General features: G+C 32.9%; 11 protein-coding genes and 1 long non-coding RNA gene across 19 annotated transcripts; 5 read left to right on the forward strand and 7 right to left on the reverse strand.

Moving 5' to 3' along the window:
- Positions 1–881: 881 nt before the first annotated feature.
- LOC11405495 (protein DAMAGED DNA-BINDING 2) lies at positions 882–6,036 on the forward strand. The gene is made up of 11 exons (XM_003615585.4): positions 882–1,310; positions 1,411–1,501; positions 2,577–2,704; positions 3,215–3,337; positions 3,436–3,524; positions 3,639–3,759; positions 3,903–3,994; positions 4,314–4,443; positions 4,537–4,785; positions 4,883–5,079; positions 5,486–6,036. Exons 1-11 carry the CDS (start codon positions 1,077–1,079, stop codon positions 5,706–5,708), a joined length of 1,677 nt encoding a protein of 558 aa, XP_003615633.4. The 5' UTR covers positions 882–1,076; the 3' UTR covers positions 5,709–6,036.
- A 3,363-nt stretch (positions 6,037–9,399) lies between these two features.
- On the forward strand, positions 9,400–22,481 carry LOC11405496 (ABC transporter G family member 31). 3 transcript variants are annotated; one of them, XM_003615586.4, is made up of 24 exons: positions 9,400–10,003; positions 10,094–10,214; positions 10,348–10,436; positions 10,687–10,771; positions 13,595–13,757; positions 14,033–14,109; positions 14,221–14,365; positions 14,809–15,110; positions 15,193–15,474; positions 15,647–15,963; positions 16,045–16,205; positions 16,281–16,384; positions 16,759–16,915; positions 17,080–17,139; positions 17,266–17,402; positions 17,524–17,856; positions 17,941–18,231; positions 18,329–18,412; positions 19,404–19,537; positions 19,907–20,134; positions 20,276–20,447; positions 20,543–20,630; positions 20,766–20,932; positions 21,943–22,481. In XM_003615586.4, the coding sequence occupies exons 1-24, from the start codon at positions 9,672–9,674 to the stop codon at positions 22,222–22,224; spliced, it is 4,311 nt and encodes a 1,436-aa protein (XP_003615634.2). In that variant the 5' UTR covers positions 9,400–9,671; the 3' UTR covers positions 22,225–22,481. The 3 variants fall into 3 exon arrangements, with proteins under 3 accessions (XP_003615634.2, XP_013454127.1, XP_024641051.1); XM_013598673.2 differs by lacking the exons at positions 9,400–10,003; positions 10,094–10,214; positions 10,348–10,436; positions 10,687–10,771 and adding an exon at positions 13,017–13,538 and having other exon boundaries at positions 13,701–13,757; positions 21,943–22,224; XM_024785283.1 differs by lacking the exons at positions 9,400–10,003; positions 10,094–10,214; positions 10,348–10,436; positions 10,687–10,771 and adding an exon at positions 13,017–13,538 and having other exon boundaries at positions 13,729–13,757; positions 21,943–22,224.
- Positions 22,482–22,873: 392 nt separating this feature from the next.
- LOC11407051 (vacuolar cation/proton exchanger 3) lies at positions 22,874–28,414 on the reverse strand. Its single transcript, XM_003615587.3, has 11 exons — positions 28,045–28,414; positions 27,050–27,117; positions 26,880–26,908; positions 25,976–26,172; positions 25,589–25,804; positions 25,326–25,442; positions 25,083–25,199; positions 24,902–24,955; positions 24,657–24,773; positions 24,451–24,544; positions 22,874–23,227 (listed from the first exon to the last, which is right to left on the reverse strand). Exons 1-11 carry the CDS (start codon positions 28,315–28,317, stop codon positions 23,202–23,204), a joined length of 1,308 nt encoding a protein of 435 aa, XP_003615635.1. The 5' UTR covers positions 28,318–28,414; the 3' UTR covers positions 22,874–23,201.
- A 4,946-nt stretch (positions 28,415–33,360) lies between these two features.
- LOC11409921 (inositol 3-kinase) lies at positions 33,361–38,582 on the forward strand. Its single transcript, XM_003615589.4, has 2 exons — positions 33,361–34,406; positions 38,137–38,582. Exons 1-2 carry the CDS (start codon positions 33,564–33,566, stop codon positions 38,410–38,412), a joined length of 1,119 nt encoding a protein of 372 aa, XP_003615637.1. The 5' UTR covers positions 33,361–33,563; the 3' UTR covers positions 38,413–38,582.
- Positions 38,583–42,871: 4,289 nt separating this feature from the next.
- LOC11410950 (non-specific lipid transfer protein GPI-anchored 31) lies at positions 42,872–45,018 on the reverse strand. Its single transcript, XM_003615590.4, has 3 exons — positions 44,612–45,018; positions 43,499–43,534; positions 42,872–43,265 (listed from the first exon to the last, which is right to left on the reverse strand). The coding sequence occupies exons 1-3, from the start codon at positions 44,952–44,954 to the stop codon at positions 43,072–43,074; spliced, it is 573 nt and encodes a 190-aa protein (XP_003615638.1). The 5' UTR covers positions 44,955–45,018; the 3' UTR covers positions 42,872–43,071.
- Positions 45,019–54,966: 9,948 nt separating this feature from the next.
- Positions 54,967–59,568, forward strand: LOC112421785 (uncharacterized). The gene is made up of 4 exons (XM_024783455.2): positions 54,967–55,126; positions 56,303–56,520; positions 56,679–56,752; positions 59,159–59,568. Exons 2-4 carry the CDS (start codon positions 56,311–56,313, stop codon positions 59,247–59,249), a joined length of 375 nt encoding a protein of 124 aa, XP_024639223.1. The 5' UTR covers positions 54,967–55,126; positions 56,303–56,310; the 3' UTR covers positions 59,250–59,568.
- Positions 59,569–68,504: 8,936 nt separating this feature from the next.
- Positions 68,505–69,101, reverse strand: LOC11426298 (uncharacterized). Its single transcript, XR_003012277.2, has 2 exons — positions 68,960–69,101; positions 68,505–68,848 (listed from the first exon to the last, which is right to left on the reverse strand). It is a non-coding gene; the product is annotated as an uncharacterized lncRNA (long non-coding RNA).
- An 8,985-nt stretch (positions 69,102–78,086) lies between these two features.
- On the reverse strand, positions 78,087–80,242 carry LOC120575755 (B3 domain-containing transcription factor VRN1). Its single transcript, XM_039834779.1, has 3 exons — positions 79,936–80,242; positions 78,731–79,189; positions 78,087–78,655 (listed from the first exon to the last, which is right to left on the reverse strand). Exons 1-3 carry the CDS (start codon positions 80,038–80,040, stop codon positions 78,395–78,397), a joined length of 825 nt encoding a protein of 274 aa, XP_039690713.1. The 5' UTR covers positions 80,041–80,242; the 3' UTR covers positions 78,087–78,394.
- Positions 80,243–82,582: 2,340 nt separating this feature from the next.
- Positions 82,583–86,823, reverse strand: LOC11409922 (serine/arginine-rich splicing factor SC35). 3 transcript variants are annotated; one of them, XR_003012391.2, is made up of 9 exons: positions 86,635–86,823; positions 86,474–86,552; positions 86,307–86,386; positions 85,873–85,939; positions 85,314–85,385; positions 84,418–84,630; positions 84,117–84,327; positions 83,877–84,008; positions 82,583–83,626 (listed from the first exon to the last, which is right to left on the reverse strand). XR_003012391.2 is itself a non-coding variant. In XM_003615598.3 (8 exons), the coding sequence occupies exons 1-8, from the start codon at positions 86,708–86,710 to the stop codon at positions 84,003–84,005; spliced, it is 804 nt and encodes a 267-aa protein (XP_003615646.1). In that variant the 5' UTR covers positions 86,711–86,823; the 3' UTR covers positions 82,583–84,002. The 3 variants fall into 3 exon arrangements, 1 of the variants encoding a protein (XP_003615646.1); XR_005646314.1 differs by having other exon boundaries at positions 82,583–83,034; positions 83,128–84,008; XM_003615598.3 differs by having other exon boundaries at positions 82,583–84,008.
- A 2,126-nt stretch (positions 86,824–88,949) lies between these two features.
- LOC11407369 (putative disease resistance protein RGA1) lies at positions 88,950–114,615 on the reverse strand. 4 transcript variants are annotated; one of them, XM_039834425.1, is made up of 8 exons: positions 111,401–114,615; positions 111,235–111,302; positions 110,992–111,165; positions 110,510–110,588; positions 109,716–110,366; positions 109,555–109,619; positions 89,733–89,783; positions 88,950–89,522 (listed from the first exon to the last, which is right to left on the reverse strand). In XM_039834425.1, the coding sequence occupies exon 1, from the start codon at positions 114,421–114,423 to the stop codon at positions 111,460–111,462; it is 2,964 nt and encodes a 987-aa protein (XP_039690359.1). In that variant the 5' UTR covers positions 114,424–114,615; the 3' UTR covers positions 88,950–89,522; positions 89,733–89,783; positions 109,555–109,619; positions 109,716–110,366; positions 110,510–110,588; positions 110,992–111,165; positions 111,235–111,302; positions 111,401–111,459. The 4 variants fall into 4 exon arrangements, with proteins under 4 accessions (XP_039690359.1, XP_024639295.1, XP_024639294.1 ...); XM_024783527.2 differs by lacking the exons at positions 88,950–89,522; positions 89,733–89,783 and adding an exon at positions 108,609–109,467 and having other exon boundaries at positions 109,716–109,859; positions 110,278–110,366; XM_024783526.2 differs by lacking the exons at positions 88,950–89,522; positions 89,733–89,783 and adding an exon at positions 108,609–109,467 and having other exon boundaries at positions 109,716–109,872; positions 110,278–110,366.
- On the reverse strand, positions 89,568–95,713 carry LOC11405813 (putative disease resistance protein RGA1). The gene is made up of 6 exons (XM_039834722.1): positions 92,590–95,713; positions 92,380–92,392; positions 92,106–92,255; positions 91,667–91,749; positions 91,435–91,522; positions 89,568–89,783 (listed from the first exon to the last, which is right to left on the reverse strand). Exons 1-6 carry the CDS (start codon positions 95,559–95,561, stop codon positions 89,568–89,570), a joined length of 3,522 nt encoding a protein of 1,173 aa, XP_039690656.1. The 5' UTR covers positions 95,562–95,713.
- Positions 114,616–136,442: 21,827 nt separating the features above from the next.
- Positions 136,443–138,023, forward strand: LOC112422147 (uncharacterized). Its single transcript, XM_039834723.1, has 2 exons — positions 136,443–137,445; positions 137,497–138,023. The coding sequence occupies exons 1-2, from the start codon at positions 136,443–136,445 to the stop codon at positions 138,021–138,023; spliced, it is 1,530 nt and encodes a 509-aa protein (XP_039690657.1).
- The last annotated feature ends 6,156 nt before the right edge of the window (positions 138,024–144,179 follow it).

Genomic DNA, 144,179 nt, shown 5'->3' on the forward strand with positions numbered 1-144,179 from the left:
ACCTAAGCAAAATGAGTTGAGGTAAACTATCGAGTTGTAAAACCTTGAAAGGGGCTTACATGTGTTATTTTAAACATAAACATAAACATTTTCCTTTATCTTTTTCACTTTTTTTAATTTAATTAAAAATTAAGAACTTTAAAATCTTTTGCATAAATTTTTTATCGCCATTTATGTGAGAACCTATAGTGAATTCTCTTCTCTCAATTAGTTTTTTTCATACGCTTCAATACGTTAATGTGGGTGAAGTTTAGCATGGGAAAGACTAATTTTTTCCACTATGGGAAAGTTAGTTTTTAACCATTAGATCAAACCAAGAACACATCCTTACCATACTCCCCCATCACTAGATTTTGTAATTTTATTATTTTAAAACCATTTTTTAAAAACAAAAAATATATTTCAAAATTAAAATAAACATTTAAAAATAAAAAATAAACTTAATTTTGGAAATTAATTTTCCAAATTTTTTTTTTGAGCAAGTATTTTTCAAAAAACTTAATTAAATCTTCGAAAATCATAATTAAATTTTTTGAAAACAAGTTTATTTATATTTTTTAAAATTTTGGAAAATTAATTTCCATATTTTTAAATTTATTTTTTATTTTTATATGTTTATTTTAATTTCAAAATATATTTTTCGCTTTTAAAAAATGGTTTTAGAATAATAAAATTAGCTTTTCCCATGCTAAACTTCACTGTTAATGTGTTTGATAGTATAAATTTTGAACTAAATATTTTAATTTTTGTTGATAATTTTTACTTACATTTTAGAAATTTGGATGGAGGGAGTAGAAGATTTTTTTAACTAGTTTTGTAATTAGGGAGGAGAGTTTATGTGATTTCACATTAAGCAAAGCATGACGTGTATGAATGAAAACCAAAAACAAACAAGTGGTGAAATCGCATTCATTCATTTCATTTCATTCAACTGTTTGTCTCCACACTGTTCAACTTCTCAAACAAAACAAAACCCTTTCTTTCCTTTTGTCTTCGTTCGTGCGTGCGCTTTCTATTTTCCCGCTTCTATCATCACCGTAAAAAGGGTTGGTTTCGGTTCGGTTCGGTTCTTTAACATGGCACCGGTTACTCGTAGAACCTCTTTCCCCAAAGTTCACATTGAAAGAGACTCTGACTCTGAACAGAGTTCTTCTTCTGATGAAGAAGAACCACTCGAAGAAGAAGGACCACTCGAAGAAGAAGAAAATGGGGTTGTTGAAAATGAAAAGATTGAGAAACTGGAAGTGGGTTTTGATGCTAATAGAAAAGGGAAAACACCCATTACGCTAACTCTCAGAAAAGTTTGTAAGGTTGGTTAATGGTTACTCTTTTTCTTTAAAAAAATTATTTTTTATTTTTTTTTATCAAGTTGCGTTTTTTCTTATGGGTATTGGAGTTTTGTTATTACAGGTGTGTAAGAAGCCTGGTCATGAAGCGGGTTTTAAGGGTGCTACTTATATTGATTGCCCTATGAAACCTTGTTTTCTTTGTAAAACTCCTGGTAAGTTGAATATCAACATTCCTTATATTGTTTGTATTGGTATTGTTATTTTACTACTGAATGTGGTTTCATGATATATTATGGATTTCATAATGCATTACATTGATTTCTCTGTTTTGGTGAAAAATGTTATGTTGGTTTGAGGCTTGAGAGTATGTTATGCCATGTTTGGGAAAGTATTGAGGTCCTCAAAGGTGATTTTATATGGAACAAAGGTGATTTTGTTTTGGTTATAGTTTGTTATGATTGATTTGTTCTTGTAAGGACTAGGGAAAAGGCCTGTAAATATGGATGTAGACGTGGACACCGGATAAAACTATCGCTCATAGACTGATAATAGTTTAAGAAAATGGTAGTAATTGAGTGTCTGACATCAATAAATGTCGGATACTGGACACCGATTTCAATCTGTGAGTCGACTATGTGGTTTTGTTTTGTTGCGAAGATATACATAGCCAGTCTAGAATTTGGATGAAGGAGACTAGGAGAGGGTTGTATTAGGCCTATTCACATGCGACACAATTTTGTCAAATTTCGGAACTATCCTAGATTCACAATTAGGGTAATAGTGGTGCTATTGCAGTTTCTGTTAGCTAATGTAGAAGGAATAGTGGAAAAAAGAAGAAGAGAATTTTAGGGTTTTTACACTAATAAAATTGAAGAATCTGAGTAAAAATGATCAATTTTTTAATAGAAAAACCGAAGAGTTCGTGAATATTGATCCTACATTCACCGTGATATGCAAACCTTTCAAATTTCAGGGCATTCTATTCTTTGCATCCATTTCCCTTTTTATGTGTATTTAACATGTATTTTTCTATGTATAATTGACTTATTTCAACTGCTATGCGTATAGTTTTCCACAACTCTATCTGATATTTCACATGGTGGATTATTAGTGTTATGCTTTATCATAAACTCTCACCTAGATACACTCTTCATTTTATCAATTAGGAATGATGGTTAACTTTGTGACCTTGTCTCATATTTTATCTCTGATTTGATGCTAACTTGTTCAGCTCTTGAATTTATTTTTATTTTAATGTTTTCCATCTTTTGTGATATTGAATTGAAGGACATACCACTTTGAATTGTCCACATCGGGTCACTACTGAGCATGGTGTTGTTCCGGCACCCCGCAGAAAAACTTCTAAGCCTTTGGAGTATGTGTTTGAACGCCAGCTAAGACATGCCATTCCTTCAGTAAGCCTAAGTCATTCTTTTAAAATATTCAATCTTGCTTTGGTTGTGAAGAATGTTAGGATTTCTCATTTCTACTAATTTGCAGTTGTGATTATTTTTACTGTTTCAATGTGGTATATTGTAATTTGGTTCAACCATTACTTTTTCGTTTACACTGCAAAACAGTAAAGCCCTTTTTTCCGTCATGTAGTTATCGTGGAACTTATTTACTTTATAATATGTGCTTAAACTTGCATCAGTTAATAATATTCCACACCTATTTATAAATTGAAGGCTTATTGAGAGTTTTTACTCGAACTTAGGGCCCTTTTAATATTTTCGTTGCTGAAGAACCAATAATTAAATTGTTCTTAATATTTTTTACATAAAGCATAGTAACCTATTTAGTCCTTCATGTAAGAGTCCATAATGTTTATGTATCATTCACTTTGTTCCAAACTATTGATCATAGGAGCCTAGTTTTAGGAGACTCTTGTTTTGAATCACATGTTTTCCTGTTTTATGTGATAGATCAAGCCCAAATGTGTGATTCCAGACCAAGTGAATTGCGCTGTTATCAGATATCATAGTAGACGGATAACAAGCTTGGAGTTCCACCCTACGAAGAATAACATCCTGTTGTCGGGAGATAAGGTTACTTACTATTACAGTAAATTACATTAGTTTGGATTAATTTTATGCTTGCCTTTATTTAGCCACTGATTCCTCTTTTTCTGCTTTAATCATAAAAGAAAGGACAACTTGGAGTCTGGGATTTTGAGAAGGTTCACGAGAAAGTGGTCTATGATGACAAACACTCTTGTATACTGAACAACATGAAGTAAGTTTCTTTATGAAACCACGGCCTTCATGTAATAGTTCATTTTCATCATTTTGTTTATTTCATGTTTTACTCTGAACTCTGAATGTTAGATTTTAATTAAAAACTTTGTAGGTTTAATCCTACAAATGATTGTATGGTCTATTCCGCATCCTCAGATGGAACCATTAGTTATACTGATTTGGAGACTGGAATGTCATCCTCTCTGATGAACCTGAATCCTGATGGATGGCATGTAATATTTTTCTCCAAATATTTTTTCTTAAATTATTTCGTACTGATGTCTATTTAACTTCTTGACTACTCAAGGTCATTCTGTAAATGTTTGTCTCATCTTTTTGCAATAAAAAGTTTATTTGTATGTGTTATTTTTACTAGGGGCCAAACACCTGGAAAATGCTTTATGGTATGGATATTAACTGCGAGAAAGGTCTTGTGCTCGTGGCCGATAACTTTGGTTTTCTTCACTTGTAAGTAACTTCATTTTGCTACACTTCTGTTTTACTGTCTCCGCATGTCCATATAGTCCTCAAATGTAATTTATCCCTCCATCAAATTTTGTTGGCTATAGATTTTGAATATGTTTCTTTTTATTGGTCTTTTCATTGCATGCCCTTCATAGTTATGAATTTTTTTTCTTGGTTAGGGAATATAAATTGAAGCCATCTTTCCAACATTTTTCTTTTTACGAATCTATAGTCATTGAGTCCAAAAAAAGAATCTATATCCATGTCATATATGAAACAAATTAGCATACCAGATATATCTAACCTTCTGTGTCATTTATAGGGTCGACATGCGGTCCAATCATAGGAATGGTGATGCAGTTTTGATCCATAAAAAAGGTAGCAAAGTTACTGGTATCCATTGCAATCCAATGCAACCAGACATCCTTTTGACTTGTGGAAATGATCATTATGTGAGTTCTTCCTTTTTATTCATATTCAAGTTCATTTTTTTTTTCTTTCTTTCTGAACATGCATGCTGAAACAAAACGATTTCTATATTGTAGGCGCGCATTTGGGACATGCGTCGCTTAGAAGCTGGATCATCCCTCTGTAGCCTTGAGCACAAGCGTGTTGTTAACTCTGCATATTTCTCTCCAATAACTGGAAACAAAATTCTTACTACATCACAGGACAATCGTCTCCGTATATGGGATTCTATCTTTGGTAATATGGCATCTCCCAGCCGAGAAATTGTGCATAGTCATGATTTCAATCGCCATTTAACACCCTTCAAAGCTGAATGGGATCCAAAGGTAGCTTTTTTTTTTTTTTAACTTGCGTCAGTTATTTATGATATTTCCCTTTTCGTTACTACTTATTTTATGAAAAATATTGTTTATGTAATTGCAGGATCCATCAGAGTCACTTGCTGTTATTGGCCGTTATATAAGCGAAAATTTTAATGGCACAGCCCTGCATCCTATTGATTTTATAGATACAAGTACAGGGCAGTTGGTAGCAGAAGTCATGGACCCGAACATCACAACCATCAGTCCGGTGAATAAGCTTCATCCACGTGATGATATCCTGGCAACTGGGAGTTCTAGGTATGAATGATTTGCCTCAGATAATCATACTAATCGTAATGAACTAGAAGTATATAATGAAAACTTTTGATTTTTCTCCTTTCTATGTATGACAAAAGATCTATTTTCTGAATTCAAAGTTTTAGCCTTTAAAGTTGGAATTTTGATTTTCAAAATCGCAAGGGATCTTTAACAAGATCTTTTTCCATTGAAGAGTAAACTCATGTATCATGTTCAACTCTTTAGATTCTTTAATCATTATATTACAAATATTCAATGTGTCAAGTTGCAACTATTATGAAAATGTTTTAACAATTTTACGATTTTGTTAATTAGATGTACATAGGACTTTGCCTTTAACAGTATGGATATAGAAAGCTATATTATTAATCTTAAGGGTACTAAGTTACTTGATATAATTTTTCAGGTCTCTGTTCATTTGGAAGCCAAAGGAAAAATCTGAGATGGTCGAGGAGAAGGACGAAAGCAGAATTGTGGTTTGTGGAAAAGCTGAGAAGAAACGTGGTAAGAAGAAAGGTGATAACAGCGATGAATCCGATGATGATGGATTCATTTCCAAGCTCAAGAAGCCCAAATCCAAGCAGACTGAATGGAAATTGTCTCGCTGCTCGACAAAGGATAATCGCTAAAATGTGCATTTCAGTTTTTTGTGCGTGAAGGTTTTCTAATCCAAACTGCTAAGTGCTAACCATGTATAGGTTACCACGCTCCCTTCTTTTGGTTTTTGGGGCTGGGGCAATGATTTTGTATAATATGCATGCGACTTCTCTTTTGGGGTACTAATAGTAATAGTGTATAATATGCATAATAGATTGGTAGATGACTTCTCTTTGTATAGGTTTTCTCTCAAGCTTTAGATTGAGAGATCCTATCTTCACGCTTTTGTATTTTAATATTTCTATTAACGTCTTCAACTTCTTCCATATGGATAAAATTTGGTTGGCTTGAGAGAACTCACATCATATGACCAACAGATTCGTCAATTCGCCAATAGATAGCCACTAATAAATAGTGGTGCAAACTTCGTATCTATAATATGGTAACTAAGAAAAAAGGCACAACAATTCTTGAATTGCATTATGTTTTTTTAACCAAAATATATAAGTGTTGGATTGATAAAAATAACTACATGTATTTACCATGAGTAAACCACCATTTTGGGTATGGAATTGTAAGTGTATGATAATTTGGGACTTCAAATATACAAAATATCAAGTTGCCCTTAGTCTTTAATGTGAGTCAAAATGCTCACCCTATCAAGTAATTATGTTTGAAGTGATATTGTGTCACGTTAAGTGACAACATAATTTATCCCTACGTGAATACCTAAACACAAGTTTTATGCTAGTTAGAATTTTTCTGTGTCGTCGGAACCAAAAAACCAATTAGCACCAAGAGAAATGATATTTGTACAACCATTTTAGTACAACTTTTGTACAACTTTCTCTCTCACACTCACATTATGTTTTTATTCTCTTTCTACTTTTTTTCTCTCTCCATTGTTTTTGACCAATGAATAAAGAGAACAACAAAGTTATCTCAAAGGTTGTACCAAAATAGTTGTCAAAATATCACTACTCTAGCACTAAAGAGGAGTCTACACATACAAATTTAAGTTTTTAATCGGCATGAAACTTGGTGTTAGAGTTTTATGTAACGTGAGAGAAACTTGAACAGGTTATTGAACAGGTTACAGTGTCACTTAATATAACACATCAGCTGACAGCTCCTCTAAGGTAGCATGACTAAAACTATAACTTTTTACATTATATGTCTCCATGTTGGAATATATTCAAGATTGTGAATATATCCGTCAAAAAAATTGTGCGACAGCCCCAGTTTTTTAGAGTCTAAGTAAGTAATTACATATATTTTTCTTAACATGTGCAAACTTGCACATGATAGAAAAACCTTAATAATAATTCAATCTTTTCAAAAAAGTTTATAGTGCACAAACACAAAGTAGTATGATGTTGGTTTTGATAATTACAATATTAAATTACAGTATTATAATTATTTTGCATTAAAAATATGGGGTTTCTACCGTGCAGTCGGGAAACTTTTTTTTTGGATAAGTTATTTTATTTATCCAATAGTATAACTGTTAATGCCATGTCAACTAGTGTTCTACTGATGGACCACTCTAAGACTAAACTTTACCTTATTACAAATTAGTTCTCATACAAAATATTAAGGGGAATTTAAATCTTAATGCACAAATGGGAATCCATGTGTTGAAGGCGATAAGCAGTATGGAGGAGGATGTGATGATTTTTTAGAATTTTCATTATTCTGTTTGTTTTCCGAGGAAATTGAAGAACATTAGTTTATAAAGATTTAATTTTTAGGATTTTTAAGAAAACTAAGTTTTTGTTAATTGAAGGATTGATGCCTTGTAAAAATTGGTTTACAACTGTTCAATTTTAGGTGTATAATAGAGTTAACTTCATCAAAAAAAGTCATTCTTTCATCATATAATTTTTCTAAAATTATTCGCTGGTACTTAATTTTTTGCACAAAGTTTCAAAATGTAATTATTATAAAATTATTCCATAGTTGTACTATAATACTAGTGTAACTATTTAAAGTGTTAATTGATTCACTAGTTTCTTTTTTGTGAATATCATTACCGATAGCAAAATCTCATATTTCCAATGGCAAAGATAATTACATCATATGTTGGTTTTAAGTAAAATATATATACCTTTCAAAAATAAAAGTAAAATATATATAATATTGGTAAAAAAAAAGTAATAATTGTAAAAAGAAAAGTACCTCTCAACAAAGAAATTTGCGAAAAAAGTATAATTATGCATGTTTTGATGAGAGATTAATTAATTAATAACAAGTCCTGGTAAGGTTGGACAATGAGGCTCAAGACCTCCATGTTGATTTATAGCGCCAATAATCGCAAGGACCGATGAGCAAGGAAGTACATTAATGAGAAGACTACGTAGTAAGGACTTTGTCAATATCAAATTGTGTCATGGAGGAGGAAGTTGATTGCCCAAACATGGGGAGCCACGAAGCTCTCAACAAGAGAAACCAGCACACTAATCGTGAAGTTAGCTGAGTGAGGTTAAACATTGTAGGCCACATTGTTTTGACCAACAAATAGATTCGCTTATAAATGCTACTCATTTTGTACATTGTAACGACATTATCCATCAATCAAAACTATTTTTGCAAATTTTATCTCTATCGATGTCTTTATCTACCTTTTTTTATGCATTTCATAGTCTATATAAGGGGAAAAATCGTACTTAACATTCTATTGAAGTGATTAAGAAACTTAAAACTAAGTGAGATAACTCCTTCCTAAGTGTTAATCGCTTGAAGAAAAGAGAATCACAATTGAAATGTATTGTCATTATAAATATTTACATACTACCATTAGTAGTAGTTTGGATAATAAGTTTTTTTAAGATTAAATACGTTTGTAGTCCTTATATAAATATTAACTTCTCATTTTAATCCTCTTAATTTTTTTTTTCTGGCTTTTAGTTTCCCAAAGTTTTACATCATCAATTTAAGTTCATGTTTTTATGCCAATTCACGTGTATCATTGAAAATTTTGAATTTTCTCACATATTTAATAAACTTTTAAATATAAATTTTTATGCTTTTAGCGCTTAAAAATTCATATTTAAGTCGTGTTTTGCTAAAAAAAAATTAATTTTTAAGCAACTAATTGAATTAAAGTGGATAATGAATTTCACCAAGACAAATTATGCAGAACAAGCTGAGTCCAAGACAAATTGTTCAGAACAACCAGAATTTGATTTTAGGTTGAACAACTATTTGCCAGACTTTACTTAATCCCGACCGAACTCTGGATTATCAAAGCCAATTTTCCATAAGAGTCGGAGGGTTTACATACAAAAAATCTAACTTTGTTTAAGTGATTATAATATTCTAAACATTTATGCAAAAACTCATTTAAAATTTGAAGGATACACATAATTTTTAACTTTAAAAGTAAAGACTATAAGTATGGACGAAATTTTTTGAATGATTAAAAGTAAGGACGAAATTTTTTGAAGGACTAAAAATTAAAAACAAAATTGAAAAGAACTAAAATGAAATGTTAAAATATTCATACAACCCAAAACATATTTTACTCTTTTTTAAGGGGAAATAAGGGGAAAAAACCTAATCAATACTCGTGCATAATTTTTTCACCATAAAACTAGGCATTTGTTTTGGAAAATGATCGTAAATGAAAACATTCTAGAATAACTTATAAGTATGCATGCATAAATAAGAGCACGTGATTAGTCATTGAAATTGGTTCACTCACAATCAATGCAAAGTTTAAAAGCAGCGATTCGAAAGAATAGGACAAAGCCATCTCAATTAATTCCCATGCACAACAGAGTCACCCACACAAACTTGGAAAAACAAGTGACAGCTTCTTTTCTTTTCCCAAAACCATAACCAACTTCACCGAGAAACACGGAGGGCATTTCCGTCATCTCATACCACCCTCCACCGTTCATTCCATCAGAAGCATAAAAACTTAAACATACACTCGCTCTCTCATTCTTCTTCTCAGAAGCGAAATCAAAATCCGTTAGAGAGAGAAAACAAAAATGGCAGCTTCCGATGGAAGCGAGTACTTCGAAATCGGATCAATCGGAAGCGAGAGTTTTGCGAGAGCGTCGAATGCAGAATGGGTGGAGGAAGACGAAGAGGAGCTTCATTGGGCGGCGCTTTCACGTTTACCGTCGCAGAAACGCATCAACTTCGCCGTCCTCCGTGCTTCATCTTCCCGTCAACCTTCAAAGGAAAATGCCGGCGAGAATTTAGTCGATGTGAGAAAATTGAATCGGTTTAATCGTGAACTCGTCGTTAAAAAAGCACTCGCTACAAATGATCAAGATAATTATAAGCTTCTCTCCGCCGTTAAAGAACGCCTCAATAGGTTCGTTGTTCATGTCTCTATCATCGTTATAGATCTGTATGTCAATGTTGTATGTGTCTGTAGCTAACGGTATCCGTGTTTATGTGATAGGGCTGGAATTGAGGTGCCGAAGATTGAAGTTAGGTATACGAATTTGACTGTGAGTGCTGATGTTCTAATCGGTTCACGAGCTTTACCGACTCTGTTCAATTACACTCGCGATGCATTAGAGGTTAATTTTTGTGATTATTATTTAATTTAATTTCATTTTTGTTTTGGTTCGGGATGAATGATGCATGTGTGAATATGAATGCATGTGTGAATATGATTATGAATTAGTGACTAAATTATGCGATTGAACGCAGGGAATTTTAACGTCGTTGAAGTTGTTTAGAACTAAACGGCATTCACTTACTATTTTGGACAATGTTAGTGGCGTCATCAAACCAGGAAGGTGATCATTATTTCTTCTTCTTCTTCTTCTTTAGATTGTGTTTTCTTTATTGTGATTGCTACGGAACTAAACTCAACAAAAAAGTTTTTGTGATTTTGATGATAAAGTTGTTAGTTACTATCTTTGTGTGGTTGAAATTGGGAATGGAATCGGAAAAAACGTGATGTTGTTATCACGGGAAAAGAGTCTATGTAGGTTGAGAAGTTTACGTGTGACTTTGCTATGTGGTAACTAGCTTTTTGTTGTGTAGGATGACTTTGCTACTTGGACCTCCAGGTTCCGGCAAATCCTCTTTACTTATGGCTCTCGCGGGAAAACTTGATAAAAATTTGAAGGTAGGTACTCTCTTTATTTCTTATTCAACATTTTTTGCTTTTGAATTGAACAAATTTTATGCATTAATTTTTTTTATATATATAACTTTATGCTTCTTTTATAAAAAAAAATTAAGCAAATTGTTGGTGAATATATGGGTGTACACTTTGAGATTGAAGAAAGATAGGAAAAAAATGATGTGATAAGTTTGGATAATTTAATAGAAATAATATGTTAAATGGATTTGGGGATTAATATGGTGTCTAAAATATCAATGTTAAAAATTGAAGGACAAGAGGCTATTCTATGAGTGGTGTGTTGGTCTTGTTGATTGTTTGTGTAGGAGTAGCATTCATTTTGTTTTATTCCTTTTTATTTTCTTTCTTTAATTTGTATATGTGTTTAATTTGAACACCCATTACCCTCTAATTTATATGATTTCATCTTTGTCTTTATTACAATTTATCGTAGGATTAACTAACATAAGCCTGAGATTAATTTTTTTTTTTTGAAAGGTAAGCCTGAGATTAATTGTATCCTCTCTTCTACCTATATTTCCAACTTAACAATCTTCCATTTTCTCATTCAAAAAAAAAAAAAAAAGTTATCCATTTTCTATCAAATATACTTTTCATCACACTCAAAACAAAGGGAACACGTTAGACAAAAATAGTGAGTTATACGTCCAAATGCCATATCCAAAAAAATATAGTAAGTTAGCAACATGTTCAACTTCAACAAGGTTATGATATGCTGATCTAGCTTTGTGACCCTAGTTTTATCAAACTAACTTGCGAGCAAGTTCATTAAACTTATGAGCTAACCTGTCCTTTTTTTTTTTTTTTTTTTTAATTTAAAATAGTTTAATCAAACATATGCTTTGTTTGTGATAAGTAGTTTACTTTAAAAACGACATTATAGTACTTAATTAATTATTATATTTTGAAGAAAGTACTTTATTAATTAATGTCTTGTAATATATCTCAAGACACATAAGTTTTCTAGATTATATATCAAGGTGATGTAATACAATTGATAGAAAACCTAATTCATAACTACTCCATTATAACCCCATTTTCTCCTCTGTGATTTTTCTCTGCGTGTGATATAGATGATTTGATTATGTAGAATGTTTGTATGGGAGCATTTGGCTTCTCTTAATAACTATTGATCGGATGCTATTAGATAGGGTTTTCCGTTTTTGTCCAAAAAAAGGTAGGGTTTTTAGTTACTTCATAGTAATTAATGAAGCCCTACAGACTTCTTAAGAAACAATCTATTCTTTATCTTTTTAAGGTCTTAAGTTATGAAGTTATGTAATTCACTATTAGGTAGGGTTTTTAGTCTTTGTCCAAAAAAATGGTATGGTTTTCAGTTATTTCTTAGTAATAAATGATGCCCGACATCCAAACTTCTAAAGAAACAATCTAGTATTATTTTTTTCCTTTTAAAGCTTGGGTACATAAATTTACAAATAGTCAATGCAAGTAATCATATAGACAAATAATTTAATCTTATTTATCACAATTTTGTTTTCAAATTCTCATGATATTCATTATTACACTTTATTTATGGTTTCAACAAATTGTTTCTAAACAATAAATAAAATTCCTTAAAAAACAATAAATAATACAATACTTTTTTTTTGAGGGGATAAATAATACAATACTGTGCATGATATTAGTAAATGGATTGCATCAAATAATGTTTTGCAACATCAACAAATGTGTTTTTTTTTTATTCCAACAAATGTGTTTGAAAAAACAAGAGGTGTCGTATTTATTAATTAATCTCTTCAGAAAAAATTTCTTAACAAAATATTTGTTAAATAATGTGACAAAACATGTGTGAAATAACTAAAAATTATCTGTATATAAAAAATTAAATCCTTCATAATTTCTTGTACTTCTAAAAATATCATTTTATAAAAAGAAACATTATTTCATTAAAAGAAATATCATTTTATTTAATGTGTGTATATGTATTTTGATCCTTTTTAACATATATAAGTTTTATACATAATAGTAAAATCCATCCTATAAAAAATAATACCCATTTTCCCTAAATATGGGATCAAAGAGAAAGTATTGGATTAAAGAACAATATAAGATTGAATATGAAAATTATTAATCGCAATTATAAATATAGGTCATAATGGTCTTTCATTTTTCTTAAACAATAATAGTATTTCATTTTTTTTAAAAGGATAATTGTGTTTAATTTTTGTAAATTGGAAAATACTTTTTTTTTTTTTTTTTTGAGGGATGGAAAATACATATTTGAAATCTTAAATTATCACATATTCACATTTACGTTGGCTTCCAGTGCTGCTGTTTCTCGTTGCAACTTTACCAAAAGAGATGTAACATTTTTTTTATTTTTTTGAGGTTTGAGTAATGACACCAAAATATAGATTGGATGAATTGGGGTTCATTCTGCTTGTTATGTTTTTGGGTGACTGAGAAGGTGCAAAACCCAATTTTATGCGTGTGAAAATCTGCTCCTGTAATTCAAGGCAGCCAGCTATGTACGATAGTTTTGGGATGGGATTAGGAAGTATGTATGCAGAATCTCTGGGTGTTCGCACGTGTTTCCGAATCGTAATCCATTGTGGAGAAACTATAGGCCAACAATTTCCTGAAATCCATGTTCATCTGATAGAATGTTACTCTCTATCAAGCATGCACATTGGGACACGACACTGACATGTGACATTGTAATAATTTGAGATAGTGGAAGTGATCATACACGGGACACCCTTGAATCTGAAGTTTGCGTACTAAACAGGTATGTCTCACCCATCATCTTCTTACTGTTTTTTTGTTTGTTTGTTATTCTTACAGAAAACTGGTAGCATAACCTACAATGGCCATGAGATAGATGAATTTTATGTTAGAAGGACTTCTGCATACATTAGCCAAACAGATAATCACATTCCTGAACTGACAGTGCGAGAAACTCTGGATTTTGGTGCTAGATGTCAAGGGGCAGAAGAAGGTTTTGCAGGTATACTAACATTATTATGTTAATGGATTTTATTTTATATATTTGACAGAAAACTTTATGCCAAAATGTGTTTAAGAAAGTGTCCTTATGGCCCAACTGACAATGTTGGTATTGCTAGGCTGGATGCCTTCGTCTGGGTTTCAACCCGAGACCTTACAATTATGTGTGTGAATTCCTGATGGTGTTTGCCACTTCGTCTAAAAGGAAATGCATTTAAGAAAGTTAATTTACTGATGTATTTCCCTTCCTTTTAATCTTTCTACTTTTTCCTACAGAATACACGAAAGATCTGGGCCACCTAGAGAACGAAAGGAACATACGACCTAGTCCAGAAATAGACGCATTTATGAAGGTTATCATCTTAAATTCGTCGTGTTGTTTTGTATTTATGATATCTGATTGATCCCCCTGTATATGCAGGGGTCTCCTAATGATGTCTAATGGGAAACTATTAACTCTACAGGCATCCTCTGTTGGGGGTAAAAAGCACAGTGTGAACACTGATTACATTTTGAAGGTACTTGGTCTTGATGTATGTTCAGATACAATAGTTGGTAACGAAATGACCAGGGGAGTCTCCGGGGGCCAAAGAAAGAGAGTTACAACAGGTATCTTGCTCTTCTTCTAGAATTAACTTTATTTGCCTTAAGTATCTAATGTATGTCACTGTCCCGGTACTCTTTTTTTCCCTTTGGGTAAAGTTATGTTTCTAATTAAAAAATGTGTAAAGAATTTTGGGTGAGGTGAATCAAAAGAAGTGTTCTGTTATCATTTATAATTTTGTTTTCAACATTGGCTAGAAGTATAGAAATAGTGGAAGATGCATTTCCCTTTAAAGGTTATTGCATTGTTGCTAATATTGACACAATTTGTGGCGATAGTGCTTGTAACTCATATCACGTCTGGGTTTGATTATGCATAACTGAAGACAAAAATCCATTAATTTTATAATTTGGTTTACTTCATCTGAACTAGAAGACTTCAAATAGTGTGATGACTCTGATTTAAGTTCGGTTGCAGTAATCACTGACATCTTATATTATATTTTTAGGCGAAATGATCGTTGGTCCTAGAAAAACGCTCTTTATGGACGAAATATCAACTGGGCTTGATAGCTCTACTACATACCAGATAGTGAAATGCATAAAGAATTTTGTTCATCAGATGGAGGCTACAGTACTCATGGCACTCCTTCAACCAGCTCCTGAAACATTTGAGCTATTTGATGATCTGGTGCTTCTGTCCGAAGGGCATGTTATATATGAAGGCCCTAGAGAAGATGTGCTTGAATTTTTTGAGTCAATAGGTTTTCAACTTCCACCACGTAAGGGGATTGCAGACTTCCTTCAAGAGGTATATATATTTATATATCCTGTAAACATACTTTCATGGTCAAGTGTTTCATATGATTTTTGTTTAACTTCGCTTTACTCAGGTCACCTCTAAAAAGGATCAAGCACAATACTGGGCTGATCCTTCTAAACCATATGAATTTATCTCAGTTCGTGAGATTGCAGAAGCCTTTAGAAGTTCTAGATTTGGAAGGTATATGGACTCCTTACAGGCTCATCCATATGATAAATCGAAGTGCCATCCTTCAGCTTTGGCTCAAAAAAAATATGCTGTGTCAAAATTGGAGGTCACAAAAGCTTGCTTTAACCGAGAAGTCCTTTTGATCAAAAGGCATAGTTTCCTTTATATTTTTAGAACCTTCCAGGTATTTTTTTTTATTAGATACAGTATTTATACTTACTCTTTGATTTTATTTTTTTTACTTATTTCAAAATTAAAAAAAAGAACCTGTTATTCTTATATCATTGAAGTCTTTATTATTAATTTATTTTGTATCTAGTTTTATTTATTTATATATTTGATCATGTTGCCCCTAGGTTGCTTTTGTTGGATTCGTCACATGTACAGTATTCCTGCGAACAAGGTTGCATCCTACAGATGAGTCTTATGGGAGCCTTTATCTCTCTGCTCTATTCTTTGGGCTTGTTCACATGATGTTTAATGGGTTTTCTGAGCTTCCTCTGATGATATCGCGGCTCCCAGTATTTTACAAGCAAAGAGATAATTTATTCTATCCTGCATGGGCATGGTCTTTTACCAGTTGGATTCTCCGTGTACCTTACTCTGTTATTGAGGCTCTTATATGGGCTGCTGTTGTATATTACAGTGTTGGATTTGCCCCTGCAGCAGGAAGGTATCTTTATTTTATTGCATTTTTCTGTTCAAAGTATTCTTTTATACCTTCTATGTCATTGCTTTTTGTTAAATGTTTCAGGTTTTTTCGCTACATATTTATACTTTTTGTAGTGCACCAAATGGCATTGGGTCTTTTCGGGATGATGGCTTCTATTGCACGAGATATGGTTCTTGCCAATACATTTGGCTCAGCTGCACTGCTGATTATTTTCTTGCTGGGAGGATTTATTGTACCTAAAGGTAAGCACAGATCCACATCTTGTTAGAGAAATGTTAACAGCATTGCTGTTAGTTATTTGGTTGTTATTCCTTCAGGAATGATCAAGCCTTGGTGGATATGGGGCTACTGGTTGTCACCCCTTACCTATGGACAACGTGCAATTACAATTAATGAATTTACTGCTTCCAGATGGATGAAGGTATTATATTTGACATACCTACTGGTTGTCACCCCTTACCTAACTGTTAATAAACTGTCAAGGAAGAACTCTACTGAGAAAATTTTGAGTAATTTTAAATACCTTACTCCTGATTGTCTTTTGTGCTTTACGCGTGGTCAAAACTTAGGCCTACTAAAACTATAAATCTTGCTAAAACTTAATTTAAGTACTATAAAGAATAAAGGATTGACATGGATTCAAATTTTGACAACCTGATTATGGAGACTTCATTGATATGCCAACAATCAACTAATCAAAATCTTAGTATGAAGGAATAAATCATCATAAGCTATCTTTAGTTTGGATGATTTTATAGAATATTTATGAACTATTATATTAATTATTGTCTGCAGAAATCAGCAATTGGGAACAACACAGTAGGTTACAACATCCTCGTTTCAAACAATCTACCAGTTGATGATTACTGGTACTGGGCTGGTGCTGGAATTTTAATACTCTATGCAATTTTTTTCAATAGCATGGTCACTCTGGCCTTGGCCTATCTGAATCGTAAGTTTTGAATAATATTTTCTCCAGTTTTTTCATTTAAGAATATGCACTCTCTCCTAATATATAATTATTTTCTATGGGCAGTGAGCATCTAGTCATACATTTTTGTATTTATATGTTATATATTGTTATGATATCCTGTTTTTTCGTTCCTTATTATACAGCACTTCAAAAGGCACGCACAATTATCCCTCTGGATGATGATGGTTCAGATAAGAATTCTGGTAATGAGCTAGCCATAATTTGCACGAATAATGTCTATCATCTACTTCACTTTGATGGACCAACATATTTAAAGATGGATAGTGTATTGACCAAAAATATCAACAATAAATGAATTGGCTATGCAGTTAGTAATCAGGTCTCTGAAATGAGTACCAATTCCAGGTCTAGAAGAGGCAACGGTAATACGAAGGGAATGATTCTTCCATTTCAACCATTGACAATGACATTCCATAATGTCAATTATTATGTTGATATGCCAAAGGTGGGAGGATCTTTAATTACTAATTCCATAAAATACTTTCTATATATGCAAAAGACATAAGCACCAGAAAAATTAGGAGATATATTTTCGATTAACTTATTCTAAAGGATTATTTTTACAGGAAATAAGAAATCAAGGCATAGCTGAAACAAAGTTGCAACTCTTATCAGATGTAAGCGGAGTTTTCTCACCCGGCGTCCTTACAGCACTAGTGGGTTCTAGTGGGGCTGGAAAGACCACTCTAATGGATGTACTTGCTGGCAGAAAAACTGGAGGGTATATAGAAGGGGACATCAAAATATCTGGTTACCCAAAAGAGCAACAAACGTTTGCCAGAATATCGGGATATGTTGAACAAAATGATATACATTCGCCTCAAGTTACCATCGAGGAGTCGCTGTGGTTTTCTGCATCTCTTCGCCTTCCAAAGGAAATCAGCATTGATAAAAGACGTGTAATTTGCTTCATAACACATTGTATATCTGATTGTTTTGACTATTGAATTTTACAAACTTTAACTCACTAAAATATTTTACAGGAATTTGTTGAACAAGTAATGAAACTGGTTGAGCTTGATTCTTTGAGATATGCTTTGGTTGGTATGCCAGGTAGTTCTGGTTTATCAACAGAGCAGAGGAAGAGATTAACAATTGCAGTGGAGCTTGTAGCAAACCCTTCCATTATTTTTATGGACGAGCCTACATCTGGACTTGATGCTCGTGCCGCAGCTATCGTTATGCGAACTGTTCGCAACACTGTTGATACTGGAAGAACTGTTGTCTGTACCATACATCAACCAAGTATTGATATTTTTGAAGCATTTGATGAAGTTAGTTCAATTATGTCTTTTGTCAGTTGATTGTTTTGATAACTAATGGTGCATGTGCTTCTATCAACAAGTCTAAACTTCAGTTTTTGCTACCCAGTTACTTCTTATGAAACGTGGGGGACGAGTTATTTATGGGGGAAAGATTGGTGTGCATTCACAGACATTGATAGACTATTTTCAGGTGATGACATTACAATTTATTACTATTATTATTATTATTATTATTATTATTATTGTTATTATTATTATTATACTTTTATCACCATCGTCACTACTTTTTACTCATTGATCATATGATTATCTGTACACCATGGTGCAAACTTAACAAATAAAAGCAAACAAAGAAAATGAAACCATTTAGTGCTGCATGCTGTGAATAATTTACTCCTTAGTGTCTCTCCTAAATGTCTATCTTGTGTGTACAACTTGTCTGTCGTCTACAACTGCATGAAAACATCCTATTTTTTCTTCAAAACTAATTTTGTTCTCTGACTTCTTTCTATTTTATAAAATATTAGGCTTGAATAACGAAAATATGCTTTTCTAGAAGTTAGATGTTTATGACCCAAGCTCAATTTTTCAGTAGTTCTAATTTTAAAGATTTGAAGATTCTTCACGGCATTTCTAGATTTTACTAAAAGGAGCCATGATCGGAGTAGTTCTACATGGATTTGGATCCTCTCCCCCAACTTTTCTGCATCCCTCTCCCACAACATTTTTCTTTATATCTCTTAATTATTTCCTAAAAAAAATTTCTTCTATTTTCGAACTCCTTTCCCTCACATTTATTTTGTTAGAGAGGATCCAAACCTGTTCTACATTGTGGAATTAGGTCCTACTTTGACAAATATGTGATTAGGGAGTTGTGCGGAAAAGAATAGAATACTTACAAAAGAACAGAGAGAGAGAGAGAGAGAGAGGGAGAGAGCCTAGACAGTGGATAATAACGTATAATTGCATTATTTATCAAGGAGAACACTCTTTTATAGTCTAGATTTAACTTCTCATCTATTTGTCTTTTTCTAATACCTAAGCTATCCAAGGAACATGTATCACCCAAAAATACCTATGCTTCATTATTTTTCTGTATTTCTTATTCTGAAACAAATGTCAGAATAAAAGTGCGCTTTCCTGCGATTATACTTTTGGTTGTTTTCCTATCTGCTCTGCAGGGAATCACTGGTGTCCCCCCTATTCCAAGTGGCTACAATCCAGCTACCTGGGTACTTGAGGTCACTACACCTGCTGTCGAAGAGAGAATTGGTTCAGATTTTGCTGAAATTTACAAGAATTCAGCACAATTCAGGTGTTTCTAAAGTTATGTTTATTAGCTTCTGTTGCCCAAGTCTTTTCATTCTTATTTTTAGGTAATGCTTGAGAGATATGGTATGAATGAAAGGCTCGTGTTCTAGAAATGTTAAAGAACTAATAATAAACTGAAATTTATAAGAATTCGGCACAATTCAGGTGTTTCTAATGTTATGTTCATTAGCTTCTTTTGCCCAAGTCTTTTTGTTCTTAATTTTTTAGGTAATGCGGGAGAGATATGGTATGAATGAAAGACTCATGTTCTAGAAATGTTAAATAACTAATAATAAAAAATGATACAGGAGGTAGAATAGAAATATTATTTTTGAGAAGAATTACATAACTGTTAAGCCATTGTTTTGATCAGGGGGGTGGAGGCTTCTATTTTGGAATTCGAGCATCCGCCTGCAGGATTCCAACCACTGAAGTTTGACACAATATATTCACAAAATCCGTTGTCCCAATTTTATCTGTGCTTGTGGAAACAAAATCTTGTGTACTGGAGAAGCCCGTCATATAATGCCATGAGGATGTACTTCACCACAATCAGTGCTTTGATATTTGGTAGTGTATTTTGGGATATTGGTTCAAAAAGGTAATTTGTGTGTTCTCATTTATTGTAAAGGAGCTATTTCATGAATGTTTAAATCAAATACGAGACTGAAATTGGAATAATAATATATACGAGGCTTTATTCGGTACAACTGACACAGTAAATATAAAAAATATTATGTAGATCATCAACTCAAGAGCTGTTTGTGCTTATGGGAGCTCTTTATTCTGCGTGCTTGTTTCTTGGGGTAAACAATGCTTCTTCTGTACAACCAATTGTTTCAATAGAAAGGACAGTATTTTATAGAGAGAAAGCAGCAGGAATGTACACTCCATTGGCATATGGAGCAGCCCAGGTAGGTCTCACAACCGTGGAAATTATATCCCCGACTTATTTATACCATGTTAATCAATTACTTTACTTATAATGATTGTTTAATCTGCTTGTCAGGGACTTGTAGAGATACCATACATTGCTGTTCAGACAATAGTGTTTGGCTTAATAACATATTTTATGGTCAATTTTGAGAAGACAGCCGGTAACACGTCTACTTCCCATATTTGCTTGTAAAATATATATATATATATATATATATATATATATATATATATATATATATATGCTTTATGTATGTTTGCATTCCACTTTTAATGTATGATTTTATTTATTGCAGGGAAGTTTTTGCTCTATCTCTTGTTCATGTTCTTAACCTTTACCTACTTCACCTTTTATGGAATGATGGCGGTTGGTCTTACACCTTCACAACAATTTGCTGCTGTTATTTCTTCAGCATTTTACTCCCTGTGGAATCTTCTTTCTGGTTTTCTTATCCCAAAATCGGTAAGTTTCAATCTTTTTAAATCTTTTAAGTTGTTTTTTTGAAACCTTGATTATTTACATGTTGTTAAACTCTGGATTTAACAAGATTCTTTTCTTAGGAACTTGATGCTTAAGACAATATAAAAAGTGAGTTAATAAAGCTAATGGGTATGCTGAGATTGCCTTAAATTTAGAAAGTTTCTTTCCAAACTCAAATAAATTAGTCATTGATTTAACATGGCGTAATAAGGTGTTGAAAACTCAGAATAATATGATAGTTCATACCGTGTGCGTGTGTGTGTGTTAGAATTTACAATTGGAGTTTTTATTTTTTTTTATTTTTACAGATGGAATCTAATATTTGAAATCCTACAATAATGTAGTTTATATATACTAGCATTAAGACCTGTCCTCTTTCAAATTGTAACAACCCACATTTATCTTTTTCAATGACACAAAATATAAAAAATATGCTATACGTTCGTATCTTTTTCAAAGATACCAACAATATACCATTTTTATAGGCAAAGTTATTTAAGGGCATAATTAAAAGTGAAAGCTATATAAAAGAAAGATACAATTTTAGTGTATAGTATAATAATTAATATTAAGGATAATTTGCCAAAAAAAAAACAACTAGAATTATTGTTAATGCCGTTATATATTTTGTCTTTTGCCTTTAAAAAAATGATCAAACACCATGCTCTCTGAATGTTTAGTAAAAAAAGTAATGGTCTCTTGATGTGAAGCATTGTCATTATAATCTCTAAATGAGTTGAATTCACAAACACATCCGTAGTTCCTTTTATATTACTATTAATTTTAACATATTTGATGACTAAAAGACTAATAAAAGAGACAGAGACACTTGTGATTTTTCTTTTTGTTGCAATTTTGGTACATCCAAAATGTTTGTTTACACTTTCTTAAAGAGAGAAACTTTTCCAGGCTTGTTAAACCAGGAAAAGTTACTTTTCTGTTGGCTTCTAAATAGTATACTAATAATGTGCCAATGATTATGGATGTCTCAGCATATTCCTGGATGGTGGATTTGGTTCTATTATATCTGCCCTGTTCAATGGACGTTACGTGGCATTATAACATCTCAGCTTGGTGATGTAGAAACAAGAATTGTGGGACCAGGATTCGAAGGCACTGTGAAAGAGTATTTATCTGTAACTCTTGGATATGATCAGAAAATCAACGGAATTTCGTCCGTGGGTCTTAGTGTGATAGTTCTCATTGCATTTATTCTCGTATTCTTTGGTAGTTTTGCTGCATCAGTCAAATTATTGAATTTCCAGAAGAGATAAAAATGCATTATTGTTAGGTTTGGTATAGGGGATTAGCTACCCTTTGACATCATAGTAGTAGCAGTAGATGATTTATGCATTGTATAAGGTTTTGGATACTACGAAATCATGTTGAAGGTACTCTAGAGAATTATTATTGCACGCTGTTTATTGAAGATGACGTGACACCCAGCTGTTTTGTTAATTTTTGTTGGGTCATGCTGATTCCAAAAGGAATTTCAATTTTAGTGCCAAATTTTTCTGGGGATTTTCTTGAATTGTTTTGCTCAACATTTGTAGTGTTCTTTTTATAACAATGGTAAGTCCAAAACAATGGTCCAATTTTGGTTTTCTCTCATTTTTTGTTATATCTTGAAGGTTTTGCAGACTACTTAAAAATGGAATGACCAATTATATAAGAAAAAGAATAAGCTTCAGAAATAATAATTTGAATTCTATAAGCACATACTTATCCATTTAAAATTAGATCTATATGTTATTAATTATTTGCAGATTCAATAGGACAAGATAACTTGTGAATCGTTCCAACATTTTTATAGAGGTGGGCAAAAATTATAAACAAAAAGGTTCATCGCCAGAGTTTTTTTCCCCCTGATTCGTACTCTTTTATTTAATTTAACAGACGCAATAGGGAATACTTGTAATAATGTTTTTTTTTGAGGGAGTGGAATACTTGCTATGTTATAGACTTGTACATGAAAGTGGGTATACATGAATTAACATGAATGTGGAGAATCAAAATAAAGTAAAACAAACAACACAACCAAAATAAACCAAATTTCCAAGAATTTGACCAAAAAAAGCCTTATTGCCAAGAAAATACAAGCACTCAAATATCTCATAGCTTCAGTTTCGAAGGCAAACATGAAATCGATTAACAAAATCCAACTTCGAATCTGGAGTGACGAATTTCAGTCATCCGTAGGGGATTTTTTTTCTCACCACGGGGAAATAAAGTCATTCAAATGAAGATAGCTTCAAAGCATGGCGATACCATAATGATCTGCAACAGTAAATAAGAATGTTTAATTAAGCACAAAAAAGAAACATTTATCAACAAAAGGTTGGAATTCACTCGTTAGCTTGAGGGTGCACTATAATCAGGTAATCACAAATTTACGGTTAATGGATAAAGTGATGAGCGTTCCAAGATCTTGTAGTTTTATTTGTGAAGAAACATTAGAATGTTTTCTTTCAACTATCCTACAATTTTTTGAAAGAAAATAAGAGTTTCATAACTAATATTTTGTGTGCATAAATGCTTATAGACACTCACTTATGCCACTATTTAAAATAGCTTGTCTTATATACACCCAAAAAAAAAACTTAGAAATGAAATTCTCCACTTCTTCTGAGAAATATAGCGTGTGATATTGAGAGTTAAAATGGTTCTTGTAGATATGAGTATTAATTAACTGTCCATTCATGAAGTTTCTATAATCACAATGAAAGCCATATTCATCTCCTATAAATAGGAAGATATATTAGGAGTAGGATAATCTCATCCAAGAAAAACAAAGACTTTTTTCTTTGGACAACCAACATGAGCAAGGAGAAATTGATAATGATAAACAAGAGTTATAGCAATCCTCTATTAGGAACCCAAGAGCGTATGGCACGAGTCTCTTCTATCTTAATCAAGATTATGGGTTCGAATCCAGCAATGAACATGCAACATCGTTAAAACATTTAGAAAGAGTTTGCCGTTCATTTGGGTCACACAAGACTCAAATGATTAGTCCTTGCAATTGCGTGCATGGAGGATATGCGGTTTACAACAAAAAAAATCCTCTATGTGGGAAAAGGAGTCTCATTTTAACTGTAGTTTAACGTGTGTTTTGGAGATATTATATACTATCTAAATCAAGTGAGTTTGACATGTATTCTCGTTCTTTTGTGGCGGTTGTATTCCACTAAACTAGACTTAACTTTTCCCTTTCACATGAAAGAGTTTTCTACTAATTTTTGGGTGTGATTCTTTTAACTTGTTTCCTTATTTTCTTTGTTTTGTTTGTTTTCACTTGGTACTTATTTTTAGGTACTTATTTTTACTTCACAAAGGAGAGAATTTCTGCTGATATTTCCGAAAATTAGAAATTAATATAGATGGACAAGTTGAAGTGTACTAATTGTCATATGGTACAACATCAAAATTAGAGATTAAAGTTAAAATATATCAACAAATTGAAGTTTTACTATTTGTGATATCTAGCTAGCTATACTTACTGATTTGTGGAGTTTTGAGAACGAAAAAACATGCAGAAATGACAATGTAACATAGAGTAAGAATCACTCCTTTCAAATAGTGTGAAGTTCCATCCTAAAAAAGATTTAACAAAATCACATAATTAGTAGACAAATAAAAGATAAGAAAATAAAAAAAATAAAAAAGAGAAAGTGGAATGTATGAACTATGAAGGCATTGTGCAGACCTGTAAAGTGAAGGCTGTAACAATAATTGCAAAACCAAGACATCCAGTTTCAAGAAGATTGAAGTCCAAATCCATTCGTATACCCATTATCCATGCAACAATCACACTTAATGGAACCTGACAATGCTCGAGGAATTAATCTCCACAATTGCATGTGGAGGATACCAAATTTACACCAAAAAATATCAAAGATATACATACAATAGAAGAGTACATTATTGCAATTTGCAATAACTTAGTCTTACCACAAACATAGAAATTTGAGTAGCAGATCCCATAGCAACACCTAAAGATATGTCCTGCATTATAGTAAACCAAACAGTGTCTTTAAGAAATTTTAAAGCCAGATGTAATGAGCTTAAAGCTTATAGAAAAAGAAATTGAAAATTATGCTTTGTAAATAATTTGGATTGGATAAAACCGTACCAGTTTGTTCTTGTAAGCAAATATGATTGAACCAGCATGTTCTGCAGCATTCCCAACAATTGGTAGCAAAATTATGCTAATGAAGCTAACAGAAATACCCCAAGAATCTGAAGCAGCCTAGTTATTGATTATGCACAAAAGGGTTAGATACTTAACCATTAATCTAATTTTGCATTCAATTTAAATGTCATTGAAAATTCAGCTCATTATAACCAAAATAAACATATTAGTAGTACTTTTTACCTCAATGGTTCCCACAACATACTCAGAAAGCACAGATATGACCAATGTCATACCCACCAACCAACTAAATGCACTCCAAAATCCTATCACTGCTTTTTCATCATCTTCATCATCTACCTGAAAATCAAACCCCATACATAATTTAAGTGGATTTAATTCATATACACTTTGTATAAATAATTTTTACATTGTCAATTAATCATAATTGTTAAATAATTAAAAACATTTGTCTGTTACCATAACCGCGTCGAACTATTACTAACCTCTTGTGCATCAAATATTTTTCGATGAGTTTTCAATTGGAAGAAGATATATGAAACATATGCTAGAAGCATAACAACACTGCTAGCTCTTGACAATTGAAGAGTAGAATTGGCAATAGAATGATTTCCCCCAGCCAATGCATACTTGAACATCAATGGCAGCAAATGGCATAGCAATCCCAGCAACAGAAGCAATGAATTTACATCAGCTTGTTTCTGTTCATTTAATAATCAAATAACATAACAAATTGATCAGTTAAACAAAATTAAATTAACAATGAAAATTAAATAACATGCTCAATCTGTCCCATAATAATTGACATATTTGATCATTTCACACAAATTAAAAAAAGTATAAATAAAAAGTGAAAACTAATATATACTCACTCTGTCATATCTTTGCTCCCTCTTAAGGTTTGCTAAGCCACCACAAAGGAGTGAGCTGCCTAGAACCAAGAGAAGGTTTGAGAGAATTGAACCAAGCAAGGAGAACTTGACAACATGTATTTTGTTCTGATGAAGTGCTAATATTGCTATGATCATCTCAGTTGCATTTCCACAAGTTGCATTTAGAAGCCCTCCAACTGAAATATTCACACAAATTGTTTTGGATAGCTCAGTTTATTGAAATTTCTGAAAAAACTTAAAATTTGAAATTTGTTAAAGGGTTAATTAAGTTTTTAGTCCCTATAAATATTTACAGTTTTGTTTTTAGTCCCTACAAAATAATTATAAAATCACACTTTTTCGTTCCTGTGACATTTTTAAGTATTTTAGGGACCAAAAATGTTGATGGAAATTTTTAATAAGAACTAAAAATGCTGACGGAAAATTTTATAGGGACTAAACACACTAACGGAACATTTTGTATGAACTAAAAAGTGTGATTTATTTTTACTAAAAACAAAACTGCAGATATTTATAAGGACCAAAAACTTAACTAACCATTTGTTAAAAGAAAAAAAAAATTAAAATTTTTGAATTTACTTACAGAATTTGATAAATAGAAAAATTATAAGTGATTAAGGGTAAAATGAAGTTTTTGATATATTTATGGGTGTAGCCATAAATATTAGATAATATTTAGGGGTGGGCAAGGGTAAGATTGATAATATTTAGGATCTCCAGATGGAGTACAAGGTAAAATTGTCCACTATTAGATAATATTGATTTCATTATATTTTTTTTACTAATATACAAAAATAAATATTGGTATATAAGATGTTGCACGATTTATTTGAAATGATATTTGTATGCTAGTTTAGTCTCATAGATGAAAGAGCAACCGTACCTGTTGGGCCGGTGAAATATGCAATTTGCCTTCAAGTTCAAGCAGTTCAGGTGAAAATTTTGAGTAACAAAAAAATTAGATAGCAAATGTTAGAAACACATGAAATTTGAAAAATAATCATATTACTATAGTGAGTAAAATTAAAATTAGAATGTAACATGCAATCTTACTCAGTGAGGAAGCTGACACGTTCAGCTAGGGGAGCAAGTCCAAGTAGGCTCAAAGCAAAAATCCAAGGCTACGTTGCAGAAAAACAATTATATTATTTGACAAACAACTAAATCATATTTTCTTTTTTCTTTTGAGGTAAAATCACATTAGTTTTCTTGTTTCATACATGATGACAATTTTTTGAGTATATTATTCAATAATTAATTATTTAAAGGCACGTCAATTTTTCGTATTTAATATTTTTTTCAAATAACTTTCATTTTGAATTACTTTAATCCTACAATCACATATCAATATCTACCTTTTTCTCACGGCTATCAAACCATTCTTATTTTTTTACAAAAAAAAAAAAAAAAAAAACTTTCTTATGTATAATGATAATGATAAAGATTTTTTAGACACTACTTATGCTAGGCATTATACAAAAAGCTATAAATTTTATAGTTAAAAAATTGGATTATTTAACTAAGGAAAATGACGAAATTTTTTGTGCTCTCGTACAATTTAAAGGTCATTGGTGGATTTCCTTGTACATTTTCCTTGAGCTTGGTGATTCTCCCTTATATCGTAAGAAAAACTCGCTAAAGTTGAAATCTAATTCATTGCTTTAAAAATTGAAATCCTTTTAACTGAAAATCGAAGGGTTAACAAAAAAAATATATAATTCATTCCTTTAAAAAATAATTATTCTAACTATTTTTTTGAGGGATGTAATTCTTCTAACTTGAAATCTATTTCTTGTGAAATAGAAACATTAAAAGATGTTTGAAATTTGAATAAATATTTATAACTAATAACACATTTCAAGAAACAACTAATAACGATTAAGTTGAGTTCACATATAACTTACACACGTGCATACATGATACATGCAATGTGTAATGTACATACTATTAACGAATGAAGTGATAAATAAGATCACAAATGCTAATATTATTGTTTAAAAAACTAATAAGAAGTCATAATATGAATTAATGAAGCTAATTACACTTACCCTTCCAAGGCTATAAAAATCAGCAGCAACAGCTAAAGGAACAGCAGGAAAAAGCACAACAAGCTTAGTACCCAACATCACCTCTTTCATATTTGTCATCACATTTCTTAGTATTTGAAACCGAACATTATTTGTCACCAAAACCATATCTGACTTCTTTCTCACAATAGAATTTGATGAAATGTTATGTTGTACTGTCTCTACATTATTGTTCTCCAAATCTTCATTCATGGTTCTAAATGGTCGTGATGTAGATTCTGAAAAGAAACTCATATGTATATTTAAGATGATCAACACTAGCTAAAACTTTGGATTTTTTTATTTCTCTCTTAGGTTTGGGGTGGTGAAGAATATATATAATAGTGTATATAATTTATACGAGCTTAAATATTTAAGATAAAGAAGGTTATTGAATTGAAACTATATAATAAGTTTGTAAATTTTTTTGGTTGGTTGCATGGTATAGATTACCATTAATGTGCTATGGTGAGTTTCCAATGTAGTACTGTGAAGCTTCGTGGAATTTTCCTAACTCTATCTTGCATAAATTCACGTACATGTTTGAAAGTATTTTATTTTTGGATGGATATATTGGCATTCATGGGAAATTGGGGAATAGGTGAAGTAGTATAGCTTCTGTTGTAAAAACAAATTAACAAAACGTAAAAGTGAAACAAAAAACTTTAATAGTTTAAAATTAGACGAGTATAATTAATATTGTTTACTCCATTGATGATGGAAATAACATGAATCTTCCTATAATTGTACATGTATCCACTATATACTATTTGTAAAATTACCTTTTGGCGTGGATTGTTTGTCATTTTCCATTTCCGTGTCTATAAAGAAAAACGATAACTTTTTTCAAAAATTAAGGTATTAAGATTTAAGATAAGATAAACAGTTTGTATCCAAAAAAAGAATAATAATTAGAGGTGGATTTGATCTGCTAAAAATGGAAGGACTTGACATGATAATTTAAGTTATACGATGTTTGATTTATAAAACTGTTTCAGAGAGGCAAGGGACATGACAAAACTAGAGGAAAGGAATAAGATAAAACTGAAATTCTTATCGATCATTAAGCCACAACACAACTTTTTGCCCACGTTCAAGTTGTCTAAAATATTAAAATAACATTTGATCAACCAAAAATTGTATAAGACAAAACTATTCAATACCATAAAAGTTTATCATGTGTTGTTCTATCTTGTGTGTTCTATCTTATACATGTTCAGTGCTTTTGTCTTATGTGTTCCAACATCTTGTGTTGTTATGTTTAGTATTTATTATTTAGTAAATCAAAGACATACTAAGAGTAAAAAAAGACTTTAAATAATTTACTCAATATTGCTTAAATCTTAAATCATTAATCCTTAAACTCGTAATAAACTGTAGAGGACAGTGAAAAAATTTACCAAAGGAGGAAATTCGCAAGTGGTTTTTTTTATTAGAATTAGTACACTTAACTTTTATGTAATTTAATTATATTAGTATTTGTTTTGGATTGGCTTAAGGACTAAGTTCAATACTTTTGAGGTCTAAATACCTCTTTGGCTCAAACATCTTATATCGAACATAAGCTTAATCATCATAAGATGTAAGCAAGGGTCGACCCTAGCATAGGTCGGGGGAGCAACGTTCTAGGTCCCATGTTGGTAGGATGTCAGAAAAAAAAATTAAGGAGGGGAGTGTATATAGAAATAATAGGTTTATGAGGGTATATATAGTAAGGTTTACCCAAAGGCCTCCAACATTGACATGATGAAGGGCTTGACTGAAGTTCGTTAATGTTTTTGACCATTATGGCATGATTTGCTATATATACCCTTGTATAACACAGAGATTTCTATATACACACCCCCTATAAATTTTTTGGTTGTTCTTAATAAGGTGACAACTAGGGTACCCATGGAAGAATGGTGGGTAATTTATCCCAACCAATATACATTAGCCACATAAGCACATTTTTAAGTGATATCCATGAACTATCTTGACCCCACCAACAAATTGCTCATTTTCATTGGTTGGTGGGTAATTTTTCAAAGGTAATCTAGAAAAAACCTCTTAATAATGTGTCCAAAAATTTATTATCGAAGAAATTAGTGATATTTTTTTTGCCCTTTGTTCCTAAAAATGTGCCTCACTGATATAAAAAATATCGGTGATATTTATTATCCAAGAAATTGGAATAATTTTCATAACAAAACAAATTCTATTTTAGTTGAAAATGGGTCTACTAGAGAAATTAATCTTAATCTTGTTTTTCAAAGATTTCAAAAAAATAAATTATATCAATATAGTAACGTCAACTTTCATGAATTGATTAAGAGGGTTGCACAATTGAATATGATAATGTAAGATCATGCGAGACACATTCATGATCATGAGACCGATGTGAGACGCATTTGGGATCATGTGGCCCACTAAACTCTTTTTGTTTTGTTGTTCTTTTTATCAATAGCTGCATTTGACATACGATGTTTTGTGGTGCTAAAAATTCAGTATACGCAAGAGCTATTGTTCTATACTTCTACGATATTTTATTTTGTTTTGGTATCTATAGAATATTTGATTTATTTTCAGATGTTGCCTAAAAAAATATTTATTTGCCTAAAAAACATTTATTTAAAAAAAGTTTGTACAACCTAGACCTTATGTAAACTAGATTTTAGACTCATGTCATGTCGGTCGGTTCGACTTATTTTCACTTTGAAGTATTATCTTACTAGATAGTTATGGTGGAGTATTATCTTACATGTGATCAATGGCTGTTCTAAGGCCTTGTGAGCCCAGGCAAGTGCTTTGGCTCTGACCCAAAATTTTTACAATTTCTTATGTAAATTCTTATGAATTTCTTATATAAACCTTTATAAATTGGGCAATTTCTTTAGTTTTTGATTATTTGCTTTTAATTTCTTATGTAATTCCCTATAAACGTGTTGATTTTTTTTTTTTTTTTTTGCCAAGGCTTTACAATAATCCAGGCTCCGCCCCTGCATGTGATGTTGAAGCTTGCGTTGGCATGGCTGTTGTAAGAGGTAAATTACCCTCAATTCATAAAGGGTAACGTAGAGAAAACCAGGGGTGATTCCCTTCACAACAATGGGGTAGCATTGGCTACCCCAAAAGAAAAATAAATCTTGTATAATTAGTATAGTTTTGAATGTAGCTACCACATTAATATATTATTTGGCCACTCCAAACAATTTTGTTGGTTTAAAAAGAGATGATTTTAAAAATACTTATAATCTATTTAGTCTAGTGTCAATTATAAGTAAATTTGACTTGTTAAAACTTCATAAAGTACAACTTTTATAAATAATTATTGTTAGATTTTATTTTCTTCGCTGTCATTTCATTACATATAAGTAAAAATTATTGTAAATTTATTTTACTTATTAATTAAGTTTAATATACTAATTTTTAAAATATATATTTTTTTCTTTTTATATTTGGCCCTCGTAAAGATTGTGCTAGTTTCGACGCCGGAGAAAACCATAATGCATGGCTTGCACTAACTACAATTAATGTGTCTTTTCGAACCATTTGTACTCCAAAATCATGTCTTTAAAGGAAAGATTATATCGTGCCTCCAAAAGTTCTTCATTAGTCATTACATCCTCTCAATTGCATATAAACTTGCCTTGATTGGCCATCTCATTGATGATCAATTCATCATGACAAATGAGTTGACTGAAATCTTTTACCAACGTGAAGATCATTCTCAATTGTCTGCTTTTGTGGCTGCCATCACAACACGGGTGACAAAAAAAGTAATGCTTCCAAGACTTAAGAGTCATTGAACAACCTTAAAATTACTTATATGATATATTACATGTCGATATTATAATGAAATAGGAGTATAGGACATAATGTCATGCAATATACGCTAAAGAAAAATATGCGCAAACCAACACAATCAACTGCCAATATTGTCCAAACTGAAGTTCCTCTTCCCCAATGGCTCTTTAACTAATGGTTTTCCCATCATATTACAAAAATTGATTTTAAAAATCTCTCAATAAATACACTGGTTCAGATCAGCTTCAAGTTTTTTGGTGAAGGAATATCACCTTCAAGTTGTTAATGATAAACTTTATATTTCTTATTTTGATTGTGCACCACTATTCAGTATCAGTCCAATAATCTTTAAAAGTAAGTGAGATTTAAAACAAGTTTTGATATTTGAGGCATTATTTGTAGGCCTTCTTGCTAATAAGATTTAATAAAAATATATTTTTTTGTTGGTAGGCCAAAAATGAGAGCTTTAATGGTCTTACCTTTGGGTCGGTCCTGCCACCATTCTTACTAAACATAAAATATTATAATTATCAAATGTGTTGTGTTCCCAAAGACGACAAAACTTAGTTTAAATTTCACAATCATGTCAATCTAACAATGTTTCTATTGAAGTATTTCCTATGCATTTTGTGGTATATGATATGAGCACGGGGTGATTCTCTAGTAAGGCATTTTGAAGTTTTTCCCATTCACCCCTTATTTGCACATTCGACCACTCACCTTCATCTCTTACATACTTCTCTTGGTTATCTAGTATGGAGAGGTTGGTCTATGGAGAGGTAATGTCACTCAGCTTGTTGAAGAGTGTTTGAATGTTCACACCGTCAATTTGGGAACTTGTTAACCAGCTGTTATTAAGAGCAACATTGTAAAAATTGTAACGGCCCGATCAGCTAAACTAGGAATTGGTTATTCTATCATTTAAGGTCATTAACTAGTACCTCCGGAAAATAGTTAAGAACCCCAAAGACACTAGTTAACATTTCCCTATTTTTATAAACTCTTGTTAAGAGTGATATTTATCTAATGTGACACTTTTTTTTTTTCTTTTTCTTTCTTTTCCTCAAAGAATCAAATCATATTAAATTGGACCATGATTGGTTCAATAAAATCAATTTTTTCCAAAATAAATTAATACCTTTTATTATATTTAATGTTTTTTATTAGTCATCATTTTCAAGTCAACCGTAATTTATCTGATTAAATCAATTGAATTATAAGTTAAAAGTGTTAACGATTCCACCTCCATTTCGATTTTTAAAACATTAACCAACCAAGATATTACTTTTTTGAATAAAACAAAGTTTACATGAGTTATGCTCACAGTTCACTAAAATCAAAATAAACCTTAATATTCTACCGGTACTAACAAAATTTATACAAATCATCCAATAAATAGGTCTTAAACAAAAGTTAAACCTACAAACTTAGAAATTTTTACCAATTTAGCTCGAGGAATAAACATTCTTTGTTGCTCTATATTCAAATGTAATTCTCCATTTCATTCAAATAACATTGGTCTAGTTATATTTTAACTTTGGTGCCTGCTTGGTGTCTTTTAAGCAGCCATTCCAAATTGACACCTAAATCTAATTCTGGCGCGCGTCCTTGTATTCTTTCTAAACCATCACCATCATCATATACACATAGAATTCTTCATCAACTTTTCTTCTTCTTGCATGGATTCTCACAACACAAACCCATAAAACATCATCATGGTCACAGATTCCAAACCCATTCCCAACCACCGTGGTCTCATCGTCGGAAATTACACCCACGACATCCTCCTCCACAATAACAACATAATCGCTGAATCCCTCGGCGGCGCCGCCTCCTTCATTTCCACCGTTCTCGATTCCCTCTCTCTCCCTTTCCATCTCATCTCTAAAGTGGGCCCAGATTTCTCCCACAAAACAGCCCACCTTCCTCTCGTGGTCCCCACTTCTCAAACAACCCTCTTCCATGCCCACTTCGGATCAAATCACCCCGACCGGATTCTCAGACGGGTCAAATCATGTGATCCAATAACCCCGTCTGATATCCCGGCCGGGGCGAGGTTTTTATTCGGAATGGCTGTTGGTGTCGCTGGGGAGATTCTCCCGGAGACATTGGAAAGAATGCTTGAGATTTGTGATTATGTTTTCGTTGATGTTCAGGGTTTGATTCGAAGATTTGAAGATGAAGATGGGTGTGTGAGGCATGTGGGGTTGAAGGAGAGTGGATTTTTTCATCTTTTGCCAAAGGTTGCGTTTTTGAAAGCTTCTGAAGATGAAGCTGAGTTTATTGATTTGGAGGAAGTGAGAAAATGGTGTTGCGTGGTGGTCACGCATGGGAAAGATGGGTGTGAGGTTTTCTCGAAAGATGGGTGTTTGATGGTTGATCCTTTTGAAGCTTGTCAGGTTGATCCAACTGGGGCAGGGGATTGTTTTCTTGGTGGGTTTGCTGCTGGGATTGTAAAGGGTTTGGGTGTGTATGATGCTGCTTTGTTGGGGAACTTTTTTGGTTCTTTGGCTGTTGCACAAGTTGGGCCACCCAAAATTGATTTGAACTTGGTTCAGGTTTGTTTCTCCAATCCATTTTTCCGTTGTATGTTAGTATGTGATCGTGTATGTGAATGACGATTATCTTTGTGTGTGTGTGTGTGTGTGTGTGTGTTTGGTTTTGTGGTAACAAATATTGATTTTGAATGAAATGATTCTGTATAGTGAGTTGAATGTTTATTGGTTTATATTTGGATACAATAATGTAGAGTAGGACGATAAATTTGAGGGTAAAAATCACAATAGTAGAGGCAAAATTTCCAAATTGTCGCTAAAGTTAGAATCTATTCTCGAGGCGAAATCTATTCTACTGGAACATCCAAACATGTTAAAATCAATATTACACTACTAGAATAAATTTTGACTCCTTCAAAAGAGAAACCAAACATATACACGAATATAAGAATAACTTAGGTACTTGGGTTTCAGGTTAGGGGAATTGTATGCTGTTGTGTTTTTATTAAAACAGACAAATGTTAGTAAGTTAGTGGTTAATGTTAGTTTGTAGATCATGCCTTGCATCTCTTGCTTAGCCCAACAATCGAGCTACCTACGTGTACTATGTTATTAAGATTAATTCATTTAATTGGAATTACAATGATTAATTGAATGGCCACTCGGGCAGTGGAGCTTGTTCTAACCTGAGTAGTGAATCCCAGATAGAGACGCGGAGTGGCCGACCCCACAAGTGGGAAAGCGGGATCCCAGGTAGCGGGAGTGCGAAGGATAGATTGTATAAGAATAGAGGAGAGATTGTATAAAAACAGAAGAGAACAAAAAATACATATGATAAAGCAATTATTAGTTAGAGATTCAATGTAACAGGAGAGATTCAATATGTCTTTTCATGTCTATTCAAGTAGTAGATGATTCCAAGAAAAACATATGATAAAAATACCAGAGAGCATGTAATCAACGAAAGGGTTTAGGGTTGAAAACGGCGTATACAGAGAAACAATGCTAAGGAGAACAGAGAAAAGGGTTTGGGTTGTGAAAAAAACCCACTGTTCAAATTTTAAGGGCAAAATCACGATTTTCTTGGAACGAGAACCTGCGAACCGGAAGCTCGCTCTCCCACATGGAGCAGCCGTGAACCAGAAGTGGTCTGGGATTCGCATTCCCATTGCGGTTTTTCACTGTCATGTGCCGCTCCCTCCGGATTGGCCGGGAGCTGAGAAGCCCCGATACTCCAAAAATGGCGAAGAATCGGTATCCGACACCGATACGCGCCCGATACGTCCCGATACATATCGGGGAAGTATCGAGCAATTAATATTATTTTTTTTAGAAAAAATTGACTGATACGTTTGCGATACGGCTGACTTGGTACTCTGATACGGCTGCATGATCCAATACGTGGTCACGATACGTATGGAGGATTTTTGCTTCTTTTTTTTTTTGTCCACATCTTATTTCTTACATTTTTGCTATTTCTTCTATTCTTATCTCTAATGGTCTGTTCTTCTCCCTTTATCTCTTCTTTTGTTTCATGAAAAAAAAAATTAGTCTCTTCTTAATAAGATTGTTTGTTTTATTGATTGGCTTCTGTTTTGGGAAACAATTGTTTGTTTTCAAATTAACAAAAGATAATAACTGGTTCATCTTATGATTCTATCTTATGTTTCAATTAGTGGTTAGTTGTTGCATCACGTTTTACCAATGACTGTCAAAAGCTACAATCAGCAGCAGCTCACCAAAGCTTTAGTTCATAAACTAACCTAAAATATTATGCATTTCATCGTCACTTGGTTGCTCATTTTGAGTAATATGAATGTTAATTTATTATCATTATCAATTTTAATTATATTTGTGAATTTATATATTTAACTTTAAATTTAATTTTTTAATAACGTATCGACGCCGTATCATGTCAGGAATTTTGAAAAATTTCCCGTATCGGTATCGTATCCGTATTGTGTCAAGTATCGGGGCTTCGTAGTCCGGGAGTGACTAACTAGGTTCTAACCAAAGCAATCCTCAAGTCGGATTCAAAAAATGTTCTGGATAGCATGAAAATAATCAGTAAATCCAAGCTGAATGTGAGTTTATCATCTTAAATCATCGGAGTCTCTCATTTTCACACCTTTTCAACTTTTTCCGTAGAATTAGCTAGATGGGAATACCAATTGTATTAAGGATTTTTATTTATAAAAAATTACATCTGTCAAAAAAAGGATAATGAGACACTGATATATGGATTCTCACTTTGTTGGCGTGTTTGTTTATGTTGCATATTGTTAACAATTGTGCCATTTGGCCCCTAGATGTTTAGTGGTAGCCAGTAAGAGGAACTAGGCGCATGCCTTTTCTGAAATGGTAAACATAGTTTAGGAAGAGAATTTTTTTGATTTGTGAATTGGGTGGGATATTTTGAAAGTTCTAAATGGTGTGGTTTAGTTTGAGATTTTCTATAGGGAGATTAACCTTTAATCAGATTCAGAGCTTTCCATATGTGACTGTTAAAAGCAGAATCAGAGTTTGTTTGTAACCTAGGATATGCTATTATTAGTGATTAAGCCAGTTTTGTCATTTCAGACACTGTTCCAACTTTGCTTGTTTTTTCCTTGGTATCATTTCATAGAAAGTGAAAACTCTGTTCATGATCTTTGTCGATCTTAAGGAAGCAAATCACAATGATAAATTGTAATTATTTAGAGTTGTATTGGAAATAAGACAGATATTGAAAGATTGAGGAAAATATCTGCAATCTGTTGCAATAAATATACGGATAATGAGCATGAGCATGTGCAGTGGAGTAGATTTTGTTAGCAGATCACTTATCTATTTCTCACTCACTTGGTCATGTATCCTTCTTATTTTTATTTTCCGAAGAGTTGTCTCTGTTCTGTTTCGGTGCAGCATCATAAGAAGTTAAGACTTGAGAGAAATGTAGTCAAGTTCACGAGCTGCCACATAGGATCGTATGATTCTACGATCCACGGCCATGGTTCTGAGCTGTGATACGGCCAGGATCGCTGGAGGTGTGCGGCATGATCAAACTCATGATTTTGAAGTGGGAACGTAGGATCATGCGCGTTGGGCCAACCGTTTTATAACAGGATGGGTCTCGTATTATGAAGGAAAAAAAAAATGTGTTTTAAACACTTCTTTGCTGTAATGCGGGCTCTAAAAGCTAGCATATGAAACTAAAAAAAAACACCTTAGTTTGTCTCACTGTCTCGTCTCCTTCCCTGCAATGCAGTTCCTCCCTGTGATACCATTCCTCCTTGCGCTGCCGTTCGTCTGTGTGCTGCCGCCTGCGACACATTCTTGACCTTTCCCTGCCTTCCCCTGTTTTCTTTCACATGGTCCTTGGGTTGGATACCGAGTTTTCAATACAAAAAAAATAGCATAGTTTATTGTTCTGATTTAGAGGTTATTCTATTCATGTATGATAGTTTTTATGCTTGTCTGTTTGTATAATACAATTGGCCCTTTGGTAGGATGAGGGATCTTACGAGTCGTGTTACAATCGATCACTTCCTTCGGTAGAATACTTCTATACGCAAAAAATTCAATTGAGTTTAGAAGAGATGCACTGTCAGTTTACGCTAATTTTACACATGCATAAGAATTCATAATTATGTCAATCTACTATTTTAACTAAATCTAAAAAGGAATTATATGAAATGGCAAAATAATGAATTCATATTGGACGCCACTGTAACATTGATTTACATTGAAAGTGTCTGCCTTCGTATGCCTGTTAATCTCAATTTCCATTACTTTTTATGATGCTAAATTTCAGGTGGTTAAGGAAGAGATGAACAAAAGGAAGGTACATGACTCTCCCTGCTTAGGAAAAATAAATGAGCTGCTGGTGTTCCGGAAGTCACATGATCAAGATCAATTCTATAAATCTCTTGTTGCTGCCAAAGACATGATAATGTGTCACACTCAAAAAAATGGGTGGAATCTGCTGAGCTCTTCCAAAGAGGTGGAGCAAAATAATGTGAAGGCAAAACTAGTACTAAATTCTGTCCAACAGGAACCAATTCCAAGTGTTGTTGGTAGTGAACCCTAATATCTTGGCACCCTCTTTACAATCACTTCACTTGAAGTAAGTGATATTTCATTTTATGGTGTTTTTTGTACACCAAGTTTGACATGTAGCTTAATTGTAGTTATAGCAGTGCTAAATTACTAATGAAATGTTCTTTTAAAATAAAAAACAAATTGAAATTCCATTTTGTATTTTGCCATCTTCTTGTACCTTTCTTTTTCTTTTTAAAAATTTATAATCCCCCCTAAACAAAAACAAAAAAATAAAGGCAAAATAACAATATGCAGGCCAAGCCTTTCAACTATGAGTTTGAAATTTTCACATACACTCTCTTCCTCCATTTCTTGTTCACAACAAATAAAGAATAAAAAACAAAACATCAACCAAACCTTCAAAGTGGCAACAACAAGTACCAGGTTTTAGGAACAATGTCATAGTAGGAGGGGGAGGTTATATTATCTATCCTCTACCTAACATTGCATAAGAAACTTCAATATGAAGGTTATAAAACACATACCATTACATATAAATCGCAATCTCTACAATAAAGCATTAGTTTTTGTGCAATTTGCACAAAACTGTTTGTTGTACCGTAGAGATTGTGATTTGGATGTATTCATAAAAGAAATGTTGTATCGATTGTGATTTGTAAACACTGTCGTCTTTTTTTTGTTGGTTAAAATATATTTAGGAGTTACATAAATCATATTTAAATATATTAAATATTTAAGCATTTGAATATTTTATTATTGTTATCATCGGTGTTTACAAATACTTTGTGTCTTTCTGTTCACTCTTTTTATTGCGCAAACACATGTAAATTATGAATAATAATTTTTCATAAAGTTAAAAAAAAATTATCACTTTAATAAAATAAACTTGTACAACGCTTTAATAAAGAGCTCGTTTGTCATAGTTTTTTTTATCACTTTTAAGAGTATTGCATCCGTTTGTTACAAAATTTTAAAAAAATAAGAATTTAAAAACAACTTCAAATGAGAGAGAAAATATGGATCAAAGGATTAAACTAATTTGTAGGACACATGAAGTGAATTTTCTCTTTCAATTAAGTTTTCTCAATATACAAGAGTCAAAATTTAATTTCAAGACCACTTGCTTAAAGTGCCTAACTTCTTAATCTTACCAAGGTCTTCACTAATCTTCGGATGTTTTTGTTTTGCCGATTTGTATGATTTCTTCGTGAATTACATCAAAAATACTCCATAATTGCTATGTTTTGGGAAGAATATAATTACAAACTCAAATATAGAAAACATTATAAATGTCCCAGAATCATAGACAATTGTTCTTATACTCCTCTATTTTGCTGGTAGAACCTATTAAAAATGACTAAAAAACATACTAAGAATAATATAAGATGATGTGTCATCAGATTTTATACGAGAACAAATTAGACTTTTTGCCTCTATATTTTTTTGTGATAGGCTAACCGTCTAATAAGAATGGATAAGAGCAGAAATATCGTATTCAACATAATATAATGATTCAATTTATCACGGTCTATTCATAAATAAAGTTCAAATTAACAATTGATTAACATGTAAACAACTTGTAGGCTCAAAATATTTGTAAGAAAAAATGGATGTAAGTATGCTAAAAAAAATAGCAATTATGTCATATTTAGGATGCAATAACATGATGATTAAATTAGAGATTCCAATAATCAATTGGAGTTGAGTTTAGGAGAAGAGTTATAATCCCACAATATTGATGATCAAAATCCGGTTTAAAGAGGTATCCACTCATTTAGGTTTTGTTTGCGAGATTGGAGGAGAAGAGAAGGAAAAAACTTGGAAAAAAAAGAAGGGGTGAGTGGAAGAAATAGAGAACATTGGAATGAGAGGTTTTGAGGAGCTTATTTTTCTTCAAAATATAAAACCCTCTTTATGTGGGGAACTAAAAAACTGTATTGGATGAGGGTTTTGGAAGAGTTTATATAAATTCTTCAAATTTAATATATGTTATTATAATATTTTTAAAATTAAAAATATATTAATCATAAGCATTAATTTATCGCTCTCAAAAAATGTTAAAGATTTCAAAAACATATTTAACCCAATAGATTTATATGTCTCTATACCTCAATTTGACTAAAATGATAAATAATATGTTTAAGACAAGGTTAAAAAAAATTTACACCAATTTTACAAACTTAGCTTTGAGTAAAAATATTTAAATAGAAATAGCTTTGCTTCAAACTCTTGTAGAACCAAGTTCACATAGGTTTTTTTTTTTTTTGGCAGATGAGTTCACATAGGTTTTAGTTCTATTTTATAGCATATTTGGTTTTTTCTTAAAAAATTAAAGGTTCCAAATAATATTTGGACAGAATCTATATTGTAACTTAAGTTTATAACAGAAAATAAAGATGCTATATATTGATCGAAAGTAGACCAAGTAAAGTGTATTAATTAGGTTAAAAAATGGAAGTGGCGAACAAATAGACGTAATGTCAATATTCAAAGTTGAGTAAATTGGCTACAAAATTAGATTTACCAAACAACACACGTCTTTAATTAATAATAGTTCAATGTCAAGATCCAAATTAGTTTGTGAGGTGATTGCGGTGGACCGTAACACTATGAGTCTATGACATAGTTGCTACGATTGCCTAACCAATGATACCACCAACATTGGCACTATCTCATATTAGTGGTAAGACTTCAGTTACGTGTAAGGTATAATGTTTTTAGGGCTACATTAAGCTAACAAGTATCATAAGGTTATTGTTTAAAGAATTTACAAAAAGATATTTTATTTTAAAATATATTTTTAATGTATTTCAATTAATTTATTAGTTTTTTTAACTGATACCTAAAGAAAATGTATCATAGTGATCACATATTTCACACCATCATGTCGATAAATTACCATTGTCCTTAATCGTGCATAACTACAACTCCAGTTGTCGATATAGTCCCACTTCAAATTAATATTATTTCAATTATCTAAATGTCAATTTTAATATTTTTCTTTGTGTTGTATCTTATTAAAACAAATTCTCCATTTAGCCGTTACATAGGGATCGAAGTGTCTTACCACTTGAATCAATTCATTCTTTTAGTGAATTGATCTAAATTTTCTTCTATTAAAACATTATTTTTTTTTAATTTTTTTTTTGCATTGGCTCTCTTTCATTAAGCACGGGCCGAAAGTGGAAGGTGTAAAGCAGATGATGATGAATGCTGCAACGGCCTTTTGCTTATATAAAAGGCTAAAGCACGACAAATTAATTGAACGATTCATTGTGTTGTCAAGTGTCATAATTTGACCATAAAAGGTACTAGATTATACTATTTGTAAAAGCTTTTAAAAAATCACGTCCACCGCACCAAAAACAGGTCAAGTTTTTACTTTATATTGACATTATTATATTTATGTTTTCTTGCACCAATTTGGTATTATAACTGTTATGGCACAGGGGTATCTTACTAAGGGTCCATCATACCATATGGGTAATAATATCACGAATCAAATGTGGTTGTGGTGAGTGATGACTATAAAAACAATTAGCACATCACATGGGTAGCAAATAACTTAGTCAAGAGAGGTAATTGTGAATTTCAATTTGTGATGACTATGAAAACCATGTTACCATAAAATTCTAGCACTAATTGGTAGTGCTTACCTAAAATTTCATACTAGTCCTAGTTGTTACTTTGGCACTATTATTAATTCTTGAAAGAAAAAGCCTTAATTAGAGAATTTTGATCTCTTAATTTTTTGGTACAATTTAGTCCCTCAAATTTCAGTTATTTCAACCAAGTCTCTCCTTCCCTTTTTATTTATTTACAACTCTCAAACTTTTATAATCTAATAAAGAAAATTATAAAAGTTATTATTATTCAAGTAATACTAATAGCCATTTTAGTAAATGTCCTTTAGGGTGTGTTTGGTTTGGAAGAAAAGTTGAGAAGAGAGAAGTAGGTAAGAGAGAGTATGAGAAGAGAGAAAAAGATGAAAAATAGAGTAGATTTGATGTATTGTTTGGTATAAAAAGAAAGAGAGAAGAGAGAAGTATAATTGTATTTTAAATTGACAATAGTATTCTTTAACTTGTAAAACAAAACAATTTTATATTATTTAATTTTTGTCTTATATGAGACTTAAAATGGAAAACCATATGCTTGAGCTCTTTCTCCAAGCTTTCTCTCCATCAATGGAGAGATTGATTTTTATGTGGGACCCATCAACTTTTAGTATTTCTCTCTTGTATCTCTCTTCTTCCAAACACAATAGCTTTACTCTCTCTCCCTTATTTCTCTCTCACATTGCTCTCTCTCTCCTATCTCTCTTGTTCCAAACACAGGGTTAAGGTTGGTTCTAAGATCAATCTCTTAAGTCTTAAGTGACCATTATGAGGCAAAATGATACTTCGAATTATTTAGAGTTATTAACACCATGAGTCACAATTTATAAATCCAAATTGTTATTATATCAATAAATAAATAAGTATAAATAGACTTATATATAATATAACATATATAATAAAGAGAGAGGGTACAAGCTTAAAATAAGTTTGAGTCACTCCTAGAATGAATTGTATCTACTAATAAGTCACACACATAATGAGAAGTAATCTAATGGTAAAACTCAAAGAAGCATCAAAATAACCCTCATGTCATCCTCTGATCTCAAAATGAAATGATGAAAATCAATCTAAAAAAGTGACATTGTAGCCACCAATAAGCAAACAAGTAAGGATCCCATTGAAATTGGGAATAGTCCTGAAGCTGTATTCCCTGGAGATGGTGCTGGAACTGGAGATAGTTCACTTACAGGACCATTCAAACCTGAAGCTGCACCAGAAGATGTTGGAGAAGCTGTAGATGATTGTGGAGAGAGACCTCCAGCTACAAAAATAAATAACTCAATTAGGAACACTAGTTAAGCCATGTTTGGATAAACAGCTGAATTAAGTGTTTATGTGTAAACTATTTCTATAACAAAAAAATAAAATAGTCAATATCAGTATTAGTAAGCTTTCATGCTAATGAAAATAAGCTAAAAACAACCTATGGACAATTGTTTCCATAAATTTTGTTCCTAGATAAACTCAAATAAGTCAATTCAAAATGAAACATACCAGGAGCAGAAGCAGGTGCTTCAGTCACTTCAGACACTGCAAAACAACATAGCAATGGTTAGTGACTAATATGATCAAGAAAGGGGAAAATTCCAAAGCAAACACATCTCAAAATTAAATCGTTCCAGTGTGTTTGGTTTAGGGTTAGGGAGAGTCAAGAGTGATTTCAAACACATAAAATTGATTTTTGACATACATGTTTGGATGATGTCGAATGCAATTAATTTTACCTTTAAAATTGATTCAATATTAACTTTAAGCGGATGTGTACTTATGTTTAAACTCAAATTAATTGTTCAATATTAACTTAAACCAATTTTCCAAAATCAATTCATTAAAATCAATTTTAAGCCTAGTACATAGTAAAGAGAAATGATATTTGTACAACTATTTTTTGACAACTTTTAAACAACTTTCTCTCTCATATTCACATTATATTCTTACTCTCTCTTCTTTTTTCTCTCTCTATTGTTTTTGACCAATAATAAGAGAGAAAAAGGAGGTTGTCATCAAAGTTGTTAGCAAATAATTGTTCAAATATCATTGCTCGTAAAAAAAAAAAAAAACACAAGCAAAATTACTACTTGATTGTTACACACAATGTAGAATCTAGTGTCATAGATTTTGGATATTTATGTAGTAATAAAATTGTCAATGACATCATGAACTATCATGATCCATCTCATTCATAAATAAAAAATGAAAATTTTCTTTCCAATAATCACACCCAAAATTGAAAAATGAACATTTTCTTAAACATAACTATCCAAAAACACAAACTTTATTAAAAAAATAAATGCACCAACAAATAAATAACAACAATTGAAATTTTCAAAAAAAAACCCAAATGGGGATACAAGGAATAAAACACATGTATCAAGAAAAATCAAAACTTTCTTCAACATAACTATCAAAAAACACAAACTTTATAACAAAATGCAACCACATAAACATAAAAATTTAAAATTCAAGAAAACCCAAATGGGGTAACAAGAAATCTCATATAGCAATAAAAACTTTCTTAAACACAAGTATCCAAAAACAGAAACTTTATAACAAAAATGAAAATTTAAGAAAACCTAAATGAGATAAACAAGGAAGAAAAAAACTTACATCCACATTTAGTAGCAGAAGGAGCAGAGACTTTGCATGCAGCAGGAAGAGAAGTAGCTTTGGTAACATTCAAGACAACACCAAACTGAGCACTACTCTTGAAAGCCTCACAGAGACAAGAAGGAGCAGTTTTGAGCACAGATTTCAAACCAGAACAGCAAGTTCCTTCTGGTTTTGTTGTTGTGCTACCGTTTGTTACAAAGGACAAACAATCAGCCATTGTTAAGACAAGGTTTGTGCAGTCAACTGATGGTGCTGGAGCTTGATGAGTTAAAGCTCCTTGAGATGAATCAAGGGTCCATATTGCTAGAACAAAGAGAATGAGTGAGAGTTTTGATGCCATTTTTGGAGAAAGAGAGAGAGAGATAATGAAGGGTTTGTGAGAGTGAAAGAAAATGTGAGATCTTTTTGGTTTGTGGGGGTGTTAAATAGAAGTAGTATTGGGTAGAAAAGTGAAAATGGTGGGTTTTTTTTTCTTCTTTCTTTTTCTTTTTGAAGATTTTTTTTTCTTTCTTCTTTCTTGTTGAAGATTTTGATTTGATTTTATTATTTTTAATAAATCCTTAATTTGGTTCTTAAATATGTGAACAGTGTTATTCTAACTATGATCATAAATTTATTGAAATTGCAAAAGATATGTTGGTGTATTTTTAATAAATGTATTTCTTAACTATTATGTTCATATTTCAAGTTCTCAAGTATGCTATATTTCGTTATCTAAGATTTTGTCTTTAAATTGACAAGTGTCTATTGTATATAAATTATGATTATGATTGGTCTTGATTTTTAAATAATGTGAGACTTTGAGGTATATCAAAAAGTTGTTCTAGTAGATGTTAATGAAAAGTTTGTGGGCTTGCTCCCTAATGAAGTCGCTAATGCTTAATTCAACACTCAAATATGTCACATCATATTTTGATGTATTGTCTGTTTTGAATTGAATTGTTAAGTTACAATTTTGTTGATTATAAACAATATCATGTTGGGTTAAAGAGCATGAATGTTATATATAAACTAACTTTAATCTTAATTCATAATCAATGTAAGATTTTAATAGTTGCATGATGGACTTCAATATTATGGAAAGACAAAATTCAATGACAATCTCACTGATGCAAAAAAAAAAAAAAAATCAAAAGCTAAATTGATTTAGCAAAGATGCATGCAATGTTTTAGTGATCTTGGAGGATTCAAAAACTATAGTTATATTGTTGTTTAAAACATTGAAAGACTAAAACAACCCTTTAGAGTATTTTTTCTTTAAATTAATAAATTTTATCCTAAAAAATTAACAAATTTTATATACTTTAAAAATTGTATTATATTTATATATATTTTTGACTAAATTATGAATATGTTCATATTTTAAAGATTAAATTGATCCTTAGTTTTTTTTTATAAAATGTTAATGAGTATCTATAAAAAGATTAGTATTTAGACGAAATAGTGTTTGATGACATTGCTTTTATATCTTTCATTCAAATAATTTATTTTAATCATTCATTTATTCATCATTCTTTATCATCTAAAATACGTCAATGTCACGCAAAAATTATGTCATCCAAACAAAATCCTTATAAAACACACTTCAAAGACTTTTTTTTTTCTTTTTCGAAGAAACACTTCAAAGACATTAAATAGTAAACTTTTGTGAAAATATTTTTTTATGTATAGGAAAAAAGTGGCAACCTTCCATGATTTATGGTGGAAAGAGAGTGAGGGAGTCTTTTTAAAAGGAGCTTGGAATTACATTGCCATGTGGCTGCAGTATCGGTTGAGATGAAAATGCGGATGGATACGTGTCCCATAGTACATATTCTTCCAAGTTTCACCCAAGTGTCATTGGTATGCACCATAGAACATGAATAGTTGGAAGTAACCCTAATCCCCAACTAGTTCAATTCTCATTCATCCCCTTTGTTTTTTATAGAAAATATACTCATTCTTCTTACCTTTCATTCGTAACAACAATTAACAAACATAATTAGTGTTTTTAAAAGTCTATTTTGTTTAGGTCAAGGTGTTTTTAAAACTCTTAACTATACACTATAGCTAGCTATAGTAAGGTGTAGCTCATAAATTAAAAACTACATTAATGTTTGGTAGGATAGAACAATCAGAATTTCAAACCGCACCGTTTTAGGACAGTATGAAAAATATTAGATCCATCCTTTGATTCTTGACAATCTCTTACAGCACATAAGAGCATGGCAAAATCAATATACCTAGAGGGAGAAATTGACAACCCTAATCGTGTAAAATATAAATTTGCTTTCCATGATTTTAAGTATTTTTTAAAAATAGCAAAATTCAATAATCTGCTTTGCTGTTCTAAACTTCCTTTGTTACTATGAACAAATATACAATGTGCTTTCACTTTTTAAATTATATGTCGTTTTAAGGGAAAAAAATTGTATTCAATTATAAATCGCTCTATAATACCTTTGAAATAATAATATTAATCTTCTTATTATTCTCTCTTCTTTTATTTCTTTGATTTATTTTTCTTATACTATTAATGAATAATAATTTTGTAAAATAAATTATAATTTTATTTTTTATATAATGTGGAATGGTAAAATACAAATCATAATTATCCAGAAATCCTAGCTCAACTGGTAAAATGCCAAAATTGTTAGGCCGGATGCCATGACTGGGGTTCGAACCCCGGTACCTTCACTTGTGTGTGTGAGTTTATAATGGCTTTGCCATTTCGTCTATCTAAAAAAAAAAAATACAAATTATAATTTAAGACAAATATGATATATTTGTATGGAAAATAAAAGAGAGAATAAAGGAGGTGGAAAGTGAAATTGACTAAGCATGTGTCCTTCACATGCTGATTTTCATGTCATAATTGGTATGGTCCCCCAATCAACCTCATGTTTGTTTATTAGCATGCTTTGTGGATTATGTAGTAGAGCAGTGATATTTGTACATCTCTTTCTTATAACTTTTATGACAATTTTATTTTTCTTTCCTATGATTGGTTAAAAACAATAGGGAGAGAAAAAAGAAGAGAGAGAATAAAAGTATACTGTGAGTATGAGAGAGAAAGTTGTCAAAAGATTGTTAAAAAATGGTTGTACAAATGTCATTTCTCTACTCCCTTAGTTTTTTAATATAAGCAAATTTTACTTTTTAGATTCATTCAATTAATGATGTATGTGGTCTATAATGGACCACATACATAATTAATTGAATGAATCTAAAAAGTAAAATTTGCTTATATTAAGAAACGGAGGGAGTATGTACTACTCCCTCCGTTTCAAAATAAGTGTCGCTTTAGCCAATAGCACGCATATTAAGGAATGGAATAAATTAGTCAAATGTAATAGAAATTTTACCAAATTATCCTAATCAACTATTGGTTTGTTTTTTACTAAAGAAAAAAATAATATTTTGGAAGTAGTGTAACATAGTATTAATTGAATGGTACAATTGAAAAGAAAAAGTTATATTATTGCATTAGAAACTCAAAGTAACATTCATTTTAAAATAATTTTTTTTTTACTAAAACGATACTCATTTTAAAACGATGAATTACTATTTGAGGATTTGAATTTCTTGTTCTAATGGGTCATACAAGTCTAGATCTCGACCCATTTTAAATCAATAGTCAACATCATTTTAATTTGTTGATTGTATAGTATCAATCGTTTGGTCCTAAATCAATAGACAAGATTAATCAATGCGTATAATTGCATGATAATTTTATTGTAGAGTTCATGTCTTACATAAACAACATTACAAGATGATAATCAAAGTAGTAAGAGAGATAGATAGAGAGAAGTGAATATCTCATCTCAATTTCTCAAAAGAAATAGAGGAGTATACATTGTATTGAGCATATAAATAAATAAAACATGCAATACTTAGATTTTTAAAATTATAGTAATAAAACTTGTTCATTATTTTTAGAAATAGAGTTGATGCATACTAGGGGAAGAGAACGGAAGGAATGAGAAGTTCAAATTTAAACTCATGAAAAGCAATTATTTGACAATTTTTTTGATTGGAAACTTTAGAATCAAAATATTTTAATATCAAATATGCACATTATTATGTGATTAGGCCCCATCAATTCAAGTGATTATAATACATGGGATTCGAACTCACAACAAAAGCACAATTAGTAACAATTATGAATGCAAATTCTACAATTGTTGCAAAAAGGGAACAAAGAACACTTATCATACCTAGTGGTGTTGTGTGCCTCCAAAAGCAAAGGAGAAAAAGGCAAATTTACACATTGGTAGACATTGATGGGATTCTCCAATTGACAAAAAAAACATAGAATTTTAAAATAGTTGGACATTACGTTATTTTAATCCATTCATTCATTGGGAGCATGCCAACATGCAACTTCCCATAATCATCAAGGGAAAAGATGAGCTCTTTAGAGTTTCCTATTTATTTTTGTGTTCAAATTTTATGTATGAGTCCTTTATTTTGAAAACATTCCATGTTTGAATATAGGTGATGAATGATGACGATCATGATGTATTGGTTAGGTGATAGGGCCCTTTCATACTTTATGATATATTTTTTTAGACAAGCAATAACTTTATGATATATTTTTTTAGACAAGCAATACTTTTTTTCTTACTAAAATAACGACATACATTCTTTTAAAATGGTAGAATACATAAAAAAAGATTAATTTTAAAAGATGAATTTGCAACAAAGATTAATCACATATAGCGGAAAAATGTATACAAATGTGACAAGGTTTAAATTATCGACGGAATTAAAGTGTATGGAATGGAATATCATGCTTTCAAATTTGTAATGTTGAAGATGTCAAAATTACTGTTTAATATGCAATAGATTAAAGCTAATTTGTCAATCATAATCGAACAAAATCATCAACAATACGTGAAATTAAAATATTGTCGCACCAAGACGACGAACATAGTATATTTTGTTACGATCATTTTAATTACATTTCTTATAATGTTCACCAGTACATATGTGTGTGAGGAAGGTTTTCTGAAGTGGGAACTGATATGTGTGCCGTCACGTCATTCTCAAATAATGTCATCTTCAAATAATGTTGTTCTGACTTTATAAATTGCATTCTCACTTTAAGAGCCAAATCTTGATTGATGAGTTTTGATATTGAGGAATAATATCAAACCTTTTTTTAAGGAAGAATAAAAAAAAAAATCAAGAAAAAAGGAAGAACAAAATTAGCAGTTGTATTGTTTGGACACACAATTTTTGACGAGAGAGAACAATCACTCTAAGGAAAGATGAAAAACAATCTGAAACTCAAAAATCATTTAATATAGTTTTTTTTTTTTGTCTAGATTAATGTCAAAAATGATTTCTCTAAAATTATTTGAGACATACTATGATTGTTGAGGAATTAATTATGAACATTTTAATTTATCAATTTTGTAGAAAGATGAACATTTGAGAAGGTTTACTCTAGTGGGAAATGATGTGTCCCATGTCATTCTCAAAGAATGTTGTTTGCTTGTTCTATTTTTGGCCTTTATCAATTGCATTTTCATTTTGAGAACCAAAGCGTGGTTGGTGATTTTTGAAATTTATAATTTTTTTAAAGGTTGAATAAAATTATTGGAAGGAGAGAAATGGGAGAATCTTCACTTATAAGGGAGTTCTTCTTCAATCTTTAATTGAAAAGGTTGAAGTTTAGATATTTTGGTGCTTGAAATTTTATTATCCTTTGTTTGAATTTGATTACCTCAAGTGGAAGCTAAATCATTTGTTATGTTTAAAGGCATATTATTTTTTTTTTGTCTTTTGGCTTCTTTGTATAGCTTTGTATTGTAACGTGAACTTCTTGGATGGTTAAGCTTTTCTAGTACATTTTGTATTTTTTTTATTGTATTAGAGAGGTTTTGTTTGGTTTATTAATATATTTTTCTTATCCTTTTTAAAAAAATCCGAGTCAATATTAATAATTGTGATTGTTAATTTATGGAAAGATGAACATTCAAAAGAAAAGTGGATTGAAATTCTTTGTACTCTTGTTATTGAATCAAAAAAGTATTAATGAAATACAAGATGAGAACAAAAAATTGAACTAATCAAAACTAACTGTGGACCATTAATATATTTCTAAAGGCATAGACGTTCTCCAGAAGGGCTAGGGCGCCCTTCCGAAGGGTCCCTGAAGCCTAGGCGCGTCTCTTTCAAGGAGTCACCTCAATAGCTTCTTAAAAGCTTCTAGAATTCTGTGAAAAGACTTAAAGCCCATCTTGCTTGGGGGTCACACGAAAACAAGCCCACAAAGGGCTTTAAATACCCCTCTTGATCTTGGGATCATTCTCAAGACATCACAAAAACAGTCTAAACCCTAATTTCTAATATTGTACTCACTGCAAGTACAAATTGAATAGTCAAAATTAAACTAATACTAACTAGTAACAATTAATATTTTACAAAATAGAAAAACATAAATGAGAGAAATACTAACTACTAACAACATACTGAACTAATCTAAAGTTTTTAAATTGTTAAATGAATCAAATTATAAGGTAATTCGAGTGAAGTTGGTTATGGACTTTGGAATATGTTTTTCCGATAGATTCAATTTTCTTGGTTTCAATTTCGGTGAACTAATCTTTATACAACTTTGGACTGGATTTAAATGGGTTCTGCAAATGGATGGTGTAATTGAACCCCTAATATTAGTTGGTCTTGATTTGGATACGACTTTAAAAAGTTTGCAACAAAATAGAAAAACATAAATGAGAGAACAAGGAGGTTTTAAATTCTCCCTCAAACTATTCTACCCGTTCCTACAAAAGACCAAGTGGTGGATACTTTTACTAGGCTCTTCATCCATTTCATTTTTTTTCTTTTCTCAAAACAACAAATACCATTGAAGATGTATAATGTACGTCTTGTTGTATTTCGTCACGAACCACATGGAAATTAATCTCAGTGTGTTGCATTGCATGCTCATGAAAAATCGGGATTGCCTTCAATATGTGCATTGAAGATTTGTAGTCGTATAGTAAATGATGATGACTAGTGATGAACGAGGAACATGGAAGTCCTTCCACAAAAATAAGAGCATTTATGCTTCACAAGTGGCTTTATAGCAAGAATGCGGTATTCGTAAGAGAATGGGCAATACATGGCTGGTTGTTTCATACTTTTCCATTATATTAATGATGATGTACCAAGAAAAAAGACAAAAAAACACTAGTTGACCTTCTAGTATCACAGCTTACCTATGATATGAACTTTCTAAAAATAATGGTATCTAGCAGGTGACTAGAGTTTTGGTGTAGTTTTAAGTTAGTATCTAGTGTAGAACATTGTTTTTAACCTAAGAGGCTAACTTCTCAAGAAGGTTTAAGTAATATTTTATTTGGCATAGAGAATACCTTCATTGTGCTTAGCCACTTAAACCCAAAGAGTTTTATTTTGGAACACAAATAGGGTCGAAACCTAAGACAACATACAATCTAGGGGTGTAGGCCCCCAATAAATAGGAAAATAAAAAATATGAAGAATTTGAGTTAAAAGAATTTCTCGATTCTCATATATCATAAAGATTGACTCGTGCTCACAACTAAAATTATGTAAAGGATTTGCAATAAGAATACACACTTTCATCTTCTAATAACTAAAACACACTTCACACTATCATTGAACAAAAGTATTCACGACCACATCTGAATCAACGTGAATCTCCACCCTCATATTTGTGGCGAAAGCATATTTTCGAATAGAAGTACTTGTAAAGAAAGTTCATTTCTTTTGAAGGATTTGTGAAGAAAGTTCATATATATAACAATAGTAGGAAAAGTGGGTTGCATATCCAAACAATATTATATATATATATATATATATATATATATATATATATATATATATATATATATATATATATATATATTGAGTAATCAATATTGTGTGACACAATTTTGGGCTGTATATCCCAATATTTGAGAAAGTTCATATAACAATGTAGAAAAATGGGTTGTATATCTCAATAGTATTGAGTGAGTAATCAATATTGTGTGACACAATTTTGAGATAAAGGATTCTATCCATATTTTATATTACTTCTCAATTATTTAAACAATTCAATTAATTTTTTTAAATATTCATATCATTCATCTAAAACTCTAAAACATGTTCCACTAATCTCACAATATACTTTAAATTTATATTTTACATTAATATATAAAAAGTATAATTGATACAAATTAATTCAATTATATAAAAATGCATTAAAAAGAAAATGACGTATATTTGTAATAAATTAAAATATTCAAAAAATAAATAAAATCAATTTAAAAATATAAGAAGATACATTAAATAACACACTACATGACACAAAAAAGTTATAAAAAATACATTAATTTTTATTTATTTATACAATTTAGTTATAAACTCCAAATTTGCATATATCATCCTTACATCTATCTAAGGAAATGTACTCACATGACAATTTAGTTAAAACTTTTTCTTAAGGAATTTTAGTTAATACTTAATCTTATGTTTTAAAATTAAACCAACATGATTGGTTCTTACAAAGAAAAATGAACCCCGCAAAAATGCACAATTGACTGTTTTTTTCTTGCAAATACTAATTGACTTTATTTTTTACAAACAATACTAATTGACTTATTTGCAACAAAATGTCACAAAATAATTGCCACGGTCCTTACGAAGAAAAACAAACCCCACAAAAATGTTTAATTGTGACTCATTTGCAACAAATAACAGCTACTTTCAATTTTTCATGGTAATATTATCTATAAGGAGTGGGTGATGGGAGAAATACTTTGTTTTGATACGACTGTTGGGTGGGTGATATGCCTTTGAAATTAAAGTTTCCTCGTTTATTTGATTTGGCGATTTTTAAGGAGTGTTCGGTGGAGGAGATGTCGACTTTAGGGTGGATGGAAGGTGGAGGGGCGTGGGTATGGAGACGCCGTCTGTTAGCATGGGAGGAGGAGAGTGTGAGGGAGTGTTATATTCTTTTAAATAACATTGTTTTGCAGGATACTGTCAGTGACTCATGGAGGTGGTTGTTAGATCCTAATCACGGTTATTCGGTGCGGGAAGCCTATCGATTTGTTACTCATTCAGGCGACATGGTGGATAGGTCTCTCGTAGATGACGTTTGGCACAGACATATCCCTTCAAAGGCGTCCCTCCTAGTTTGGCGTCTCCTTCGCAACAAATTGCCGACGAAAGATAACTTAGTGCGCCGGGGTGTTCTTCACGCTAATGATGTCATGTGTGGAGCAACTGGTTATGACAGTCCCGAAACAACATCACATTTGTTTCTAAGATGCGATACTTTCTATGAGCTTTGGTCCAAAGTTTGGAACTGGTTAGGTATTTATTCTATTACTCCCGTTGATCTTCGACACCATTTTTTGCAGTTTACTTTGATGGCGGGCATGCCTCGAGCTACTCATTTATATCTGAGGACAATTTGTATTGCTACAGTTTGGGTAATTTGAAAGGAAAGAAACAACCGTATATTTCAAAATACGGTCTCTACTTCTGTTACTCTTATCGAAAAAGTTAAACTAAATTCGTTCCTTTGGCTCAAAGCAAAGCATGCATCCTTTTGTTTTAGCTATGCCGATTGGTGGCGACATCCGCTCTTCTGTATGAGAGTTTTGCTCTAATTTGTTTCATGTCTTTTTGTTGGTGCTTTTGCACTAAAGACTATGTGACTTTGTAATTATTTGGCGGTGGTACTCCTTTTGCACATCTTGTGTCGGGTGTATCACCGTAGTTTTATTGAAATCTCATTTTAATTTGTTAAAAAAAATATTATCTATATTTTTATAATTATACCTTTTAATCAATACTAGATTCATTTCAATATTTTTTTACTTTATATTTATACGTAATGAAAAATACATCAACGACGGTTAAACTTAATATTATATAATCTAGTAAAAATATAATTTTCACTTTTAAAACATTTTTACAAAGTATTGAAGAATAAATTTTTTATGAGTTTAATAGTAATGGCAGGTTCGATTATCTTGGTGTCAATTTAAGTGGACTAATTTAGCTTCTTTAAAAAAAAAAAAAGTAATGGGTTGACAGTTTATAATAACTTTTCACATACAATGATGAAAAATATTTAGAATCGTCACATCGATTAATATTTTTAATTTACATGATAATTTGAAATATATTGATTATATGTGTATAATTGGTTTGGACCGTCAACCCTTCACTATTCAACTCATATTTTTTTTTTTAAAATACATCAACTCATTTTTTATTAGTAAAAAGTATTAATTAAATTTAAATTTTCCTTTTTTCTTTTCCTCAAAAATAAAAATACGTATTAGAAAAAATAAATTTCTATCTACAAAAATAAAAAATACAAAATTTTTGTCCTTCTTCACTTTACACTTACACTTCATTTCGCAGAAAATAAACCCTACACCGTCGTCGCCGTTCGCTACGCCCTTCACTTCCGGTGGCCATTTCTCTATTTCACAGTTCGTCCATCGAACGCCGCCACGATATTCACCTTCGCACGATTAGGTTTGTTTGTTGAACCTTCTGCTTCGTGATTCCTTTCATTCCTTCGCAGAACCCTATTTCTTCTTTCATTCATACATTGCTTTTTTCCTCCATGATTCCTCATGCTTCTGAATCATTGATTTCTTATATTTCTGTTTAGTAAATTTAATTGTTCATTTTCTTTGTTTGTTAATTCACTCTTGATTGTTGATTGTTAATTTTGGTTGTTACTTTTATTCCTAAGCTTATAATCGACACTGTTGTTCTTTGTTCTTCCTGCTGTATTGGAAGAAATACGTAAGGAAACTTGAAATGTTCATATTTTATGCTTCATACATGTTTTCCTTTGGATTTGTGAAATTAATGTTTTTTGTGATTCCACAATCTGGGTGTTAAGAGTTAAAGGGTCTGTTTGGATTGACTTATTTAAGCTTTTTTTTTTTTTAACCACAAATGTTAGTAATTATTTGTTACATTAGTTTTTCTCCTTTGTTCAGGTTTGAACCTAGGACCTCCAACTCCTTATCCCTTAGCTCAAACCAATTGAGCTACCCAACCACTTATTTTAGCTTATCTACTTGTATAAGTTTTGTGAGACTATTTAGAAGAACTTACGAAAACAACTTATAACAATTTTCAAAAGCTTTTCCGCCTTATTTTCATAAGTTCTCTATTATAGAAACAACTTATAGCATATACAAAAACAATTTTTTATTTTATCTTTTATGCAAGCTTATCCACAATCGCTTATCTTATCATGTTTTAGTGTGCTTTGCTTTTCCTTTAGTCTTTTGCTTATTTGGATTCAAATCCTCTATAGCGAGTAATTAACTTTATCGTGTAAAGTGAGTACTATCAACCATTAATTAATAAATCAAAGGTAGATATTGTAGGTACATCATAGCCATCATGAGTTTGTTACAACAACAACCCTTGATTATCTCACTTTAAAGGATCGAAATTCTGATTATTTAATTAGATATAATGAATTCTTAGAATGCAATACCATATTTCAATAGAGATGTTCTGCCTGAAACAATAAATAAAACATGGCCTTCAATTTTTGCTAAACAAAATTGCTCATATGTTGTTCATTGATCGTGTATTCTTAGCATGCATCTCTTTGTGTATAATCTGCTACGTCTCTATCTCTCTTACTATCTTCAATGGTTACCTGATCATGTTGTTTAACTACAGGAAGGACAATGAGAATCGCAATTCTGAGGGACACTAGAAGGAAATTGGGTGGTGCTTTAGGATTCAATAGGTTGATTCATTCCTTGCCTCAATCTCCTCCTTTAGCTGGGAGCATTGACCATGGGATTCAGTCGTTGAAGCCCGTTTTGCCTGAATTTAGTTCTCCAACGTTCTCTTTTGGTGGCTCTATGGAGCTCATGGCTGTGCCAAAAAGGAAGGTAAGGTATCTTCATAACTTCTCGTCATTTTGGAAAGATGTTGAGTTTTACTGACTGATGTTTCAAGGAGAAATGATTGAGTGCAATGATTTGCACTTTGTATTATTTTTTTAATTTCTCATTCTATAACTTTTGTGATGGTTTTGTTTGTCATGTAGACTTCTCCTCATAAACGAGGAATAAGAAATGGGCCAAAAGCTTTGAAACCTGTTCCCGTGCTAGTTCTGTGCAAGTAAGTTGTTTAGTGTTTTTGTTTACTGTTAATACTTGCAGTTTTTTTATATGTTCTGCAAATATTGGTTGATTTCTTTTTATTAAATAGTACTCCCTCCGTCCCAAATTGTATGTCACTTTAGAAAAAATATTTGTCCCAAATTGTATGTCACTTTAGAATACCAATGAAACATTAATGTTATTTTTCCTATTATATCCTTAACTATTTATTACTCTTTCTTTTTTCAATTCTTTCATTTATCTTTCCCATATCATTTATTAAGGATAATTTTGTAAAACAACTCATAATATCTCTTTCCAACACAATATTAATTACATTTCTTAATATGTGTGAAATGCCCAAAACGTCATACAATTTGGGACGGAGGGAGTAGTAGAGTGCTTGAAAGGATTAGAAAGGAAGACCTAGGAAAACTATTAGAGAAACCATTAGAAAGGATTTAGAGGTCAATGAGTTGGATCCAAATTTGGTGTATGATAGAACACTATGGCGTCATTTGATCCATGTAGCCGACCCCACTTAGTGGGATAAGGCTTGGTTGTTGTTGTTGTAGTAGTAGAGTGCTTGAACATAAGACATGAGTGATTTTTTTTTTCTCCATTATAAAATAGTTTGATTGTTCTGTATCCTTTTTTTATTTTACCAACCATGATAGTTATAGATTTGTTGGAGAAAATAGCGATTCGTCCGGGACGAGTGGAGTTTCCTTTTTCATAGGGATTAGCGTGAAATGCGCTTCTCTCAGTGCTTCTGCTAAATCTAAACAGTCCCGATGTTTGAAGTGAAACGAAAACTGTTTGGTCTCTATTAAACTTAACCAAGTAATGCTTCATTGCTTGTTATTATTACCTTTGTAGCACCGACACCTCTGATCAAAGACATGTCCGGTGTCTGACGCATGTGATTATTTTCAAACAGTAATTTCTCAAATTATTAGTGGTGTCATGTCCGTTGTTAGTGATGGGCTGCATTGATTATTACCATCCCACTAGTTTTCATGCAATTTCTTCCGTCATTAGTCAAACCCACTGTAGAGAAAAGTAAAAAGTTTTGATGCCAAAAAAAAGAAAAGAAAAAAGTTTATGTATGGTAATATCCAGAGGAAGAGCCTCAGGGAAGGGTCTATGAGTTACCTGTACTCATATCCCCAAACAATAGTTGCTGGTTTCTTGTTTTAGTCATGTGCTCTCGTCCTCAAATCTCACTAGCTGGGTTACATAGTACATTATGGTGCAACATCAAGGAAATAATCTATAAAGTCGCAATTATGCTGATATAAATCTCATTTTGTTTTTTTAACTGTATGAGGCTATTAGATTAGATCCCCATAAACTATTTCTACTGCTACTCAACTTTTCAGAAAAGTTAGCAAGTTTCTGACAATATTATTCTATTTCATCTTATTATTAATACTATGTCTAAGGGGGAAATCATTTATCTAACAAGTAGTTGAATAATTAGACATAAGAAGTGCTCTTACTTAAAGCAGATTACTCCATGTGTTAACATTTAACTACACATTTCACTTGTTGTAGCCTGTAGGAGTAGGACAGTGAGCACTGTAATAATAAACTTGTTCAAAATATTAGAGAATGTAGAATTTTGACAGTTTTCTCTTTGTTTTTTGTTTGATCAAAATAACTTAAGTTTAAATAAATAGAGATGCCATTAGAGAACAATGTAAATCAGTTTATTTTTCTACATGAGTTTGACGGGCCATCAAAAGAAAAACGTTATTATGTGTGTGTGTGTTCATTTTAATGGTTATACTCACTTTTTATTGTAAAAAGTGAAAATTTATTGGACTCAGTCCATTAACACGTTCATTGTAGGTTATGCTGGACTCGGTGTTGCTTTTCTTTAAAACACAAGACATTTTATTTATGGCTTTCCCTTTTTCTTTAACAACTTTAGTTGTGCTATTTGTCTCTTGTCTTAAGTGGATTTTGTTCTGAAATTTTGAAAGCTTAACTGTACTTCTATTCATAGTCATACTTTGTTGAGGCTGAAAATGTTTTTTCTGTTAGGTTTTTGAATGTCATTTACGTGCATAATTCTAGGACTAGGACACGACAAAGGGACACAGGATTGAAATTTAATTGATCTTTATCTTCCTAGCTTGTTGATCAGAGAGAGAAAGAGTTGGACTTAAAGGTTAAAACTGCATAGTGTATTTCCCTGGTGATCCATGAGATTGGATTAACTTCCTGGGAAGTATTTATGACTAGATTGCACGGACAAATTCAAAAGGCATGTCTATTGTTTACACTACACACATTGATTAGTTTACTAATTATTCTATGAGAGAAGTCTATATACTGTTTCTAAACGATTGGCAAATTAAATTCAAGTATTTTTCTAGCTCATAACTTCATGTGAGTAATAACTTCACTTCTTCTGCAGGGGTTGTGGTCGTGTCAGGCTTCCACATTTCTACTGTTGTAGTGGGAAACCAAATCAGGAAAATAATGGGGGAGAGAATGGCACAAACTAATCAAGTTGTTTGTGATAAAGCACCAGATGTTAGTTGACAGGCAGAGCCACCCATAATGTAGGTCTTGCTTTTGATTGTTAGCCATTTGATGGTATAGGTTGTTTGGTAGTAATGCTTTACTTCCTTCTTCCTTAAGCAATCCGATTGTTGGATTGTATGTTTTTCGCTTTAAAAGATAAACGGATCAGAAGTTTTGGAGATGGTTGGTATTTTGCTTACATTGAATAGTAGCAACTTTTAATGCGTTACCAACTATCTAAAAGCCACAAATTTTCCATTTTAAAGCTTCAAGGAAGTCATTAGTTTTTCCTGCTTACTAGCTTCTGACTGCCAAACTCAGTGCCGGGGCTCGTTAATTTTAGGCTATATAGGGTTGTGATCCGAGTTCACTTCACCAAGCAGTGTTTGTTGTACTTTGATTTCTTACCATTGTTGTTTGCAACAGCAGCATGCCGAAGTGATTCTAATCTTTGGTTACATAAAGCCAGTAATTTCAGGTATCGATACGTTTTGGTACAGAAGTATTTAAATGAGGAATTTGCAAATTTTAACATAACAAAAAGATCCGGTAAAAAGAGAAATAAAAAGATAATCGTAAATTCGGAAGATGCAGCTTCACCTGTATTTGACAAGTTTTTCTTAGTTATAACGTGCCAACTTGCATCAACTGAAATTGAGTTGGTAAGCTTACAATTCCTTTAAGAATTCAAGGACCGATATCCGTTTTTGATTTTGGTACAAGATATTCATTCATTTTTAGAGTAAAATAACAAGTTTATTTAAAAAATTGTAGTTATAATCTATAAATGGTTAATTTATATCACTAAAAATGAACATGTGTAGGTTAGCAAACATTTTTAAATAAGTTAGTATATGATAAAATTTAATAAAATACAAAAATACAAAATCATGATGGTTCTCTGGTAGGGAAATGTCTCATTCAAGTTAATAAGAATTATTTTCAAACTTCATGACTTATTATCACGTTAGAAAGTTGAATTACGTTCCATTGAAGGCCAACTATTCATCGTATGTCATTTAGGTGCCTGTATCACAAACTAGCCTGGTGTTAGAGAAGCACAATTTAACCTATTGTACTTGATATGAATAAACTGATCTCTTCCTTTTAGAATTTGTTAGTTTATGCGATATGATTTTGGGATACAGACCCTGATACGTATCGCCCATGGCTGTTTTCGTATTGTATTGAATATGTATCGTGGGATACTAACTACCATGGTAAGGTGAAGATTGGTCGAACCACAAAACCATTTGTAAGTGACTAAACACAGCCCTCACATCATGCAGTTAAGGCAGCCATAAACTTTCTCCAATTAAGGCGGCTTGGCGCAGACCGCAATTAAGTCAAAAATTACACAAATGGCATACATTATAAAACTGCACAAATGATTCAAGCATTTTAACTGAGCCATGCAATCACACCATTAACAATAAACCTGAATCCACGTAACCTATTGCTTGTATGCCAAATTGTATCAGCTATAGATAACAAGAAAATAAAAATCAGGAACCTAGTCGGACAAGCAGAAACTATCATGTCCACCTTGTTAAACAATTGTTCCTTCTTATGTCTTACTACACAACTTAATCTGTTTTATTACAAACAAGCATAAGAGGTTCCATTCATATTTACATGGTATGATATGCCTAATAATTACAAAGAGGTCCATAACTATCTTATATAAAATGAGTTCTAAAACTATTTCTTCCTTTCATGCCACCATCTACCACCAGTAACTCTTGATGTGCTTGCATTTGGGTCGTAGACCTATAACTCAAAAAGGATCCGTATTATACAAGAGAGTGATACACCGAAATACAAAAGGTTAAAACAAAACACAAAGTAAAAAATGAATGCATGATTCTCAAGAGCTCAAAGCCACAGTTTGTACTCATTCCAAAACCCAAATGTGACAAATAAAATGTGTGCAGAAACATACTTTCAACAACTTTGAACTTCAATACAATACAAAAACGCTCACCATCTGCAAATTTTGAAGCAAATGGAATTAATATAAGTTTGAAGAAATAAAGTAACTCTAGTTTTTCCTTTCCCATCGACATGTTTCCTACTTTAACCTTTCAGTCTATAATTAAGAGAAATTTAACCTTTTGGAAGAATCATCTTCCAGTTACAACAATATAATAACAAAACAATTTGATTCAATCTAGATATTATCAAACACTTAGGAGTAGGCAATAGATAATCATTTAGCAATATAATAACATAAGCCAGCATAAAAAATTATTGCAATCTTTTACTATGAAATGATATAGATTTCAAAATAACATACATGAATTCAAATAAATTCGAACAAGTAAATCATTGTAAAGAAACTTACTTTCAACAAATCCAAGCTAAACTTTCAACATAATCCTTGGAAAAACACCACATTGTCCGATTACCAATAGCTTGCTTTACTCTATTATTTTTCAAATCATAGAGAATTACTTGGGGACAAATGATTTTTTGGATATTATCCTAGTGGCTGGGTTCCAGATCTGGAACCAGAAGATCGTTTCATCCCGATTATGATTACTTGTGTAAGAATAACTGAGCAAACAAAGCAATCCATTGCATGAACCAACAAATCGGCCACGTTCCCTGCACTCCAATTGGTAGTAAGAGTTGCTGGCGAGGGTTAGTGCCGGTTTCTCCAATAAATGACTCAAGGGAAAAGTTACCGCATTGTAACTTGCTTCATATCTGATTTCTGCTATGTGCCTCTTTCTTGAGGATTGCTGTAGGTGTAGTTTGACGAATGTGGGATCAGATATGAGGGTTTTCCTAGTAATGTAAAAATGCCAACACCATCATGCCAACCCAAGTTATATATATTGTAATGTAAAAATGTTTTACGCACCTGAATTCATTGATGTTTGATAAATATGGCAAGTCATATGTTTGTTTTTAGAAGATGAAAGCATAATCTATACCATACATTCCATATATGGTACGCTAGAATTCTCCATTTATATGAAGCCAAGGATACTAATGAGGAAATCCCTATAGCTATGGTACACAGCAGTATCATTCAGTTCAAACATGCTAACAATATAATATTCAAGTACATTGATCAATCAGATTCCAGATGAGACATGCAAACATGCAGACTAACATGCAAACATGCAACATTATATTAAAAGCTAATTGTGATGCAAATCTCAGTCAAGAAGATTGAAGACAAATCTAATTCATATTTAAATAATTTACAACTGCTATTCATGTCAAGGCAAATCTAATTCACTGTTTTTTTTGTTGTTGTTGTCAAGAGAGCAATTCTAATTATAAGTCTATAAAATTATGTTCTGCATAAAAAATAATCAATTTTGGAGATTAAAAACAATTCTATTTGAAGCTATTATTTGTAGTTTTTGATTTTATAATTAATTGATTCTAACATACAAATTTATCATTCAACTCAATCTTATATAAATGTAACCAAATAAATATCGTGTAACTCACTTTTAGTTAGAATCAAGGTTTAAATGCACTTTTGACTCCATAACTTTTCAAAAGTTACGATTTTGACCTCCTAACAAAAAATAAAAATTTTGCCCCTAACATTACAAAATGTTGCACTTTTTGTCCCTTATCTTTAAAAAATAACAATTCCGACCCCCACGCTTTGAGACATGTGGCGTCTTCTCAACAATTTTGGCCTCTTATCTTTAAGTCAGGGGCCAAAATTGTTATTTTATTGTTGGGGGCTAAAATCGTAAGTCTTTAAAAATTAGAGGATCAAAAGTGCATTTAAACCTAGAATACTTTTTATATAATAAATTCACTCAAAATCAATTTTAGTCAAAGTAAAACCAAACATACAAATGAGTAAATTGTAAAGTAAAAAAAATCAATATTGTTACGATGTATCTATAATATCTACCTTTAATTCATGATTTGTTACTATGTTCCTTCAATATCTATCTTTAATTTATTAATTAACAATTGATATTATTCACTTTACATTTTCTATAGTGAATTGATCACTTTAAAGGAGTCAGATAGATTCTAGACGAAGTAAACGAGCAGCTATATCTAACCAAATAGCATTTGGCTCGAGGAAACAAATTTTATTTGTTTTTATCAGCAGAAACAAATATTTATGTGAAAAGATGAGAAAATCGATAGGATAAAATATTGAAAATTTGAGACTATTTTTAAAAAATATCAACATTATTGTCAGGTTATTCACTTTTTTTTTTTTATTTATATACAAAGCATAGTTAAATATTTACATCGCATTTATTGCGGATTATATGTACTTATATTTGTGGAAATAAATTTTTATGTACTGATATGATAAAAGTTTAAAAACAATATTATTTTCAAATTTTCAACATCTATGTAATGTTCTTATTAAATATTGTTTTATTTTATCTGCGAATTGATGAGATTAAGAGATTAAATGAGGACATATTAAAAAAATGTTGATATTAAGTACTCCCTATTAATGAAATTAACTGTTGACATATTAGAAAAAGAATAATTTTAACATAGTGAATATGCAAGTGAACAAATAATATTAATTCTTTAACTTTTGGACAACTCTTAATTGAGGGTGTATTATCACCTGGAACATGAGGCGGCATGATCGTTTAAGGTACTTTTCAACTCTCTAGAGCATAGTTTTAAAATTCGGCTCGGTCATCGACTCGGCGGGGGTACTGGGTCACTAGGTCAATGGTCGAACCAGTGAATCATTGATCGAACCGCATAACTGAACCGGATTAAACCGGATAACTCGGATGTATAATTCGGTCTATGTGAAAAATGTGTACTTGTATTAAACTGAGATGGATCAGATTAAACTAATCACTCAATCTCAAAAATAAAAATAAAAAATCATAAAACCTACCAATTGTCAAAATAATCAAAATTAATCACTTTATATGCACATTTCATACCTACACAAATGCATACCATATTTAAATGAATATTATAAATATATATTTAGAGAGAAACAACAATTTTTTTTTTTTAATAAAGAGATAAACAACAATATTAAAAAAGTATGTATTTTACTTATAAATATGATAAACTAGGAACGTTAACGGTTTATTATAATTTAAAATAGTTAAATTAAGTTTTTTTATGAGTTAAATTAACATCTACTTGAATAATGGGAGTAATGGCCAGGGTGTTGCTTTGTCTAGGGAACATTAAAAATATAATAAATAAAAAGTAACAGTTATCACAAAAAAGCATGTGGTGTAATGGTTAAGGTTTCTGCCTTGGTTGTTGCTGGTCGCGTATTCAACTCCTGCCCATGCCAATTTTAAGATTTTTTATTAAAATATCAGAAGCGCGGTTCACTAACCTGGCCGGTTTTCAAAAACCACCGAGTCATCGGTTTTTATCGAGTTTGACCAGTTCTTTCCGGTTCACACCAGTTTAATAGCATACCCGATCCAATACTTGGCTCGAACCGATCAGGTGTCCGGTTCCCGGTTCAACCGGCCGGTCCGAGCTGGGTTTTAAAACTATGCTCTAGAGGGTACTTTTTTTTTTTTTTTCCTTCAAAAAAAAAAAACTCTCTAGAAGGTACAAATGCAAATTGCGTAGAATGAGAATAATCTGCAAAATCTTTAACTTTTTATCGATAATTTAACATGTATAGAATCTTCAACTATTTGTGTTTCAGAATTATACACTTTGTATCCTTTAGAACGTTCAAAATATTATATCATAGTACACTTTTGAGTTTTGACATCAAATATCTTTAGATGAACTTTGATGTTTAGAATGCAACATGTGCATCCAAATTACTAGTGAAAAAAAAATATATATATTAGACTTTCTTCCTTTTAACAATTCATAAGGTATTTTATTCAAGATAGATCTAATATAAATGTTATTTTGAACATAACATGTTGTATTTAGTGCTTCTGCCCAAAAGTGATGTGCAATCTTAGTTTCATTGATCATGATGTGTTTGATCTCTTGATGAGATCTATTTTTTCCTTTCGACTACACCATTTTGTTGCAAAGTTATAGGATAAGAAAAATCGTGGATAATACCATGTATTTCATAAAAAAAATCAGAAGGTTCGTTTTCAAATTCACACCACTTTTCTTCATTCACACACAAACAAGAGACTTTTAACCTTTTGTTCAACCATATTAGAAAAATTAATTTTGTAAACTTTGATTTTTCTCTTTCCAATGAAAAATATGGATGCATCAAATTGATTGATAACTTTCCAAAGTGTCTTATTAAACACAACATCATAACCAATATCACACAATTGACTTATTCTCAGCAGGTTATGTTTGAGTTAATCTACTATCAGAACATTATTAATAAAAGGAAAAGAAGAGTTACCAATATTTCTCAAACCAATGATCTTTTCTCTTTGGTTACCTCCAAAACCCACAATGTCTTCCTGTTTCACTGTTAGGCTTTGAAATATATGTCTTTCTCTCATCATGTATGGGTGTTGAATCTTCTTCATAAAAGCCAATTTATGACCAATGTGTAGCTTCATCTGGAATCTTCATCTTCATACTTCTTAGCTTTAAGCAGAAGCTTCAACATCTTCATAATACTTTGGGGTTTCATCATCAAACTTCTCAAACTTTAAGAGCTTTCATCATCTTGCATTTAGATTTGAGAGCAATGAACTTTACCTTCTTAGAAGGTTCATATCCTGCTAGCTCCATCTCGTGACTCTTCAAGGAACTAATCAGTTTTTCAATCCCTAGAACATTCTAATCCTTAGCTTCCTGAATGGTTGTGACCTTGGATCTACACTTTGTTGGCAGAGTATGTAAAATCTTCTTTACATGATATGTTGTGGTATAGATTTTTCTCAGCACCTATAGGTCATAACTAAAATTTGACCTGGAAAACATGGTTTTAATATTCTCATCGTCCTCATCTTGAATAACTCGTACTGTTGGATCAACATATTAGATTTAGCTTCCTTGACTTGTTGGTTTCCTTTATACATGTTGCAGAAAGAGTCATAGATACTCTTGACAGTAGATTTATCAACAATCTTGGTAAATTCCAAAAATGGGAGTGTATTTACCATGATATTTCTCGTCATGCGGTGCCTTTTATACATCTTATTCTCAGCAACTTTCAGAGTCTTTTTGTTGAGAGTAACTCCATCTGTGCTGGCTGGTACGCTACAACCATCTTCTATCATACCTCATAGATATTCATCTTGGGTTATAACAAAACTATAAAATTTGGTTTTCCACTAGGAAAATTGCTCAGTATCACCATTGATAACATGAGATCTAGATAGAAAGGAGAGAGACTCGATTTTAGTTTAAGGAGTGGTAGACATGTTTTTCTCGGGATCTTTTCTCAGACAATGTTAAGTGATAACTACATAGACCTTGCTCTGATGTCAACAAAAGGCGAGAAAAACACAAAAAAGGTGGGTAGGAATCATGTTGGTTTCTTTTTTGATTAGTTAAATCTTTTCATCGCATAAAATGAAGGTAAAGTACAAGTAAGTAAAGAGTTAGGGGAAAAAAGAAAGGACCCAAAGAATTATACTGATTACTCCACAATCTGGAGTTAGTTCAGTCCCCTCATACTTCCAAGAGATTTCACTATAATCCAACATATTACAACAATAAGCACTAAGACAACCTAGTCCTAGATTTTATTTCCGCTTACAAGATTTACAAAAAAACTTGAATGTTTACACAAACTCAATGAGTAGTAAACTATATGAACGATGTACACTTAAAGTGTATCTCTTTTGATTTAGTTTGGTTAAAGTATGTATATACAACCCAACTTATAAGGTCGTAATTCTTGACCTTTAACAAATGCTTTCCTTTATATTGGAGGATTTGAATTAGTTATGTTGCTGAAGATCCTTGTCGCTCAATGCTTGATCGTTGTATGTAATCTTTTCCTTGATTAAAGGTGAATGATCTTCGCATTTAACTTCATCATTGATGCGCTTAAATGTTCTTTCCTTATCTATGCAAGTCAGTGTTTGCTTTCCTTATTCGTAGAAAGATCTGTTGCATCAGGTTGAAGTAAAAAGCATTGTTTGTCTTTGTCTATAGAGGATGACCTTGGTATAGAGGGTCGCTTGATCCATAGATGATTGACCACATAATGTTGACTATTTCCTTGATCACAAAACGTGTGTTCAATCTGTCCAAGGATTGTGACATCGAGTCTATATAGTGTTGACTTTATGTTGACCATAGAACTTCGTCTTGATCTTATGTGTTTGCTTTTAAGAGTAGATGATTGACTTTTAGTATAGAATATTTACCATAGAGGATCAAGTACAATTATCTTCATGCACACTTGAACGAACATGAGAGTATCCAATTATTATAAAATACTTTGTTATTATCAAAACTCGCATATATTGATCTTTAAACCATTTAGGTTTAACATTTCCGAGGTGAGTCAAATGCAATCTGAAATTTGTCTCTCTTGAATGAAACCCCTTATTGATTAAGAAAAATATTAGGAGCAACAACATCAAGTCCTAATAGGACTTGAAGATGAAAGCTCAAAATCCATCAAGACTAAGAGAATCATCTTTATTCATAAAAAAAACGAAATTTTTGTCCTCCTTTAGGTTAGGAATGTTGGTAGGCATGGCTTCGTAGAATTTGAGACCAAGGCATTCTTTAACACAAACTAATATATGTTGGTTTCAAATAACATGCTACTATTATGAAAAATATATTAAAAACAATTTAGATTGTAATACTAAGCTTAGTCCATGGAGTCTTAAACCAACCTAAACAAATTGTTGCCGACACAACAAAGATATACTATTGATTTTTATTTTTTATTTTTATATAATAAATGAAAAATAGTCAATATTAAAACTCACACACATAAGTGAAGGGTTGGGGTTCGAAACCAGTCACAACGTCTGACCTTAAAATTTTGACATTTTTTTTTTCAGTTGAAGTATTTGTGGACAATTAATTTCTTTATGTACTAATATTAATATAGTAGAAAATCATAGTTTTGTTGTGTTTTTTTACTTTTCCATATTTTTTTTAAGGAACTTTTCCACATCCTCTAAAACCCGACAATGCACTGAAGGTTATTAAAATAATTAAAATGTCAGCAAAATAAATTGAGTGTTTGAAAATGATAATAGCAACAATAGTAGTTTTTGACCTAACTATTAAAGTTATTCTTATAAGTAGTGGAGTTGCAAATAAGGTGTGATATGCCTGAAATGGATGTCGCAGTGACATCTCCAAAATTAAGAAAGAGTATGATAATATAAATAAAATTCTTTATTGCCTTAATTACCATCATCTTAAAGTAAAAAAAAAAATTTAAAAATTCATAAATACAAGGTTCAAGAAATTAGGAAAAGAAAACAACACTAGTATCAGATGCTAATACAATAACTAAATTACAGTTCATAAAATATTCTATCATAAAATATATTACACATTTATTTCACTAGCACACTAACTCATTATCATATGTAGTGTGTATTTATACTGTTATAGGTCTAGTACTCATGAAACCTTAAAACCCATTTGCACTTCTGATTAATGCATTTATAAGTATGAAACTTCTGCCAAGATATTGGACAATCACCATCAATTTTACATTCATCTATAGTGAAAAAAGACAATAAAACAATGTTATTGTAAAATGATTATAAGAGGTTGTATGGGAACTGTGAAAGAAAGAAGGAAATTTGAAAAGAATAAAAAAATGACATACCGTCGCTAGCTTTCGTTACAACAAGAAATAAGTAAAGAACTAAAGTAGCATAAATAAACTTGAGAATTTTACTCATATTTTTTCCTCTTTTCATGTAAAATATAGAATACGATCTTATCTATTTATAGTGTATAGAGTTTATGCTTTCCTAAAAATAATTAAATAGTTTTTTATCACATGAAGTTGAAAGAAAAACCGTTTATGAAATTACAATCAGTATTAAATATCTCTTAAATTTATCAATATTTGTCGCTTTAACTCATCTAGTAAGGAAGTCCGATAATATCAAAGGGAAAATTTTTAACCTTTCGTGACAATAAAGGTAAATTTTTCTTCTTTAGCATTTTATTACTCCTAATTTTTCATTAGTTTTTAACCTTTCATGTTAGTAAAGGAAGAGATTCCTTTTTGGACCATCGTAAAGTTGTTTGTTAGAATAATGAACCAATTGGGTGAGAAAATATTTATGCATAAGTAAAACGTATTTTAAAATTAATTTTTTGTTGATAAAATTGTTGAATTAAAATGGATGCGTATTTAATTTTTTTATTTAATAAAGGATGCGTATTTAATTTTGAAATTGCAATATGTGTTCTTCATCATTCACATGAATTATATAACACATATATTTACAAAACAATTTTCTATTGAATGTAGACTATTTTTTCCGAAATGATTCATATTATTATGGAACCATATTGTTCCAAGTGAAATTAACAAAAGAAAATATAAACAATTTTATTTTATTAAAAAAATGGATGTGTAATAACACATTTTTTTATTCAAACATAATTAGAGATTAGGAGACTCAATCTAAAAATAGATAACTTTATTATATTGACAAGGTTTTTTTTTTTTTCCTTTGTTTCACGTCAAATTCAATTTTTGATAAGGTTCAATTTCATTTACGTCAATTTTCATTTCATGTGTTTCGATTTCAATTGTTTTCAATTTTAGATTTCATGTCCTTTTCTTCACGTCATTTTTTTCATTCAATCTATTTTTATAAGTTTTATAATTTTTTATGGAGATAAATCTGTTTGAATAATTTATTTTTCAGGAGATGATAATTATAATGATAATAAAGGGAAAACTGTTTTTAAATCACGGTGTTGTAATATTTTAAGGATGAAAGGTAAATTAGTTTTAAAATTTTTGTCATCCCTGTGTGTAATAAACATATATTTAAATAAAATCTCTCATTTTCCGTGGTTTGAACCAAAATAATTTAATTAAAGGGTCTTGTTAACTGGTGCATCCGGTACACTCTTTAAACATTTTAAATTATGTAATTATTTTTTAAAAATGTCACACTTTTCAGTTTCCAATTCACTGATTATACAAACATTCATAAAAATTAACTATTTGAGGTCTTTAACTAGTGTCTCCGATAAAATCTCCCTTAATTAAAATATCTTCTCTCTTTTCGCCCCCTCCATTAAAATCTCTAATTTTATTCGTTAAAATAAATGGACCTTAAGTGTGTAGGACATGTTCCGGAAGCAGAAGTAGGCATGACAACATAACCCTCCCCCGCACAAACTCGATCACCCCAGTCCTGAATTTAACGGAAAAAAAAACTGATATAACAATGTGTGGGTGCGGAGAAAACCCAGTTGTTTAGTACGGGGCTGGGGTTGGGGCCGGAGGATGCTTATGCTTGCCCAACACCCACCCCGCCCCCATTATTGGAATTTACCTTATTATATTTAATAATCGTATACCCATTAACTTACAAATAGGTACCAAGCTCTTTATATATATTGTTACTCTTTTGAAAAGATTTATAAATCTTTATAATTAATTTAATTACTGTTATTTTTTGTTGATGTAGAAAAAGGAAAAAACATGCAGTATTTTAATTATTTAAAAAAAGTACAGTTTCCATGGGTGGGGGCGGGGTAGAGAAACCCATCCCTGATGGGAATGAGTTTTTAATTATTACCCCTAAAAGGGTTTGGGGACGGGGGCGAAGGCGGGTACATGAAAGCGGGGGCGGGGCCGGTAATGCTTAAACCTACCTCGCCTAATAGGGATGCAAAAAAGGCCAATCCGCCCCGTCAATAACCCGTCTAAAAAGGGATGGAGCGGGGCGGGTCAACTAAAGATGTAGGGTTGAAAATCTCACCTCACTCCGTTTTACTGCGGGTTGACCAATCAATATTTTTTTTAAAAACTTCACATAAATAATGTAAAAATATATAAATTTAAAGTCAATTTAAGGAAATCAAAATATATAACTAACGACTCCACTAAAAATATGAAAATAATTATTCAAACATATAAATTACATTTGTTGGTCTATATGGCAATGTAATACGCGCTAGAGGGGGTGAATAGTGATTTAAAATTTTATCGAGTTTGTAGCGAAAGCGATTTTTGAAAAACAATTGATGACGTATTGAATTTATGCTTGATTCTATGGCAATGAAGAAGTTAACAAGACTGTGATCAATTAATAAGATTCACTAAGAATTGAGAGATTCAAAGTCAAATCTTAACACAATCTATTATTGATAATTCTCACACAAGTTACAAAACAAGACAAATCTCAAACCAAACCTAAGAGTCATTAAACAATTATACTAGTGAACACAATGTATATGTGTTGGATAAATTGACAATAGATTGAAACCAATTGTGATCTATGTGAAGTAAGATAAAACCTAATTCAATGAATTAAGTTAAGTTTAACAAAATAAACCTAGATCACACACAATTTTTAACATAAAAATTTATCAAGCAAGCATATACACAATTAATCAAAATTAAAGAGGATAGGGAAGAGAAAAGATATCGAGATTTATAGTAGTTCACCCTTTCTTCCTCGCTTCGGTCTACGTCCACTCTTCTTGATGGAGAATGTCTCCACCAAGGACTTCCACTAGAATATGAATGTTTGATTATAATGTGACTAAAATAATTCCTTGAAACTACCTTAGTTCTTCAATTCCTATGCAACCACTCCCCTAATCTTCAAATACCCTTTGAAACTGGTGCTTCTTTATGTCTTCGAATCCTGAATCACCTGTGCAACCCTTGAAGCTCTTCACTCGAACTCTCTGATGCTCCATCTGATGGTTGGATCCCCTTCAACACAAGAAATTTATAAAAAACCCCTGGTACCCTTTGAGGTGGAATGAAATTACTCAATTCACTTTAGATCCGTGATTCCTAATTAATATCCTTGAAAGCAATCAACTTACAATCTATATAGCCATCTAGCAATCTATGACTCAAAAGACCACAAAGATTCTTAGAAAAAGTGTTTAATCTCAAGAACAAATGGACAATGAGGTTTGGAAACTCAAGAGAGATAGATGCAAATGATTCTGTAGTTTAGGTATTATTAGGAAGTTAGTATATATAGAAAAGAGTGACAAGTGCAATATTTCGGCCAAAAACAACATAGTGAGTTGATTCACTTAATGTGTGAATCGATTTAGTCAACATAGTGCAATATGAAGATTGAAACATATCAGACAAAAAATGAATCGATTAAGGAGACCCAGGATGAAGGTTGATACGATTCAAATTCTTATTTATCGATTCACCCTAAGTCAGAGAGTTCTGGTGATACGATTCAAGATAATTTGAATCGATTCATATACCTAGAAAAATAGTTTGATCAACAAAGAGGAAGTTTCTTATGTAATAATGATATGCAAGACACTAAGGAATCATAGGAAACAATGAGTCGTAGTTTGCTAGGTGATTTAACATAATTCTATGCTATAATATCAAAAACAAAACAATCATCAAATAAAACATCTAACAAACATCATCAAAGAACTTCTAACTAACATCATCAAAACACAAACCTAATGCTATACAAGCTTCAACATCATCTAAAAATCTATAATAAATTAGTAAGACATTCAAAATAAAAATTTCATGAGTTATCAATTGACTAAGTGTTAAAATTATGAGGTTAAATTCATGAAACAAATGATGAAATTAATTGATTTTTTCCCCTCTATATGATGGAGAAAATTGAAAAAATGAATGTGACTTATAAATAAAAGAAGTGAAAAATGGAGTTTCTTTTTAATATATCAACCTAACGGGCCAACTCAACCTGCTCTGTCACCACCCCGCATTTTAGAGGGTTAGGCGGAGTGGGCATCCTACAAATGGGGGGGTTCAAATCTCAACCCTCCTCACTAAAAAGACAGGTTTAACATGTTAACGTAACATGTTCAACTTATTTTGTCATTTGTATTGCCTAAGTAGAAGCCCTAAATATCTCGCATTGATAACTCTTAAAATGAAGAGTTATTAAGCACAATTATGATTAATAGTGTTAAGTTTATGCATGACTCATTTTATTGATTTAGCATGGGGAATGCCACGTCATCATCTACATGATACAACAACAAATTGGGCAGCCAAAAGCATAGCAACTTTTTGCATGGAGCACAGGGAACACCTAGCCAATCAACGACACATTAAAGGAATATTCAAGTTTAAGGATCACCCTATTTAATCAGCCAAAAGGTTATTTTTAAATTTGTTAACTTTTAATACTCTATTTTTTAAAACCAACTTTTTGGAGTGCAGATCTGCTCCAGTGCTAAATTGCTCCAGTTTCCTGTTAATGTAACTGATGTGTGACATGTGGCAGGGTGAGATTTCAACGGATCAGATTTGAAAACAAAATCAGTTTTTCCTTTGACAAAAACAAAAATAAAACAACGAGAAACATTCCACGCTTCCGCCCTCCTCCTCCACTCCTCTCCTCTCCGCCGTTCTTCTCTCTCTTCTGCATTTCAACGGTGTTCCGCCGCGATTTCCGGTTTCCCTCTCTGACTCGCCGCCATCTTTGTTATTTCCTTTTTTTTTTTTTTTTTTTTTTTTTACAGTGTTAGGACTGAATTGAAGATTCATGGAGACGATTGAAATCGATGAGAGTGTGTTTGGTGGTGATTAAATTAAAGATTGTTTGTTTGGTGGTGTTTGAAGATTGTTAGAACTGATTTTCACCCAAAAAAAAAATCCTTTAAGGCTTCAGATTATGCGTCATGTATGCCTTTGAAGATTTTATGTGTTAGTGATGGTCGGAGAGATACTGTGTTATTCATTGTTGTAAACATTCTCTTGACACAATGTGATACAAGTTTCATAAAAATTCTGCTATTGGCATAATGTGATACAAGTTTCATAAAAATTCATTGTTGCTGTCATTCTAAAACTTCTGCTACGTAATATATTGTATTACAAAAGTTATTTGAATCAAAGTAACTTGTATAAAAGAGTATGTTGCAATCTGTTTTACAGCAGAGACTAACATAAACATGTAAAGCTAATAACAGTGTGACGACGACAGCGGCGGGAAGTTACGGCAGTGCGGCGGCGGAGTCGGAGTAGGATTGAGTAGTGATGAATGTGTGCTGCTAAGTTTGAGCGTGTTGTTTTGTTTAGACAGAGAAGAGAAGAAAGATCGTTTTCTATTTTTCCACGGAGAAGAGGAGAGAAACCGTTTTCTATTCTTTTAATTAAAAATAACTTAATTTGCAAATATACAATCTGAGCCATTGTAACTGTTTTTGACATGTGTCTTCAATCCGTTCAAGGAACAGGAGAGTAAATGGAATTTAAAAAATGGAGCTGATTTGCACTCAACTTTTTGATCCCTATAATTTGGAAGTCAAAGAAATTTTTTGGTCCCCCTCCTTTTTAAATGATTTGACATGCTCATTAATGACATGAATCCTACATGTCATTGCTTACATGTGACATCATTTAACACCTCATTTCCACGTCATTTAACACCACATTTTTTTTCTTCAAATTTTGTTATAAATAAATTCTAATTATGATATGATAATTTTAAGATATATTTTAATTTAAATGATGTGAAAATGAAGTGTCAAATGATGTTCCATTTAAGCAATGTTACATAGGATCCATGTGATTAATGAGCATGCCAAATCATCCAAAGAAGAAGGGGACCAAAATTTTCTTTTACTTTCAAACTATAGGGATCAAAACGTTGATTTTAAAAAATAGAATATAAAAAGTTAACAAATTTAAAAATAAGGGGATCAAAATTGCATTTAAGCTTAAAAAACTTAAGCTTAAATCTAGTTACAAGTATAATCCTTTCTTCTTTAAAAAAAAGTATAATCCTTTCTATTTTTTATATAATATTTACCTCATTATCTTTTATATTAATTTATATATTGAAAAAATTGTTGAATAGACATGAAATCGGTGCATGTTGTTTGTTGTAACCTTTATCTAAAACATTTTGGATTATATAATCCAAAGATTTCGAATTAAAGACAAACTGTTATTACATAAATTTTATTAAAATACTAGATCTGTAAATGTAATGGTTAGGAAAAAGTGAAAGAAGTCTTTGCCAAATAACAAAATGGCGAAGTGTGTTGGTTTGAATGATTATAACATATATAGAAACAGCCTTGGATCTACTTGTAGTAGATTGTCCTTCTGCCATTAAAAAAAAAAAAAGTAGATTGTCCTTCTTAAAATAATAAATTGTCCCCATCAAATGGAAATTTATACCATAAAAAATAGTTTCTCTTATGAATTTTATAAAATGAATTATGTGAATGCATTTGAGATGAAATTTTGAATGATTTCTGCCATACTTTTCAAATATAAAGATGTATAAAGAACAATTTTAATTTGTAGATGTTATGAGTCTTTAATTTTTCTAATATATAACATGACAGTGTTTATAATCTTAAGTATTTTGCTCAATGATAATGATGTTGTTATTTTATCACTTTTGCATTGCTAAAAATTTACTATAAATATTTATCATATAAAATCTTGCCCCCACAAATCAACATTTCTGGATCCGTCACTCCACTTAACAATTGACAATTTTTATTTTTATTTCTTGAAAAAGGCAAAATGAATGAATTAAATTACAACACCCAAGTGGGCTCTGCCCTCTTTTTTGTACAAAAAAAAAAATTACAACACCCAAGTATAAGATGTGTAAGGATGAAAAAAATACAAAATAAAGTTCAAGTTGTACGATAAAGTCTTAAGAATTTGGTAGAGTAAATAGTTAATTTCCCCCCTGAAATTGTAAGTTTCGTCAATTACCTTTTTGAAATTAACAAAACTTCAATTACCCCCCTGAAATTGCATAACGTTGGTCAATTTACCCCTCCGTCAAATTTTTCTGTTAACTGTTTACGGTTATGATCAAATACCCCCCCTGAAATTTTGCACTTATGTGCAAAATGCCCCCTAAACTTAAAAATTTAGATTTTTTTTCTTATCAAAAATCATACATTTAGTTCTTCAAGTAGTATATTGTACCTATTGTCATAAAAATTCTATTCACAAGAAAATGAATGAATATATGCCAAAGAAATCATGATTTTGTCATGTGTAGCCTTTTCATTCATATTTTATATTTATCAGCAAGGAGCAACATAAATTTTTTACAAAGTCTTGTGTACTTTATGACTGCATACTCTAACATAATTACCAACTTGTGTAAAAAAAAGTCTTCTATATATGTATATATTTAAAACACATGAGAGTAACATACATTCCATAAAGATTTATATGACCAATAGCTGCATAAACATACATTCCATAAAGATTTATATCATCAATAATTGTTAATTGTTTGCCTTTAATATCTTTTGAGTCAAGGATAAAAAAAAATATATAAATTTTCAAATTTATGGGACATTTTGCACATAAGTGCAAAATTTCAGGGGGGGTATTTGATCATAATCGTAAACAGTTAACAGAAAAATTTGACGGAGGACGTAAATTGATTAACGTTATGCAATTTCAGGAGGGTAATTGAAGTTTTGTTAGTTTCAGGAGATAATTGACGAAACCTACAATTTCAAAGGAGAAATTGACTATTTACTCGAATTTGGTAAGCCCATGAACAAGCCTTACTTGTACTTTTCACAATCTAATCGACCCTATATTGCTACTGAATTCACACACACTGTAGTCTACAAATACACTGTCTTTGCTAGTTTCTCACAATTAATTTTGTAAAAACAAAAATAATTTGAATTAATTAACAGTGTATATATCCGGATCTACACTTCTAAAGTTCTTAATATATACTTTTATTTTCGTAGAAATTACACAACAAATTCTATTCTGGAAAGAGTAATTGTTTAAAAAATAAAATCGGATTTTAAGAAACACTTGAGGGATCCCTAAAAAACACATAAACCCCATTTATTTTTAGAAATGTGATGAACAAGGTTTTAAAAAACGGACATGTACCGGGATTTCGGACGTTACAAAATGGTATAGGCAGCTACCGTTACCGTTTTTGCACCTTTTCATGCTTGGAAAAAATTCACAAAATAATTGCCGTTACGAACGTTACGGAACGCTGTTACGGCTGTGAAAGTAAAGAAATTTGGAAAGGAGAAGGAATCTCAGATTTAAACTTTAAAGTACAAGACTACACTTACAAAGCTGAAACCTCTAGGAATCATCTGAATCCTATCAAATCAACCTCTTTAATGCAGAAATTCAGGAATCTGAATCTTATAAATCCGAATCTCAATTCACTTTCAAGTTTCAACCTTTCTCATATCTCAAACACATTTACTTCTGTTGTGTTACTCTTCGTTCAATTCTGGTGGCGAGAGTGGTGGTAGACATGCTTCTCCAATCCATTGCTTCTTGATGAATCACCATTCAAACTCCCTAACACTAAGCAACACCACAAAACTCACCATGGAATTTGACGTTGAACTCCAGCCGTCAAACCCGAGCCACCATCTGCCAATCTCATACCACGGCAATGTATTTGATGCGAAGGTGTTTTACAAAGACCAGGGACATTCTTCTAACAACGTCACTCTTGACATATCAACTCTGCAATCATCTTTCAACGGCAACAGCAGCGTGGTTGAGATGAAACATACGTTTTTATCTTTCAATGTCACTCTTGTTTTAGAAACCTGTATAAAGAATATCAAAATGCAAGTTACTTCTAAGAAAAGAAATGTAGGACTAAAAATGCCTTCTTGAATTGCACCCCTTCTCAATTCTCATAGATTTTATAGTTAGTAATCAACTTTCATGGACAGTTAAACCATTATTCAATCTTATCAGAGATGGAATTAAGAATGTACGACTTGGAGCGTTGATTCATCAAGCAACATCTAAAATTAGGATTCCATTATAACTTCACATATACATTCTCAATAACAGTTAGCAACATGCACAATATAATATTTTTTACACCATCTAGCCAATAATCCATCATAATTTCTTATCTATGTGCTTTTCAAACTGTCATCTAAGTTTGAAGACACTCCTAGTCATACAATTCCCCAAGCTGCCGATAGGTTTCTAATCTTCTACAATCTACACTGCTTCATGATCGAAAAAGCAAAACAGCATATGGCATTCAACATCATGCCTCATTCATCATCACATTAGAGAGGATGCACAAGAGTGTTGTTAATCGCAATAGTCAATAGCACGAAACATTGTGACTTTTAGCACAACCGGTTTTGTCTTGATCAGCTCAAACACACAATAATCTCCATACGACAGGTTGTTGTCCTTTTGAAATATAGAAAATCCCCTCGTTATTTGTATTGCTGATGATCTGGCATCGTGAAAGATGCCAAACACTTCCCACTGCTCTCCATGAGAATTTTGGAGCTTTATAGGAATATTTGGCTTTAGATACTTTGTAGCAAAATCAAAATTAACATACTGCATAATGGATGAGAGATCAATTTAAGTGGAAACATAAATAACTCAACATTTACTTTAAAGTAAAAATCTCACCGCATATTTTCCCTTAACGATTTTGGAACGAAAATAAGGGTTGTTTGGGTTGAGTTCTTTGGCGGCATCCTCTACTCTTTTAGAAGCATATTTAGACATGTTTTTGACCTTTTTCCGAAGCCTCTCACATGTTTCAACCTTGGACCTTTTTCTAGAACTAGGATAATTTGTTTTTGGTTCTCCATTAGTACTTGGAGTTTCGAAAGGATAGGAAATTTCAACAGAAGTTGCATCAAATATAATAACACTAAACTTTGAATTCCCTTCATATTTGAAAGAAATGAAGCAACCATATCCTATAGAATAATATTCTACAAACTCTTGCCATTTGTTGCAAAAGAAAACATTCTCGCCACGTTTCTTCAGTTCCATTTTCCATACACGACCATCTGGAACAGTAATTGTAGCAACATTATTGAGTTCATTTCCAAATCTTGTTATAAATTCATCTGGAATTCTCTGCATTAAAAAGTGATAACACACCATTCGTTATACTATAGGACCAAACTTCAAAAGACGGTTGACATGCTTTTGAGATTTTCACAATTTCAGTTACTCTAGTCAATAAAGGGTTACACCTAGTGCATGTTTGGGGTAGGAAAAAGTGATTTCATATACATAAAATTTATTTTGACAGCTTTGGGTAAAATTGCTTTTGAGTCCATAATAAATTCTAATTTGAAGTTAGGATTTGAAGTTTTCCACTCTAAGTTGCTTTTAGAGTTGAATTTACTTTTAAGGGAGTGTGATCAAAACTTCCCATACAACTAAGTATCCATTGTGTAATCACTTTCAACTCAACTAACGGAATGTAATCAAACACAAGTTATTGTAATATGTATAGACAAAAACTCCAAATTAAATTCTAACTTCAAGTTAGAAACAATTATTGAGCCAAAATCAATTCTATCTGATCTCATTCCAAATATGTCAAAATCAATTTGGTCTCATCAAAAAGTGAAACCAAACACACACTAACTCAAAATAAAAGATTCAAAAACAATTTTTACAACCTTTGGATAAAAGAAACACTAAACAAAAACGAGTGATCAACATGCACACCATAAAAAATAAAAAATAAAAAAAGTCGCAAAGGATCTCAAATACATTGAAGCATTTAATCATTTTATAAAATGAATAATAATATTTAATTGACATGCATGCATAATAAAAGTGCAAAACAAGGGAGAGAATTTGAAGCTTACTATTTGTTTGGAATGAATGGGTGAGGGAAGTATGGCTTTCATAAAATGTTTTGATTCCTTCTCCGGCGATGATATCCGGACACACTTTCGCCGGCTTGGCTGCATTGTTGCAAATAATAAGTGAAATCAGTTCATTTAGTTTTCCTTCACAATACATGCATATATATCATTGTTTGTTTATTATTTATTAATATATTAACAATAAAGTTTGATCCGACTCTTTTCTAAACTTTCTTTTTTTGTAAAAAAATAGAATTTAAAGGAAGACACGCAAAGCCAAAGAAACAAACCAAGACAAAAATGACCGGGTGCCCTCTATTCAAAAGTGATGTTATTTCATAACTAGATTGAATACAAAATTTCTGATTAAGCTGAAAGAGATTTATTATCATATCATATAAGTGTTTTTGAGTTTTTTTTCTTTCTATTTTTGACAGAAATAATGATTGATATAGTAAAATAAAATAAATATTAGTAAAAAACAAATATGAAAACAAAAGATCGAATCTAGTGCAAAAAGATCCATAATCCCAAAACACAATGGACCAATATTCGAATCCCTTTTCGACAAAAGGTGTTCACATTTGGCGCTAACATGTCTCAATAAACCTCAAGTTGAAAAACTCTACCCAGAAAAAGTCACTTTAGTAATAAAAAAAGAAGTCATATTTTTATATGTTATTTTATAATATGAGCCAAATATTTTAATATTGTTTTTTTCTTTTAATCTTGCATTAAAAAGTGTTTATTAATCTCATTTTTAATGTTTGAAATCTTGCCTAAGAAAAACCTTCTAATCTCGCTATTTTACTCTTATTATTACTCTTCTCTTCTACATGAAATATTTCTCGAACTCCATTTTCAAACCACACTTATGAACTCCATTTTCAAACCACACTTATGAAGTCATTCCGAAGAGTCGACCTCCCTTCAAAAAAGAAAACGTCGACATAGACCTTGAAATTTATCATTTACACTTACCAATTACAAAATTTTAGACTTAAGTTAAATACTTGAGCTTAAGTCGCAGTGGATGTGAGCAAAAAGACATCTCATTTATGTCATCCGCAATTATTTTCACTTACTAAAATTTGAAGGAATATTTTAAAAATATAGTTGAAGATGACAATGTTTTTATCATAAATGAAAATAATTATCGCATATAGTAACTCGTCGTTTGATTAGATTATGTAGAAAAACTATACAGTCAACACCTTACAATTCTCATTCTTATTCTCCATCAAGTCTAACTCATTGCTCTCCACCTTGCAAACTTTTTTCACTACCAAGCCAACCGTTGAACATTCACAAACACACACATTGGCAACAACGGTAACTCACTGACATATCTACCACCACTATCAAACCTACACTCGACACTATAGAAGGTCGGTTATAATATATTGACCCCTCATTGAAGACCACTTATGCAATCTTCAATATTCTCTTCAACACCACCTTTCTCTTCTCGTATATGCCAAACGCTCTAATCATTATAGACAATTTATATGTTCTCCACAGGCTTTCGGAACATTTTCAAGGTTAATGGAAGCTTTGGTTATGTAAGAGACCAAACCTTCAGCTAAAGGCGGCACAAACTAGTAGGCAATGGCTTCAATTTTGCACTTCGCATAGCCAAAACTTCAGCTATCCTAATTCACTTATACATTATAATGTAGATATTGTTTAAGTTCTCCACTAAACATTAATGAATGATTGATCTGTTTTATGAAGTAAACCTTCGGGCTGGGGGCTGGAGGACATGGTTCGTACTTCGTTTACTTAAAACAAATTATTTTAATCTTAAGCAAGCTTTGAGATAGTGGTGCTTAGGTTTTCCACGGTCATTCCAAATTATGGATTCAAGCAATCACAGATCAGTTCTCTATCTTCACCATGGTATTGTGGTATTGGGTTCTACCTTGTTCATCTTATCACTTGCTATTATTGATTGTCATGAGTAGTTGAGGAAAAACCTAGTTAGTTATTAACCGTCATGGCAGTTAACTATTATTCATCTAGTTGTAGTAACTTGTCCAACCATTGGTCTCGTGAGCATAGCTCAGTTGGTAGGACAATGCATTATTATATGCAAGGGCCGAGATTCGAACCCCGGACACCCCACTTATTCCCCTTATAAGGTAAATTCTAGCCATTAGGCTACCTGACAAAAAAAAAAAAAAATACTTTCTAACCATTGACCTTGATCAGGTCGATTCATATTATAAGTTTTATAACACGGATTCGACCTATTGCATGGACTTGATTGTCTTCGAGAGTAATATCCAACTCAACAAGGACCCATGGCTATCATTACATACCCTAACACAACTCAGCTCATCCATCTAATATATTAACCTATTTACTGCAAATCCATCACTGATCATCCTGATCCTTGAATCAAATGCTAAGATAAATAATGGCGCCCAATATCGATGAAGTCTAGAGCAGCTCCAGTTCCTCCAATATTAATGGCACAAGATTATAAATGGGAAACTAAAATCTAGTCCACTTGGCACTAAAAGATAGCATAATGGCAAACCCCGGCTAAACACTCTGGTTTGATTAGCCTGTGGTTATTATTAGTTATAAACAATTAATCCTATTTTAGACAGATGACAAGAGCCCCTCTCAAACAACCAATTCATAAGCCTAACAAAACCTTCAATATCTCTAAAACTTTGCTTGTTTATTTCAGTTGCATTACAATAACAACACCACAATACCGTAATAAGGAACACAATGTTAGGTAACAAGTGACGAGCAATACAAAAATACAAATACTATGCCATACAAATGAATGCACGGATGATCAAAGACGAAACTACAAAAACCAACCACGACCTTAGTAGTGAAAAGAATTCTGGCAGGCAGCTTTGGAATCAACAGAAACCAGCGGCACAGCTAGACAACCATCATCAGTATCAACTACCAACAGCTAAGAATATTGCAAACCCGACCCCGGCAATCAGGGCAGCAACGGTCCGCTACACTAATTTGTTAACTCTTCAAATTACTCACGAACACATTCATATTAAAGATGGATCAGCAACCACCTCACAGCTACAGTCATGGATCAGTGCTACAACAACCATCTCACTACATCAAGTAGCAGATATTATAAACTTGAAAAGGTCAATGTTAAACAAGTATCCAGTAAAATACCCTATAAAATATACTTTATTATTTTACCATTGACCCCTTCACTGTGATTTGAAACAGCACACCAACAAACTAGGGTTTGTACTTAGTACCGCAGTTTAAGTTTAGTGTCTACGTCTGAATCAACAAATGACAGGTCCGACTCCTACTCCTATGAGGCATCGGCCACATGACAAAATACGTTCAACTTGTGTCCATCACGGCATCAAGAATTCGCCTCAAGACAATTTATTCGATGAAGACCAATCACACGTTACCAGATCAAAAAACAGAATACCCAGAACGCGTGGTATTTAATAAAATAGGAAGTGAACAAAAAAGCTTACCGAAAATCAGATCATTCGTGAAAAAAATCAAGTCAACTAAGTGTCTTCCTAACCAGCAAAGTGATAAAACAATCAGTCCTAATATCAGCACTCTTGCAACCGTCACCAAACTCACGAACAATCATCAATGACACAGACACAGCATCAACAGCAACAATGTCAACATTCGCCTATCAGGCCCCCATCACTTTTCCCGATCATAACTATAAAACCCAATAAGTTAATTATAAATTAACTGAGCTTTAACTAGATCACAATCACCCTGCTTATAACAACAGAAATGGAAATGCAGAAAAAGAGGGATAAATGCAAACACCATAGAATAAATGCAAAATCCCTCATACTAAAATATTAACCTAGCAACTACAAGGTGCAAAAGTTACCAACTCTAAAGTAGACATGATATAGGTCAAAATATATTTAATATTCAAACCCAAGGAAGTCTGGTCCTACCAAACTGCACTTAGATCAAAAAACCTTCAATGACTTTGATAAGACCATTCACATTGACAAAATCATCCAATATTACCAACAGCAACAGGTACAGTAGTATCTCTGGAATACTTCATGAAAAACAGCTCATTCCTGAAAAATGTAAATAGAATTGAATAGTCAACAAAAGTTAAAAAATACTTTTTGATATCAAAATTGACTTTTTCTTTAATTTTTAAAACCAAGAATAACATTACATACATCACCGTCTGAATTTCGAGGAGAAGGGCTTTGGGAGGCTTCAGGACGGCCTCGTGGTGAGACACTGCGAGAAGTAGGAGACCTTCCATCACGGCTACGAGTATCAGGACTCTCACGACGTGGACTAGGACTAGGACTTTTCTTAGGAGAAATACTCTTCTTAGGAGAAGGGCTCCTTTTTGGACTAGGACTGCGTCTTGCAGGGGAGCGGCTGTGGAGAATAACAAACAAGGCTCCAATAAGAATAATTATGATGGTAGAAAATCAAAACTGAAAAGGCCAAGTATCAATGAATGAAGACCTGTCTACTGATCTGCTTCTGCTTCTACTACGACGCTCATCATCATAGCGCCCTCTTCCACGGCGCTTGTAATCAGGACTGGCACTACGGCTTCGGCTTCGGCGACGGTAGTCCCTGTCTCTCCCACCACGGTACCTGTCACGTTCATACCTATCATAACTTCTACTGCGACTTCTCCTCCTGTAACCCTTGTCTCTGTAATCATCGTGATGCCTACAAACAGTTGGACATTAGTCGATAAAATATTCTGTCAAATTCAATCAAGAACGTGGAAACACCACCGCGTACGAGAAATACACTTTAATAACCATAAGAAAACTTCAAAATGAACACATAGGATCTCTTAAGCACATCAACCAGTGGATATTTTGAATGCTAACTACCGTCAATTACAATAGCAGATAAGAAATAAGGCATTCACAAAGTCTGTCCAAGGACAATTACAAAGACAAATAAAAGTACAGCATTGGGTCTCTGCTCTAAGTATGGCGACAGCCACCTTAATCTATGCTGCAAGGAATTTCCCATTTAGACAAGTTAACACGCTTAAACTGAAAAGGTCACATCATTCCCTCCTTAAGGTGCAAAATTAAAATGCAAAATACATCTTGATTGAACATCAAATAAACTGTAAACAACTGTATTTTAGCTATTAAATTAAATGGTCACTCCAAGTATAAAAACAAAGGCTAAGAAATTGCATGTAATTAGAAATATCACATTTAACTTATCACGGGCAGTCAAAAGCCTACAGATATCATCCTGCTTGTAGTATAAAAACAAAAACCAATGCCAAAATGGTAATTTCAAAGCTCTCCAGACACAATAGAAGACACTAAAACTTCTACTACCATAACACTCTGGAAACAGCAAGGACATTAAGAAGTGGTACGCACCTTCTCCTGCTGGGACTGCGGCTCCTTGAGCTCTTTGATCTCGGGGATGTTTCAATAATCCTTCCTTTGTGACTGTAAATTGAAGAAACTAACTTAGATACGTACAAGTGCACGAGAATAAAAAGAACAAGCCATGAGGAAAATAATAACCAGCTAACATCCACTATGAGCATGCAATTGAACTACAATATGAAAAGCTATTGTGTTCAAACATAGGGTCTGTCTAGATTGACTTATTTGAGCTTATTGACAGCCATGAGCATTTGTGACATTATTTTGGAGAACTTGGGAAAACAGCTTATTTCCATAAGCTCTCCAGGGTAGCTAATAAAAACAGCTTATAGATTGATTATACGAAAACAATTTACTTTATTGTATGCTATAAGTTGCAAATTAAGTTGTTTATCCAAACAGGGCCATAATCTACTCAACAAGGTCAAGGTTACTCAGTTTTCCCTAGATATATAAACAACAGCATATAAAAAATCAAGCTAAATTCTTCAAATTTGACATGACACAACCATTATAACAAAACTAAAAAATAAACGATAGAACTTACATTCTCTCAGCATTAGGGCCATACTTTGCAAACTGGACAGTTATTTCACGACCATCAACCATTCTTCCTGAAAAATAATTATTTCAAATTCCATATACAATAAAAATTGAAATGAAGGACCTATTCGGATTGCCTTATTCAAGCTAATCTACTGACATAAAATTTACAAGACTCTCTGGGAGAACTTATGAAAAAGCTTATGATACGTTAATAAGCTGTTTTCAGCTTATATTCATAACTTCTCCAAGATAGCTTACGAAAAACAGCTTATAGCTTGAACCAAAATAATATAACTTTATGTCATCTTTTGTGACAAAAAAATAGTTTATGCATAATCGCTTATCATGATAAGTGCTATTTCATAAGCAGCTAATAATCTGTATATCCAAACAGGGCCTAAGAGGAAGCATTGATAACAAAATGAAGAAACATACCATCAAGCCTATCAACGGCCTTTGAAGCTTCATCAGCATACTTATAACGTACAAAAGCGAATCCCCTCGATTCACCGGTCCTTAAAAACAATAGAAAAATTCAGCAAATGAAAGAAATAGATTAATTGATGAATAAAAAGGGAAATTGAAACAAAATTGAAAAGTACCTTCGATCTCTGGGGATGAAAATGTCAACAACTTTTCCGTATTTGTCGAACAGAGGAAATAGATCATCAGCGGTTGTACCTGAAGGAAACAACAATGTATGGTGTTGAGAGAAACAATTGAATTGAAATTAGAGAGAGAGAGAGAGAGAGAGAGATATTACGGAAAGTGATGTTGAGAACGAGGAGAGAGTAGGTGTCAGCGATGTCTGGAGGACCTTGTCTTCCGAAGTGCGACATGGTTGTTTGATTCACAATTGAAAATGAAAATCGCGGAGAGAGAAGAAGAAGAGAAAGGTGACAAGTTAATAAGGGTTTTTGGTGTGGATCGCTGAAAGCATAGAACGTTCGTGAATTATCTATTTCCTTCTTCTTCTTCTTTTTTTTTTCGTCAAAAAAATCTTGTTTATTGTAATAATACAAAAATCTTTTTTATAAAAAAAAAAAGGCCTTGAATTGAATATGTTTTTTATCCTTAAAAATATTTTAATTTTTTTGGTTTTTATCCCTCTAATTTTTTTTTCAAAGATTAATAATGAATGTTTTTTGTTCTGATAGGTTTTGATTGGTTAAAAAAAGGAGATGAAAGGAAAAAAAATGGAAGGAATTTCAATTATACACACATACGAGCGTTCAAACAAACGGTTTGTTTTTATATTGTGCTGATGTGTATAAATTATGAACAATAGTTTTTAAGAAATTTTGATTTTGATTACGCATACACACAAATGAAAATTAGAAAAATATCACTACAAATCTGTGAGAAAGAACTAACAAATGTTGTGAGCAACCCAAATATGCAAAACAAAAAAGTAATTTATATTTGTTTTAGAATTCAATTTTGCTTTGCAATTTAAGATTTAACAATCACTATGTTAAATATTGTTTTCTACGTATATTAAAAGAGGTCCATGAATGGACCCTAATAAAAGAGGTCCATATTAAGGGCACCCTTATTAATGAAACTGAATTTTTTTTTTAAAAGTTCTTGCATCAATGGAGTTGAGTCTAAGAGACGGAGTTCGACTCTCACAACTTCGCGAATCAATGTTCAAACTATGACTGAGAACGATATTCATATTCAGTGTCTGACATGCCTCAAATCAAACTACACATATATTAATTTAGCTTCAATTGAATTGTAGCTTTAACAGTGGTAATCTACTAGCTTGGTGGTGTATGCTAAGATACAATTTAAACTCAAAGGATCACAAGTTTTGATGAGGGCTGCATTATTAAAGAGTAAGGGGATAAAACTGAAACTCAGAAGGAAAAAAATTGTGATTGCTTGTTTTACAAACTCAAAGTGAGAGATTTTATAGGGGGTGTCAGTATGAAAGGGTCTGGAATTGATTGATTTTTTAAACGTAGAGCTTGGTCTAATAGCAATATGAGGCATGGTCTGGTACAGAAGTTTCTCAGTGCAGTCGGATTGGTTTTGGCACTGTCTGTTTCTCAAAAACTGTTGTGGGTATGAAAATGTGGTGTCGTCTGTTGTAATTTCATATGATGTTGTGGAATCAGTTCGCCTATTTGGTCGAGTTGAAGCTGCTGAGTTGGAAGCAACCTGCATAATTATGCAGGTGGGGTGGCTTTTAATTGTCCAGACTTTGTGGTAAGTAGGAGACATATTTTTACAGTTTTCTCAATGTTGGTTGTTTTGGTGTTAAACCAAAGTAAAGTTTCTGCTTTAGCAATATAATGGTTTCTTTTTAGATAATCTTGTCATACTTTGTGCTTAGATTAAATCTTTTTATATATTTTGTTTTTTTTTTTGTTTTAAAAAACACACACTAAACTTTAGTGCACCTCTAGGAACAAATATACTTGTTTTACAGGAACCAAATGGTGTTCAAACTGATAAATACATTTCCCCCTGATGTTGCTAATGCTGCAACTGATTTTGTTGTTGAGTTTAATCAAACTGTGCCTGTCAAGAAGCATCAGGGACAGCAATACATTGCAGCTGCTCCTAGACTTCATAATGCTCATATTATCCAGGTTGATGCAGGTTGTTTTCCAGAGGGATTTACCACTTATGGCTGCGTGTTTAAGGCTGATCCAGATGATATATTTTTCTCAGCTTGCAAGAAAGAGGAGCTGTCAACAGATCCTGTTATGGCAGAAACCTTAGCCATTCGTTGGTGTCTCGGGTTAGCCAAGGAAAGAGGCCTTCAGGACATCATTATCCAATCTGATGCACTTGCTGTTGTTGAGTGTTTTAGAGGGTCAAATTCACATGCTTGTATTGCTTTGATAATTCTAGATTGTAAGGCACTTATGGATGAATTTAACAGTGTGTCCATTGTTTATATTTCTAGAGATTTAAATGCTTTAGCACATAGGCTTGTTGGCTATGCTATGCAATATGGTTGTAAGTCCTGGAATGGATATGCCTTTCCTGTTACTGCAACTAGTACTGATTGTAACTCTTCTATTATCTAATGAAGATGTTTGAATTTCAAAAAAAAAAAAAAAAAAAAAAACTATCTGCTGCTTGTTACATTTACTTATAATTCAATGTTCTACATTTCACAATAACAAAGCTCATTAAATTGCATGTAAGGAAATTGAAATATGAGTGGTAAATATTTATATCAAAATATTTTATGAAGAGGGAACTCGATCAATGAATAATAACATTCAGACTACAAATCTTAGCTAAGTAGATTTCTTCATCTTCAAGGCAGACGAAAAAAACTTCATTCCATGTTTGTCAACTGTTTGTTTGGGCAGCCAGCAGCAACATCACATTGTTTTTTTTTTCATGACCCTTGAAGGAACTGCCGTTAATGCAGTAAGTATCAGCAAAAATGACAGATTGAAGTTTCAACCAAAAGCAGAATTGTACAGCATTTTGGAGGAGCTCAATCAACTCTTGGGCAAGTTCGGAATCATACAAACTTTCATTGCAGTGGAAAACTGCACAGGGCTCTTGCTTTTTGGCGGAGTTGTGGACTTAACTTGATCAATCAACTGCCTTCAAAACTCATAACCGGAATGTGGGAGCTTCTCGTAGAGGTCAGCAACATCCATTCATTCCACAACATATCTAACACAAACATAATGAAATAACATTGCGTGTCTCAAATTTGCATTATGAAATACAATGGCACCTATCCAAAGAATAGATGTATTCACACCTAGCTTGTAGCTTGAACAAAGAGTTGTTATTGCTAACATTAACAAGCTCGGCATCACATTGCATCCTTTGGTAAGCAACAATGGCAAATACATGGACCCAATTCTCACGATATTTTACCAACAAAACGAGAATCATAATATAGGTGGCTTGTGAGAAAGCAATTGATTCCTGCAGAGTGAAATTTAAATTAGTAACTAATATTCGAAGAAATATTACAAGATAAGATGATACAGGGAAGAAATAAAACTAGTCTACCTCTTCTCACATTCTTCATGGCATTCATCTAACGTACATCTCTACAACTAGAGTAGCATTTTCTGGCTGAGTATAAGAAGAAATAAAATTTTATAAGAAATTGACATTTAAGATTGACATAAAAAGATTCAGAATGAGTGACAACCACTGAAAAAATCACCTTTTAAAGCAACAAATCATGTTGATAGTACAGACAAAATGTCGATCTGGAAGCTTGACCTCCATTATAAAGTTCTCTGTCTTCTCAATAAAACTTTGATTCCAAGTCACAAGCTCTACTCCTTAATTTGTTCAGCTTTAGCAGCTGTTTCAATGTACCTGAAGTGAATAACAGGATCCTCACTAAAAATTGCAAAATCAAAAGCCAAAATTATAAAAACTAAAAAAATAATACAGGTTCGTCTAGAGAAATAACTTAAGAAATACCTGGAGCTTAAATATGCACCCAAGAAAAAGTATAACCCTTCATATTAGTTGAATTGGTGAAAGAGTTTGATGAATGCATCAACACACAACTGCTCTGAATCTGCATGTACCAGTAAAATTCTTTTAAAATAGCCGAATAAGTAGTATAATTGAAAACGAAAAATACCAACCAGTACATTTAAAGTGAAGTATTTGAAGTGAATATCAGGATCAGGAACAAAAACAAATAACTTTGATTCCCCTGAATATGTGCTATCTTGTTCGGAATATAAAAGCAACACTAACATCACCAAAGGTCTAAGTTCGGAATATGTGCTATCTTGTTCTAGTCCTCCCCTGTTCCGTCCTTGCATTACTTAGAATTAGGCTCATTTGCATGATCTGACAAGGAATTTGTTGTATCATCTTTGTCTACTTCCTTTCCTTTCATGCCAATTTTATATTTCCCTAGCTCATCATTTGTGGTTTCCTTGGGAGTTTCTTCACTTTCACTGTCTTCTTTGGAGACTCATTTTTTAGGCCTGTCATTATTTTCCTTACCTGTATGACAAAAATCCATTCATTTGCTTTATCAAATTTTATCACAAATCTACAATAGAATCTTTTATTTCATTTTCCACAAGGATGATTTTTTTAATATATTTTGTGAAAAAATGATTTGCGAAGAAGGTAAACGACATTATTAAGTGCTGAAAACCAACATCAACTACAAAGTGTTGGACAGATGATTATTACTTTGCTGAAGAATACAACACAAAGAAAGCCTACTAGTTGTTCTATATGTATGTAAAATTATTTGAATGCCTAAGCACTTGAAAGAGAAATCCACTAAGATCTGAACTTTGCTTACCTTGAAAACAACTCTAACTGGCAAAGATCTATCAGAACATTACCATTTTCTTCATTTTGGTTATATTTTGGGCATATTCTGATTGATCATATGGTTTTTAACCTTACTACTCAGTAAATTCTCAACAAAATTCTGACTCAAAGCCATAAGAAATGAAATTCTCAACTAAATTTCTCCTAAAAGATCACCTAAAATTAGTACTAAGAAATTATACTTATTAGTCCACTCGGCCTGAACGTCGTAAAAACAAATCAAAACATTTCATAGAACTATAAAAGCGACATATACCTTTGGAAAACATTGAAAACCTCCACCCTTTGCATTTAGCAAAGCCAAGTAGAGAACTCTATCAGGAACCATTACTCTATCATAGATCCTGTTTCAATAGGTTAACATAATTAAAATTAAACACAAACAAATAAACTTAACCTAACCAAATCTCAGAACAAACCATCTGAACTTTATGTAAATCAAAAGCTCACTAAAAAATAAAATAAAAGCACACACGCAAAATAATAACCCATTGAATGCCCAAAAACATGAGCCTTTTTCCAACCTAAATGATCCAACAAAGTAATTGCATCCTTTGCCGTGATCTTTGTTCTGTACCCAATAATCATTCACCAATATGTATGATGTTCAGACTTCAAATACCAATATGACACCGACCCATGTAATTACGTTCAAACACTTTCATTTTAATAAATTATTATCAAAATTAACAAATTATCATTCAAATTAACATAGCACCAGCACTACATATTGATGACATGTATGATGTTCAGATACTGATATGAAACCAACCCTATAAATAATTATATTAAAAAACTTTCATTTCTTCAAATTATTATCAAAACAAATTAAAGAGGAAGCCAAACAATATATCATTCAAATAAACAATCCAAAACAAACAAATAAAAAAAGACCAATAAAAACTTAAGAATAAAAATGGAGAAAACCTTGATGATTAGAGTTGCTAATGGGCACAGAGCTCCGACGCCCTGACTATCAAAATCGCAATCCTCGATACCACCACCGGACTTATTGTCATCTCCTCCACTCCAAAAGACGTTCTCTTCATCATTAGGTACGTTTGTTACCGTTAATCCCTTTAAATCAGAAGTCAACAATTAAAAATAAAATAAAAATAAAAAAAGAAAATAAAACTATGAAGAAGAAAATGACCTGAATTAGAGCATTTATCCTTCTTAGAGTAAAATATCATTCATGTACCCTGGATCTCTTCCTACGGAATGGGTTACAAAGAAGTCAACAATGAGAATATATAAAAAGATTTTTGAAAAAAAATAATAAATAAAGTGAATTGAGCAGTTGAAATCCAAATATAAGAAGGAAAATAGAGAGCCTACCAGTAAAATAGATCTTTGCGATGGTGATTGAGGCCAGATAAGGGTAAATGTCTCTGCTTCTTAATAGTTAAACTGTATATTTGGAATATGAGATATCTTGTCCCAATCCTCACATGTTCCCACTTTGCATCGTTCCTCTAATGTTGGGCAATTTTTAATTGACAGAAGCTCAAGAGAAGTGAGGTGTCCAATACCCTCCGGCAAGCATCTCAATCCTTTACAATATATAATCCGTAGAGTTCGAAGGGATTGAAGACCTTCCCAATTTTGCTCTGGTAAGGACTCCAATTGTGGGAAACAATTTACAACCAGAGATTGAAGAGAAGTAAGGTTTTTGAACATCTCCTCTGGGAAGGATGTTATTCTGAAACCGTCATGTAGCCAAAGCTTTGTAAGACCACGGAAGGTAGAGATTGACCTCAGTAACTCATTGTTACATCCCAATACATGGAGCAGTTTCAGAGATGGAAGACATGGCAGTCCAAGTTCAGGGCAATATGAGATTTTCAAATTAGAAAGACAAGGAAATATCTTCCCTCTTTCCACTTTCAATAACCCCTCTATGTTTCGTAGGCGTTGTAATAGAAGTATCTCCAGAGATGGGAAAACCCTCACCTCCATACCATCCTCAGATTCATCATCATCTAAGTATTTCAGATTATCCATTTTGAATAATACCAACTTTTTTAGATATGGTAGTTTACAAAGTAACGGAAGCCGCACAATTTTGTTGCAATTCCGAAGTTCAAGAGAAATTAAACTACTAAGAAGGCTTATCCAACTTGGTAACGATAATCCTTCATAGTAATTTATGTCCAAGCACTTGAGATTTGAGTGAGGTTGAAGCTCTTCGAGTACTTGCTCATCATGAATAGTTGGGGGCTCAGTAAATCCATCATTGCTTTCCCATGACAAACATAATTCATGAATGTCTGTTTTACCCATCAAATTAGCCGCTTCAGCTTCAGATAAACTGCCCACATCTTTTAAGCCTTTGATACTCAGCTTTCCACCAAGGTTTAGATCACATAACTCTGTCAAGCTATTCCCTTTCTCTAAACTAACAATGTACATGCTTAATGTTCTTAGACAAGATAATTTGCCAATGTTAGGAAACATGAGAGACAAAGATCGACATCCTTTAATGACTATATGTCTAAGATTTTGTAAGCAAGCCAAGTGTTTCGGGAGACAACTCAGTTCACCGCAGTCTTTTATTTTCAATATTTCCAGTTTTTGTAAGTTGTAAATTGAGTCCGGCAACATTTTTATGTCAAGAGAACGAAGTTCCAAATACCTTAAATGAATTAAACTTTCTAGTGATAATACATGGGATATGCATAAAACCCGAAGAGAGCGGTTTAATGGGAAGTGATCATATTTTTTTGCAAAAAAATTAGGATTCTTCAAGTTAAACAACAATGTTCGCAAGGATTCAACTTTTTTAAAGGCACCCTCATCGAATGATAACAAATTATCGGAGTTAAAACTTATGTGGTGTGTGCTTTTTGTCAAACTAGTCATGTTTGCATTCTCCAAATACACACATTCTTGCCCCATTACTGATTGAGCGAGATCATGGACAAGATCATGCATCTTGAAAAAAATGTCTCCAGAGTATTCATCCATCTTGATATCTTGAAAGAATGACTTTTGGTACAATTCCTTCCAAACCATATTTCCAACATCTTCAACGTCCAAATTACCCTTAGATGAAATAAATCCATTAGCCATCCAAAGTTGAATCAATTCTTCTTTCAGGATTTCTCCATCCTTGGGAAATATAGCGCAAAAGGAGAAACATTGTTTTAGGGTTGGTGTTAAATAAAAGTAACTCAACCTCAAAGCAAGCAAAATAGAATTTTCTTGTGGTAAAGCCCAAAGCTCACTGTCTTTAATATCAAGCCATTCCTTTTCTTCATTCCTTGAGCTCATCAAACCTCCCAATGTTTTTGCTGCAAGAGGCAATCCATTACATTTCTTTACAATCTCCTTTCCTATTTCCACAAGCTTTGTATGCTCTTCTCTGAAATATCCAAATGCATATTCTTTGAACAACAACCAACATTCACTATCAGAGAGACCATACAAAGAGTGAGCTTGGCATGTTCCCATGATTGTTGCAACAAATTTATCACGAGTGGACACTAAAATGGAACTACCTTTTGATCCACACGACAACACAGACTTCAAATGATTCCATTTATCTTGTGTTAACCCATATTCCAATTGTTGATTTTGATTCCACACATCATCCAAAACCAGCAAATATATTTTACCTTGCAACAATTCTTGCACCCTTCTTTCCAATACATCTAAATCAAAGTCAGCAGACTTCTCTCTTGTGATAGATTCTACAATAGAACACAAAATTCTCTTGACTGAGAAAGTTTCAGAAACGCAAACCCAAATTTTTTTATCAAAATTGCCACTCACCCTAACATCATTGTAGACCAATTGAAGAAGAGTTGTTTTTCCAACACCACCTAAACCAAAAATGGGATAGACGGAAAGGAAGTCTGAGTCCCTCGTTTGGGTGAGAAGAAACTCAACAATCTTTTCTTTATCATCTTCTCGTCCAAACACTTTTGGTTCAGCAATAATGGAGCTGGTTTGACGCCATTCAGCTACTTCATTTGAGCTTTCCTTAACAATAGTACCCTCCCGTAGAAAAAACTTGTTCTTACTATCAGCAATATCATCCAATTTCCTTGTAATCTCTTTCAACCTGTTGCCGATCTCATGGCGAAACATGATGTTCTTTGGTTTGAAAGAGGTTAATCCTCTAAGTTGACCAGACTTGATTGAACACTCATCAAGGATATCATCGAGCACATAAACAGCATCTTTGAGTTGTTGTAGCCATACCTTAATAGAGTGGTCTGTGACTTGTTTCTTTTCAGCATCTTCAAGAACAGCATTGATCAAATCTAAGGTGGTTGATAGTTTTTCAGCCTTTGACTTGATTCTAGAAATGGTTGAAAATTCACTTTGTAGGAGAGACGTCAAATTCTGAAACACAACTCCGAGTAAAGCGTCGGCCATTTTTTGTGAAAACAAAGAGTTGAAAATATAAGTAAATAAGAAATTGGTTTAGATTGAAAGAGTGTTGAAGTAAACAGAAGAACTTTGAGAATAAATGCAATGGTAGTTGCAAGAATGCAAGTGGTATTCAATAATTGCGAGCAAACATTCACGTAAACCACACATTTATGCAACTTGCAAGGTTCCAATATTGATTGGGTGTTTTAGAACACGCATTTTCTATCACAAATTTTCCCTCAATTTTTTTTTTTCAATCACAGATTTATTATCGGGTCCATTATTGGTTTCGTTTCATTTGTCTCTTGTTTTCACACTTGAACTACTTTAACCAATAAGATGTGGCCGACATTTTATTTATTTATTTAGTTGTTCCATATACAATTTGGTCATGCTCATAGTTATTTACTTTTGTGTACAATTTGGGTCATGCTAACTTGTAACTTAATGATACATGTTAAACAACCTAAAAGTATAAAAAAAAAAAAAAAATCTTAAATTTCGTACATTCAATTAATTAAAAGAAAAAAATTAAATTAAATGCATTAATTACAACAAAATATTTTTACATTTGACTCATTTACTTGTGTCTTAAGGGCATAAGTTAACATTTCACAATATGATAATTTGAAGCATAGTTTCTTGTGTTCTCCTTGTACTCCCTCCGTATGTCACCTTAGCATATTTTATTTTAGCTAAAATATGATTTTGGTCCTTGGAAATATGCCTCATTTTGGTTTTAGTCCCTGTAATTTTTGTTGTTGTTTTTGTCCAAATATGTCTCGTTTTGATTTTGGTCTCTGACCTCACTTTTGTGATGATTTGCACACGCGGCACATGACGACTGAACCCATTTATGAGAAAAATAGTCCCTAAAAAATCTTTTGATTTTTAAAAAGATCCCTGCAAAATATTTTGTTTTTGAAAATAGTCCCTTATTATCTTTTTGCATTATTATATCCTTATTTATTAAATGGATTTTTCTATCATGTGTAAATTTGCACATGTTAAGAAGTTTTAAATAATTTAGTGTTGGAACTTGCACATTTAATATTAAGAATAAAACTTTTTAATAGTTACTACTATTAGTTGTTTTAACATGTGCAATGTTGCACATGTTAGAGAAACCTTAATTAAATTGCATTCAACTTAACTACTCCACTAACTACAATTAATAAGAGTATTTTAGCAAGTGATATTAATTTTATCATTGAAATCAACGCAATTTTATTTCCTTAATAATCGTGCACAAATCTTAAACGATTACTCCCTCCGTCCCTATTTCTAAGCACCTCTTGCATCTTTATCTTTATTATATATATTTGCACTATTTTTTTTTAAAAGTACACGTGTCATTCTCTCTATGCTAATTGTCATTAAATGTCTTAATTTGGCCATATGTCATGGTAGTATCATTCATTTGTTTGATGGTTGATTTTATTGAGAAAGGATTTTAATTTGTGAATTCTTATAAAGATGTATAAGGGATACAAAATCGGTACAATAATTATATCATTAATTAAAAATTATCTTATTTGGTATCATGCTTTCACAATCTCTAGAGTTTTGCTCAATTATTGATTTAAATCAAATTGTAACAAAAACTCATTTTTGTGGTTGAAAATTCTTAATCATCTCATTAAAAAATTATCATTCAATGACATTTTGACGTGTGTCATTATTGTGTAGTTGAACCAATCATATTGCATCGTTTTGTCTTTTTTGCATCATATTACTTATTTTTATATTGCTTTGCATAATATTTCATTTATACTGTTTACCTATATATACTCTGTTGTTATTCAATTGTCTCATTCATCTATTCCTCCTCCCCCCATCAATCTAAAAAACGAGATTATAATGGCATCAAGATCTGATAACATATCTGAGATCAGCCCTGTGAAGGAATCATGGATCGTGGTTGTTCGGATTGTCTGTGTTTTGTTTGTTTGTGATGTCTCTAGATATTTTTAGGTTGTAAGCCAATCAAGCATTTTAGGATTAGCCAATTTTGTATCAGATTCTTTATTTGTTCATGATGTCATTTGCTTTTATTATTTTTCCTATACATAGTATATGTTTCTTTCATCATTTCCACTTGCACATTTCTTTCAAATAGTGTTGTCAAACTCCAAAAGATTGTCATGACACCAAGATTTGATAACATCTATGAAATCAACTCGATTAAAGAATCATGAAGCGAGTTGTTCGAATAATTCATGTTTGGTTTGTTAATAATATCAATTGTGATAGACACCCGTTCTATCTAGATATGATTCCCATTGATGCGCCTATTTGTATATAATGAATGTAAAAAAATGACATTTTAAATTAATCTAATTTTTGTATATAATTTATGCCATTATGAGTAACTTGGGTGGTGATGTAAATCGTGGATTGTATCGAACAAAAGAGAATGAATACAAACTCAATTGTATAAGTTTCCCAAGACTTTTTTTATTTTCATTTTAATTTCAATATGGATGAATAATAACTATATTGTGTTTGACAAATTATGTATTTTAAAATCTCTTCTTTGTCTTCTCCTGATTTTAATAATAAATTATAATTATATTGATACATTGATACACGTAAACATCACTAATATGTGCGTACACGTTACCATCTAAATATATTTTTCTTATTCACTATTGTCTAATCAAATATCCACATCGACACATATACATCTTAATCGTCTTAATCTCTATCTCTATTATAAACATTTACTTTTTTTTTTTTTTTAAAGTACACATGACATCTTCATACTTCCCATTTCATTTAATGTTTCTCCATCAACCAATGAAAATGAATCTTGACGTATTCCTTTTCTATTATCCAATCAAAATGGATCATGACTCATTTATTTTTCATGAGTCAATCAAAATTGATCATAACATGATTTTTTCACTATAGCAATTTGGTTTTTTTATTATTTTCATCTACCTCTTCCTCCCATAAAAAATCACTGCTTTCAACGCCATTCTATTTTCTTTTATTTGTTTATTTTTTATTGTTTTATTGTTTATTTAACATTTCTTATTGTTATGTTCCATTTTATTGTGATTTCTTAGGTTGATGATTCTTATTCATATTTTCTTTTCAATATTATTTTGGTGTTTATATTTTTTTTTCCGGATATTTATTTTGGACATGAAACCAATCAAGAGAAAAGAAGAAATGCATCACAAAAATTAGAATTTATACGAAGGATTTCTATCACCACGTTCAAATATAATCACTTTCATCCCCCTTTTGATTTATTTTAATCCCTTAATTCTCACAATTTTTTCTATCTATCTATTCTTTTTTGTTTAATTTTTCTTATGTTGTTATTTTACTTTTAAAATCTTTCTCTTTTATATTTTATTTTGGTGATTTTTTTTTTTGCTACTTTATGCTTGAAATGGAAACCAATCGATATATTAGAAGAAACGCATCCATTTTCATAAAATTGGTTGAATCGATAACTTTCAAGTGAAAAAGATAAGAAATACATAATAGAAAATCGATTTTATGACACCTTTGATTTTTTTTTTTTTAGTCAAAATTAAAAGTTCCATTTTCTTTAACTAAAAGGGAGCAAGGTGCTACCTTAAAATTTTAAGTGCATTTGCAAAAAAAAAAAAAAAAAAAAAAAACTTAACAATCATTTATATTTTATTTCCTTCATCCTAATTAAACATTTAAACATTAGTTGGGATGTCGGTGTGGCCTCCTGATGTCTGTCTTTCTCCCTGCTTAGCAAAAAAATAAAATTAAACATTTAAACGAGTTTATACTATTATTAAAATAATATCACATTAAATATTATTAATTTATTATGATTTTTAAATGAAAAAATATTAATTTTTTATTCACGTCGTATTTTTTTATCCATCATTCATTCTATTATTAAAACTAATAATAACATATGCTTTAAAACTGTATTAATATTTTTATTAATTCCCATATTTATAAGCGGAAAGTTGTAAAAGTCTTAAAATGACAAAACTAAATGAATTTTTGATTACTCATTAATCATGTTTCAATGACCCTTTAATTTTCACTCATGTTTCAATGACAACCATCAAATTATTATCAATGTTTTCAATCAAATGGACTCATGTACCCTTTGTCTTAATTTTTGACCAATTAGATTTAACTAAATCATCAAAGGTTTCAATCATACACGTATTTGTTAACAAACAAAATGTATGCTTTTCCGTTCAACTTTCAACCATAACATAGCATGTTGACGTGACATTTTTTCTTTTATTTCAATGTCTTTATTGGTTTCCTTTGATTGTGTTTTTTCTATGATGCTATAGGTTCTTGGTACAAACTCGAAGGAAGAAGAAAAATTTAATTTTGTTTATGGAAACAAAACAAATTAATCTAACAACTAATTACTAACATTTGACATTAAAAAAGCATTTCTTTTCTATTCAATTCAGTGATAGTCTTTGTCCCATAGTTTTTTTTATCATCATCTTGAATTTCATTTGAAAATATTATAGCATTTAATCAAACGATCTTTGTTCATGTATATGACCAAATACGCTAAAATTAATTTGTGATAAAATATTTCTAAGAATACAACAATGCCTTAAATTTTTGTAAAAAAAAATGCCTTAATTTTGTTACTAAAGCCTTAAATATTATATTATATACATTGAATTTTTTCGGCTTATTATAGAAGTTTCTTATTCATAGCAATTTACAAATTCTTTGTCTTTGACGAATTGGTACCAAAAAAATATTAAGCAAATTTGTTGTTAATTTTTTAAAAATTTACTTTGAAATTAAACCAAGAACTGATTCCCATTTTTATTAATATGGAATTTATATTTATATTGTTAATATATTTCAAGCACTGACCTTTAACCACATATATATGAGTAATACCGTTATTTGATAGAGATTAAATTTAAATTACAAATATTTGTGAAGTAATTAATTTTTTACCTATCGAAATAGGAATTTTTTTCTTTGTAAAAAAATTATAATAATTTAACTTGACACAAATCTAAATTCCATAAACTCCAAAAAGTATAACAATTTATACTACCAATAAAATTAATGAAATGATCTTTCTAAACCTCTAAAAAGGTAGTTTTATGCAAAGAGAAATGTTAGCAACACACATATAAATTTAAACACACGTTTCAACGTCCTCATTTGAATAAAAGTTGGAAATTAATATATCTTAATGTTTAATTAACAATAAAAAATAGCTCCAAAAAAAGCGCACCATATAAGTATGTTCCTTTTTTTTTTACTCATATAAAAATATTCTCTTTTCCACTAAAAAAACATATTCATTTTTTTTTAATAATTTTATTTAGGTGAGTTGGATCCAAAGAGAAAGCCCCTAGGATAAAAAAAGATATTACAAAGGTATTTATGTATTATCCATCTAGGATGTCCTAACGATGGTATCGAGAGTTGTACTCACACTTTAATAGGGGTAGGAGTCAATTTATTATCAACTAAATCAACATATATCTACAATATAAGCACATTCTCAATCACACTATAAATATTTTTCTTTATCTTTATATTTATAATATGAATTAAAAACTCAATAAATGAATAATTAAATGTTGGATTAAATGAAGAAATATTTACCACTAAAATCAATAAATAAAAAGTTTTAAGTATCACAATCATTTTCTTAATTGCAATTATGCGCATTCAACTACTATTGATTCAATCATTAAAAATTTCAATTAATAAATGCTAAAAAGTCATAATTATTTAATGAAATAGTTTAATTTTTTTTTTTTATCAATCAAAGAAATGCATTAAACATGTATGAAGGGGCCTGATATGATATGAAATAAATTAAACTATCTGATCCTATCCTACGCAGGATATGATATGATAGGATAGACTCATAATTATTTAATGGAGTAGTTTAATTTAACTAGAGTCCGTTTGATGGCCAGTATAGGGAGACATGATATGATACATTAATCATATTCTGCTTAAATTTCATGTTTGATGCACCAAAGAGATAGGATAAAATAAACCATTTCCCTATCATATCATGACTTTCCTTTGTAATTTATATCCTGAGTATAGGCTAAGTTAGAAATTATCCTGATGGGATTAGAAGATCATTCCTTATTTATTATCTTGATATTCTGCCATTTTTAAATATTGTCATTTTTAAAATAGTTATAGCATGTATTTTCTATTATAATTAATAACATACCATTTTTACAATATTTAATTAATTATGAAAGCAATTTTTTCATTTAATTATAATGATATCGTGTTTGTTATCATGTGCACATCAAACACATGATAAGATTAATGTTTATCATGTCATTATCATATCTTATCTCTATCCAACTTTATATCATATCACGCCTTTGTCATATCCTGACCATCAAACACACCTTTAACAGCATGAGGATATTACATCAAAATTCTAAATAAAGGCAAACTAGAGTTATATACATAGTGAGCTTATTTATCAGACAAGATATATCAATACATTGTTAAAAAAGCATACACTCAGAAAGAAAATTATCTTCTGTTAAAAAAAAAAGAAAAGCAAACTATCTTTTAAGGGAGAGAAAGCGAAGTTTATATTCTTAATTGTTTTGAATCTTTACACAATCGTTCCAATATTGAATGGTACAAAGTCAAAATCATATTCAAAATAAAATCGATTTTTTTTTAGGGAAGATCAATTTTATTATGTAAATTATTATGCATTGAACATAAAATTAATGAGTATGTATGTTTTTCAATAAATTCAGTCGAAAAAATATTTTAATAAAAAAATTATATTTCATCTAGCTAGATATGATTTTTTTCCGTTATTTTTATTATATAGAAAATATTAATAATAATTTATTTTATATTTATTGGCAATAAAACTTCTTCACGCAGTTTCTGTGAGTATAACTCAGTTATTGGCAATTTGATCCCCTTAAAAAAAATATTATAATTTTTTGATTTTTTATTTACAAAAATAAATATATAATTCAATTTTTTATATTTTAAGATAACAAATTGGTACTTTTACTTCTTTTTTTGTCATCTTCACCGATCGAAACACATGTCGACATTGTTGATACTAACCGAAAACAAAAGAGTAGTGAAGAACACAAAAGCTTGAAACTAGATGCAGGAAACCGAAATAAAAGGTTGTCTTGGTTTTAAATTTCTTAACTCATTCTCTGTTTTTACAATAAACGGTTCATTCATTCTCTTTATGTCTTAATGTGTCATTTTTCTTACTGCTAAAACGTTTGATTTTTTACTTATTTAACTTCTTCTTTTTTTAACGAGGGATTAATTTTTTCCCGTAAAAATTCTTTTAATGTATGTTAGCACTTAACTAACACTTTTAACGCCACTTAGTTAAATTAACAATATACGTGAAATATTCAACTATGGAAATTGATTCAATGACTATGTTATCTCTATTTGATTTTGTAAGACAATTAAATCAGTCTTTTTATTTGCGTATGACTAATTTGATCCCTACACATTTTTGTCAGGGACCAAAATAGATCTTCATTTTTACCATTTAATCTAATACAATTAAACTATCAAATTAAGGGGGTAATTGATTTGACTACTTGCTTCTTTTTGTTATAAATATTGTTTTTAGTCTCAATATTTTCATGCCATTTTGGAATTTATATGAAAACTTCGAAACTTCAAAAACTTCAAAAAATAGGGCGCGTTAGGTGATGTTTCCGGATTACATAATCCGGAAACCCCCTAAACACCATTTTTCAAGGTAAAACAGTTCGAATTATATAATCCGAACTGTATCAGCACAAATTCTAAACATGTTTGTAACATGGATAGTCATTTTAGGGACAATATTAATCTTCCTAACTTTCATCCTTCCGTTTTTGGGTCATTATTACCTGTTCTTAGTCAAAAATCAAGTTTTCGGGCTACTTGATGTGATTGCTCCGAAACTTCCCTAGAAAATCAGAAATCCAAAATTCAATCGGTTAGACCCATTTTTCATTTTTTAAAATTTTTCATATTCTAAGAAAAATCCGAAAAAATTTGCATTAGTTTTATTTGATTTTTAGAATTTTTTTGTGCTATTTTTATATTTTTATGATTTTATTTGACAGGTTTTAAGCATTTTTTACTTAGTTTTTTTGTTGTTTTTAAAAGCAAAACTCAAAACTGTTAAAATATGAGAGAGTCTGATGGCTGATTATACATAAGAATTGTCCGGATTATATAATTCGAAATAGTAAACATGAATCCGGATTTTAAAATATGGAATGCACAAGGTCATTTTTGGAAAAATTACAGGGCGCGGGAGAAGGCCATAAGGTGGGAAAAATAATAGTCAATAGTTTATCATAATATTGGGATAATTCTAGGACTCCTGAGTGGGCATAGACTGAGCTGGATAATCATATATTAGGCTAATATCAACTATACAAGTGAGATTGACACCGCATCTTCAGATAAAACCTTACGGCATTAGACATATGAGTCATCTCACTTATATGTTTTTTCAAAATATACTCATCCATCCAATGTAGAGTGGTATCTCACACTTGACAACTCTTAATCAAGTGTGCGACTATTTGTGTATGTAATTATCTGATATTGTCAAATCAGGTTAAATAGAGTCACAACATGTTAAATAGGTTAGTTTAAGTAGTTTCATGAATGGAGATTTAAGTTCATTTCTTTCATGGGAAGAGAGAAATGAAAATAGAAGAAAAAGAATGAATATGAAAAAGGAATTTGAACATGAGAGAAACGATAAGGGAAAATATATGTAATGTGTTTTGACCATGAGAGTAAATGGAATATGCTGGGTTGTCGGTAATTATATGAGTTTGTTGAAGGATTTGAAGATTTTTGGGTAACTACATTACCAAAATTTAGACTTAATTATAAAAATATCACATCATTTTAAATGTATAATAAACATGTATTTTGTCAACTTAGCATAACACATTTTCAAATAATAAAGATTGAATAAAAAAAGAGCATGAAAGAGAATGAGAGATCCAAAAACTAAATTTCAATATAAGAAAAAAACAAATGACATTCAAACATTAATAAAATTATTCTTTATATTGTTGGGACCACAAAGGATGTTTACACTAAGTTGAATCATCATATTAGGTTAAGAGCAATCACACAAGTGAGATCGACACTACATATTAACTTAAAATGTGTAATGGACATGTATTTTGTCAATTCAGCATAACAAATCTACAATTTTCTACTGTCAGATCCCACCAAAGATCAAAAGTTAAGTAATTTAAAATAATAGATGTTGAATAAAAAAATAGCATCAAAACGAATGACATCCAAAAACTAAAATTTAAAAAATAAATAAATAAAAGATATTCAAAACTAACAAAACCACCCATCATAATGTTTAGACTTCCGGGGGAGTCTAAACTGGGTTGTATAATCACAGTAGAGTAAAATCAACCATAAAAGTGAGATTCACACCATAGTTTTATTCAAAATCTAAAGGCATTAGGTATATGGGTCATTTCACTTATATTTTTCTCATCATCTACTTTTTTTATCTAATGTGAAGCTTTAATTACATATGAGACATTAGTATCTCTCTCTGAAGTGTGCGACGACTCTGCATCTGTATGATGGTGACATGGTCATATATAAGGTCAGATTGATGCATAACATGATAAAAAAAAAGGCGGGTGTATTTTAAAAAGAAATTTTGACATGAAAGAAATGGTAAGGAAAAAAATAAGGAGTGTGTATTTTAACCATGAGAGTATAGGAAATAGAGTGAGTTACTGGTAATTTGTAGGTTTGTTGAAGAATTTGGAGATTTTGGGGTTTATTTACCAAAAAATTAGACTCAATTAAAAAATACACTTCATTTTCAAATTTCTACTAAGTATATATTTTGTCAACTCAACATAATACATCTTTTTTCCATTTCAGATTCCACCAAAGACAAAAGTCAAGGAATTTGAAATAGTGAAAGTTGAACAAAAAAAAATGTAAGAGAGTGACATCCAACAACTAAAATTTATGATAAAGAAAAATTAAACAAATGACATCCAAAAGCTGACATAAAACTTCATCCTAATTTTGGAACCTTCGAGGGATCATAGTCTAAGTTTGATCACCATATTAGACTAAGAAAAACCACACATGTATGACTAATATCAAATCTTTATCCTAAATCTTAAGACATCAGATATATATGTCATCTCACTTATATGTTGTTTAAAGTTTACCATATATCGCATCCTAACATAGAACTTTGACTCACACTAGACACACTAATATTTCTTAACCAAATGGGCAACTATTCGTGTTCGTAATCACGTGACATAGTAAAATAAGGTCAAGCGGAGGAACACCATGTTCCAGAAGGTTGGTTGGTGACTGTTTCATGAAGAGAGTTTTATATTCCTTTCTTTTACGTGAAGACAAAAAGGAAATCAGAAGGAAAAGTAACGGATTTGAAAAAGGAATTTGAACATGAGAGAAGATAAGGGAAAAAATTGTGCGTTATGTTCATGAGAGTATAGAGAGTAGTGTGAGTTATCGGTGATTTTATGAGTTTGTTAAAGGAGTTTGAGATTTTTGGGTAATTATTTTACTAAAAAAATTGAGTCAGTTAAGAAATGCCACATAATTTTAAATGTCTAATAAACATGTATTTTGTGAACTCAGCATAACACATATGCAATTTTCCATTGCCACTTGCCGCCAAAGTCCAAAAGTTGATGAATTTAAATTAATAGAGGTTGAATGAAAAAAATTCAGATGAAAAACAATGACATTTAAAAACTAAATTTTAAGATAAAAAATGCAAACAAACGACATCAAAAAATTAAAAGACAATTTATTTGTGACTTTCGGGAGATTCTGCATCGAGTTTGATAATCACATTAAACAAAGAGAACAATACACGTGAGTTTAACAACACATCTTCACCCCAAACCTTATGAAATTAGGTATATGAATCATAACACTTATATGTTACTCAACATCAACTCTTACATCCAATGTGACTTTAACTCGCACTTGACACATTAACATTTCTTCCTCATGTACGAGACTCTCTGCATATGAGATCTACCACCATAAACCAATTCTGCTTCTCCACAGAGTCGATCTGAGCTATGATACCATTGTTGGGCCTTACGAGGGAGCCAACACTGGCATGGATTGACCCATTGCACAAAGAACAACCAGACAAATGAAAATGATATCAAATCTTTAATTAATATTTTAAATATCACGAAATTCTAGCCCGTGCTTGGCACGGGTTTCCAAGCTAGTTTTTCACATTTCTTAAGAAAAGTTGTTAGTGCAATTAATATGTCTTTTTTGTGTGTTAATATTACCAAGTTGTCCTTTGTTTGTATGTGTATTAAATTTGACTTTTCATATTTCAAGACAAGTTAGTAGTATTAATTAGGGGTATGTTTAGGAAAAAAATTATAAATGCATCTAGTAACTTGAAAAGAGGTTTACATTTAGGAAAAAGAATAAAGTCAAATGGAGTATTATTTAGAGACGAAGAGAGTAATATAGTTTGATGGGAAGATGTAAAATAATTTTCATTGATTATTAGTTATTTAAAACAATTTTCATTAAAAAAAAAAGCCTTGAATATGTTTTTTATCCTTAAAAATATTCTAATCTTTTTGTTTTTATCCCTCTAATTTTTTTTTTCAAAGATTAATAATGAATGTTTTTTGTTCTGATAGGTTTTGATTGGTTCAACAAAAAGGAGATGAAAGGAAAAGAAATGGGAGGAATTTCAATTATACACACATACGAGCGTTCAAACAAGCGGTTTCCATTTGTCTGTTTTTATATTGTGCTAATGCGTGTAAATTATGAACAATAGTTTTTAAGAAATTGATTTTGATTACGCATACAGACAAATGAAAATTAGAAAAATATCACTACAAATCTGTGAGAAAGAACTAACAAATGTTGTGAGCAACCCAAATATGCAAAACAAAAAAGTAATTTATATTTGTTTTAGAATTCAATTTTGCTTTGCAATTTCAAGATTTAACAATCACTAAATAATGTCTATGTTAAATATTGTTTTCTACATATATTATTAATGAAACTGAATTTTTTTTTAAAAAGTTCTTGCACCAATGGAGTTGAGTCTAAGAAACGGAGTTCGACCCTCACAACTTCGCGAATCAATGTTCAAACTATGACGGAGAACGATATTCATATTCAGTATCTGGCATGTCTCAAATCAAACTACACATATATTAATTTAGCTTCAATTGAATTGTAGCTTTAACAGTGGTAATCTACTAGCTTGGTGGTGTATGCTAAGATACAATTTAAACTCAAAGGATCGCAAGTTTTGATGAGGGCTGCATTATTAAAGAGTAAGGGGATAAAACTGAAACTCAGAAGGAAAAAAATTGTGATTGCTTGTTTTACAAACTCAAAGTGAGAGATTTTATACGGGGTGTCAGTATGAAAGGGTCCGGAATTGATTGAGTTTTTAAACGTAGAGCTTGTTCTAATAGCAATATGAGGCATGGTCTGGTACAGCAGTTTCTCAGTGCAGCCGGATCGGTTTTGGCGCTGTCTGTTTTTCAAAAACTGTTGTGGGTATGAAAATGTGGTGTCGTCTGTTGTATTTTCCTATGATGTTGTGGAATCAGTTCGCCTATTTGGTCGAGTTGAAGCTGCTGAGTTGGAAGCAACCTGCATAATTATGCATAATTATGCAGGTGGGGTGGCTTTTTATTGTTCAGACTTTGTGGTAGTAGGAGACATATTTTTATGGTTTTCTCAATGTTGGTTGCTTTGGTGTTAAACCAAAGTAAATTCTGCTTTAACAATGTGATGGTCTATTTTTAGATAATCTTGTCATACTTCTTTTTATATATTTCGCTTTTTTAAAAAACACACACACACTAAACTTTAGTGCACTTCTAGGATTAGAACTCGATCCCTTTCATCTATCAGTAAGGTTTCTACAATACAAGACATTACTAGCTATGGTAATTGCAAGATGATATTACTTGCAAATAGAACAACAAATACTGATCTCATAAAAAGAAAAGCATGGAATGACTGGAGTAACAATATATACTTGTTTTAATCAACAAACTATCTGCTCCTTGTTACATTTACTTATATTTCAATGTTCTACATTTCACAATAACAAAGCTCATTAAATTGCATGTAAGTAAATTGAAATATGAGTGGTAAATATTTATATCAAAATACTTTATGAAGAAGAGGGAACTAGATCAATGAATAATAACATTCAGACTACAAATCTTAGCTAAGTAGATCTCTTCATCCTCAAGGCAGACGAAAAAAACTTCATTCCCATGTTTGTCAACTGTTTGTTTTGGTTGCCAGCAGAAGCATCACAGTTTTTTTTTTTACACGACCCTTGAAGGATCTGCCGTTAATGCAGTATCAGCAAAAATGACAGATTGAAGTTTCAACTAAAAGCAGAATTGTGCAGCATTTTGGAGGACCTCAATCAACTCTTGGGGAAGTTCAGAATCATACAAACTTTCATTGCAGCGGAAAACTGCACAGGGCTCTTGCTTTTTGGCGGCGTTGTGGGCTTAACTTGATCAACCAACTGCCTTCAAAACTCTTAATCAGAATGTGGGAGCTTCTTGCAGAGGTCAGCAACATCCATTCATTCCACAACATATCTAACACAAACATAATGAAATAACATTGGTGTCTCAAATTCGCATTATGAAATGCAATGGCACCTTTCTAAAGAATAGATGTATTTACACCTAGCTTGTAGCTTGAACAATGAGTTTTTACTTTTTATTGCTAACATTAAGCTCAACATCACATTGCATCCTTTCGTAAGAAACAATGGCAAATACAGGAACCCAATTCTCACGATATTTACCAACACCACGAGAATCATAATATAGGTGGCTTGTGAGAAAGCAATTGATTTCTGCAGAGTGAAATTTAAATTAGTAACTAATATTCTAAGAAATATTACAGGATTAGATGATACAGGGAAGAAATAAAACTAGTCTACCTCTTCTCACATTCTTCATGGCATTCATCTAACAACCTCTCTACTACTATAGTAGCATTTTCTGGCTGAGTATAAGAAAAAAAAAATAATTTTATAAGAAATTGACATTTAAGATTGACATAAAACGATTCAAAATGAGTGACAACCACTGAAAAAATCACCTTTCAAAGCAACAAATCATGTTGATAGTACAGACAAAATGTGGATCTGGAAGCTTGACCTTCATTATAATGTTCTTTGTCTTCTCAATAAAACTTTGATTCCAAGTCACACACTCTACTCCTTAATTTGTCCAGTTTTAGAAGCTACTTCAATGTACTTGAAGTGAATATCATCGAAATTGCAGTCAATCATCGAAACGAAGCCATGAACCTTACTTAGAAAATTATCTTCCCAAAACTAAACATTATGTTTATACATTTAAGCACTCAAACATCTAAATTTCAGTGCTACAAAAGTCTTACCAAAATTCTGACTCGAAACTATAGAAAAGGAAATTCTCAACTAAATTTACCCTAAAGGATCACCTAAAATCAGTACTAAGAAATTATACTTATTAATCAACTCGCCCTGAACCAAGGTTCTAATTAAAAAAAGCTTGGCTAGCAATCATTAATGTAGTTAACGTCTTACAAAAATTGCGTCATCAATGCTCTAAACACAGTGTCGTAAAATCAAATCAAAACATTTCATAGAAGATAGAACTATAAAAGGGACATATACCTTTGGAAAACATTGAAAACCTCCACCCTTTACATTTAGCAAAGCCAAGTAGAGGACTCTATCAGGAACCACTGCTGCTATCATAAATCCTGTTTCAATTGGCAAACATAATTAACTTAAATACAAACAAATAAACTTCACCTAACCAAATCTTAGAACAAACCATCTGAATTTTAAGTAAATCAAAGGCTCACTAAAAAAGAAAAAAAAAGCACATTCACAAAATACTAACCCATTTAGTGCCCAGAAACATGAGCCTTTTTCCAACCTTATCCAACAAAGTAATTGCATCCTTTGCCATGATCTTTGTTCTGCACCCAACAATCATTCACCAATATTCAAATTTCCATTTCACCTTTTCTAAATCATTCAAACTTAATGCAGCACCAAAACTTCAGATTGATGACATGTATGATGTTCATACTTCAAATACCGATATGACATTGACCCATGTAATTACGTTCAAACACTTTCATTTTAACAAATTATTATCAAAATTAACAAATTATCATTCAAAATAACGTAGCACCAACACTACATATTGGTGTCTGATGTTCAGATACTGATATGACACCAACCCTATAATTACATTCAAAAACTTTTATTTCTTCAAACTATTATCAAAATTAAGCAAAGAGGAACCCAAACAATATACCATTCAAAGAAAGAATCTAAAACAAATAAATAAAAAAGACCAATAAAAATGGAGAAAACCTTGATGATCAGAGTTGCTAATGGGCACGCAGCTCTGACCCACGCCCTCACTATCAAAATCGCAATCCTCGATACCACCACCGGACTCGTTGTCACCTCCTCCACTCCAAAAGACGTTCTCTTCATCATTAGGTACGTTTGTTACGGTTAATCCCTTGTGTGTTGAAGGCAATCCTAACCATTCAAATCAATCTCCAGAAAATCATTAAAATTAAAAAAAAAAAACATGATGAAGAAAATTACCTGAATTAGAACATTTATCCTTCTTAGGATGAACAGTAAAATATCTTTCATGTACTCTGGATCTCTTCCTGCGGAATGGGTTCCAAAGATGTCGACAATGAGAATAAAAATAAAGATTTTTGAGCAGTTGAAATCCAAACATAAGAAGGGGAAATTGAGATCCTACAAGTAAAATTGATTTTTGCGATGTTGATTGTGGCAGATAAGGGTAAACGTCTCTGCTTCTTAATCCTCGGTAAACTGTATTATTGGAATATGAGCTATCTTGTCCCAATCCTCCCCTGTTCCCTCTTTGCATCGTTCCTCTAATGTTGGGCAACCCTCAATTGCCAGAAGCTCAAGTGAAGTGAGGTGTCGAATACCCTCCGGCAAGCATCGCAATCCTTCACAATTCCAAATCCTTAAAATTCGAAGGGATTGAAGACCTTCCCAATTTTGCTCTGGTAAGGACTCCAATTGAGAGAAACAATATACAAACAGAGATAGAAGAGAAGTAAGGTTTTTGAACATCCCCTCTGGGAAGGATGTTATTCCTTCACCGTCACTTAGGGCAAGCTGAGTAAGACCACAAAAGGTAGAGATTGACCTCAGTAACTCATTGTTACATGGATCGGCAACGAGGTCTTTAAGAGATGGAAGACATGGCAGTCCAATTTTAGGGCATTTCCAAATATCCAAACTAGAAAGACAAGGAAACATCTCCCCTCTTTCAACTTTCAATAAACCCTCTATGTTTGGTAACTTATATAATACGAGTTCCTCCAGAGATGGGAAAATCCTCACCTCCATACCATCCTGAGATTCATCATCATCCAAGTATTTCAGATTATCCATATAAGATAATTCCAGTTTTTTTAGAGATGGTAGTTTACCAAGTAACGGAAGCCGCACAATCTTGTTGCAATCCTCAAGTTTAAGAGAAATTAAATTACTAAGAATAATTATCCAACTTGGTAACGATAATCCTTCATAGTAATTTATTGTCAAGCATTTGAGATTTGAGTGAGGTTGAAGCTCTTCGAGTACTTGCTCAGCACTAATTATAGATTCCTGTTGCGATATCCATGACAAGCATAATTGATGAAGGTCTTTTTTACCCATCAAATTAGCCGCTTCAGCTTCAGATAAACTGCCAACATTGTTTAATCCTTCGATACTCAGTTTTCCACCGAGTTTTAGATCACGTAACTCTGTCAAACTATTCCCTTTCTCTAAACTAACAATGTACACACTTAATGTTCTTAAACAAGTTAATTTTCCAATGTTAGGAAACATACTAGACAAAGATCGACATTCTTCAATGACTATATGTCTAAGATTTTGTAAACAAGCCAAGCGTTTCGGAAGCCAGCTAAGTTTATCACAGTATTTTATTTTCAAGATTTCCAGCTTTTTTAGATTGTAAATTGAGTCAGGCAACTTTTTTATGTCAAGAAAACGAAGTCCCAAATACCTTAAATGAATTAAACTCCCCAGTGATGGCATCCGGATAAAGGATGCGCATAAAACCCGGAGAGAAAGATATGCTGGGAAGTTATCATGTTTTTTTTGGTAAGAATAACTCAACAATGTTCTCAAGGATTCAACTTTTTTGAAAGCATTTTCATCAAAGGATAACACTTTGTAGTCAACAACAATGTGGTGTGTGCTTTTTGACAAACTGGTCATGTTTTTGTTCTCCAAATGCATACATTCTTGCCCCATTATTGATTGAGCGAGATCATGGACAAGATCATGCATCTTGAAAGAAATGTCTCCAGAATATTCATCCATCTTGCCATCTTGAAAGAATGATTTTTGGTACAATTCCTTCCAAACCATGTTTCCAACATCTTCAACGTCCAAATTACCCATAGATGAAATAAATTCATTAGCCATCCAAAGTTGAATCAATTCTTCTTTCAGGATTTTTCTATCCTTGGGAAATATAGCGCAAAAAGAGAAACATTGCTTTAGGGTTGGTGTTAAATAAAAGTAACTCAACCTCAAAGCAAGCAAAATAGAATTTTCTTGCGATAAAGCCCAAAGCTCACTGTCCTTAATATCAAGCCATTCCTTTTCTTCATTCCTTGAGCTCATCAAACCTCCCAATGCTTTTGCTGCAAGAGGCAATCCATTACATTTCTTTACAATCTCCTTTCCTATTTCCATAAGCTTTGTATGCTCTTCTCTGTAATATCCAAATGCATATTCTTTGAACAACAACCAACATTCACTATCAGAGATACCAGACAAAGAGTGAGCTTGGCATGTTCCCACGATTGTTGCAACAACTTTATCACGGGTGGACACTAAAATGGAACTACCTTTTGATCCACACGACAACACAGACTTCAAATGATTCCACTTATCATGTGTTAGTCCAGATTCCAATTGTTGGGTTTTGTTCCACAGATCATCCAAAACGAGCAAATATTTTTTACCTTGCAGCACTTCTTGCACCTTTCTTTCCATTACATCTAATTCGAAGTCAGCACACTTCTCTCTTGTGATAGATTCTATAATGGAACAACAAATCCTCTTGACAGAGAAAGTCTCAGAAACACAAACCCAAATATTTTTGTCAAAATTGCCACTCACCCTAACATCATTGTAGACCAATTGAACGAGAGTTGTTTTTCCAATACCACCTAAACCAACAATGGGATAGACGGAAAGGAAGTCAGAGTCCCTCGCTTGGGTGAGAAGAAACTCAACAATCTTTTCTTTATCATCTTCTCGTCCAAATACTTTTGGTTCAACAATAATGGAGCTGGTTTGACGCCATTCAGCTACTTCATTTGAGCTTTCCTTAACAATAGTACCCTCCCGTAGAAAAAACTTGTTCTTACTATCAGCAATATCATCCAATCTCCTTGTAATCTCTTTCAACCTGTTGCCGATCTCAAGGCGAAACATGATGTTATTTGGTTTAAAAGAGATTGATCCTCTAAGTTGACCAGACTTGATCGAGCACTCATCAAGGATATCATCGAGCACATAAACAACATCTTTGAGTTGTTGTAGCCATACCTTAATAGAGCGGTCTGTGACTTGTTTCTTTTCAGCATCTTCAAGAACAGCCTTGATCAAATCTAAGGTGGTTGATAGTTTTTCAGCCTTTGACTTGATACCAGAAATGGTAGAAAATTCATTTTGAAGGAGAGACATCAAATTTTCAAACACAACTCCGAGCAAAGCGTTAGCCATTTTTTGTGAAAACAAAAGAGTTGAAAAGATAAGAAAAGATGAGAAATTTGTTTCGATGGAATGAGTGCTTAACTAAGCAGGAGACCTTTGAGAATAAATGCAATGAGAGCAGCAAATCAACAAGCAGGTGCTCAATAATTATGAGCAAACATTCACACGTAAACCACAAATTTATGCAACTTGCTTGCAAGGTTCCATTTATGATTGGGTGTAACCCACATTTTCAATCAGAAATTTATTAGCGGGTCCATGATTGCTTTTATTTGTCTCTTTGTTTTCACACTTGAACTACTTTAACTAATAGATGTGGCCGACAGAATAATGATCTTTGGGAAAAGTTTATGAATCTAGTCCCTACACATTTTATTTACTCCCGTCTTTAACGTAGGCAATTATTGCTTTTTTCACATTTTTTTAGTGTAGTTAATGTATCTATTTTGTGTGTTAATATTACCAAATTGTCATTTGACTTTTTCATATTTCAAAACAAGTTATTAGTATTAATTAGGGGTATGTTTAGGAAAAAATAATACTCCCTCCGGTTCTTAATATAAGAAACAATTGACTTTTTTGGTTCATTGTTTAAGTGATGTATCTAGTCTATATTTTTAATAAAATACATTAATTATTCTATGAACCTAAAAAGTTAACTTTTTCTTATATTAAGGACCGGAGGTATTAAATGCATCTAGTAATTTGAAAGGGGGTTTACATTTAGGAACAAAAAAAAAAGTCAAATGAGGACTTATATATAGGGACTGAGGGAGTATTTAGGTACCGTTTGGTCAGATTTTTTTTCGGTCTAAAAGCTACTTTAAAACAAAGTAAAAATAAAGTTCTTTAAGAAAAAAGCTAAAGCTGTTTGGTTTCTTTATTTTTTTTAGTTCTATAGTTATTTTTAAGTTAAAAGTTGTTTGACAAAATATTATACAAAACTTTGAATTTATTATTTTTTTGGTGGTGTCCGGGATTCGAACCCGCGACCTTTCATATATTTATTCATTGTCTATATCAACTGAGTTAAGTTATAGAATATTTTGTTTTTTCATTTCCAATTATACTGTATAACAAATTTTGTTATAAGAATATCATATTTTTGGTGTCATTTAAAAAGATAAGAATTTATATTATATGATATTATATTTGATTTTTTTTTTGAATAAGATATTACTCCCTCCATTCTTTTTCTTTTGATGTTTTAGAACTTCAACTATATTCCAAAACATTTGATGTTTTAGTGAATTTATTATTGTTTTCTCAAGTTTACCCTTGTTGGAAAACACAATAAACTATTAAAGTAGTTGTGACCTTTGGTTTATCACATGTGAATTTAATGATAAATAAGGACATTTAAGTAAAAAACACACAAATGTTTATATACTTTAATTACTCCTTAAAACTTGTGTCAAGAGCTAAAACATCAAAAGAAAAGGAATGGAGGGAGTATATTTGTTACATTATTGGTGTCATTGAAAAAGATATGTTTAGTTTTTTTAATAAGAAAAAGATATGCATAATTTGTTACAATATAAATGTGTAAAATATATATAAGTATAATTTTTTTAGGCATCTATACTAGTACTTTTAATTAAAATCAAAATTTTATAAAAATAAGGCTAAAATATGATTTTAATCCCTGCAAATATGCCTCGTTTTGGTTTTAGTCCCTGGTAAAAAAAAATTTGTTTTTGGTCCCTGCAAATTTTTTTGTTTTTGAAAATAGTCCCTTACCCCAATTTTGTGATGATTTGCATACGTGGCACATTATAACTGAACCAATTTTCTAGTTTTTGGTCCCTGCAAAATATTTTGTTTTTAAAAAAGGTCCCTGCAAAATTTTTTGTTTTTGAAAATAGCCCGACCAAAAACAAAATTTTTCTTTACCAGGGACTAAAACCAAAACGAGGCATATTTGCAGGGACTAAAACCATATTTTAGCCTAAAAATAATGATTGTATGCATTAAGCAACACTGAAAAAATTATACGCATTAGCATAACAAAAAAAAACAGACATACAAACATAAAATATTACTCTAAACGCTAATGTGTGTGTGTATTTGTGAGGTTGAAGAAAGGGAATAAAAATATTTGGTGTGATTCAATAACAACATGAATAGAAATATTTGTGAGGTTGTGATAATTAAACGATATTAAAATTAAGGGTTAATAGGCTTTTACCCCCTGCCATTTGGGCGACATTTGGTTTACCCCCCTGCAAAAAAAAAACTTGTAGATTCCCACTTGTAATATGAAGATTCCTTGGTTTACCCCCCAAAGCCAATAGTCAGCGTCTGACTGGATAAAAAAGGTGACGTGGCGTGCTGAGTAGGTATTTTTTGTTTTTATGTTTTTTTTTTAATTTACAACTAGATTATTAAAATTTAATTTCCCCCAAAATTGAAAAAATCCAAAAGTCCAAACATTTTGTTTATTGGTATACCCCCCTCTCATTTCCCCCAAAACTTAAAACCTAATTTCTCCAATTGAGAAGAAGAAACGGACGAAGAAGAGAAACAGACGAAGAACAAAGGGACGGATTCAGAATCGAAGAGTAACAACTGGGGTTAGGGTTTCGATTCGAAGCAAGATTTCTGCGATTCGAAGCAAGGTTTCTGCGTTTTAGCGATTTTGAAGCAAGAATACTGCGAATCTAGGAAGCTGCGATTTTGAAGAAAGAGGGTTTCGATTTACGTTATTGCGAATCTGGACACGAACGGAGAAAGAGTAAGCGAAGTGAACGGGAAGGTTGGAGACGAAGCTTGTGGTAAGTTTACTGATTCTCTCTTTCTCTTTATGCATGCGTGTCTCTGTGTTGTTAGTATTTGTAGATGGTAAAGAAAGGGAAAATTGTATGTTGTGGTCCCAAAAGTCTGATCCTAGATTCCATTATTGTCTGTTTTCCATGTGCAAAAGTTCCATTTTTAGGGATTATTTATTGAAGCTTTTTGTTTTGTGTGAGTTGTTGATATTAACCTGGTTTAAACCAATGGGCTGCAGACACGTGTGGTTCTGATTTTGAATAAAAAATTGTTTTTTTTTTTACCACAGATAATGGTTTTGTTTGATGTTGTTTTCCATCATGGTGGGGAGTTTGTTATGGATAAGCGTATTTTTTATAGAGGTGGTGTACAAACTGTTGTGTCTGGTCTTGAAAGTAACAACTGGGGTGTGTGTGATATTCAGAATACTGTGGCTTCTTGGGGATATGAGAAGAATAAGTTTAGGGTGTGGAGTCAAATTGAAGTGATTTTTGAAGATTTTTTTCAAATCAATGAGGACCATATTAATGAGGAGGTTTCTGGGTATTCAGTTGCTAACAAAGTAGATGCACATATCTTTGTTGAGCACAATGTGTTGGATATAAGTGTCAAAGTAGATGTACCTAGATTTTTTGATTTGGATGTAGGGTATGATGAGGAAGATGTTATGGTTAGCACTGATGATGATAGTGGTAAATTTGTTGGGTTTGATGATAGTGAGGATGAAAGAACCACTGCACTTGAAGATGGGTTTGAAGATGTTGAAGTTGAAGCACCTACTAATGGTACCAACAGAGTCACAGTTAACAACAAAACATTAAGGATCAAGAAGTGTGGTTCCAAAACACCTAAGAAAAAATCTCCTAAGAAAAACAATAGTGGCAGGATGAATGTGATTGCACCAGTGTCTCTTTTGAAGAATGGGAAAGGGAAGTATGTTGTAGATGAAGAAATAGATGGAGATTACCTTAGTGAAGAGTTGGGTAGCTCAGACCCTGATGACTCAAATGATGACACAATTAAATATGACCAGTTTAGGATGCCACAATTAAATAAGGATTTTAAGTTCAAGATAGGTATGGAATTTAATACTCTGGTAGAGTTTAAAGAAGCAATTATTGAGTGGAACGTATTAAATGGTTACCAAATTAAAATGCCAAAAAATGAAAGTTACAGGGTAAGGGTGGAGTGTAGGGACCAATGTGGATATAAGGTTTTATGTTCAAAGGTGGGTGACAGAAGGACTTTTCAAATAAAGACATTAGAGGGGCCCCACACTTGTGCACCAGTGTTGGAAAATAAAAGTGCCAATTCAAGATGGGTTGCTAAGAAAGTTGTGCCAAAAATGCAAGTCACCAAAAAGATGAGTGTACAAGAGGTCTTTAATGAAATGGCTGTTAATTATGGTGTGGGTATTACCATGGACAGAGCATGGAGAGCAAGGAAGATTGCAAAGAGCATAATTGAGGGTGATGCAGATAAGCAGTATGCAATGATAAGGAGGTATGCAGCTGAGTTGAAGAGAGTGTGTAGGGACAATAATGTGAAAATAAATGTTGCTGGTCCTTCTGCAACTATTCAACCAAGGTTTGGGTCTTTTTATTTCTGTTTTGATGGGTGTAAGAAAGGGTTCATATCTGCTTGCAGACCCTTTGTTGGAGTGGATGGCTGCCACTTGAAAACAAGATATGGGGGGCAACTGTTGATTGCTGTAGGAAGAGACCCAAATGACCAGTATTTTCCACTAGCTTTTGGGGTAGTTGAAACTGAGTGCAAGGAAAGTTGGAAATGGTTCATACAGTTGCTGATGGAAGATATAGGTCAAGATAAGAGATATGTGTTCATATCAGATCAACAAAAGGTATGTTTAGATCTATTCATGTTTTATCTATACATATATGTATTCAATGTTTCAGATCTGATGAGATCTATATTGATTTACTATTATGCAGGGGTTGCTGTCAGTTTTTGATGAGATGTTTGATACTATTGATCATAGATTGTGCCTTAGACATTTGTATGCTAATTTCAAGAAGAAGTTTGGAGGAGGCAGTCAAATAAGAGATTTGATGATGGGAGCTGCAAAGGCCACTTACTATCAAGGATGGTTGGAAAAGATGAATGAACTGAAGAAGATAGATCTGGGAGCTTGGGAATGGTTAATGGCTGTAGAACCAAAAAAATGGTGTAAGCATGCTTTTACCTTTTATTCTAAGTGTGATGTACTGATGAATAACATATCTGAATCCTTTAATGCCACAATATTATCTGCTAGAGATCAACCTATTATTAGTATGGCTGAGTGGATTAGACATTATCTAATGAGAAGAATGACAACATCTGCCACTAAACTTCAAAAGTGGCAACATAATGTGATGCCTATGCCTAGGAAAAGATTAGATAAAGAGATAACATTAGCTGCTCATTGGAGATCAACTTGGTCTGGAATAGGTGAACAATTTCAGGTTATGCATACATATAACCGTCAGCAATTTATTGTTGACATTGCAAAAAGGAGTTGCAGCTGTAACTTTTGGGAGATAGTGGGAATACCTTGCAGACATGCTGTTTCTGCACTTGGTAAAAGGAAGCAAAGGCCTGAAATGTTTGTTGATGATTACTACTCTAGGACTAAGTATGCCTTGTGTTATAGTTTTGCAATTAGTCCTATTAATGGTATGGATATGTGGCCTGAGGTAGAAGCTCCTGAACTTTTACCTCCAAACTATAAGAATGGACCAGGAAGGCCTAGAAAGCTTAGGATTAGAGAGTTTGATGAAAATGGATCTAGAATGAGGAGGCAAGGGGTGGCATATAGATGCACAAAATGTGATCAATTTGGACACAATCAAAGGAGATGCAAGAGTGATGTTCAGAATCCAGAGGCTGCAAAAAGGAAGGTATGATGATTATGTACAAAATGTGATTAATTATACTCTCTGATTATGTACAAAATCCTAACTTATGCCTTTTTATGTTTGTTAATGTTGTAGAGGAAAACACCTAGAAGGAAGAACACTTCAACTGCTACTGAACCAATGCAGACTGACCCAATGCAAGCTGAAGTTGCAGCTGCTACTGAACCAATGCAAGCTGAAGTTGAAGCTGGTACTGAACCAATGCAAACTGAACCAATTCAGACTGACCCAATGCAGGCTGAAGTTGCAGCTGGTACTAAACCAATGCAAGCTGAAGTTGAAGCTGGTACTGAACCAATGCAGCCTGAAGTTGAAGCTGGTACACAACCAATGCACACTGCATCTACTCAAGATCCACCAAGGCACACCACAAAAATTGTAAAAGTGAAAAACTCTGAAGCTCCTTTCAAGATACAAAAAGTAGTCACCTCTGAAGCTGCAAATGCTTTACCAGAAAAAATTGTTACAGAATTTTATGAAGCCCTTCCTGAATCACAACTTGAAACTAGCCTTGGGCCAGATGTGTTTGATGACCTGGATGACAGTGTATTGGCAGCCATCACTGATCAAATGTTTGAAGCAGCAGAAAAAGAATTTAATGTTGTGAATGTTGTGAAGAGTAGGAATGAACAGAAAAAGAAAACATTGGGGTTGAAGAAATCTGTAAAAGCTGGTAGGAAGAGTTCCAGGTTGATGAAATTGAAGACCAAGGCAATCAAAGGTGCTGGCTCCAGTATGGATCAACCTATGGTCCTTGATGAGTCTGAAGAGGGCACTTTGACTCAGGAGGATCATGGTCTGATTAAGAGTGGGACATGTTTGTCTGTGCTAAGAGGCTTACCAAAATTGGTTATGAGATCCTCCAAGCCTAATTGAAGAAGCACATATTCATTCTAGGCCTCTGTTAGGTTCCTGCTTGTTAATGTTTTTGTTTAAGTTTTTTGATGTAATGACTTATGCACTTTAAGTGCTTTTAGTTAATGTAATGACTTATCCACTTTAAGTGCTTTTGGTTGATGAATCTGATTATGCACTTTAAGTGCTTTTGGTTAATGTAATGACTTATGCACTTTAAGTGCTTTTGGTTGATGAATATGATTATGCACTTTATGCACTTTAAGTGCTTTTGGTTAATGTAATGACTTATGCACTTTAAGTGCTTTATTGCTTATGTTATGGCATGTTTAGAATGATGAAAAAATTACTTCAAACATTTTTCATTAATATCTAAAGGAGTTACATTTTTCATTTTTCATTAATATCAAAAGCAGAAATGTTAACATAAGTCTTACTACATAATCAGAACATTACAATGACTTAGAGAACAATTACATTAACTTGAAAACAACTGAGAACACAATCCAAGACACAGCTAGCGCAACAATGACGCCAAAATTTTTCTTCTTCTCAGCATCAAGCTTCATTTTGAGTTTCTCATGCTTCTTTGCACTTATTTGAGTTCCATGTTCTTTGCCAAACTCTTTCCCAAACTCTTTCCCAAAGTCTTTGCCAAATTGTGTCAAAAACTCCATTGTCATTGCACAATTGCTGCAACCAGCTTCAGACTTTAAAATAGAAGAACAACCTGGTTCACAGTACTTTCCACATTTTTTAGGAACTTCATCGAGTTCATCATCCCAAATGAACAGCTCACAACTATACTCAGCCTGCAATAAGTTTCGGCTTACAAATTTAGCAACTATTTCAAAACTACATACGTTTGGAAAATTTGAAACAAAAAATTTACATCAAAATAAAAAATTCACTTACTCCAGAAAATCGGCATCTCCAAAACTTTCTCTTGGGGTTTTCATTTGTGTTTGAAATCCACATTGTTATCATGATTTTCGGGTGTCAAGCCATTAATTAGGCTTGAACCTTTCAATCTTTGATATTCTCTATTTTTTCTTGGGAAGGGCAAAATTGAGAAAAAAAACCCTTAGAGTCTAAGTTCGGGGGTTGCTTTCACTACGGGAAGGTGTTAGGCACCCGCAATGATTATAGAACCTTTTTCCTAGTTTTATGTCTACGCTTTACTTTTATTGCCTACTTATTGAAAAAAGAAGTTTTATTTGAGTGAAGAATGGGGGAGAGAAGATGATTGAGATTTTATTTTTATTTGGCTTGGAAGAGTTTTGACTCCTTGCCTACGTACCCTTTTAAGGGATCAAAACCAAACGTAGTTCATTCTCAAAAATTGTTTTCTTTGTTTTTATTGGTTGATTTTAAGTTTGAAAAAAAGGAATTTTGAAGAATGGAGATGAGAGGCCTCAAGGGCATGAGATTTGGAAAATGTGAGGTGGAATTAGTTATTTTGCAAAACAAAGTCTAAGTATGATTAAAATTCATTAAGATTTTTATTTAAGAAAATAAAAGGAAAATGAGGAGTTTTGACTCCTATTTTTTTGGAAAAAGGTTTTCAAGTGAGGTTATTCACATTTTTTGGGAAAAATGATTTTTGTCTAAGCATTATAAAACCTAAGCATACATCTAAACATACATTCCCTAATCATGCATCTAGAATATCCATGTGGGGTGTGTGCATGTGTCGGTGTACATCACTTATAGTGTCCATAGTCATTTACATTGAGTCCTAGATACATGCTATGGTCTTGCAAGAATGTAAACTAAACTAAACTAACTAAATTTAGTACAAACCAATTGGCATAGAAATGAATACAAAAAGAAAACCTAAACTAGGAGCAATGAGGGTACAAAGATTAGGTGCTTATGGAATGAATGAGATATGAAGCATAAGAGTTAGTAACACAAGTACAAAATGATAATAATAAAAAAAAAAGATGCAAGCAATATAGAATTGAATAGCACAAGAGAAAGAAAATAATGCAATGAAACAAAGTAGTAAAAAATACACCTAGAATTTAGGTATAACACTCATACATGCATATGACCTATAATTCCCTCATTATAGCCATTTTTGAAAGGTTTGAATTTAAGCTACAATGTGAGGATCATAAGAGTACACACAAGCCAAGCATTATATCATATTCCTAGAGATATTTCCACACATTATTTCACATGCAAAAATATCACAATATGTAACAATGCATCAAGAACATATATGGAATTTAATGAGCAAGAATTAAAAGAACAAAGTAAAGAAAATGAATGCAAAAATAAGCAAATAAATTCTAATACTTAGAGGAAAAATTAAAATGATAGGGAAATATTTTTAGAAATTTTTTTAGAAGCATAAAACACCAAGAAAGTGTAAAAAAGGATTTAAAACACAATTAAAAAGCAATTAAAAAGAGGCTCAGCAGGATTTAATCTTGACCGCTGGATGAATCCAGAGGTCCAGATCTAACTCCCAAGATCACATCACAGCCACTGGATCAAAGATCCAAGGGTCCAAAAAAAAAGCACAAAAGATAGTGTAAAATGCAGGAAGCACAGTGACCGTTAGATCAAAGATCTAACGGTTCAAACAGAAGATATAGCATATTCCACACAAAAAATCACACACAAGATTCAAAATCAAACACACAGCAGCCATCAGATCTTGGAACAAACCGGATCTGATGGTTCACAGAGCGAGGGAACACAACAAGAGCACGCACGTGCGCGCGTGGGAACGGAGGGAGTATAAAAAGGAATTTCACACAAAAAATCACATAAACTTCTTCTCCTTCTCTCTCTAAGTCACACTTAGAGAGAGAAGCTCTCCCTTCTCTCTAAAAAAACTCGCTGGCGAAGGTGGAGGAGGTGGTGGTTCAGGCGCGGCGGCCTGCCGGTTTCCGGCGGCGGCGCCCCCGTGCCGTAAAATTCAAACTACTTTTTTTCAAAAATTTTACATCAAAAGTTCCGTCACCACCTCCTCTACACAAATCCGGCGTTAGTTTTAGCGAGAACGGAGCGATTCGGACTAGATCTACGTTTTTACTTTGAAAATCTTTTTCACACTTTTCGCAAAAAAAAACTACGGATCTAGATATCCTTTTCTCTATAGAGTCCGAATCCGGCCTCAAAATTCTCAAAATCCGAACACAAAAGCCTAGATCTACTAATTTTTATCCGTAACAAACTTTTTCACACTTTTTCAAGCAAGAAATGCGCGGAAATGACTTAGAAAGAAAGGAGAAACGCGTTACCTCTGTCGTAGAACGGAGAAAAAAGATATTCAGAAAACTTCGAATCTCTCCTCTTCTCTTTCGCGCGCGCGCTATATCCTCCGTTGGTGTTGTTTTTGCTCGAAAATCCGGTACGATCTTGGTGTTGATGTGATGATCCGCGGTGGTTTTGAGTGAATCCGGTTCGGATTTGTTGATTTTGTGGTGAGGTGTTCTTGGTGTTCTTCCTCTTTTTCCTGAGTTTTTTTTCTGTTTTGATTCTGTTATGGATGAGAGAGAGAAAAAGATTCTGTTTGAGAGTGATTGTGATTGATTCTGATTTTTCTGACTCATTGATGGATCTGACACATTTACTATTTATAGCCTGCCATGTGTATCTGAGACCCAATGGAAAATTGACACCTGGACTGTTTTGGACTTAAGGACTAATCTGCAAAAAAGTTAATATGAGGACTAATCTGCAATAAAAAAAAGATTAAAAAAATGCAATTAAAAAAAAGAGTATTGGACAAAAATGCAATTTTGGGATCTGTTTGAGTACTAAAAATGCCATTAAAATAAAATTGGTAAATTGGACAAAAATGACAGGAAAAGACCAAAATGCCCCTAGGGACTAAAATGACCCAACCTGACTCAGATGCAGTTTTGAAATGATTTTAAAAAAGAGATTCAACAATGATTTGTACAGACAAGTTAGAAAGACTCAGAGACAGTTACAGGGACTAAAATGGGTTCCGCTGCAGGAAATGACCAAAATACCCTTTTGTATGATTTTTGAAAATAAAATGCAAGAAAAGTAATGCAATGATTCAGAGAATTTTCAAATGACTTGTAATGCAAGAAAGACACTTTGGATAGTTTTATGCAAGAAAATCATGATTGAACATACTTTGAGACAGAGACAGTAAAATATGCAGATGAAAAGAGAGTAAAGATTCAGAGTGAAACAACAGTAATTTGACAATTATAAGTAGTAGAAAATAAATTTGAATGAGTATTTTTAGGTCCAAAATCAGGGTATAACACACATCTTCATAACCTTCTCACAACCGCATATTGGGGGTCGATTTCCAACATTGTTACTAATTGACGAAGTTCTGCTTCCACCCATTATAAACCCTAAGGTCCCACTGACAGTTGTCGTTTAATCCTGAATAGTCTTTGACTTTTCAAAAGGAAATTTCGGCAGTAAGGTATTTTAAAATACCTCATTTAGTTTGGTTTCTTAGCCCACATTTTCATTATCACTTTATTTTTATTTTTATTTTTTTTTAGTTATTTTCTTTAATTATTTTTTTAATAAGTCCAAAATTGTCAAAAGAGCCGTGGTCCAAAGATTCTTCACGCCACAATTCCACAATTCCAGGCAAATTTACTCAGGTCTACTCTTTCTTTCCCAATTTACCAGAAACGTGTTTCATCCCTTTTAATTCCATTCAAGCACCATTCATTCCTATTAAACAACATTTCCTTTTGTTATCAACCTTGAGCCTTTAAATAGGAGTAAAAATCAGAGAAGAAGGGGGACACGATTCACACAACCTGAAAAGAGAAAAGAAAACCAGTAATCACAAATCATCAAAACCTCTCTCAAACCCTCATCACACACCATCATCGAATCATCATCACAACAATTCCAACCAACACATCAATTTTCCAGCCATCAGTCACAATTCCAAAACCCACACAAAATCCTCACAACCGATCCAACAATTTTCCAAAGCCCTCAATAGAAACCGACACAAAAACATCACAGAATACCAGCATCAAAGGAACAACGCCGTACATCAACCGAAACAGCCATCACAGAATTGACCAGAGAATCCGAATCGAAATCAAAAGGTAGTATTTCATTAACTTTTAGATCTAGGCTCGTATATTCACTGTTTGAGATTTGTGAGTTTAGAATCGAGTAGAGGAGAAGAGAACAAGTAGAAGGAACCAAAAAAATCAAAAAAATAAGTTGTTAGGGTTCCGGCGCGGTGGCGCCGCCCCACAGGCTGGCCAACCGCCACCGGAACCCTTTCGGGTTTTCGATCCACCGGGAAGCGCATTTTTGCCTAGGCCGCCCTTTCGGGTTTTCGACCTACCACGTTGTTCCTTTCATATATCTAGGCGAAGTATTTCTTGACTATATCGACATTCACAGGATTTGGAAGTTCAACACCATCCATGTGTGTAACAATTAAAGCACCACCGGAGAAGGCCTTCTTGACAACATAAGGACCTTCATAGTTAGGCGTCCACTTGCCCCTTGGGTCGGGTTGCTGGCTTATCCTCCTTTTCAAAACAAGTTCTCCTACCTTGAATTCTCGAGGATGGACTTTCTTGTCAAAGGCAGTCTTCATTCTTGCTTGATATGACTGTCCACGAGCCATGGCATCCATACGTTTTTCCTCAATCAAATTCAACTGATCATACCGGCTTTGGCACCATTCAGCCTCGGATAACTTTGATTCCATGATCACACGGAGAGATGGGATCTCCACTTCCAAAGGAAGAACCGCTTCCATACCATATACAAGAGAGAAAGGGGTTGCCCCGGTTGAACTGCGCACTGTAGTACGGTAACCATGCAGAGCATAGGGTAACATCTCATGCCAGTCCTTATAAGTAGTAACCATCTTCTGAACAATCTTCTTGATATTCTTGTTGGCGGCCTCAACTGCACCATTCATCTGAGGTCTATAAGGAGAAGAGTTATGATGCTCAATTTTGAATTCTTCACAAAGAGCTTGCACCACATTGCTGTTTAGGTTGGTACCATTGTCGGTAATGATCTTACTGGGAACACCATATCGACAGATGATGTTATTCTTGATGAACTTGGCTACCACTTGCTTGGTCACATTGGTATAAGATGCCGCTTCAACCCATTTAGTGAAGTAGTCAATTGCCACTAAGATGAAACGATGACCATTTGAAGCCTTCGGTTCAATTCTTCCAATCATATCGATGCCCCACATTGAAAACGGCCATGGGGATGACATAACATTGAGAGCGTGCGGAGGCACGTGAATCTTATCAGCATAGATTTGACATTTGTGGCACTTTCTGGCGTGCTGGTAGCAATCATGCTCCATGGTCATCCAGTAGTAACCTGCTCGCAACAACTTCCTTGACATAGTATGCCCTGTAGCATGGGTCCCGAAGGTACCGTCATGTACGTCATGCATTAACTGTTCCGCTTCATGTTCATCAACACATCTTAACAATACCATGTCATAGTTTCTTTTGTACAGAATATCTCCATCCAAAAGGAATCTACTGGCCAATCTTCTTAGGGTCTTCTTGTCTTGGTTGGAAGCACCTGACGGATACTCACGGCTCAGCAAGAACTGCTTGATATCGTAATACCAGGGTTTATAGTCAACCATATTTTCACCGGCCTGATCGATCACATCCCCAATAGCAAACACATGCGAAGGTCTTTCAAGGCGTTGCACTTTGATTATTGGCACATCATTCCAATGGTTTACTCGAAACATGGAGGATAGAGTAGCAAGAGCATCAACCATTTGGTTCTCATCACGAGGGATATGGTGCAACTCAACCTTTGTAAAATATGTCAGCAAACGTCTTGCGTAATCACGGTAAGGAATCAGATTGGCATGGTGGGTCTCCCATTCACCCTTTATCTGATTGATGACGAGTACCGAATCTCCATAAATGTCGAGGTGTTTGATTCTCATGTCAATCGCTTCCTCGATCCCAAAGATACATGCTTCATACTCAGCCATATTGTTTGTACATTCGAACAGAATCCGGGCGGTAAAAGGAATGTGATGCCCCTGTGGGGATACAATGACTGCCCCAATTCCTTTGCCATAAGCATTGACAGCACCATCAAAGACTAATCCTCACTTGCTATTGGGATCTGGTCCTTCACCAATCAATGGTTCTTCGCAGTCTTTTGATTTCAAATACATGATCTCTTCATCGGGGAAATCAAACTCAATTGGTTGGTAATCATCGAGAGGTTGGTAGGCGAGATTATCGGCAAGGATGCTACCTTTGATTGCCTTTTGAGTTTTGAACACAATATCATATTCAGACAAAAGCATCTGCCAGAGTGCAATCTTCCCAGTAACAACAGCTTTCTCAAAGATATACTTGATAGGATCCATCCTGGATATCAACCAAGTTGTATGATTCACCAAATAATGACGCAGGCGTTTGGCAGCCCAGGCTAGAGCACAACAAGTCTTCTCAAGCATTGTATACCGAGTTTCACAGTCGGTGAACTTCTTGCTCAGATAGTAGATAGCATGTTCTTTCTTTCCAGTCTCATCTTATTGACCAAGCACGCATCCCATGGATTCATCAAACACTGACAAATACAAAATCAAAGGCCTTCCTTCCACGGATGAGACAAGGATAGGTGGTTCCAGCAGGTAATTCTTGATGCTATCAAAAGCTTCCTGGCATTCATCGTTCCATACAATAGGCTGATTCTTGCTCAAGCAGTCGAGTGATCTCATACGGTATATCATCATCCTCTTCATCTTCGGCTTCATACACCGGGAATTCAAAATTTGGAGGAACTGTATGATTACTGTGTTCAACGGGTTTATTATGGTTCAAACTGCATAGAATGGTTGAATGATTTTAGAAAAGGGTTTTTTTTTTCTTTCATGCAGATCTTTGAAATTAATAAGAAAAATAAAGATGTTTTGGTTTTTTCTGGTATTACCATTATTTCCAAGAAAAAAAAAAAAAAAAAAAATCACTAAAAAATAAAAGTCGTGAAAGAAACGACGATTTTTATTGATAACGGCGATGCCGAAACAAACACGCCCTTCCAGAAATATCACTTTCGCTTCGGACAGAGCGAGAGGATGGTTATTTTGAAAAACAAAACACTTAAGCAACAAGACACATTATTCGGAAACATGCATGATTGAATGAATGTTGATGGCGTCCCAATTTCTCGCAATGCCTCCTGGTATAACAAACATAGGCCTAGGACTACATCCAGTCGCCTCTTCAGTAATTGCATTGACAAACTCAGCACTGTAGAAGATTCCTGTGGTATTGTACTTGTAAGGAATAGCCTTTGCTGAAGTATAAGGTACCGGTCCGGGCAGCCTTATCACTAGAGGCTCAACATTCTCTTTTGAAGGCACGCTCTTGACGGGCGGATCATGAAAGACTGGCACAATCACATAAACATCGTTGACAGTCAAATAATTGTCGTTCATCAAGCTCTGGATGTCATTTTGAACAGCATAGCAACCCAAAGGATTACGAAAGCAATCTGGGCAATTGGCATGATCACGGTTAAACAGAGAAGCTTTGCATAGCTTGATGTGTAGTGGTACCAGAGGAGTTGCAACATTACGGACATCAAGTCTGGGAGCTTCCTCATACACCTCAATCATGTTCACAGCAGCGTGATTCGGAAGAGGATTGTCGAGGACATGAGGGACATTGTTCTCAAAAGTCAACTTTCCTTGATCAATGAGCTTCTTCACGATGTACTTCAAAGCATAGCATCCTTCGACATCATGACCCAGAGCACCTTGATGGAAATCACATATGAGGTCAGACCGGAACCTGGGAGGCAACGGATCAGGTGGAGGCTTGCCCTGTCTGGTGGTGCAGTGCCCTCTGAGAAGTAGAGTTGGGAGTAGCTCAGCATACAACATTGGTATCAGAGGAAAGGTAGGTCTAGCTTGTTGCTGCTGTCGTTGTTGAGCTGGAGGCTGATTGTTCCCAGGCGGCTAGCAGAGCAGTCATGGTATCATTGGCCTTTGCCAATTCTTCCCTCAGAGAAGCCAACTCGGTGCGAAGCTGAGTGTTCTCTTCCTCCATAGCTACCAAATTCTTTTTTCTGTACAATCTAGTCCGATGGATTCTGTCAGGTTCGTAGACTTTTCGAGCACGAGCCACCTTTCAAACTCTGTGGCAGAAGAACCAGGAGGCAATGAGTGCTTGGAAGCTTCTGTGACTGATGAATGATGCATATGATGCATGATATGTACAAATGCAGATGCAAAAATGACTTTTTTGTCATCGAAGGGTTTTTAGACAAATTAGAAACCTTGTAAACATTATTTAATAAGATCTCAATAGCGTTCAAATCCACGAAGTTGTCGAGATTCGAAAAGAGAATGAGCCCATAGATAAACAATGCAAGAATAGCCTCGAGTGTATCTTGACAAGTGGTTTCGAATTAGCCCGCTCAAGTAGATACTTTGAAGTGAACCCTCGGATGTGAGAATTGGTAATAAGATGATTGGAGACGTCGGAAGTCCTGGGATAGATATCCTTAGCAATAACCAAAGGAGTAAGAGAAGTTCCGGGACCGCTATAGGTGAATCTAACAAGTAGGAATAAGCCTCAAGAGTAGGGACCAATTGGAAATCCGAGAAAGTGAAGCAACGGAAACTCGAGTCATAGAATCGCACAAGAGTGTGCACTAGCTTCCCTTCAACATTGGTCTGGAGAATAGTGAGCAAACCACCATATCGGAGTCGAAAACCTGTTTGATTCTTAACCTTGAGTGCCAATTCTCTCAAGCTAACCAAATCAACCTCCTTGCACTTGTAGGATTTAGTCTTCTTCATACCAGTAATGTTTACAAAGTTTTTAATTTGTCTAGTCCTTCGATGAAGGCATGAAAAAAGTTTATGCATGAATGCATGTATGCATGATTGTTTTTTTTTTTCAATTACAGAGAATACATGGTGAGGGTAAGTTCCACAATGTTGGAGTTAAGGATAACAACGCCATTTGGTAAGGACTATGGTTTAAAATGTACCTGCATCACGGGTTCTACCAAGTTCCCAAATTACAACTTCCCTTATGAGCATATCGGTGTATAGGACCGCTCCTAGTCCAATAACGCCCATAAGTAAGTCTAGTTTGAGTGTAGTATCGCGTGTCGACCAAAGTCAAAACTGCTCTTGGTTTAGCCACCGCACTACGTCCTAAAAAAAGGCCAAGATGGGTTAAGGGTGATCTAAAGGTCCTCAACGTTTAGCGGACTTCAAAAATAATAACGCCAATCACGACTGCTCATGACGACATATTATTACTTTTGAAAGACCTACGTTGAGTGGAGTTATATCACATGTACACATATCGCAGGACCGCTCCTGGTATGGCACTACGATTGTACCCCGTCCTATCTTATGTTTCACTCAAGCCCGGGTGTAGGACTTTGATATTCTCACCCCACACGTTAAATGAAAATAAACAAATATTCACATATATAAGCAATAAAACAAAGCGTAAACATAAACTACGGAAAACTAGGCGTGACCCGCTTAAAAAATGTCCCCAGTGAAGTCGCCATTTCTGTTATCATGGTTTTTGGGTGCCAAGCCATTAATTGGACTTGAACCTTTTGACCGTTGATATCTTCTTTTTTCTTGGGAAGGGTAAAAGGAGAAAAACCCTTGAGTTTCCGAATTCGGGGGTCGATTTCGCTACGGGAAGGTGTTAGGCACCCGGAGCGATTATGGTATTCCATAAGAACCGTTCTCCTAAGTTTATTTCTACGCTTTATTTTATTGCCTATTTATTGAAAGAAAAGAAGTTTTATTTGAGTGAAGAATGGGGGAGAGAAGATGATTGAATTTGATTTTATTTCGGCTTGGAGGGGTTAAAGTCCCTTGCCTACGTACCGTTTTACGGGATCAAAACCGGCGTAGTTCTTGCTAAAAAGACTTGTTGTTTTTTTTGTTTTAATTGTTTGATTTTAAATTTTGAAAATGATTTTGAAGAAGGGGATTGAGAGGCTTCATGAGCATTAGAGTATGAAAAAGTGGGGGTTTGTTTAGTGATTTTGCAAAAAAGTCTAAATGATTAGATTTATTTGAGAATTTTATTAAGAAAATAAAAGGTGAAAAATTGTTGGAGTTTTGACTCCATTTTTATGAAAAAATATTTGAAGCGAATTTGTTTGCATATTTTTTGGAAAAAATTGGATTTTCTCTAAGTGTTTAAACCTAAGCATTCATCTAACCATGCAATCCTAGGCATACATCTACACATGCAATCCTAGCCATACATCTAGGGTGAGTGTGTGCGTGCCGGTGCGTCATAGTGTCCATAGTCCATATTACAAAAATTGCCTAAATACATTCTATGGCCCCTTTGCCAAGCTACAAACCAATGATAACAAATTACATCACCAAATGAATTAAAACTTGCAAAAATAAATGCTAAGCTAAAGAAAGTGGAGGAGGTAGTGGAATGCTATGAGTGAAGTCTCACAAGGAACAAAATGTTAGTGAAACAAGGAAAAATATAATGGGAATGATGAAAAATGCACCAAATGAATATGCAATAAAAAGGGGTAAAAACATGAGAATTTATCAAGCACAATGTGTAATAAATGGCCTATAATGCAAGCACAAACACAAACCAAATGAAAACAGTGGCACAATCATTGAATTATCATCACATCTATCATGAAAATGCATTCTAATTAGCCATGCTATGCACCAAAATTCTTAGGACAAGAATCAACCTAAAAAGCATGACAAAGCTAACTAGAGAAGTAATTTGAACGAGAGACCTATGCACATATTTTTTACCAGTTATTTGCAAGCAAAATATCATTAAAAAATCATCAAGAAAGTGGTAAAAACATGTAGTAATTTTTGGAATTTATGGTAAAAAAATCAGAGCAATCAGAGGTTCAGATAGCAAAAAGAACGGTGTAAGTAGCACAAAAAGGCAAAGAAATTCTTAGAAAACTAAGCCCAAACCTACAGCCTAACACACAAAACTCAGATTGCACAGGAGACGTTGGATTGATCCAGGGTAGGAAACCCTAGATCCAACGGCCAGGAACGAAGGAGGTTGGACCGGTCCTGAACCGGTCCGGTTCACTGGCTTTAAAAAGGGGGGGAAACCGGTTTTTTCCTATTTTCTTCCTCTCCTTCTCTCTCTAACTCTTCTCTCTTCTCTCATCTCTCTCTAAACCCTCACCGCCGGTGAGGATGAAGCCACGGCAGAGACCTTGAAGGTCCGCCGGAAGCTTCATCTTCTCCGGCGAGTCCTATGCACTCTCCGGTGAAAAATTTCCAGAATTTAAAGATTTTTACATCAAATGATTCGTCCTTTAACCCTAAACACGAATCCAGCAATTATTTTCTCAAACACAGCTTGATACGATGTAGATCTGAAAATTTCGTACGGTTTTGAAATTGATTTTCTTTGATCTTTTTTTGAAAAAAAAAGGTTTAGATCTTTACGGATCTACATCGTTTCGTCGTTTATCTCTTTTCTGGTGCTTGTTCTTGCTTTCAAAACTTAGGTCCTTATGGATCTAGGTTTTGTGTTTACGGTTACGGTCTTATCTTTGAATTCTGGAAATTTTTAGATCTGTTTCTCGCGTGATTTTACAGGTTAAACTATGATATCACTTCTGAAAAGGAATTCTGAGTTTTACCTGAAGTTTTTGATTGGAGGTTTTATGAGATTCTTCGGAAATCTTGATTCTGTTCTTGATGATTTTTGATCCTTCCGCTTGTTCTTTGGACCGAAAATAAATCGGTGATTCACTGGCTTAATCCCTTCATCTTCTCCGATTCTTTCTCTGTGATTATACGCTTGAACTTGCTTTCCCTCTTCTGATCTTCTCTCTGTGATCAACGCTTGAGCTTGCTTCAATGCGAACTCGCGTTTGGAATTGCAGGGAAACGACCAATTCAGTGATGAAGATTCCACAGAATCTCTGAGAATCGATCCAAAAATTGTTGATTCTGATGAATTTTAGGGTTTCTGGAAACGGTTAGGGTTTTGTGTTCTTGGTGTTCTTGAGAAATTCTGAGAAATTTTCTGTTTTGATTCAATTGCTGAGAGAGAGAAAATTAGAATTGTGTTTATGAGTTGGCGTGTGGTTAATGGATCTCTGTGGCACTGTACACCTTTTATAGCCTGCCATGTGTGATCTTGGACCATTAGAAAGCTGACATGTGGCATTGGACTGAAAAAGGGGCGCTGCCTTGTAATTTGACTTGAAGGACCTGTTTGCAAATTTGAAAAAATATATGGACTGGACTGAAAAATGAAAGTAAGGACTGAAATGAAATTAAAAACTGTTTGGACAAAATATGCAATTTTGGGACCTCAATTGAGGGACCAAAATGCAATTAAAAATAAAATTGGATAAAACGTAATTTGACCAAACGTAAAATGAAACAAAAAAATAAAATTGACAAAACGGACTAAAACGAACCAATGGCTTAAATGAGGTACTTCAAAGTAACCCCTCTATGCCGAAATTTTGTGTGAAATGACCAAAATGCCCTTCTGTACGACTTTTGAAATAAAATGCAAGAAAAGTAATGCGATGATTTATAGAATTTTTTCAAATGACTTGTAATGCAAAAAGACATTTTGGATGGTTTTATGCGCAAGAAAAATCAAAGACAAAATCACGATTGAAAATAGTTTGAGACAGACATTAAAATATGCAGATGAAACAAAGTAAAGGTTCAGGGAAATATAACAGCAAATTGACAAATATCAGTATTGAAAAAGAAATTTGAATAAGTATTTTTAGGTCCAAAATCAGGGTACAACACATGCAAATAATCAAAAATCACAAAAATATCTTCATAAACAAACCTTGATCTTAAATCAAGTGACCGTCTTTTGTTTTCATTTTCTTAATCAAACTTTAATCAATTTAATCATATTTTGAGTCATTTTCTTTTAATATAAAAAATACAAACAAATACTCATTTGCCACTTGGCTTTTCATTTTAAAACCTTTTTTCAAAACTAATAAAAAACACTCAACAAATCAAACGTCGTTTTCTACCCCGAACTACGAGGTTTTGATCCCTCACGGGTACGTAGGCAGAGGACCATGTCCTTCCAAATCAATAAAATGTAGATAACTAGGTCTTTTATTCTTCCACTTTAATTCCTTCTTTTCAAAAATAATAAGCAAGTTTATAGCACATTAATTAAATAAAATCAAGAGGTTCTCGTAGAGTACTACGAATATTTAGGGTGCTAATACCTTCCCTAAATATAACCAACCCCCGAACCCTAAATCTCAATATGGGGTAGTTTGAACCTTTTTCCCCTTTTTCTTAAAAAAATTAAATGTTCAGTCGTGAAATAATTAGTGAGTCAAAAGCTAATCAAATAGCCTTGATCTCCAAAAAATGACACGACAGAAATGGCGACTTCACTGGGGACCCCCTAAGAGGGTTAAGCCTAACTTGGCTTTATTTAAATTTTGTTCTATAACTTGCTTAAAATCAAAAAATAAAATATGGAAAACCGTGTATATATGTTCTTCCTTCTTCGTTCTCCTTTCTAAACTTGAGTGGTGAGATAAGTCATACACCCGGACTTGAGTGAACATTAAGATAGGATGGTGATATAATCAAAGTGCCATTCCAAGAGTAATCTTGAGTGTTGGTACATGTGATAATCCCGCTCAATGGAGGTTCTTGGAAGTAATACTTTGTTGACATGAGTAATCATGTTTGACACTATTATTTTCAAGTAACCGTCGAAGTTGAGGGCCTTTAGTTACCTTTAACCCATCTTGGCCTTTTAGGACGTAGTGCGGTGGCTAATCAAGAGTAATCTTGAATTAGTTGATACGCGAGACTACACTCAAACGAGACTTTCCTTCAAATGATATTAGATCAAGAGTAATCTTGTAACCTAATAATATTTGGAAGTGGTTAAAGACTTTGGGAACTTGGTAGAACCCGTGATACAGGTACAAATGAAACCATAGTCCTTACTAAATGGCGTTGTTACCCTTAAAGCTCCAACATTGTGGACTTAACCTCACCATGCATTCCATGTTCTTTAGCATAATCATGCAAACATGCATTCATTCATAAAAACTTTTTCTCACTAATATCGAAGGACTTAGATAAGTTCTTGTAAACATCAAAGATATGGTCCTTGTAAGAAGGAACACCTACAACTTCAAAAACCTTAACTAAGCTTTAGCTTTTGTTAAGAATTTTTTCCTTGGTTTCGTTCTTACTTTTGAAAAGGGAACCAATTGCAACATCTTCACAATTTTCAGATAAAACAATGTTCCTTATCAAGTTTACAATTACTTTGACAAATCCTTCAAAAAAAATGTGTCTATTTTTGCATAAGCATAGCATGCATCATTTTGCATTCATAATTTCAAGTCTGAGTCTCACACTGTGTCTTTTCTACTAAAGGTCAATCCATTTCAAAAGTGGCCCGACGTAATCTTTACCAGTCTACCCGCACATACAACACTCGGGCTAATATAAAAAAGAAAATGGAAGGTCTTGAGCAAGAAAATCAGGTCCTCCGTGCCGAAGTGATATCATTGAAGACCAAGATAGAGGAATTGGAGTCCATGAAGACCAAGATGGATGAGTTGTCTGAATTGGTAAAAGTGCTATCAACTGCACAAAATCAACCACCACCACCTCCTCCCTTCAGCACTCAGGCCGAAGCATCTTCCTCTTCTATCCCCGATTGGACAATATGTGCCGACACTCCGACATACTCTGCTCCACAACGTTCCGCGCCTTGGTTTCAACCTTTTACTGCTGGTGAAATATTCCGTCCCATTGCCTGTGAAGCTCAGATGCCTACTCATCAGTATGTGGCTCGTGTTCCCCCTGTAAAGGTCCCTCCAGTCGCTATGACCTACTCAGCACCTGTGATGCATACTATTCCACAAAATGAAGAATCCATCTTCCATTCAGGGAACATGGAGACTTACGATGGAATGAGTAACTTACGAGAAAAGTATGATGAACTGCAACGAGACGTGAAAGCTCTCCGTGGGAAAGGAAAATTTGGAAAGACTGCTTACGATCTCTGTTTGGTGCCGAATGTTCAGATACCTCACAAATTCAAGATTCCAGATTTCGAGAAGTATAAAGGGAACTCCTGCCCTGAGGAACATCTAAAAATGTATGTGAGAAGGATGTCCGCATATGCCCAGGACGATCAGGTCCTTATTTATTACTTTCAAGAAAGTTTGGCTGGTCCCGCCTCAAAATGGTACAAAAATCTAGACAAAACGGAAATCCAAACTTTTCGTGATCTATGTGAAGCTTTTGTGGAACAGTACAATTATAATGTGGATATGGCTCCAGACAGAAGCGATCTTCAGGCTATGACCCAGGGAGACAAGGAAACATTCAAAGAGTATGCCCAGCGATGGAGAGATACCGCTGCCCAAGTCAGCCCACGTATAGAAGAGAAGGAGATGACCAAGATCTTCTTAAAAACTCTCAATCATTTCTACTACGAGAAGATGGTCGGAAGTACGCCCAAGAACTTTGCTGAGATGGTTGGTATGGGCGTACAGTTGGAAGAAGGAGTCCGAGAAGGACGATTAGTTAAAGATGGAGCTTCCGACAGTGGAGCCAAGAAATTTGGGAACAACTTCCCAAGAAAGAAAGCACCAGAGGTCGGTATGGTGGCCCATGGGAGGCCTCAGCAAAATTATCCAGCCTATCAGCATGTTGCTGCCATTACACCCGCTACCAATGCTATTCAACAACCGGGTTATCAGCCGCAGTTCCAACAGTATCCTCAGCAACTGTATCAGCAACAACAACCTCGACCACAAGCTCAAAGGACCCAATTTGACCCGATCCCCATGAAATATGCGGATTTGCTCCCAGCATTGCTAGAGAAGAATTTGGTCCAGACCAGGCCACCTCCTAAGGTGCCAGAAAGATTACCAACATGGTATAGACCTGACAAGTTTTGTGCTTTTCATCAAGGGGCCCCAGGTCATGATACTGAATACTGCTATACTCTGAAGGCCGCAGTCCAAAAGTTAATCCGAGATAAAGATCTGTCCTTCGCCAATCCGCTACCAGATCATGGTACCTAATATTGCCACAAAAGGATGGTTAACCGCAATCGGGTCAATGTTGATGTCTTCTTCCATTTGTTCAATTTGTTTTAAGTGTTATGTTTGTTGTTTTGTTATCTTTCCAAAAGAGTCCTTTCGTCCCGCCCAAGACGAAAGTGAACTTATGTAGGGCTTTTTGCTTCATGAACTGTCATCATTAATAAAAAGGTCGTTTTGATCCCGACTTTGTTTTTTATTTTATTTTGTGCTTCTTCTTGAAAAATGGTAATACAAAAAAAAAACCAAAAAAAAGAAAAAACTTTAATCATTCTCAAATATCTGCATAATCATAGCTTGTACTTACTTGTCAAAATCAATAATCAAATCATGCATTAATAAACCTGTTGAACATAATAACCATCTACTCTCTCCCAAATTTGAGTTCTCTATGACCGAAGATGAAGAAGAGGAGAATGAAGAGACTCCAAACAAGATCTCTCGCCCACTGGGGCATCTTAGCCGTCAAAGCTGCAAACAAAATATAAAAGAAGATTGTCCAAAAGATTGCTTTCATTTACAAAGACCGGCACGAAATGCTACCATTTGCACTTCATGAGTATTGTACTTCAGTACACACTTCAACAGGGGCAACCCCCTCTTTCATTAACATACATCATGAAGGCCATACTTCCCGTGGAGGTCGAAGTCCCGACAATAGAAGTTTTGCCGAAGTCCAAGCTTGATTGAACTTAAATTGCATGACGACCTTGTACAAACATGTCAAAAGAGGTTGAAACAAACTTCCAACAAGAAGGTTCGTCCTCTTGAATTTCAAGAAGGAGACTCTGTGCCTAAAAAGGTATTATCTTTCCAACCAGACTCTAGGGGCAAGTGGACGCCTAACTATGAAGGTTCATGTGCAATGACTTTTACAACTATGGATGGTGACAAACTTGCACTTCCTATGAATGCCGGTGCAGTCAAGAAATATTATGTCAAAAAAATAAAAGCTCGATAAGTCGCAAACCTGAAAAAGGGGCTTAGGCAAAAATGAGCGTCTCGATAGACTGAAAACCTGAAAGGGCGGTCTAGGCAAAAATTAGAGACATGAACAAAAATGATTATCCTGATAGATTGAAAACCCAAATGGGCGATCTATGCAAAAGTTAAGGATCAAAAGACAAATTAACTGCATCCGGCGGAGCACAATCCACTTGGGGCATCCGGTTGTCAAAAGACCTCCGATTCGAAGCATCTGCAGATCAAAGACTCGGAACATTGGCATTCAAAGTTGTTAGGGAGAATAGTGGTTATGGTGTTCAATGTACCATCCCATACATTTACCATTTTTCAAAATTTCCAAAAAATCTGTGGAGCCATGCCCTTAGCAGGCCACCACTCAATTCATCAAATTTGAGCTTATGCCCATTTATTCAGAACTCTCATTTATTCTATTTGCATAATTTCTTCTTTTTGATGGCAATACTTAAAGCAAAAATTTTCAAAAAAATACAAAAAACTTTTTTTTACATCTTTTGAAAAGTGTGAACAACAAACACACTCACTTTGAACTCATGAGTAGGTGAAGCATACATCAACATTCGCCTCGAGAACGGTTACACTCCATAAGAGAAACAGAGCTAAGCACTATGGAAATGATCTCTGCCTTGAACAAGATGTTGTCACAGTAAAAAAAAAATATACAAAAAAATCAAAGCTCGCTAAGTTGAAAACCTGAAAAGGCGGCTTAGGCAAAAATGAGCGTCCTGGTGGACTGAAAACCCGAAAGGGCGGTCCAGGCAAAAATTAGGGGCAGAAAAAAAAGAATATATTCCCGGTGGACTTAAAACCCGAAAGGGCGGTCTAGGCAAAAGTTAGGGATTTTCAAAAAAATAATATAAAAAAACATGACTGCTGAGGCATACCAATGGAAGGACACTCTGTGCCGGTTCACAAATGGCGACTCTTTCCATACCTTTTTATCAATAATGGGCTTATACCGTCAACGGCTCGATTTGTTCACAATAATATCATCTCCAAGGAAGTTTGCCGAGTGTTTGTACTGCGATGTCAGTCCGCCTCCCATCTTACCTATCTTGTCTCGTCTCATCGAGTCACTTGTCACATAAAGTTTATACAGTCATGCAAGTTGTACATTCATAACATTTGTACATTCATAAAATTCATACATTCATACATTCATGTACACATCATATGCACAACATCAGTTCACACATAATTGCATCAGTCGTCCAGAATCTCAATTCGGTCGCGTCTCTTCGGTTCAGTCTTAACTTACCATTGTGTCAAGCCGCAAGTTTCTACAAATAAGCCTCTTCCATTTACCTTCTTATTGTCAAAGTGTCATCCCCGGCGTGAAGCCGTGCTAGTCATGACACTAATCAAACTTCAATTTCAATTTCAAAAAGTGTCATCCCCAGCGGTAGCTGTGCAAGTGGTGTCACCAGTCAATTTCAACTCTCAATGGTGTCATCCTTAGTGTGACTGACCAAGTTGTCCTTTCATTCTTACCTTTGTTAAGCTATCTCATCGATAGTTAGGTAAAAGTATCATTTGTCTTTGTTAAGCTATCATTTCAACGGTAGTTAGACGATGGTTTTTTCTCTCAATCTTACCTTTGTTAAGCTATCTCATCGATAGTTAGGTAAAAGTATCATTTGTCTTTGTTAAGCTATCATTTCAACGGTAGTTAGACGATGGTTTTTTCTCTCAATTTTACCTTTGTTAAGCTATCTCATCGATAGTTAGGTAAAGGTATCATTTGTCTTTGTTAAGCTATCATTTCAACGGTAGTTAGACGATGTTTTTCTTTCATTCTTACCTTTGTTAAGCTATCTCATCGATAGTTAGGTAAAAGTATCATTTGTCTTTGTTAAGCTATCATTTCAACGATAGTTAGACGATGGTTTTTCTTTCATTCTTACCTTTGTTAAGCTATCTCATAGATAGTTAGGTAAAAGTATCATTTGTCTTTGTTAAGCTATCATTTCAACGGTAGTTAGACGATGGTTTTTTCTCTCATTCTTACCTTTGTTAAGCTATCTCATCGATAGTTAGGTAAAAGTATCATTTGTCTTTGTTAAGCTATCATTTCAACGGTAGTTAGACGATGTTTTTCTTTCATTCTTACCTTTGTTAAGCTATCTCATCGATAGTTAGGTAAAAGTATCATTTGTCTTTGTTAAGCTATCATTTCAACGATAGTTAGACGATGGTTTTTCTTTCATTCTTACCTTTGTTAAGCTATCTCATCGATAGTTATGTAAAAGTATCATTTGTCTTTGTTAAGCTATCATTTCAACGGTAGTTAGACGATGTTTTTCTTTCATTCTTACCTTTGTTAAGCTATCTCATCGATAGTTAGGTAAAAGTATCATTTGTCTTTGTTAAGCTATCATTTCAACGGTAGTTAGACGGTGGTTTCTCTTTCATTCTTACCTTTGTTAAGCTATCTCATCGATAGTTAGGTAAAAGTATCATTTGTCTTTGTTAAGCTATCATTTCAACGATAGTTAGACGATAGTTTTCTCTCATCCTTACCTTTGTTAAGCTATTTCATCGATAGTTAGGTAAAAGTATCAATCGTCTGTGTTAAGCTATCAATACGATAGTAGACATTCATTTTCCCCAGTGAAATTACATTCCCCTAGCGGAGTTGGACCCCTTTTCTTCAACGAATTCGGGTATCCCGTTTTTATTTCTCATTCGAGTCAAATCATCCTGCATTCATAAATTGCACCAAATGCATCCATATCATCTTAGGTCAAAAATTGTGTATTTTGTATTTAAGTCTCTTCGACTCGTCAAATCAAAGATTTCATCTTCAAATCTCCGGACGAAGAAACTTAAATAGGGGCATCTGTCATACCCCAATTTTTGACCTAAGGTCCCACTGACAGTTGTCGTTTAATCCTGAATAGTCTTTGACTTTTCAAAAGGAAATTTCGGCAGTAAGGTATTTTAAAATACCTCATTTAGTTTGGTTTCTTAGCCCACATTTTCATTATCACTTTATTTTTATTTTTATTTTTTTTTAGTTATTTTCTTTAATTTTTTTTTTAATAAGTCCAAAATTGTCAAAAGAGCCGTGGTCCAAAGATTCTTCACGCCACAATTCCACAATTCCAGGCAAATTTACTCAGGTCTACTCTTTCTTTCCCAATTTACCAGAAACGTGTTTCATCCCTTTTAATTCCATTCAAGCACCATTCATTCCTATTAAACAACATTTCCTTTTGTTATCAACCTTGAGCCTTTAAATAGGAGTAAAAATCAGAGAAGAAGGGGGACACGATTCACACAACCTGAAAAGAGAAAAGAAAACCAGTAATCACAAATCATCAAAACCTCTCTCAAACCCTCATCACACACCATCATCGAATCATCATCACAACAATTCCAACCAACACATCAATTTTCCAGCCATCAGTCACAATTCCAAAACCCACACAAAATCCTCACAACCGATCCAACAATTTTCCAAAGCCCTCCATAAAAACCGACACAAAAACATCACAGAATACCAGCATCAAAGGAACAACGCCGTACATCAACCGAAACAGCCATCACAGAACTGACCAGAGAATCCGAATCGAAATCAAAAGGTAGTATTTCATTAACTTTTAGATCTAGGCTCGTATATTCACTGTTTGAGATTTGTGAGTTTAGAATCGAGTAGAGGAGAAGAGAACAAGTAGAAGGAACCAAAAAAATCAAAAAAATAAGTTGTTAGGGTTCCGGCGCGGTGGCGCCGCCCCACAAGCTAGCCAACCGCCACCGGAACCCGCCTTACCTCCGCCGAGGATGATGAAGATTTGCCGGAATCTTCATGTTTCAAACCCAGAACTTTGAACAAATTAGAGAGAGGAGAGAGCTTTTGTGAGAGAAGGAGAAGTAAGAGAGAGAAAGAGATGTAAAAAAAATGAAGAAAAAACCGGACACACCACATATATATGGTACTAGACCGAGCCGGTTCAGCCTTGAACCGGCTTGAACCGGTCTAACCCAAAGATCAACCCACGAGGCCCAACAGCGCGCCTCTGTCTCCCTTTAAACCCAATTCCATCTTTTGTTTCGTTTCTGCAACCCCCTGAACACTGCTGCACCCCCCCACCTTGTGATTGATCCCCTTTATTTTATTTCTCGCATGCATTTTATTTTTGCTTTTATTTTAGCATTGTAATTATTATTTTATATTCTCTCATGCATGTTTTATTTATAGCAAGAATATTAGAATGCAAATTAAGCTTTGATGTAAATAATTCATTTATATTCTTGTCATTTATTTTCTGCAGACCATAGCATGTATCCTAGGCTTTAATGTAAATCATGCATGTGTGCGTGTGTGGGTGTATGCTTTATTTTATGTTTCTAGCTTAGGTTACAAACGTTTTACTTTCCTTGCTCCGTTAGTTTACATTTTAGTTTAGCTTTTATTCAAAAACAACAAAAACATGCAAATAATCAAAAATCACAAAAATATCTTCATAAACAAACCTTGATCTTAAATCAAGTGACCGTCTTTTGTTTTCATTTTCTTAATCAAACTTTAATCAATTTAATCATATTTTGAGTCATTTTCTTTTAATATAAAAAATACAAACAAATACTCATTTGCCACTTGGCTTTTCATTTTAAAACCTTTTTTCAAAACTAATAAAAAACACTCAACAAATCAAACGTCGTTTTCTACCCGGAACTACGAGGTTTTGATCCCTCACGGGTACGTAGGCAGAGGACCATGTCCTTCCAAATCAATAAAATGTAGATAACTAGGTCTTTTATTCTTCCACTTTAATTCCTTCTTTTCAAAAATAATAAGCAAGTTTATAGCACATTAATTAAATAAAATCAAGAGGTTCTCGTAGAGTACTACGAATATTTAGGGTGCTAATACCTTCCCTAAATATAACCAACCCCCGAACCCTAAATCTCAATATGGGGTAGTTTGAACCTTTTTCCCCTTTTTCTTAAAAAAATTAAATGTTCAGTCGTGAAATAATTAGTGAGTCAAAAGCTAATCAAATAGCCTTGATCTCCAAAAAATGATATGACACTTATATTTAAAAACGGATGGAGTATGTCTTTTAAGTTATTCTCCTTCCTCCTTCAAAAAATAAAAGTTATTTAATTCTAACTTTTAGGCGTCGAATAACTTACATTTATAAGATCTGA

Source organism: Medicago truncatula, chromosome 5, assembly GCF_003473485.1.
Source record: "Medicago truncatula cultivar Jemalong A17 chromosome 5, MtrunA17r5.0-ANR, whole genome shotgun sequence".
Lineage (NCBI taxonomy): Eukaryota > Viridiplantae > Streptophyta > Magnoliopsida > Fabales > Fabaceae > Medicago > Medicago truncatula.

Excerpts from the sequence above, each read along its gene's own strand:
- LOC11405495 (XM_003615585.4), top strand. The coding sequence starts at position 1,077 with ATGGCACCGGTTACTCGTAGAACCTCTTTCCCCAAAGTTCACATTGAA. Across the intron at positions 1,502-2,576 it reads TTTTCTTTGTAAAACTCCTG|GACATACCACTTTGAATTGT; the intron begins GTAAGTTGAATA and ends ATTGAATTGAAG. Across the intron at positions 4,786-4,882 it reads AAGCTGAATGGGATCCAAAG|GATCCATCAGAGTCACTTGC; the intron begins GTAGCTTTTTTT and ends ATGTAATTGCAG.
- LOC11405496 (XM_003615586.4), top strand. The coding sequence starts at position 9,672 with ATGGCAGCTTCCGATGGAAGCGAGTACTTCGAAATCGGATCAATCGGA. Across the intron at positions 10,004-10,093 it reads GTTAAAGAACGCCTCAATAG|GGCTGGAATTGAGGTGCCGA; the intron begins GTTCGTTGTTCA and ends TTTATGTGATAG. Across the intron at positions 17,140-17,265 it reads TGGTTCAGATAAGAATTCTG|TTAGTAATCAGGTCTCTGAA; the intron begins GTAATGAGCTAG and ends TTGGCTATGCAG.
- LOC11407051 (XM_003615587.3), bottom strand. The coding sequence starts at position 28,317 with ATGAGTTTCTTTTCAGAATCTACATCACGACCATTTAGAACCATGAAT. Across the intron at positions 25,443-25,588 it reads AAATATTTGATGCACAAGAG|GTAGATGATGAAGATGATGA; the intron begins GTTAGTAATAGT and ends TTTGATTTTCAG. Across the intron at positions 25,200-25,325 it reads ATGTTGTGGGAACCATTGAG|GCTGCTTCAGATTCTTGGGG; the intron begins GTAAAAAGTACT and ends ATCAATAACTAG.
- LOC11409921 (XM_003615589.4), top strand. The coding sequence starts at position 33,564 with ATGGTCACAGATTCCAAACCCATTCCCAACCACCGTGGTCTCATCGTC. Across the intron at positions 34,407-38,136 it reads TTGATTTGAACTTGGTTCAG|GTGGTTAAGGAAGAGATGAA; the intron begins GTTTGTTTCTCC and ends GCTAAATTTCAG.
- LOC11410950 (XM_003615590.4), bottom strand. The coding sequence starts at position 44,954 with ATGGCATCAAAACTCTCACTCATTCTCTTTGTTCTAGCAATATGGACC. Across the intron at positions 43,535-44,611 it reads TTCTGCTACTAAATGTGGAT|TGTCTGAAGTGACTGAAGCA; the intron begins GTAAGTTTTTTT and ends GTTGTTTTGCAG. Across the intron at positions 43,266-43,498 it reads AGCACCTGCTTCTGCTCCTG|CTGGAGGTCTCTCTCCACAA; the intron begins GTATGTTTCATT and ends TTATTTTTGTAG.
- LOC112421785 (XM_024783455.2), top strand. The coding sequence starts at position 56,311 with ATGAGAATCGCAATTCTGAGGGACACTAGAAGGAAATTGGGTGGTGCT. Across the intron at positions 56,521-56,678 it reads TGGCTGTGCCAAAAAGGAAG|ACTTCTCCTCATAAACGAGG; the intron begins GTAAGGTATCTT and ends TTTGTCATGTAG. Across the intron at positions 56,753-59,158 it reads CCCGTGCTAGTTCTGTGCAA|GGGTTGTGGTCGTGTCAGGC; the intron begins GTAAGTTGTTTA and ends CTTCTTCTGCAG.
- LOC120575755 (XM_039834779.1), bottom strand. The coding sequence starts at position 80,040 with ATGCAGCCAAGCCGGCGAAAGTGTGTCCGGATATCATCGCCGGAGAAG. Across the intron at positions 79,190-79,935 it reads CCATTCATTCCAAACAAATA|AGAATTCCAGATGAATTTAT; the intron begins GTAAGCTTCAAA and ends TTTTTAATGCAG. Across the intron at positions 78,656-78,730 it reads TCGTTAAGGGAAAATATGCG|TATGTTAATTTTGATTTTGC; the intron begins GTGAGATTTTTA and ends TCCATTATGCAG.
- LOC11409922 (XM_003615598.3), bottom strand. The coding sequence starts at position 86,710 with ATGTCGCACTTCGGAAGACAAGGTCCTCCAGACATCGCTGACACCTAC. Across the intron at positions 86,553-86,634 it reads CGTTCTCAACATCACTTTCC|GTACAACCGCTGATGATCTA; the intron begins GTAATATCTCTC and ends TGTTTCCTTCAG. Across the intron at positions 85,386-85,872 it reads GGCCCTAATGCTGAGAGAAT|TCACAAAGGAAGGATTATTG; the intron begins GTAAGTTCTATC and ends TTCAATTTACAG.
- LOC11405813 (XM_039834722.1), bottom strand. The coding sequence starts at position 95,561 with ATGGCCGACGCTTTACTCGGAGTTGTGTTTCAGAATTTGACGTCTCTC. Across the intron at positions 91,750-92,105 it reads TAGCAACTCTAATCATCAAG|AACAAAGATCACGGCAAAGG; the intron begins GTTTTCTCCATT and ends TATTGGGTACAG. Across the intron at positions 89,784-91,434 it reads GTTTTCAATGTTTTCCAAAG|GAATCAATTGCTTTCTCACA; the intron begins GTATATGTCGCT and ends TTCACTCTGCAG.
- LOC11407369 (XM_039834425.1), bottom strand. The coding sequence starts at position 114,423 with ATGGCTAACGCTTTGCTCGGAGTTGTGTTTGAAAATTTGATGTCTCTC.
- LOC112422147 (XM_039834723.1), top strand. The coding sequence starts at position 136,443 with ATGGAAGGTCTTGAGCAAGAAAATCAGGTCCTCCGTGCCGAAGTGATA. Across the intron at positions 137,446-137,496 it reads CTACGAGAAGATGGTCGGAA|AAGGAGTCCGAGAAGGACGA; the intron begins GTACGCCCAAGA and ends TACAGTTGGAAG.